This window comes from Aotus nancymaae, unplaced genomic scaffold (genome assembly GCF_030222135.1).
Source record: "Aotus nancymaae isolate 86718 unplaced genomic scaffold, 86718_ANA_hifiasm-v0.15.2.pri h1tg000040l, whole genome shotgun sequence".
In the NCBI taxonomy this organism is placed as follows: domain Eukaryota; kingdom Metazoa; phylum Chordata; class Mammalia; order Primates; family Aotidae; genus Aotus; species Aotus nancymaae.
In genome coordinates this window covers 35,058,286-35,172,545 of record NW_026988454.1, presented here as the reverse complement: position 1 = coordinate 35,172,545, position 114,260 = coordinate 35,058,286, and the positions used below count along the sequence as shown (strand labels likewise).

The following is a 114,260-nucleotide window of genomic DNA, read 5'->3' as shown; positions in this document are numbered from 1 at the left end:
ACTTCCATGGGGACCCAGTTCACCTCCCTCCGAGGATTTCTCTCACCCTCCCGCCCTGCGTAGCCCCAGAGCTTGCTCCACACGGCGGGAGTTGGAGCCCTGGCGCTTGCCTTCACCTAGCTTTGGTTTGGTTTGGTTTGGCGTTGACGGAACAAAGTCAGCCAAACTACTTTGCCATCAGCAGAGGTGGTCAGGGTTGAATTGTCATTTGAGAGCTATATTTTGATTTAACATTCTCTTTTCTTGCTATTCCAAGTTCTGGCCATAACCATGTTTATCAAAAGTTTGTTTGGTTTTGGTTTTGCCTCTACCTTTGACCACTGTCTTCAGAATGCTAAATACAATATGGCCACTAAAGTTTACCTTGCTGATTTATTTATTTATTTATAATCTGCCAAGTTTCCAAAAACGTTCGAAAGTTTGTATTTATGAAAATATAAACAATACAAAATAGAAAAACAAATAAGAGAGACTATCAGATGAAAAATACAGGTTAGTAGAGCAGGCTCCGCACATGCCGCCTACACGCCCCATTCTCTCTCCTCACCTCATATTTCAGCCTGTTTTTCCCCTGCCTATCTTTTCCCATAACTTTTCCAAAATTAACGTCATGCATCTAATCTATATTCTTCTAAGAATACAGGAATATTTGACCACGTCTGGAAGGTGACCTGTAGGTGGATCTGCTTACCAAAGTGCGCGAAGACTTGCCTGGGAAGGGATTTTTCCCAAGGAGTTTGGATCAAGGTCTGCAGGGCTGGCCAACGGCAATAGGCCAGCATCAGAAATAATGTTGGAACCTCGAAATAAAATGAGAAATAAAAGAGCTTCCAAAGCCTTACAAGAACTGGACATGGAGACTATGAAATATAAGTAGCTGGTGCCTCACCTCCACCAGGACCCACCAGGCAAATGTCGAGGGCAGCAATATCCATACAGCAATGTAAGGGTGACAACTTTGGAACTGGGTTTCTACAAGCACCCATGAAGTTGGGACTTGGCTTCAGCCATGAAGAAAAGAAGGGGGATATGGAGAGAAAGAGGAACAAAATAGGGGGAATGGAGTCCCAGAGGAGTGGCTCATGGCACTGTGTGGGCCACACTCACTATCCTCTCACTATGCTGGGCAGGGATTTCAGGGAAGTAAGATTATTGTAGAATGCTTAAAGGCAAACTTTCTGTTTTGTGACCCTACTTTTATTCCTAGTGTGAAGGACATTGCTACAACTCCTTCCTGGGGTTCATTATATAAACCCCAAATTCACATCTATCAGGACTTTTTGTCTCCTTATTAAAACAAAAAGAAGTCATGTCTTCCATAATTCTTTTTTTTTTTAATTGCATTTTAGGTTATGGGGTACATGTGAAGAACATGCAAGATTGTTGCATAGGTACACACGTGGCAGTGTGATTTGCTGCCTTCCTCCCCTTCACCCATATCTGGCATTTCTCCCCATGCTATGTCTCCCCAACTCCCCACCCGCTGCTATCCCTCCCCTATTTCCCCCCAACAGACCCCAGTGTGTAGTGCTCCCCTGCCTGTGTCCATGTGTTCTCACTGTTCAACACCCGCCTATGAGTGAGAACATGCGGTGTTTGATTTTCTGCTCTTGTGTCAGTTTGCTGAGAATGATGGTTTCCAGGTTCATCCATGTCCTTCCATAATTCTTCCACCATTAACTATTTTGGCTTCACCTTCCATCACTCTCTTCTCACTCATCCATTGGCCTCTAGACCACATGAAAATGCCCTCTGGAATCCTCAATGGAGAGCCACGCTATTTGGCATTACTGTGCCTATTTGCGTTGCTTGCTCTGTAGGGTTTTTCATTTCTCTCCTCCTTCCTTTGAAGTGTTTTCTTCTCCTTCTCACACTTCACTGTAAGACAGCATCCTATCTGTGGATACTGTCCACAGTAGTCTCCATGGAATGTTCTGCCAGACCCCATATGGCACACATTACACTTCAGTGTGCTTTTTGTCTACAGGCTTGTTTTCATCCAGTAGCTCCTTTAGATCAGGAACCACATCTGGTTCCTCATTGCCTAGAATGTGGAAATCATGCAATAGATGCTTCATGAATATTTGTAGGACGAGTGAATACATGCATGCCCAGATCCTCCTATAAGCATTCTCTTAACAAAGTTGTTCTGTGGGGGAAAGCTTGACCCCAGATGTAATTGAGTGTTCTGCTCTGCATTAGTATTGAGGCAAAAATAGAAAAGACCACACATGAATACACAAAAGAGAAAGTTTTAAATTGTTTTGATTATTTCATTGAGTATGAAGTTATTGTCTTTTGTTGTGACTGGCATTGCATCCAAAACGCCCTGAGCACTCAAGAAACATTAAAAGTAATATAACCATTTTGAGATCAGGTCAACAAACAGAACATTATTAGCATAATTCATACTCAAGAGACCCAGTCTGCTTTGGCTTGAATCACCCCAGTAATTTGAGACAAAATAGAAAATGTTATCTGTGTGTGCTTTGTACACTGCTTGAGTTCTCTGGATCAAAACCAACTCTACACTTCAATTGCATAGAGGACTCAGTTTTCTGATTTTGGAAATCAGTTAGTGCATTGCTGTTTGTATTAAATTTGTAAGGGAAGCAGGAAGAAAGCATAGATCTGTTAAAAACTCAGAGAATGTGGCAGAGAAGAGAATGAAATCGTGGTAAGGGGATTCAAAATTAGGTTTTTTTTTATCAAAATTGGTTTTTAAAACTATTGTTTTTGTTAAAACTGAAACTTGCTGCTTATTTAAAGAAAAAGGTCAGGAAATGCAGAAAAGTGTGAATAAGAAAGTAAATTTAAAAAATCACCTGAAATTCCACTATCCAAAAATAACCTTTGTATGCATTCCGGGAACATCATTCCAGAAACCAGTTCCATTAAAAGGCTGGAGGAACAGTCGGTTGGGCAAGCATTTGCAGAGAAACAGGTGAATTAATTTTGTAAGACTCTGCTTGAAATAAACAGACTGACTTTAAACAAATTAGTTACAAGCACCGTTTTTAGGCTTCTCTCCACATATATCCTTTGGATACATGAATAGACAAAAGAAATCAAATAGTCAAAACTAGTGCTTCAGTGAGGTCTTAAGTTCAGAACATTCAACCAAATTAGTCATTTCTAAAATGAATCATTTTCTCACACTTTTCAATCAAGGATTTGAAATGTAATATTTATTTTAACTCCTCACTTTGATACATAGCTTGCAATCTGCCAGTGTGACTGCCCCCATGCTGAGTTTCCTTACCTCCAAACCCTCTGTTGCTAAGGTTTATTTATATTTCTACATTAGTCAACCGCAAGGTGTAGGGGGAAGGAGTGAGGAAAAAAGAAACCCAAAGGACAATTATAAGCCAATGCAGTCTCTCTGTATGAGCTAGGATGGTCTAAAATAAGTATTTCTTCTTGAGAGTATCATAATTTTCCTGTCTACTTGTACCTAAGGTGTAACAATAATACTAAATATTTATAAAGTTCCTGTCTTCTAGGGAGCTCAAAGAAAAATATTTATGTAAGTGATCTCAGCAGTTCTCCAAAATAGGGAAGCTGAAGCATTTTCTCACATTAGTCTATAAACTAAGTCATTTGTGTGAATAGGTGACTGGTTCAAGTTCATACTATGAGTCAGTGGCAGAAAAGCCAAAAATAAAACTACGGTGTTTTGGGGTTTTTTTTCTTAACTACATACTTTCTCTAGTTTTCACCTCATCTCCAATTAAAAAATAAATAAATAAATAAATAAATAAATAAATAAATAAAGGTATTAGGTCATCATCATGAAGCATTCTTTCAGCAAGGCTGATATTTTTTACATGAGCAAGATGCTATGATCTACTATTAGCTCAATGTTATATATTCATTTTAATAATGGATGATATCGATGATAGTTATGTCAATGGAGAAGGTGGGGATATAGTGCATTGACTCCTATTATCAGGAAACCGAGACTTGCTTAACTAAATTCTTGAGGCGTCTTTGAAATTGAGTGCCAGTTGGCACTGAAAATCACTCTTAGGCTCTTCCTTATGAAAATCACAGCAAGCAAAACACCTTCTCAGTGCAAAACCTACACTTAGTATTATCTATAAACTATGCTCTGAAATAAAACTGTTTAACTAAAAATAGTCTGTGAAAAAAAAAGGAATGCCCTTTTCAATCACTAATGACCATCTGTTAGAATTTCCCTTTACGGGAACCATAATGTGTATAAAAAATGTGGTAGGGAAGAAATAGATTTACTAAATACTGTCTATATTAAAGCCGTGTTTAAAATGTTGTTTAGGGGATTTATGAGAGTAATAGGTGCTGAAATTGTACTCATCAGAGTGATCTGTGGCACAAAATAAATATCAGTGCCCTCACACTTTGGCAAATCTCACTTGCAGGAGAGCAAGCCAACTGAAGCTGCCAGTAATTATAGTAAGAGAAACTAGGAATAATAAAATGTGCTGAATTAGTTATAGGAATATCAAGTCTTGCAAAGATCCTTAAAGACACTCTAGTCCATACCCTCGTCTTGCAAATAAGGAAAGCGACTCCCAGAGAGGAGTGAATTGTTTAAGCCTACAGTATTTTTAATAGATACAAGCAGGAAGATTGGTGGCCTGACACAACTAACAACAATGCCTGGCTCCTCCATGTCCTCTTCTTAACAACTGTTCTTTTGGGTGTCTCAGGTCACCGCTGGAATTAATTTGACCAAGTTTTAGCTACTATATACATATTGAGAGAACAAGTAGAAAGGAAGAGGCATTGTGGAAATACTGATATTCTCTCCAAGTAGAACTCCCTAGAAACCACCCATTTGGTTATTCAGTAGACTTGGCACTTAAATACTTGTGCATCTGTATGCTTACACTTCTATGGCCATTGATTTAAAGAAAAGTCTAGGCTTAGTCAGCATCGATTCAAAACTAAAAACAAATTTAACTCCATGCCGAGACTAAGAGGATTCAATACTACTCACTTGATTCCAAAATACCATATGTGGTATTGGGGAACTTTAAAGAAACGTCTACTATGATGAAGAAAACATAAGGACTAGATACATAAACATAAAAATTTAATTTTCCAAAAACTTAATTGAAGTCATTTCAATCATTACTCAGAATAATGAACAATGACTAGAGGTTCCCTTAATTGAAAAGCTGAAATAATTAGCAATTATTTTTCATATGGAAACTGGTAAATACGACTTATTCTGGGAATGGGTGTTAAACAAAACCTTTGAAACTTCTAATCAGTACATGGATAAAAAAGAAAATATGTATGTTTATTTTCTATGCTGCAAGATTTTATTTTCTTTCATTTCTAAATCCAAGTTCTCATCTCAGTTCTTTGAAAATTTCCACATTTAAAGATCCAAATTAGATAATTAACTCAGCTTTATAGAAATACTATTTGATCTTCAAAAGACATCTTTTCCCTTACTTAAATACTTAAATAAAAGACTATACAAATTAAACCAAAGAATCAGATTGACTGTCACTGCTATAATTGATCAGATAACTTCTCTTACTTCCCTTAAAATAGCACTGCCCAGACAAGGTCTGTCAAAACCCCAGACCATTAGAAAATTAGCCTTAGAAGTTAAACGATCAATAATAATGATACCATAGGAACATAACCAGAATGATAATTTCTAAGGACTCCAGACTTGGAAGAATATCACTATATTTACAATGCCCTCTTCCCCTCCTCTTTCTCCTTCTAAAATGTTTATGAAAATTAATACTTGGTGAAACCAATACCAACAGTGAACATGAGATACCAAAAGAATAAAGAATAACTTGTAAGAGGGAGATTTGAAAGGAGTCAGGCATTGTTAGCATTAGGGGTAAAACCATAACCATAATCTTAATATGCTTACTGAGGGGTATAGACATGTTACATAGATTATCTTTTAATCTTTACAACAACTTTATGAGGTCAGTGTTGTTCTCTCCATTTGGAGGAAACTAAGGTGGAAAATTGTTTTTCAGTTATTATAAAAGCAAAGGCAAGATCTCTCAGTTGTGAAGGAAATTTTTAAAAATATTACATGTTGCAGGACATGGTGGCTCATGCCTGTAATCCCAGCACTTTGGAAGGTTGAGGCAGGAAGATCTCTTGAGGCCAGGAGTTTCAGACCAGCCTGTACAACATAGTGACACCCCATCCCTAAAAAAGAAAAAAAAATTAAATGTTTCACAGGTTATTTCATGTCTTATTAAACAATTCTATTGGTAGTATTTTTGTTAGATACGAATAAACAGATCATAGTGAGTTGATTTACTACAGATGTTTGGAGTTTTCCTTGACACAGTTTTCTAAAATTTTATGTGCTCACTGAGTTCCCAGAGGAGTGGCTATATACTGAAATTGGTTCTATAGCAATGGGACATATACAAATTTAGCATTAAAAAGGGCATCGTGGGGGCTGTGATGTGGAGAGGAAAAATGATTTTGAGTAATATCGAAGAATGTCATCTTTTTTCTTTTTCTCTCTTATCCTGTCTCCCTCCATATGCACACACACATTAAGTTCAATTATTCTTATTAGAGGAAATGGTAATAACCATTTTTCTACTCTTTTCAAATGTTAGGAAAAGGAGAACTAATCATGTTGAAAATTTAAAATTTATTTAACATGAGAATAGATGTTTTTTAAGGAGCAACTCAGAAAAAAGTAATTTAGCTATCTTTTTGAAGTCTACAGTTAGTGCTTAGAATACACAGCAAGTTAGAAAGTTATGGAGAAAATTGCCATGATCACATTTGTTTTAAATTGTGAGTTTATCTTATGGCCTCTTGTGATATTAGAGAGTACAGGCATTTAGATAATTCAGATCATGACTACAAACATAACATTAACCAATTAGTGGGCACAAAGTATTTTGAAAATCTAATTTTAAAAAGAAAATTTGCCAGGCCTGGTGGCTCATGTCTGTAATCTCAACACTTTTGAGAGGCCAAGGCAGAAGGATCACTTAAGCCAGGAGTTCAAGACCAGCCTGGACAACACAGTGAGACCCATCTCCACAAAAAATTGTTAAAAAAAATTAGCTGCATGTGGTGGTGCATCCCTGTGGGCCCAACTACTCAGGAAGCTGAAATGGGAGGATCAGTTGAGCATGGGAGGTCAAGGCGGCAGGGAACCATGATCACCCCACTGCACTCCAACCTGGATGACAGAAAAAGACCATATCTCAAAAAAGAAAAGGAAAAAGGAAACTCGTTTTCCTTTTAAAAACTGACAAATAATGTTTTATTTTTGCTAGTGCTTACACTGTAGGACTGTTAAATCAGAAAAAAAAAAAAATCAAATCTAAGAGAGTCAAAAGATATCATGATTTGGTATCTAAACCAGAGAAATCCAATATTATTTGTATATTTAATATATTGTTAAAAAGCCCTTATAACTAGCAGAACCAACATTTTCATTTGAAAACATTTCAAAAAGACTTACTCTTGTGAGGTAGGTTTATCTATGTAAAGAATATTTAGGCGGCATAAATATTTAAGGAAAGGAACTTTGACTTGACCTCTAGGAATCACTTTCATCTTCCTCCCAGAAAGGGGAAGCCAAATGATCAGCCAACACAGACCACGTCCAGCTCTGAGAACTTCCTCTTTAAAAGTGATGTCTTAATTCAGTCTTGCAGAAATTCCTGAATCAATCTACTTCCCAAGGAAATAATAATAGTGAGGAAAGCATATGCATTCTTAATTATTTAATTCACAGCGAACAAGAGCAAAACGCCATGTGGTAAACTGCATGTTATTTAATAAGAGTGGTAGTTAGACAAACTCATTAACTCTGTGGTAGTCATTCTTAAAGAATATTTATTGTCAATTCTGCATTACCTAATGGAGCAAATTACTCCTTTAATATAAAGAAATTACCTGAAAAGTGTGTATTTAAGGTAGTGTCAATTCTGCATGTTTCTTTTGACTGAAAAGAGAAAAAGACAGAACTAGAAAAAGCAGCAGATTGAATCCCACTAAATGAGTCAGAAGAGTGGGAGATGTGTAAAAATCGGACGAAGGTGACAGCAGAATACCAGAGTCCTACCTACCTCAATCCCCTGGCCTCAGCCCACATGATCCGCACCTCCCTTGGATATCACATTTCAAGGTAAATTTCCATTAATGACAGCCACTGCATTAATTTGGCTAGTTTGTAGCATTTCACAAGAGAGCTTCTAAAACTGGAGAACAAGGGCTTGGGTTGTTCAGACAACTGAATTTAACCTAACAGAACAGTTCTGCCCAACTGACACAGACATTGATGAGAGAGAAGAAAAGCTAGTGCAAAGAGATGATAGTAGCAGTAGAGCTGATCTAACAATCCAGCCTGAAAAGGAAAGTTAAAGATTAAAATACAATTGAAATATATATGAGACACTATGTCAGATTCGTGAGCAGTCTTTTATGTGGTTGTGAGCAGAAGAATGATCTTCATCTATAGAACAAATTTAAGTTGGGGGAGCACTACAACTTTAAAACCAGAAAGTCTAAGAATATTGTGAGTTTTATGGAAAGGACACTTTAAGAATTAGTACTCAAATATTTAATAGAAGGAAATGTTCACAAGATGCATTCTATAATGGAAAAATGTTGTTTTCTAAAAAAAAAAAAAAAAAAACCTGCCTTTTGTGACTGGCTACCATAATTTACAAATCTTACTTTTATAAATGTATAAAAATTATTAAAGCAGCTGATTTTTATGTAACTAGAGAACGTTTAAACAAGAAAATATTTAAAAATTTCAAGTGTATTGTGAAGCAAAACCTTTCTAAGAAACCATCCACTTCCTTAATTCATTGGGATTCATCCATTTGTATATTTTGTTTGCTTGAAATTTGTGAAATGTTCCTTTAGAAATTGCAATGCAGGATTTTACTTTATTCATTTATTTGCAAATACGTTTGAGAATCTATTGTGTACCATAACTTGTAGGCACTAGAGTTATAGTGCTAAAAAATACTCTTACAGTCCCCTCATGGAGCTTGCATTCTAGTAATTTAAGTAACTTAGGAAATGTTAGAGATAGAATAAAAATAGAGGTAGTCACAAACCTGGCAGATTTTTTCCTCTTTTGAGTTGGACATGAAACATTTTCCTTCAATATAAAACCATTTTTGAAATATTATCACTTTGTTATTTTGATCTCCTTCAAAAGAAAGAACAAAATAAGGGCCTCCATTCCCCTAAATAAATAAAGTATGGTGTGTTTTCTCCATGTGGTAAGAATTATTGGAACAAAGTAACTAAAACAAAGGAAATATTTGGGGGAAAGAGTATTTATATAAAAGAGAACAGTATCAAGATACTCTTATGGAGCCAAGACACAAAATTCAAACAACCATAAAGAAATAATGCATCCACAATAAGGAAATGAATGGAGATGTGTCATTCTGAGCAAAGCTTGAGTATGGTGCTCACCAAGGTCTGAAATGCCAGTGCATTTCATTATGTGATATCCCAAAGACCCAAAGCATAGGTGTTTAAACCTATTAACTTAATTTATTGGGAGACAAACTCAGTCAACAAAATCAACGTTTGGGTATTATGGGACTTTATTTATTTATTTATTTATTTTTTGCTACCCTGTGAGATCCAAGTAAGGGACATTTTGAATCATTAGCTTGTTGCATAAATTTTCTCAGCCTCCTCCCCTCTTGCATTCACTCAATGGAATCTACACATTCACAATCATTCTTTGAATCTCACTATTTCAGCTTCACTTCCCAGCTCTTTATTTCCTCTATGGCATGACATCACTGTCCAGGCCCCGGACTCCACAACACACACATACACAGAGCTAAAATACATCTGCAAATTTGTAGTATAGTTCATAACCACATTGTGGAAAAGCCAGCTGTATCTGCTTAGAAAACATACATGCTCACAGAGCATCTCTCTAATACATAACCCATTTTTTGCAGAAGTTAAGACTCAGTTACTGAGTCAGCATATTGAAACAGAATATAATTTTTAGGAACATAGTAGAAACTGAAACCTTCTACTAAGTAGATTTTTCCTTAGATATTAAGAAGCTTTCGAATACCCTGAAAAATATGATGAAATAATCTCTTTATTCCCCTACACTCATAGTCTACTAAGCAAATTAAAATGTCTGATTTAAAGCAAATGCAGATTTTAATGAATCGTTTCTCTGTTTTCAAGGGCAGGCACACTTTGTTTTGCAGCACATATAAGATTACAGTGGAAGCTTTTTTTTTTTCAACTGGCACATACTTTAAATGTATCTTTTGAATTAAATAAACTCAGCTTGTGATGATCTTCATGAAAGTGATTGATCATTGAAATGTACGATTCTCTATTCTCCTCCCCCTCTCTCTCTCCTTCCTCTCTCCCTCTCTTCCTCCATCCCTTCCTCTTCCTCTGTATCCTTCCCTCTTTTTCTCCCTCCTCATCTCCCTCTCCCTGCTTTTCTTTCTTCCCTTTGTAGTTTCTATAAGCAGAGTATACCTATAAATAACATTTCATTTTTGAGGAAGAAAAAGAACATGGACTTTGGCACAGGGGATTGTCTGGAATTGGATCTCGGCCCTGCCACTTACCAGCTGTGTCACCTTAGGAAAGTTAGTTAACTTTTCTGTGCCTCATTTTTATCATTTATGAAATGTGGATAAATTAGTAACTATCTCATAGAATTGTTAGAATTAAAGGAGCTTGTATTTGTAAAGTCCTTAGAACCTGGAACAAAGAAGTGCTATGTGAGTGTGCAGTAATAAAATAAATACATACGCCTAAAGACAAAACTCTTCTTCATTTCAGGAAATAATTTCTCCAGAACAAAGCAATGGAAAGTGAGTGAAGGACCTAATTTTTGTTTACCTCCCACATTGCACCTGTTCTTGCATAACAGACACATTCTGTTTCAAGAAGCTGAAATGCCTTCCTTTTTGTCCATCTAAGTTTCCTGTTATTTCTATGCTATGGGTCATTAATGAAAGGCAGGATTCCTTCTGAAATTAAACAGTGGAGAAGTCAACTGGAAAGAGAGAAAAGTGCAGCAGAAGTGACTAAAAGTGAAATGCAAGAAAGCAGAAGAAAACATTTAAAAACCCTGTAATTAAAAGCATGCACAGAGTCCTGTTAACCTCAGCTGACTCCAGTAACACAGTTACAAGAGAAATGGTCTACTCTAGCCTGTCGTTAGCCATAAATACAGAGGTAAAATGGTCCAGGGCAAATAACATCAAAGGCAAAGGGAAAGTGGGATGGGCAAAGGAGCCCCACCCAACCTCCCTGGATGAGTTTAGTTTAACAGTTTTCCAGCAGACTAACCAAACCAGAAGCTTTGACCTTAAATATGAATTTTTCACCATCTCTGGCAGATGAGCCTGTAAGTGGCGTCAGAGGCGGTTACTCCGGGGACCAAGGGGCCCACTGAAATTAGAGACAGATTTTTTACTTCCCTGTCTCTTGAGTGGTGACTGCTTGGGATCCTTTAATTTGACTTGAATGAATAAAGGCCCTCTCAGACTTGCAGACTCCCCCTAAGGGTTTTGACATCACTTCCAAAGCACTCGCCCCTATGAGCTGCATCATGCTGACCTCTGACTAAATGGAAAGACCTAGTTCCTGAGAGAATTCTGAGATGGCTATTCATTTGTAGGATAGTTCAAACACAAGACTGTGGGTTTAGGAAATCATTTCGAACTACTTATTAATTCCGAGAATTTAAAATGTGAGTATGTTTTGTTACTTTGCATTGCTCCATAATTGCTACATTTACTAAATTGCAATTTAATATCTACTCTCCTAAACAAAAACACAAATGAATAAAATGAAAGGAGTGATAAAATGTGAAAATGTGTAGCAAAATGACAAGAAGTATTTATATTTATATTTATACTTTAAAAGGATAGTGATTTTGTTTGAGATCAAGGCAAATGTGATTTCTTTGTGATAGAGACAGGTGGTTCCATATGGCTATGCTAACTATGCAGTGTCGTTCTTCCCCTTACCAACAGCCAACCACTGGCCTTGCCCTGGTTGTCACTATTATTTAGCATGAAAAATTTCTAACTAATTAATTAAAATTATCAAAACTTTCTGGCACAAAAAAGGGTATAAGGAATACTATAACATACTTCCAAATAAAGGTGTTCAGCTGAACACCGGATTTGCAGGACTGCCTTCTGAAACTCACCAACGTAAGTTTTTGGAGCTCTCAACTCACAAAGAAAAAGAGAATATAAGGAGAAAAAGAGCAGCAAACTTTTTGGTAATTATACAGCCTATGGATTGATGGCAACCTACTTGGCAAGTTGAGAAAACTAACTATTAACTTGGGAGTAGGAACGTTTCAGAAGAAAGGTGATTTAAGTCACAAGATCTTCAGATGAAACACTGGGAACTCGAGAGAGCCCTGCGAGTGAAGTGAGGGAGTGGGGAAGTGTTTAAAAACTTCAGAAGCAATCAGGGAACCAAACTCCCTGCTCTGGAATGGTCTTATCAAACATTATAACAGTGAGAAAATCATGACAGTAAAAGAGATCTGACCTAACCAACTCCATGTTGTCTATATCCTCCAAACTGCCCTTGTTTATTCCTGGCCATAGACGAAGATACCTTTGGAAATAATTTAGTTTATAGTTTCACTTTGAAACAAAGATAATAGCCCTTCTCTAAAACAAACCCCTTGCTTCTTTAGGGACCAGATCGCCTTTGTAAAACTAACAAATTAGCCATAAGATTAGAAATTATGACTTAAGAGTCATGCAGCCAGAGACCACAAGATTCCTAACTTCCCCAGCTGCTCCAAAATGTAGCATTACTATTGTAAAACCTAAGATTGGTGTTTGAGTTATTTTTCAGACCCTGCATTCTGATGGATCGGCTGGTGCTACCCAGACAGGTAAACTGGTTTATCTAGTCTTGTGGTCCCCACCTAGGAACTGATTAAGTGCAAGAGGATGACTTCAACTTCCTATGATTCTATCTCTGACACAACCAATCAGCATTCACCATTCCCCTGCCCACCAAACTATCTTAAAAACAAACAAACAAAAACCCCTTGGCTCCATGGAGACTTACCAGAAAAAAAAAAAAAATATATATATATATATATATATATATATATATATATATATATATATATATAAAATAATAGCCCTAGCCTCAGAATTTTCAAGGAGGCTGATTTAGGTAATAATAAAACTCTGGTCTCCCATTTAGCTAGCTCTATCTGTATTAGATTGTGTCTTAATTAACTGGCTCTATCTGGGCAGTGGGCAAGAAGAACTCGTTGGGTGGTTACACTTCTATTCCACTCAACTGCTCCAATGATTCTTTGCTATTCCAGGCCAAAATAAAAGCTTATTCTGCAGAAAGGATAACAGAGAAATTTTAATTGGGAGAGAAGGGACCATGAAACACTGAAGGCAGGAGTCCTATAAAGGAACGAGGGAAAATAAATGAACTGCTGAATGTCAAATGATTGGTGCCGCCTTCTCCACTTGCTCCTAGAACCCTGAGACCTAACTTAAGCCCTCCAGACAGGAGATAGAAGATTACTCACTGGAAGATCTACTCAGTCTGAAGATATTAATCCTCAGTAAAAGTGACAAGTCAGACCCCAGGATGAAGCCCACAGTGTACAAGTTCCACTAGGCCCTGGAACTTCCTATTTTGCTGTCCAGCTTTCAATATGAGTGAATTTCAAAGGATCTTTAGGTATTTGAGGAAATCTTCTACTATTTTTAAATGAAAGTCAGAGACCAAAACAGCAATGAAAAACTAATAAAGGAAAATAGATCATCCAAAAAAAAAAAAAAAAAAAAAGCCAGCTGAAAAGGAAAGTGGGAAGGAGGAATGAAGAGAAATTTGTTAATAGGTACAAATATACACTTAGATAAAAGAAATAAATTCTAGCATTTGATAGTACAGTAGGAAAATTATAATTAACAATAATTTGTTGTATATTTCAAAATATCTAGAAGAATTATAATGTTCTCAACACTAAGAAAAGATAATGTTTGAGGTGATGGATATCCCAGTTATCCTGACTTGATCCTTACATGTTATATACATGTATCAAAATATCACACATACACCCAAAATATGTACAACTATGCTATATCAATTTAATAAACACAACAATTTAAACTTGAAAAAGTAGATACTATGCTAGGAAAACAAAAGATAACAAAACTCTTTCATTGATATACTCAGCTAAGAAATAATATAGCATCAGTTAAATAATAGCAGGATACTAGAAGAAAGAAACAATTTGATCATAAAAGGAGTCAGAAAATAACAATAAAATATCAGCAATGGAAAACTCAAAAGAAGATTATGAACATAATGTTGAAAAAGAAATGCTCAAGAATGTAAAGCAAAAAAAAAAAAAAAAGACAGGAAAATAAGATTTTAACTTATCGACCAAATTAGTCAAGTAGTTTCTATCCAAATAACAGAAGCTCCAGAAGACAAAGCAGAAAGATTTGGGAAGAGGGGGACAGAGATCAAGTAATTTACAAAATTCTTATGAAACTGAAGAAACAAGTCCACTGGGCCAAGAGTTAAAATAAAATTTCAGAAGATCTTCATGAAATCACTGCACATGGATGATTGCCAAAGAAGGAAAAATTTGCATTAACAAAGAATCAGATTGACTGGAACCTCTCAAAATCTCATTGGAAGCCCAAATTCATTAGAATAAAGCCATCACATTTCTTAAGGAAAGTGATTTCCAGCCTAAAAGTAAGCACCCAGCTGAGTTACCATTTAGTCCATTTTCATGCTGTTAATAAAGTCATCCCTGAGACAGGGTATTTTATACAGGAAAAGGTTTAATGGACTCACTTCCACTTGGCTGGGGAGGCCTCACAATCATGGTGGAAGGCAAGCCGGAGCAAGTCACATCTTACATGGATGGAGGCAGGCAAAGAGAGAGCTTGTGCAGGGAAACTCCCCTTACAAAACCATCAGTTCTCATGAGATTTACCCACTATCATGAGAACAGCTCAGGAAAGACCCACCCACATGATTCAGTTACCTCCCATTGGGTCCTTCCCACAACACATGGAAATTGTGGAAGCTACAGTTCAAGATGAGATATGGGTGGGGACACAATCAAACTATATTAGTTACTTATTGAGCATGAGAGTAAAATAAAGAATTTTCGAATTTGTAAAATCTTAAAACTTATCTCCTATGCATCCATTATCAGTTATATGCTAGAGCAAGAAAGAGGATTATTATGGAGCCATGAATCAGAGTCCCAGACACACATGCAAAAAAAACAAAGAGAGACCTTCCCAAAAATTTGATGAAGGGAAATTCAAAGATGATGACTCAGTCATAGGAAGAAACTGATCTACATTTGCACAGAACAGAAGACTTCATGAGAACTTTCAAAACACTGAAATTAACAGTACTGGGTGTGTTTGAAATATTTCATACATCTGGGAGAGTTTAAGGATAGATGAATGCCAAATACAAAGAAAACTAAGCAAACACACACAGGGCAAAAAATAAGACATTTAGCTCTTACATTTAAATCTATGATCTATTTTAATTAATTTTTGTGTACAGTATGAGGTAAGGGTCTAAATCCCTCTTTTTGCAAGTAAATATTCATTTGTACCAGATTGTTTTTTGAAATATTCATTTGTACCAGATTGTTTTTTGAAAGAACTATCTTTTCTCCCAAGGAATTGCCTTGGCATCTTTTTTGAAAATAAATTGACCATAAACATAAGAGTTTGTTTTAGAATTTAAATTCTATTTCATGATCTACAAGCCTATGCTTATGCCAATACAACATCATCTTGCTTACTGTAGTTTCGTACTATCGTTTGAAATCAGAATTCTAAGTTCTGCAAATTTTTCTTTTTTCTCAAATTGTTTTAATATTCTGGGTTTTTTTTTTTTGTTTTTTTTTTTTTTTTGCATTTCCATATATATATTTTAGGATGAGTTTGGCAATTATTGCAGTTCTTCTGCTCGGGAGAATTTGAAGAGGATTTTCCATGTTGATATTGAGTCTTCCAATCCAGAACATAAACTATTCCTCCATATATTTAGGTCTTCTATGTATTCTCTCAGCAATCCTTAATATTATAGTTTTCAGTGTATCTATCTTTCCCCTTTTTTTGTTAAACTGGCTTCTAAGTATTTATACACTTTAATGTTGTTGTGAATTCTTTCTCTTCTTTTCCTTCTTATTTTATTTTCTTTTAAGTTCTGGGTTATGTGCAGGATGTCTAGGTTTGTTACATAGGTAAATGTGTGCTATGGTGGTTTGCTGCACCTATCAACCCATCACCTAAGTATTAAGCTCAGCATGCATTAGCTACTTTTCTTAATGCTCTCCCTCCCCCATCCCACCTCTGACAGACCCCAGTGTGTGTTGTTCCCCTCCCTGTATACATGTGTTCTCATTGCTCAACTCCCACTTATGAGTGAGAACATACAGTGTTTGGTTTTCTGTTCCCGTTAGTTTGCTGAGGATAATGGCTTCCATCTCCATCCATGTCCCTGCAAAGGGCATGATCTAATTTCTTTCTATGGCTGCATAGTATTCCATGGTGTATATGTACCACATTTTCTTTATCCAGTCTAGCATTGATGGGCATTTGGGTTGATTCCATGTCATTGCTATTGTGGATAGTGCTGCAATAAACATATGTGTGCATGTATCTTTATAATAGAATGATTAATATTCCTTTGGGTATATGTCCAGTAATAAGATTGATAAGTCAAATGATATTTCTAACTCTAGGTCTTTGAGGAATCACCACAGTGTCTTCCACAATGGCTAAACTAATTTACATTTCCATCAACAGTGTGTAAGCATTCCTATCTCCCCACAACCTCACCAGCATCTGTTATTTCTTGACTTTTTAATAATCACCATTCTGACTGGCATGGGATGGTATCTTATTGTGTTTTTTTTTTTTTTTTCCATTTCTCTGATGATCAGTGACATTGAGCTTTTTTTCATATGTTTGTTGGCCGCATAAATGTCTTCTTTTCAGAAGTGTCTGTTCATGTCCTTTACCCACTTTTTAATGGAGTTGGGTTTTTTCTTGTAAATTTGTTTAAGTTCCATGTAGACTCTGGATATTAGACCTTTGTCAGATGAATAGATTGCAAAAATTTTCTCCCATTCTGTAGGTTTTCTGTTTGCTATGATGATATTTCTTTTTGCTGTGCAGAAGCTCTTTAGTTTAATTAGATCCCATTTGTCAATTTTGGCTTTTGTTGCAATTGCTTTTGGCAATTTCATCATGAAATCTTTGTCCATGTCTATGTCCTAAATGGTATTGTGTCAATATTCTTCTAGTATTTTTATAGTTTTGGGGTTTACATTAAAGTCTTTAATCTATCTTGAGTTAGTTTTTGTATAAGGTATAAGGAAGGGGTCCAGTTTCAGTTTTCTGCATATGGCTAGTCAGTTCTCCCAGCACCATTTATTATATAGGGAATCATTTCCCCATTGCTAATTTTTGTCAGGTTTGTCAAAGATCAAATAGTTGTAGATAAGCAGTCTTATCTCTGATCTTTATTATGTTCTGTTAGTCTATGTGTCTGTTGTGGTAGCAGTGCCATGCTGCTTTGGTTACTGTAGCCTTGTAGTATAAAGTCGGGTAGCATGATTTCTCCAGCTTTGTTCTTTTTGCTTAGGATTGTCTTGGCTATACGGGCTCTTTTTTGCTTCCATATGAATTTTAAAATAGTTTTTTCTAACTCTGTGAAGAATGTCAGTGGTAGTTTCATGGGAAAGCATTGAATTTATAAATTGCTTTGGGCAGTATGGCCATTTTCACAATATTGATTCTTCCTATCCATGAGCATAGAATTTTTTTCCATTTGTTTGTGTCCTCTCTGATGTCCTAGAGCAGTAGTTCCTCTTAAAGAGGTCCTTCCCTTCCCTTGTTAGCTGCATTTTTTAGGTATTTTATTCTCTTTGTAGCAATTGTGAATGGGAGTTCATTCATGATTTAGCTCTCTGCTTGTCTGTTGCTGGTGTGTAGGAATGTTTGTGATTTTTGCACATTGATTTTGTATACCAAGACTTTTGTTGCTTATCAGCTTAAGAAGCTTTTAGTCTGAAATGATGGGGTTTTCTAGATATAGGATCATGTCATCTGCAAACAAAGACAAGTTGACTTCCTTTCTTTCTATTTGAATACACTTTATTTCTTTCTCTTGCCTGATTGCCCTGGCCAGACTTTCCAATACTGTGTTGAATAGGAGTGGTGAGAGAGATCATCCTTGTCTTGTGCTGGTTTTCAAGAAGAATTTATCCAGCTTTTGCCCATTCAGCATTCAGTATGATATTGACTGTGAGTTTGTCATATATAGCTCTTATTATTTTGAGGTATGTTCTTTTGATACCTAATTTATTGAGAGTTTTTAACATGAAGTCATGTTAAATTTTATCAGAGGCCTTTTCTGCATCTATTAAGATAATTATGTGGTTTTTGTCTTTGGTTCTGTTTATGTGATGAATGACATTTATTGATTTGCATATGTTGAGCCATCCTTGCATCCCAGGAATGAAGCCAACTTGATCGTGGTGGATAAGTTTTTTGATGTGCTGCTGGATTCGGTTTGCCAGTATTTTATTGAGGATTTTTGCATTGATGTTCATTGGGCATATTGGTCTGAAGTTTTCATTTTTTGTTATACCTCTACCAGGTTTTGGTATCAGGATAATGCTGGAACCACAAAGTGGGTTAGCAGGGAGTACTTTCTCTTCAATTGTTTGGAATCATTAGGAAGAAATGGTACTAGCTCCTCTTTGTACCTCTGGTAGAATTCAGTTGTAAATCTGTCTGGTCCTTTGCTTTTTTATTGATTGGTAGGTTATTTATTACTGCCTCAATTTCAGAACTCATTATTAGTTTATTCAGGGATTCAGCTTCTTCCTGGTTCAGTCTTGGGGGTTGTATGTGTCCAGGAATATAGCAATTTAGGATGTTGATTTGAGATCTTTTTAGCTTTTTGATGTGGGCATTTAGTGCTATAAATTTCCCTCTTAACACTGCTTTAGCTGCATCCCAGAAATTCTGATATGTTTTCTCTTTGTTCTCATTAGTTTCAAAGAATGTCTTGATTTCTGCCTTAATTTCATTATTTACCCAGGAGTCATTCAGGATCAGGTTGTTCAATTATCACGTGGTTTTTCAATTTTCATGTAGTTGTGTGGTTTTTAGTGAGTTTCTTAATCTTGAGTTCTAATTTGATCGAGCTATGATGTGAGAGACTGTTAATGATTTCATTTCTTCTGTGTTTGCCGAGGAGTGTTTTACTTCCAAATATGTGATCAATTTTGGAGTAAATGCCATGTGACACTGAGATGATTGTATATTCTGTTGTTTTGGGGTGGAAAGTTCCCTAGATATATATCAGGTCCACTTGATCCAGAGCTAAATTCAATTCCTAAGTATCTCTGTTAGTTTTTAGTCTCAACAATTTGTCTAATATTCGCAGTGGGATGTTAAAATCTCCCACTATTATTGTATGGAAGTCTAAGACACTTCTTTGTAGGTCTCTAAAAACTTGTTTTATGAATCTGGGTGCTCTTGTATTGGGTATGTGTATATTTAGGACAGTTAGCTCTTCTTGTTGAATTGAACCCTTTGCCATTATGTAATGCCCTACTTTGTCTTTTTTGATCTTTGTTGGTTTAGTCTTTTTTGTCAGAAACTAAGATTGCAATATTTGCTTTTTTTCTGCTTTGCATTTGCTTGGTCAATTTTCCTCGATCCCTTTATTTTGAGCTTATGTGTGTCTTTGCAGGTGAGATGGGTCTCTTGACTACAGCACACCAATGGGCCTTAACTTTGTATCCAGCTTGCCATTCTGTGTCTTTTAATTGGGGCAGTTAGCCCATTTACATTTAAGGTTAATATTGTTACGTGTGAATTTGATCCTGTCATCATGATGCTAGCTGGTTATTTTGCAGACCTGTTAATGTAATTGCTTCATAGCGACTGGTCTGTGTACTTCAGTGTGTTATTGTAATGGCTGGTAATAGTTTTTCCTTTTTATATTTAGTGCTTCCTTCAGTCCTTGCAAGGCAGGCCTGGTGGTGATGATTTCCCTCAGCATTTGCTTGCCTGAAAAGGATGTTATTTTTGCTTCGCTTATGAAGCTCAGTTTGGCCGGATATGAAATTCTGGGTTGGAAATCATTTTTTTAAAGAATATTGAATATTGGCCCCCAATCTCTTCTGGCTTGTAGGATTTTCACTGAGAGGTCCACTGTTAGTCTGATGGGTTTCCCTTTGTAGGTGACCTGGCCTTTCTCTCTGGCTGCCCTTAATATTTTTTTCTTTATTTCAACCTTGGAGAACGTACTGATTATGTATCTTGTGGCTGATCTTCTTGTGGAGCATCTTATTAGAGTTCTCTGGATTTTATGAATTTGAATGTTGGCCTGTCTTGCTAGTTTGGAGAAGTTCTCCTGTATGATATCCTGAAGTATATGTTCCAGTTTGGTTCCATTCTCCCTGTCTCTTTCAGGTACCTCAATCAGTCATAGGTTCAGTCTTTTTACATAATCTCATAGTTCTCACAGGTTTTGTTTGTTCCTTTTTATTTTTTATCTAACCTTTTCTGCCTGTGTTATTTCAGCAAGATAGTCTTCAAGCTCTGAGATTCTCTCCTCCACTTGGTCTATTTGGCTATTGATACTTGTGGTTGCATTGTGAACTTCTTGCTTTGTGTTTTTCAGCTGTATCAGGTCATTTATATTTCTCTCTAAATTTGTTATTCTGGTTAACAGCTCCCGTAATGTTTTATCATGGTTCTTAGCTTCTTTGCATTGGGTTAGAACATACTCCTTTAGCTCAGCAAAGTTGGTTATTACTACTACCCACCTTCTGAAGCCTACTTGAGTCAATTCATCCATCTCAGTCTCAGCCTAGTTCTGTGCCCTTGCTGGGGAGGTGTTGCAATCATTTGAAAGAGAAGAGGCACTCCAGCTTTTTGAATTTTCAGCGTTTCTGCATTGACTTTTTCTTATTTTCATGGGTTTATTGACCTTCAGTCTCTGAGACTGCTGACCTTTGGATGGGGTTTCTATGGGGTCTTTTTTGTTAATGTTGTCGTCGTTGCTTTCTGTTTGTTTTTCTTTTAACAGTTGGGCTGCTGTGGTTTGCTGGGGCTCCACTCCAGACCCTATTCACCTGGTGTCTCCTGCACCTGGAAGTGTCACAGTGGGGCTGCAGAACAGTAAAGATGGCTGCCTGCTCCTTTTCCTGGGAGTTCTGTCCCTGAGGGGCACCCAGCCGATTCAAGCAGGAACACTCGTGTATGAGGTGTCTGATGACCCCTGTTGGCAGATATCATCTAGTCAGGAGGCACGGGATCAAGGACCTAATTAAAGAAGCAGTCTGGTTGCCCCTTGGTGGAGCAGGTTCACTGCACTGGGGAGAATACCCCTCATCTGGACTGCCAACAGGCAGTAAAGACCAAGTCTGCTGAACTGTGGAGACTACAGCCTCCCGTACTGCCAGGGGCTTCTTCCCAGGGATATCAGAGTTCTGTCTGTAAACCCCTGGCTGGAGTTACTGAAATTCCTGCAGGGAGGCCCTGCCCAGTGACGAGGGATGGGTCTGGGTCTTAGCTAAAGCAGCAGTCTGACCATGATCTGCCAGAGCTGCTGTGCTGCACCTTGGGAAATTCCTCCCAGTCCAGACCACCCAGTCTCTTTGCACAGGCAGGGGAAGCAGCCAATTGGAGCTGCAATGATGGTGGCTGCCCCTCCCCTAGGAATTCGGTCATCTTAGGCAGTCTCCAGCCTGCTACCGCTGGCTGAAACCTGAGTGGGTTGCACAGCTCTGTGCTTGAAACCCAAGGCCCTTGTGGTGTGGGCTCACAAGGCGATCTCTTGATCCACGGGATGCATGGATCTGTGAAAAAAGCATGGTTTCTTGGGCAAGGTAGCACAATCACTCACCGCCTCCTTTGGCTGAGGGTGAGTGTTCCTGTTATCCCATGAGGCTCCCAGGTAGGCCATCACTTCACCCTGTTTTTCCTTGCTGTATGTGGGTCCGCCAACTGCCTAGTGAGTCCCAGTGAGAGAACCTAGATACCTCAGTTGGTGGAGTAAGATTAACTCATCATTTTTGTTCTTCCTGGTGGAAGTCACAGACTGGAGCTGCTTCTATCAGCCATCTTGGCAGTTCCCCTCTTTTTTTTTCTTTCTTTTCTTTTCTCTTCTTTTCTGTTTTCCTTCCTTCCATCCTTCTTTCCTTCCTTCCTTCCCTCCCTCTTTCCTTCCTTCCTTCTTTCCATCTTCCTTCCTTCCTTTTCTTTTCCTTTTTCTTTTCTTTTCAGAATCTCCTCTGTTGCCCCTGGAGTCCAGTGGCACAATCATAGCTCACAGCAGCCTTGAACTCCTGGGTTCAAGTGATCCTCCCACCTCAGCCTCCTGAGTAGCTGGGACTACAGGCATGCACCACATCTAATTTTTTTTTTATTATTCTTTTTTTTTTTTTGGAAGAAAGAAAGAAAGAAAAAGAATAAAGAAGAGGAAGAAAAAGGAAGAGAAAGAGAGAGAGAGAATGGGAGTATTGCTTTCTTGCCCAGGCTAGAATGCAGTTTAGTAATGGGTATTGAAAACCTCTTTTATACCAATAATTATACTTGATGTAAACAGGAAGGAATAGGGGAAGAAAATAACAAACGAGCAGCCAACCAATATTTCATTTAAACCTATGAAATGCTATGCGATTACTGAGGAGTGATTTACTTCCAATTATATAGTCACTTATGGAATAGGTGTGAAGTGGTAATGTATGTTTTATGTATTTGAAGTGGAGAGTTCTATAAATGTTTATTAAGTTTACTTGTTCCGGTTCTGAGTTCAAGTCCTGGATGTCCTTGTTAATTTTCTGCCTCGTTGATCTATAAAATCGTTAGCTCTTCTTGTTACATTGATCCTTTTGCCATTATGTAATGTCCTTCTTTGCCTCTTTTGCTCTTTGTTGCTTTAAAGTCTACTTTATCAGAGGCAAGAATTGCATCTCCTGCTTTTTGTTTATTTGTTTATTTTTACTCTCTGATTGGTTGATAAATCTTCCTCCTTCCTTTTGTTTTGAGTCTTTGTGTATCATTGCATGTGAGATGGGTCTGGATGCAGCATACCAATGGGTTTTGGCTTTTTATCCGATTAGAATATATATAACTTTAATACTGGCATTTGATGCTAGCTGGCTGCTTTGCCCATTAGTTAGTGTAAATTTTTCGTTGTGTTAATGTTCTTTTCTTTTTGATATATTTTTGGAAAGGCTGATATTGGTTCTTCCTTTATATGTATAGTGCTTCTTTCAGAAGCTCTTGTAAAGCAGGCCTGGTGGTGGTGAACTCTCTAAGTACTTGTTTGTTCGCAAAAGATTTAATTTTTCCTTCGCTCATAAAGCTTAGTTTGGCTGGATAGGAAATTCTGGGTTGAAAGTTCTTTTCTTTAAGGATGTTAAATATTGGTCCCCACTCTTTTCTGGCTTGTAGGGTTTCTGCTGAGAGATCTGCTCTAAGTCTGATAGGTTTCCCTTTATGGGTAACCTGACCTTTCTCTCTGGCTGCCCTTAGTATTTTCTCCTTCATTTCAACCCTAATAAATCTGGCAATTATGTGCCTTGGGGTTGGTCTTCTTGAAGAATATCTTTGTGGTGTTCTCTGTATTACCTGGAGTTGAATATTACCCTGCCTTGCCAGGTTGGGAAAGTTTTCCTGAATGATATCCTGAAGAGTAGTTTCCAACTTGGATTCATTCTCTTCATCACATTCAGGTACACCTATCAAACGTAAATTAGGTCTTTTCACATAGTCCCATATTTCCTGGAGACTTTGCTCATTCCTTTTCATCCTTTTTTCTCCAATCTTGTCTTCTCGTTTCATTTCACTGAGCTGGTCCTCGACATCTGATATCCTTTCTTCTACTTGATCAATTCGACTGTTTAAACTTGTGCATGCTTCGTGAAGTTCTCATGTTGTGTTTTTCAGCTCCATCAATTCACTTATATTCCTCTCTAAATTGTCCATTCTCGTTAACATTTCATCAAACATTTTTTCAGGGTTCTTAGTTTCTTTGCATTGGGTTAGAACAAGTTCTTTTAATTCACAGAAGTTTCTTATCACCCACGTTTTGAAACCTGCTTCTGTTATTGGAACACACTCATTCTCCATTAAGCCTTGTTCCGTTACTGATGAGGAATTGCGATCCCCTGTAGAGGGAGAGGCATTCTGATTTTGAGTATTCTCTGCCTTTTTACACTGATTTCTTCCCTTCATTATATATTTATCCTTCTGTTGTCTTTGTAATTACCGACTTTCTAACTAGGTCTCTGAGCAGACGTCCAACTCGTTGATTCCCAGCACCGAAATCTGAGCAATCCACTGCGCCGGCCAAAACAGTGGTGTTAAGATTGATGGTGCTTTTCTGCCCGGGAGTCTCCGGACTCTGCACCAAAAACTGGCACGCTAAGGCACCAGCAAAACCGCTGCCCCGGCCACAAAAGTCGCCCTGGCGACACGTGGGGCTCCTCTGCTGGGAATCTCCTGGTCCGTGAGCAACTAATATTCGTCTGAAAGTGTGGTGTCCTCTCATTCTCTGCACTTTCACTGGGAACTACGAGCCCGAGCTGCTAGTGATCAGCCATCTTGGATCTCTCTCCCTATTATTCTTATTTGTAAAGACAGGGTCTCACGATGTTGCCCAGGCTGGTCTTGAACTCCTTGGCTCAAGAGATCCTCCTACCTCAGCCTCGCAAAGTGTTGGGATTACAGACATAAGCCATTGTGCCTGGCCTGAAATTGTTTTCCTAATTTTCAGACTGTTGCTAATATAATAAAAATAAATATTGATCTTTTAGCCATCCTTGCTGAACTTGTTTATTAGTTCTAAATTTTTTATTTTTGGAATATTTGAGGTTTTCTAAATATAGGATCATGTCACCTGTGAATAAATACAACTTTACTTTCCTTTTCAAATCTCAAAGCCTTTCATTTTTTGCTAGATCCTCCAATACAATGTTGAAAAAAAGTAGGGTAACCAGAATGGACATTCCTGCCTTGTTCGTGAAATTAGGGAAGAAACATTCAGTCTTTCACAATTGAGTATGATATTAGCTGCCCTTTAGGAAGGGCTTGGAGGCAGGGAAGGAGCATAAATGAGCCTGCCTTTCTTCCGTCCTTCTAATCTGCAGCCCTGAGACTGAGCTGGCAAGCTTGTATCTTCTCAGCACATGGAACCCATTTTGTTGAGTTTGTAAAAACCTAAGTACGTGTGATTTTCCTGGAGAAAAATTTCCCAGGACACCTGTGCCTGCATATGTCATTCCAGTATGCCTTCAGGCTATTGTCTTCTGGGAAATCTGAACTACATTAATTTAATAGTAATTAATGCAAGAGTGTATATACAGATAATAGAGTACTAAGCAGTTGTTTTGAGGTCACAGGGACAACAGTCACTGAGAAGACAAAGAAACTCAGATCTCAATGGAAGGTGAGAAGGAAAAGACTACGCTAACCTTTAGAGAATCCCTAAACTTGAGTGAGGAACACGAATTTGAGCTGAATCTCTTTATTTATATACCATTGGAGATAGCAAAGTTGTGGAAAGAATAGAGTATTGCAAGTGAAAAGGGAAAGTCTATAAGACAAGACCAGAGACAAGTAAGATCCCATGTCCTTACATGCAAATAACCGAGGATTTAGCTCTCTGGTCCCATGCTTCCTCCACATATAAGCCTGAGAGGAGCTCAGTATGCTAATTTATTAGGATATCTTTTGAAATATAGGATAAAAGAGTTAATTTCCTACCCCCAGGGGTGGTAGCCCCTTATACCTACTCATCTTTGCATCCACCGTATCTTTACTCCTAGCTCTATCTCTTAAACTATGGCTCCTGGAATATGAGTGCCTGAGACACTTCATGCATCAAACCCACTCAGCTGCTCTCTCCAAATGGAAAACAATAAGTATCTATCGGCTGTCTGCATATTACTCACTCAATAAACATTTTTTGAATGTAAAGAGTGAAGGGTGAAACTATAAACATGGGATTCAGTCCCTAACTGAGCAACCTTATTCTGCTATGAATTCTTTAAATTTATTTTTATTGACATATAGTAATTGCACATATTTATGAGGTACAACGTGAGGTTTCAATACACGCATACATTGTGTAATGATCAAACCATTGGTGATCAAACCACCAATTTATTTTTTCTTTGTTGCAAGAACATTAAAAAAAAAATCCTCTTGTCTAGCTATTTGAGATATACAATACATTATTGTTAGCCATGGTCCTCTTACTGTGCAATAGGGTATCGGAACTTATTCCTCCGACTGAAACATTGTACCCATTGACCAACCTCGCCGCATCTCCCCTCTCTCCCTTCTCCCAGTCTCTGGTAACCACTATTCTACTCAACTTCTATGAGATCAATTTTTTAGGTTCTACATACAAGTGAGATCATACGATATTTGCCAATCTGTGCCTGGCTTATTTCACTTAACAATGTCTTCCAGGCTCTTCCATGTTGTCACAAATGACAGGATTTCATCCTTTTTATGGCTGAATAGCATTCCATTATGCACATATACCACATTTCCTTTACCCATTTATTTGGTGATGGGCATTTAGGTTGATTCTATATCTTTGTTTTGAATTTTTTTAATTCTGATGTCAGACTATAAAACATCTATATTCATGATGTATCTTGTTGTACACAAGATTTGGTACCCTATTTTACATTAGAAATTCAATAGATTGACTGGATAAAGTATTTTTATGTGTTTCCTTTTTTGTGTATTCTGGCTATAAATTCACAATTTGTTACTCTATTCATAACTTATTACCCAATTATGAACCTCAAGTGTTCACCTTTTTGTTTTAAAATCATTTTTAAGTGGGGAAATGTTTTGAACTCATGTGTAATGCAAATGAGAGTTAAGATTGTTGTCTGCTTTGGACATATGGCTTCATTTAGCGTGTTTATAGTTATCAAACTTTTGGAAAAATATAATTGAAGAGAAGTAATATGAACATAGAATACAGTTTACTTAAGTCTTTTTAAACCTCTTTAAACTCATTAAAAATAACCTACAGTGAATTTTCTTAAATGTAAACAACGTTGATTTTCAAATGTCAAAAGTTGCTCATTCAATCATATTCATTCTTCAGATGGAGCCAAATGGTGTAGTCATCTCCATTGTACAATATAATTTTAAACAAAATCTGAGGCTGCAAACAGAAAATGTCTCTTTATTTCTATTTTTCTTTAAAAGTTAAGTGTTAAGAGGTTTAAAAAGCAAATTTGGTGTTTCCTAATTTTTTTTCTTTATGATCCTTATTCTAGATATTCAATGTCTCTTAATTCTGTCATTTACTGGTTTAAAATATGCTTTTCAATATTTAGATATTATGTTATTTGCTGGACTGTTGATTGTATTTTTCTTCTGTGAAATCTATCCATTTTTCCTGTATTCAGTTGCATAAAATTAGATATCAAATAAGGTGAAATATAAAAATTGTTAAGACATTTAAGTATTTTGCTTAGGAATAAATAAATAAGCAAGTCATTCAATGTTTCAAGTTCTGCTTTAGAGAAAAATCATGGCATTACAGTTGAAACTAAAATGTGTATTAATTATGTGTTAGGTTTACTCTATTCATCCTGCATGAACTTGATTCTTTGAACATAAATATGAATGTACATATGTTTAAAAATGATAATACCACAAATACCCTCAAAACTATAAGCCAATTAAAACAAGTTTTCAGACCCACCAATGGTAAGATTATAAGTGAATCTCTGTAAGCATAGCTAAACATACCCACAGTCATGTACCTCCACAGAAGCCAGAAAGCATACCTCAAAGGGATTAAAGCAAAGGTGGGCCCACATGACACACAACAGGCTGGTGAACTACATCAGGAATCTGGTGTCTGGATTGAAAGAAGAGTCAATTCACTCATTGAAGCTTCTTATTGAACCAATCACCTGTTAAATTCCTGGGAGACCCCCTACTGCAGCTGAAAAGAGAAAGCATCCTTATCTCTGCTAAACACACTGCAATTTTCTCTCAAGTGGGACAGTATATTCCACAAAAGAAATTTCAGTTTTGAAGTAAAGGGAGCCAAGGACTACTTTTAGGTCAATGTGTTTGATTCACTTTTTAAAATTGTCTTATTACCATTATTATTTGGGAAATGATAAACTCATTTAACCCACAATGCTAATTGATATGGTTTGGCTGTGTCCCCACCCAAATCCCATCTTGAATCATAGCTCCCATAATTGCCACGTGTGTGGGAGGGACTCAGGGAATATAATTGAATCATGGGGGCAGCTTCCCCTGTACTGTTTTCATGATAGTGAATGAGTCTCATGATATCTGATGGTTTTACAAGGAGTTTCCCCTTTCACTTGGTTCTTTCTCTCCTGACTGCCACCATGTAAGACATGACTTTGCTTCTCCTTTGCCTTCCACCATGATTGTGAGGCCTCCCCAGCCACGTGGAACTGTGAGTCCATTAAACTTTTTGTTTATAAATTACTCAGTCTCAGATATGTCCTTATTAGCAGTGTGAGAACAGACTAATACACCAACCAAGCACCAATAAATAAGAAGGATGTCATAAGAGAGCACATGTTCACACTGGAATGCTCACAAGATGTGTAGGTGGGAGAGCAAAAGTCATGGGATGCAGGTGAGTTCCCTTCGTCCCTGGGGCAGGGGAATATTGGAGCTGCTTACTCTCAGTCACAGAAACCAGGATTTGGGGGGAGGAGAAAAATCACAATCTAATCTTCTGTTATCAAGTAAAATGCTTTTCTAAATGTATTAATAGATGGAGATGAGAAAATCAAATCTCTAATCATTTACTTTCTGGAGTCATGGGCCAACTTTTGGTGAAAGTGAAAACAAATTATGCCCATGCTGTGCACCAGTTCTGCATTTGAATTTGAAAGTGGTGTATATTAGAGCACCCCTACTATATAAATATGTACTTTCACACCCAGATATTTGGTGTTAATCTTGATTTTTCATGCTGATTTTTATCTTCCCAGAACATGGTGGGTACGTGCAGAAAATCAATGCCAAATTTTTCTCTCATTTTTTGTTTGTTTTAATAGAAAACCTAACTGATGATGATTTTTCATAGGGAGATTTTAAAAGGCAGGCCAATTTGGAATTTGTAAAGTATAATTGACAGTCTCTTTCAAATAAATACTATTTTGGATGAATGTTTCAATCAAGAAATAGAAAATATGTTATTTTCTGGAGGTTATGTAAATCTTTTTAATATTTTGGTAAATTAAAATAAAAAGATAACTTTAAAGTATAGTTTATTTGCTTGTTTTTGTTTTTCTATACTGAATTGGGGTGGGATACCACAAATACAGGTCAAGAGGAAGAGACCACAATCATATGTCATAAGAAGATTGTGACATACAGAATGGTGGTATTTTGGCAGGGAAGTCATTAGTGAATGTTCCTGATCCTTCCCAATTCATCATGCCTCTTTCAAAGGTAGGTGAGCAGAGGACAAATGTGGGGATTGTTTGAGAGACATAGGGTATGGGGTCTAGTTGCTGAACTGCAGAGCTACAGAGCTGCAGAGCTACAGCAGAAAGCGTCTTATTAGTATTTTTTGAAAAAGTGAAGCAGTGTTGTAGAGCACATGGGAAAGCAGAAGTATAAAATTCAGAAGACCTAGGTTCCTAATGATCATGGACCTTAGATAGCAAACCTGAGGTGCAAAACCAGGGAGGTATGCAGAGCCAGAAAGGCAAGAGCCAGCTCAAGAACTAGTAATGCAGGAGCAAGGGAGGGGGTGAAGCCTGGCAAGGAGAGAATATGATAGGGTAGCACAGTTCTGTCTGTGAAATTTTCTGGGAAGGTTGGCAAAATAAGATTCCTGGACTACAAACACAGGGATTTCTGATGCTGTAGGTTTCCTACAATCTCAGGAACATGCTTTCTTTTTTTCAAGACGGAGTCTTGCTCTGTCGCCCAGGCTGGAGTACAGTGGTGCAATCTCACTCACTGCAACTCTGCTTCCCGGGTTCAAGGGATTCTCCTGCCTCAGTCACATGAGAAGTAGCTGGGATTACAGGTGTGCACCACCAGGCCTAGCTAATTTTTGTATTTTTAGTAGACAAGCGGTTTCACCATGTTGCCCAAGCTGGTCTTGAATTCCTGATCTCAGGTGATCTGCCCTCCTTGGCCTCCCAAAGTGCTGGGATTATAGACATGAGCCACCATGCCTGGCCAGAAACCTGTATTTTAACAAGCACAAGAGGTTATTTCAACTGAGGGTCTAACAACTATATTCAAAAAATCCTAGCTTAAGAAACCAGAGGCAATATGGCCTTGGTCTTCTGGCAACAAGGTATTCACTTAAATATTTGTTCAAGGAGTGGGAAAAGTTTCAGTCCTAGTCCTTATGCATGATCAATTTCCATCTTTTAAGAGGTGTGTGGTCCATACTCCAGGAGTTATAAAGCTGACACCATTTGCACTTATTTGTAGCTCTGACCATTTTTCACCATCTGAGGTAATTACCCAGGGAGGAGAAACTGAATTGGGGCAGCAAGGCAAGGCAGGTAAAGCAGGAAGAAGATCAGGAATCAGAGAGCAGTCTTCTCAGGAAGCTCTTTTCCTCCTTCCAGAACATTCAATTACATAATTTATATTGCTGTAAGCAAAAAGAGCACACCATTTTGCATATATTTTAATCATACCATTTCTTTAACATTATTTTATACTTATGCAATTAAGTACATTTAATAATTCAAACAACTACACCACAATGTTGAAGATAACTTCTTTTTTTTCTTTTTTTTTTTGAAGAGAAAGAGAGAGAATAGGAAGGAGGAAAAAGGAAGAGAAAGAGAGAGAGAGAATGGGGAGGAGGGAGAAGGAAAAGAAAGAGGGAGAGAGAATGGGAGTATTACTTTCTTGCCCAGGCTAGAATGCAATTTAGTAATGGGTATTGAAAACCTCTTTTATACTGATAATTATACTTAATGATGTAGTCAGGAAGGGATAAGGGAAGAAGATAACAAACAAACAGCCAACCAATATTTAATTTAAACCTATGAAATGCTATGCGATTACTGAGGAGTGATTTACTTCCAATTATATAGTCACCTTTGGAATAGGTGTGAGGTGGTAATGTATGTTTTGTGCATTTGAAGTGGAGAGTTCTATAAATGTTTATTAAGTTTACTTGTTCCGGGTCTGAGTTCAAGTTCTGAATATCCTTGTTAATTTTCTATCTCGTTGATCTATAGAATCGTTAGCTCTTCTTGTTGCATTGATCCTTTTGCCATTATGCAATGTCATTCCTCGCCTCTTTTGATCTTTGTTGCTTTAAAGTCTACTTTATCAGAGGCGAGAATTGCATCTCTTGCTTTTTGTTTATTAGTTTATTTTTACTCTCTGTTTGATTGGTAAATCTTCCTCCTTCTCTCTGAGTCTTTGTGTATTGTTGCATGTAAGATGGGCCCGGATGCAGCATACCGATGGGTTTTGGCTTTTTATCCAATTAAAATATATATAAGTTTAATACCGGCGTTTGATGCTAGCTGGCTGTTTTGCCCATTAGTTGATGTAAATTTTTTATTGTGTTAAAGTTCTTTGCTTTTTGATATATTTTTGGAAAGGCTGATATTGGTTGTTCCTTTATATGTATAGTGCTTCTTTCAGAAGCTCTTGTAAAGCAGGCCTGGTGGTGGTGAACTCTCTAAGTACTTGTTTGTTCGCAAAAGATTTAATTTTGCCTTCGCTCATAAAGCTTAGTTTGGCTGGATAGGAAATTCTGGGTTGAAAGTTCTTTTCTTTAAGGATGTTAAATATTGGTCCCCACTCTTTTCTGGCTTGTAGGGTTTCTGCTGAGAGATCTGCTGTAAGTCTGATAGGTTTCCCTTTATGGGTAACCTGACCTTTCTCTCTGGCTGCCCTTAGTATTTTCTCCTTCATTTCAACCCTAATAAATCTGGCGATTATGTGCCTTGGGGTTGGTCTTCTTGAAGAATATCTTTGTGGTGTTCTCTGTATTACCTGGAGTTGAATATTACCCTGCCTTGCCAGGTTGGGAAAATTTTCCTGAATGATATCCTGAAGAGTATTTTCCAACTTGGATTCATTCTCTTCATCACATTCAGGTACACCTATCAAACGTAAATTAGGTCTTTTCACATAGTCCCATATTTCCTGGAGACTTTGCTCATTCCTTTTCATCCTTTTTTCTGCATTCTTGTCTTCTCGTTTCATTTCACTGAGCTGGTCCTCGACTTCTGATATCCTTCCTTCTGCTTGATCAATTCGACTGTTTAAGCTTGTGCATGCTTCGCGAAGTTCTCGTGTTGTGTTTTTCAGCTCCATCAATTCACTTATATTCTTCTCTAAATTGTCCATTCTCGTTAACATTTCATCAAACCTTTTTTCAAGGTTCTTAGTTTCTTTGCATTGGGTTAGAACAAGTTCTTTTAATTCACAGAAGTTTCTTATCACCCACGTTTTGAAACCTGCTGCTGTTATTGGAACACACGTGTAATCTATTAAGCCTTGTTCCGTTACTGATGAGGAATTGCAATCCCCTGTAGAGGGAGAGGCATTCTGATTTTGAGTATTCTCTACCTTTTTACGCTGGTTTCTTCCCTTCATTATATATTTGTCCGTCTGTCGTCTTTATAATTACCGACTTTCTAACTGGGTCTCTGACGTCCAACTTGTTGATTCCCTGCGCCGAAATCTGAGCAATCCACTGAGCCAGCCAAAACAGCGGTGTTAAGATTGATGGTGCTTTTCTGCCCGGGAATCTCCGGACTCTGCACCAAGAACTGGCGTGCTAAGGCACCAGCAAAACCGCCACGCCGGCCACAGGAGTCGCCCTGGCGACCCGTGGGGCTCCTCCACTGGGAATCTCGTGGTCTGTGAGCAACTAATATTCGTCTGAAAGTGTGGCGTCCTCTCGTTCTTTGCGCTTTCACTGGGAGGTACGTGCCCGAGCTGCTAATCATCAGCCATCTTGGATCTCTCTCCCTTTTTTTTCTAATACATATGTTCACAACTAAAATATTTCATGATATAGCATCTTTTCTTGTTTCCTGGAGTAAATTCCTACAAGTCCCAGGACACAGGTTGGGATACTGGTCAAATGTCATAGACGTTTTTAGTTGCATTGCTAAATTGTGATAGTTGTTTCAGAAAAATGCAGCATAACCTTTTTTTTCAAGACGATTCCATTTGTAGTCAAAAAGGAGTGTCACAAAACTAACTTTAGAAGACAGTGGTTCATAAGTCCAGGAATCCATTTTCAAAGCTTCCGTGACATTATACCAGATTTCTCAAGATATTTTCCAAGCATCTGGGAAAGGGTAGAGGAAAGCTAATATTCCATCTGGACCCGTACATTAATTCACTTAAATGTTAGAAATTTTTTTTATGGCAGGATGCAAAGGCTCATGCCTGTACTCCCAGAACTTTGGGAGGCTGAGGTGGCAAATCCCTTGAGTCCAGGAGTTTGAGATCAGACTTGGCAACATGTCAAAACCCTGTCTCTACAAAAAATACAAAAATTAGCTGAGTGTGGTGGTTCACGCCTGTCATCCTAGCTACTCAGGACAATGAGATGGGTGGATCATATGGGAGGATCACTTGAGCACTGGAGGCTGAGGCTGCAGTAAGCCATGATCCCATCACTTTAGTCCAGCTGGGGTTACAGAGGGAGACCCTGTCTCAAAAAAAAAAAAAAAAAAAAGTTTGTCTTATGGAAGGGTTAGAAAAAAACAGATACGATTGGTCATATCAGTTATGGGTGTCCTTCACACTTTATTTCAAATTTTTATTTATTTATATATTTTTGGGATGAGCTTTTGCTCTGTTGCCCAGGCTGGAGTACAGTAGTGCAATCATGGTTTACTACAGCCTCAACCTCCTGGGCTTAGGTGATCCTCCTACCTCGGCCTTCCAAGAAGCTGGGACTACAGGTGTGTACCACCACACTTGGCTAAGTTTTTGCATTTTTTGTAGAGACGGGGTTTCATCATGTTGCCCAGGCTGGTCTAGAACTCCTGGGCTCAAGCAATCTGTCCACCTTCACCTCCCAAAGTGCTAGGATTACAGGTGTAAGCCACTGCACTGGCCCATCACACTTGATCACTGCATCTTTGCTGAAACTTTATTTTGTGAAGACAAGTGCCTTTGCGACAAAGCTCTAAAGCACCTGCATTCATGTTCAGGGACTACACTCAGCTAGCTCCTTGCTAATGCGCAGTTTTGCCAAAGTTGCCTAGCATATTGCATATAAAATCTCCCATTTGACATTTCTGTGGCCTCTGGGACTTTCTCATGTTTCATGGAGACTGATTTCCAGAGTTCTTCAACAAGATGCCCTTTTAGGAGAAGAAATGTTTTTGGCCCAGGGAAACATGTTTAAAAAGGTAACAGAAAAGTAATAGAGCTGAAGTTTAATATAGACATTGATTTATCTTAATGCCAAGGTGAGTCTTAAAGGAAAAGTAAGGTGGTCAAGCTTATTCAAGATTATTAAGGCTAGAATGGCTACTAGAGGGGAAAAAGGAAGTTGATTTCAAAGGAGACTTTAAGAATAAAACAAAAGAAATGTTTTGAAAGATGAATGTCTCAGTTCATTTGTGCTGCTATAAAAAATACCTAAAACTGGGTAATTTATAAAGAATAGAAACTTATTTCTCACCATCTGGAGGCTAGAAACTCGAAGATTAAGGTGCCAGCAGGTTTGGTGTCTGGAAAGGGTCTGGTCTTCACTTCCAAGATGGTGCCTTGTTTCTGGATCCTCCAGATGGGAGGCTCACTGTATTTACATGGCGAAGGGTTGCAAAGTCAAGAGAGGCTTTCTTCAAACTGAGTCCTTTTATAAAGGTGCTAATCCTATGTATGAATGACCAAGCTCCCAAAGGCCATCTCCTAAAGACCACATCTATTAATATTTGTGCATTGAAGATTACGTTTCAACATGAATTTTGGAGGGAGATCATCATTCAAACCATAGCAATGGAGAGTAGCCCACAGTAAAGGCTGTAGCTGCCATATAGGATGTGATCCAAGTGGGACTAATTTTTGTGAAACACATTAATGATCACTAGAATCAGCAGCATTTTATGATCCTTATGAAGGCATGAGGGCAGAACAGCACAGTGATTGAGAACATGAACCTTCAGAGCCAGGCTGCCAATAATACCACCATATCAGCTAAGCCCCAAGATACCACCTGAGCCTCAGGACCCAATCTTTGACCTTAAAAGGAAGGAAGAAGAACATGCCTCCCTGCTTGTGGGCCATTATGACCAAGGATTAAATACAATTTTTTGTTCCTCTCACTCTTTTTCTAGGATACTGCCCAGTAGGAACAGGGGGCAGCAAAGACCTAACAAAAGTGGACATATACATAGTACCAGCCATTGGTGTCCATAAGCTGTAGTATCAGAGTTGGCATTTTCCCATTACTTTTCTGAGCACTGCCTGTACCAGAAACTCGGATGTGACTTTACCAGTAATGAGTGGTGAAGCTTCCAGAAAGCTTTCTGAACTCTCCTTTTCCATCCATGTGCTAGAGAGAAAACTGAATTATATTTTCAGTCTCTCTAGAGAAAATGTTATTTTTCACACGAGGAGATAAATCAAAGTGTGCAACCCAAAAATGTAGAAAACAATTATTACAGAGGTGACAGGGAGTTAATTAGTAACTGTTATTTTTCTGGATTTGGTGATGTTTGTGCTATTTGTATGCTTTTTAAAAGTGCTGTATTTTGTGATTTCCTCATTCTAAATACTCATTTTCATAGCTAATTTTGCATTCATAATTTTGTGTTTTCTTAAACAAGGCCCACCCATCTGGCTCTGGTCTGTCCAATACAAGCTGATGTCTGGCTCCCATTTGGGCTGTTATGTATTAAAGGTTAATCTTGCTGGGACAGATGCAGAAGGCACATTTCATCTTTATGAGGTCCTAGTTAATGAAATCAATTGATCATAAATGTAAAGATTTATATCTGCACTCTCTAGTCTCTTTCATTGATCTGTGCCAATTCTTGTGCCAATACCAAACTTTCTCAATTGCTGTGGCTTTATAGCAAATCTTGAAATCAAATGTCTTAGTCCATCAATGTCAGTCTTTTTATTCAGAGTTATTTTGGCTACTTTATGTCTTCTGCATTTCCCCATTAATCCTAGAATCAGCAAGTCAATTTCTACAAAAATTTCTAAAGGGATTTTGATAGCGATTGCATGGCATTTGTAGATCTATTTGGAGGTATTTAACACCTTGACCATATTTAGCTTTCAATCAATGAATACAAAATACACCTCCATGTATTTAGATATCTTTTGATTTCTCTCAGCAATATTTTATAGCTTTCAGTGTACAGGTCTTGCACTTCCTTTGTAAAACTTATTTCTAAAAGTATTATACTTTTTGATGCTGTGAATCAAGAATTTTTCTCTTAATTTTATTTGTAGAATGTTCATTGCTGGTATACAGAGAGACAACTGATTTTGTATACTGACCTTGTATCCTACAACTTTGTAAAACTCAGTTAATCTATTAGCTTTTTTGTAGACTTCTTCTGATTCTCTGCAAAAACAGTCATGTCATGTGTAGGTAAGTTCTACTTCTTCATTTCCCATCCAGATACCTTTTGTTTCTTACCTTATTGCAATGGTTATAATCTCAATGACAATGTTAAATGAAAGTAGTAAGAATGAATATCCTTTTCCTATTGTCAACTTAAGAAGAAAAGCACTTTGTTTTTTACCATTACGGATGATGTTAGTTTTGAGATTTTTGAAGATGCCCTTTATCAATCAAGCTGAAGAAATTTCTTTCTAGTTCACTGAGAGTCTTTTTTTTTTAATCATGAATGAGTATTGGATTTTGTCAAAAACATGGGTTTTTGTTTTATTTCATTAATACATTATATTATTTTCAGATACTGAATCAACTTTGCATTCTAACTTTTTTTTTTTTGAGACAGTCTCACTCTGTCACCCATGCTGTACAGTGGTGCAATCTCGGCTCGCTGCAACCTCCCCATCTCAGGTTCAAGCAATTCTTCTGCCTCAGCTTTCTGAGTAGCTGGGATTACAGGCACATTCCACCATACTTAGCTAATTTTTGTATTTTTAGTAGAGATGGAATTTCACCATGTTGGCTAGGCTGATCTCGAACTCCTGACATCAAGTGATCCACCCACCTCAGCCTCCCAAAGTACTAGGATTACAGGTATGAGCCACCAAGTCCAGCTTTTAACATGTGTTTATGGCTATAGTTTTCCTCATTTTTTCCTATTATAATTAATTTTTATGAGCAAGTACAGAGCTACATCAACTGGGAATCCTCCAAAATTGACAGTAAGAGACATGATGTTGCATTTGCAGGCATGCCCAGGGTCCAGTAAGTATGCATAAATACTGTGTTGCCATAGTGATAAAGGGCATTCTTCCCAAGATGATTTGACAACAGCAAATCTTTTATAAGTACCTGCTCTAGAAGTATTTGGCACTGATCTGCCACTTCTCTGAATATTCAATAGAAGTACAGATGAAGTAGGATGGTTTAGTAATTAAAAGTATGATCTCTACAGAAAGGCAGTCTCCCTAGTTCAAATTCTTGCTCTAGCATCTACTTGCTGTGTGACTGTGGGTAAGTTACTTAAACTCTTTGAGCCCTAGATTTCTCATCTGTAAAATCTCTCTTTCATAATATGGGACAATAAAAGCTACTCCAAATGGATTGATGGGAAGATTGCCAGTAAATGTAAGTAGAACATATAGCTCAGTACCTGGCATGAAGTGCTCAACAAATAGTAGCAATTATGACTAAGACGGCTTCAACATTTTCCTCAGCTTGACTAAACTTTAGATGGGTTTCTTCATGAGTATAGGCCCCTTTTCTTAGATCATTTACTTTAGAAAACTTGTGATTATAATTTCTTTCTCTGTATTTTTGAGAGGTAAATCTACAACCCAAGAGTGTATTTCTCCAAAGCCTAAGAACCATGCCTTTGAAACATAATCAGCAAGAAAAATTGCACCTCTATCTCTGTATCTGTGGAAAAGGAGAGGTCTAACCTAGGTGTCAATTAGCAAACATAGAATAGGCCGATCCCATTACCAACCTCATGTCTAGTGTCTTTCAGTACTTACTAACTCACCTCAACGCTTAAAATTCTCATACCTTTTGTTTCAGTGTGATTGAGTTCAATTTCTCCCCTATTGCAACAGTTCTGATCTCTTTTGCAACAGTCTTGAGTAAAGTCTTCCAGTGTAACTTTACTTACATTATGATGGCTATTATAAGGGGGAAAAGCATAGGTTCTCCTTCTGGTTGTTTTAGCTATATAACTGAGGTCAATATCCAATGGAGAAAATTTCAATAAAACTATCTCTTTATGGGTTAAAAGGGAAGGGCATACAGGGGCAAAATAAGAGGCATTGTGGTTCAATTATAGTGTTCGCATTTCTTCCAAAATCTTCTAGTTGAGTATTGTAATTTAAATGGAACAACTTATCTCCTTAAAAGACTGATTTTGAAAGAATATTTTCCTTTCCCTGTTAATTGCTTTCCCTTCCCAACCCAACAGCCATCATCATTTTTAAAGGAATTATAAGGGCAAAGAAAGTAAAGAATCTAAGAAAATGTAATACAATTGATGACCCAAAGAAAAGCAGCATATATTAAATTGTGACTTAAATTCTATTCAAAACACAAAAGTGTGCCATTGTAGCATGTGTTTGCCTGCATTTCTGTGAGTGCCTTTATTTCTCAATGATGAATTATGTTTCAATGAAAAAGAATAACGCCTTCCAAGTAATAGTATCATTATATAAGACAATTATGTCACTAAATTTAGATAATTTAGAAATAGTCTTAAGGAGAGAAACAAAATTAGAGAAAAAGTATTGAAATATAAAGTAAGGAACTGTGATGCACTGTTTTCCTCAGTGAATATTTACTTTTGTTATAAGATCCAGATATGACAAAAGTTTTTCCAGTTAAGAATTCATCGAAAAAGAAAAAAGAAAGCCAACTTTTTCTTGCTGTATTCCAGAGATCTCCAGGAGGTTTTTATATTTCAAAAAGAAAACAAAAAACAATTATAATACTCAAATGTCATATTGGAATCCTTAGGTAAGAGCTGTTGGTCTTTTAGTTTGCTCTTAATACCATGACCAAAGAAAAAAAAACTTAGAAATCATAAACAGCTTTGAGGATAAGAAAGAGCAGATCTTCAAGCATTCTTTATTTAGTCAGAAATGCTCAGCTTACTTCTCTGAGGCACATTCCTACCAACTCTTGCATATTAAATTTTGCCAGAGCAATAGGCCTGACGTGGCCTTTTGAATCACACTGAATCACAGTGACCCTTACCCAACTGAGTATCTCCTCCAATCATGTTTCATGTAAACCAAGCATTCTACAGTGCCAAGATTAAAACTTGCATTGTTTCCCTAAACCCACATTACCTTGTCATTGTGTAAGAGAAAGATACATTTAGGATTGAAGGGTGCTCCTTATTAGACCTACTCAGGAAGAAAGTAAGTTTAGAGGAGCCAAACTCAAAACATACTCTTCACCATACATAATCAAATTCCTCTCAGAAATAATCTTCTTCTCCTCCATCTATATTTTGGAAAATTACATGAAAATCAGTAGATACTTGTAATGCAATCCATGCTGAATTATCACCCAATAAACTGAGTCTCTGAGGGCACCAGTAAAACAGAGGAATCAGAAATGACTAAGAAAAGTTTAACTCTGATGAATTTATGTAGTGTCTTGAAATAAAATGTAAAAATGAAGCCATTTTCATTTCAGTATTTATGAGTTTTATAATATTTTGAGAAAGTAAATTTTCTTTTGAAGATTTTATAAATTACACATGGGGTTGTTATTATAATCTCTTCAGTGTTCAAGCCTTCTAAAATTCTCAATTCAGCCCTGGATACAAAAACTCTAAACACAGAGGGTTAAGGCATTAAAGATGAAAGCTAGTACCCTTACAACTATTTATATTGCAAAAGCTTTGCCCTCCTGCAAGAACATGCAGTTTCCCAAACAGTAACCTCTCTTTACAAGGTTATGCTTATTAGCTGGGATTTGAAGCTCAATAGCAACACTGTTCATCCATGGTTCAATTCAGATTGTAATTTCTTTTTAAACTACCTGACCCTTATAATCATATGGTGAGTTGGTCTGATCATTCATCTTCTCGAGGCCAAGTACTTGGTCTGAACACAGAGTCACTTGTGTTTCTGAAGCCTCTCTGCATCATGATGATTGGGGTGAAAAACTGTCAATTGAAAAAAGTTTGAAAGAAACCTTTTATACAATGTTTTCATTGTCTTGTTCTTTTTCTGGAACTACAATTTCTGATTGGGAAAACAAAAGTCTTCCTAGATACAAGAATGAGGTTTTAAGAGATAATCTTTGTTTCTAATTAAGTGTGGAAGCTATCAACTATTCCATTGTTCCCAATGTCAGAATGTGCTGAATAAGATTTTGCTTTTTCTCAGGGCCCAGCATTTATTAAGCACTCAGCAACTGCTTACTGGATGAATGAATGACTCTACCCAAGCTTGTGTCTTTGTCTCGAAGCTGTATCTTCTGTCACAGTATTAAAAAGTTTTTCATGAGTATCTGGCTTCACATACAGAGCAGCATACTCCACATGCTGCCCTAGCTGGATCACCAGTTGGAGGAAAGTAAGTCACAAGCTACTTGCTTAGACTGGGTTTTTCCCCCATCTCTGAACCAATCTCTGAGGTAAAAGGAATGCTATTAGGCTGACTGATTTACGTAAAGCAGTGCCTATCATTTCTGCAGTTAGGATGGTGTCAATTCCACCCAAAGCCTGTGGCTAACCAGTAGGAGAGAGACAGTACTCTAAAGGAAAGCCTAGGAGCCATGAATAACTGACGAGGGTACCACAGAGGCTGGGGTAGACAAGCAAGAAATAGTGACAATGTGACTTCTGTTTTTATGATGACTCAGTGGAAGACTAATACATATAACCTTTGTGTTAGAAATAATTCCATTTCTCTTAAGACTGGAAGAAAATCTTCACATTGGTTAAAAAGATACTGGTAAATTTTTGTGTGTGTAACATTTGATACCATGCTTTTGTTTTTACGTAAAAAACCCTAAGATGCTACTTACTGTGTAGTGAAAAGAGTGTTACACTAACTAGACATTGATTAGCTGACTGACCTAGAATGTTTCTGAATCAGTCAACAAAACTATTTCCGGAGAGGTTTTAAATAAAACGGTTGACTTTATGTAGTCAACTTTTGCAGATTTTCTAAGAAATCTTTTCTAAGAAATCTTTATCTTTTGCAGATTTTCTAAAAAAATCTTTCCCTATCAGAGGTCTCAAAAACATTCCTTTATCATTTTCCTTCTAAATCATTTATACATGCTTAAGGAAAATGTGCATGCTCTACTCCGGGGGAACATGATCCTTTATGTATTAATTGGATTAACTCTGGTTATCTTGTTGTTCGATTTACTTTTTTGCTGCTTGAGCTAAAAATCAAGTTACTTGAAATACAATTTAATAGTTTTATCTGTATATTCTATTTTTTATTTTTTACTTTAATAACTATTTAGAATTGCTATACCTACTTCGGTTGAAATTTCTATTATTTTTGAGACTCTCTTTATTCCTATGAATGCTTTTCACTTTAATATTTGCAAGGCTAATATTGATGTAGCTATTCTAACTAGGTATATTGGCTTGTTTTATTTTCCTTAATTCTACTTTTTGTCTTTTTCTGTCCTTGTACTTTCTGTCTTTTGTGAACTGTCTATATTGAACAAGGTAGACTTTTTTTTATTAATCTGGTGAGATAGGCAGTTTATATTTATTGTAACAATTTATTATATACTATGTCATTTCTTTTTCTATGCTTTTTCTTCTTTCTTGCATTTTTGGGGGGTCTGTCAAAGTTAGGATTTCTAAAGTGTTTTTCCCTTATTTCAGAATGTTTTCTCTCTACTGGTTTGAAAGTTATATTATATTGCTATTCTTCAGGTTATCTGAAAATTTCCTGTAAGTACTTAGATCAACAAAGTCTAAAGTCATTCATTAATTTCCATCCTAAAGAGTATCAGGATCTTGGAGCACTCACACTAACTTCTAAGTGCTACCCCACACTTTCCCCACATATACATTTCCTGAGTTATGTAAAATGTTGCTAGTATTTTAATTATGCTCTTCTTTTTTACTCCACAGAGTAAATACTTCTTAATATAGACAGTATTTATTGACATTTCCCATATGATTACTAATTTTTTTTAGCTCACTGTACCTTCTTGCATCTCAGACTTTCCTCCTACTCATTTTGCTCTGCCCTAAAATTCATCCTTATTCTTAAGTGAAAGTCTATTGTTTGTAAATTCTCATTTTGAGAAAAAAATGTTTTTAATTTACCCTTGATCCTGAAAGATAATTTCACTGGGCACTCATTCTATTGAGTTATTCTCTTAGTACCTTAAAGATGTTATTCCACTCTCTTTTGGCTTCCAGTTTTGACACTGAAAAGTCTCCTGTTGGCCAGGTGCAGTGGCTTATACCTGTAATCCCAGCACTTTGGGAGGCTGAAGCAGGTAGATCATTTGAAGTCAGGAGTTCGAGAGCAGCCTGGCCAACATGGCAAAACCCCATCGATACTAAAAATACCAAAAAATCAGCGGAGTGTGGTGGTGCACGCCTGTAATCCCAACTATTCGGAAGGTTGAAGCAGGAGAATCACTTGAAGCCGGGAAATGGAGGTTACAGTGAGCCAAAATCATGCCAGTGCACTCCAGCCTGGGCTATAGAACAAGACTCCATCAAAAAAAAAAAAAAAAAAAGAGAGAGAGAGAAAGAGAGAGAGAGAAAGAAAGAAAGAGGAAGGAAGGAAGGAATGAAGGAAGGAGGGAGGGAAGGAAGGAAGAAAGGGAAAGAGAAAGAAAGAAAAGAAGAAAAGTCTCTGGTTAATTTGTCATTCCTTTAAAAGTGGATAGTTATTCTGGGTGCTTTTAAGATCTCTGCCTTTATTGTTCTTAAGTTTTGACTTTAATGAATATACATTGGTTTCCTTTTCCTGCTTCATATACATTTGTTTCTTGTATATGTGGATCCACATTTTTTTTAAGACAGGGTTTCACTCTGTCACCTAGGCTGGAGTGCAGTGGCACCATCATAGCTCACTGCAACCTTGAACTCCTGGGCTCATGTGATCCTCTCACCTCAGTCTCCTGAGTAGCTGGCACCATGCCTGGCTAATTTTTGCATTTTTTGTACACATGGAGTTTCACCAAGTTGCCCAGGCTGGTCTTGAACTCTTGGGCTCAAGTGATCCTCCCACCTCAGCCTCCCAAGTAGCTGGGATTACAGGTTCATATCACCACATCTGGCTAATTCTTAATATTTTTTTGTAGAGATGGAGTGGGGCTCTTGCTTCATTTCCTAGGTTGATCTCAAACTCCTGGCTTTAAGTGATCCCTCTGCCCTGGCCTCCCAAAATGCTAATTATAGGCATGAGCCGCCATACTGCGTCCCAAGTTTTTCTTAGCTCTGGAAATTTGTCAGCAGTTATCTCTATTTTCTTCTATATTCTACTCCTTAGACTCTAATTAGCACAAACTAAACCTTCCCATTCTATCGTTCAGGTCTCACCATCTCTAATTCATATTTTCTATCTCTTTACCTGTTTTGCTGCAATATGTTGTTTCCTCAGTTAAAACATGATAGTCAACAATTCCTTTAATTGTGATGATATCTGCTTTTAAACCATTCATTATGTTACATATTTCAATAATTAAATTTCATACCTAAGTTGTCTCTGGTTCTTTCTAATAACTGCTTTTCAACATATCTCTTATTTCATGTTCATTTTAATTCACACATTATTTATTTAAACATATAACTGTTATTCTATTTCTACTAATTCCCACACCTCAATTCTCTGAATATCTAAATCTACTGTTTCTCAATGGAAATAGTGTGTTTCCTTACATGTTTGATTAATCTAGAAGCATTAATTAGGGAGACTTTCCTTCTGACGGGATTTTCATCTTCTTAAGAGTAACCACCAGAGTTCACTGACTTAGGACTACTTTAATGCTTTTATTAAAGCATTCCTGGTTTTATGAAGGAGTCTTAGGTTCACTTTCTTTGCTTTGCCTGGAGTCCATGGCTTAGTCTCAGGGGCACAGTTTTCTTGTTCTTCAACTACTTTAATTTTAGCCCACTCTCATTGGTAATAGCCTTTAGTGATTATCTTTCTTTCTAATGAGCCAGGAAATGAACTAAATATAATGTGTGTTGCATTTTATACAAGAACGAATTGTATTTTAGCAGGAGGATCCTTAAGTATACCTAGTCAACCATATGGCCAGAAGCAGAAATCATCTGCTTATTTCTTAGTTGATTTTGGTAATTTGCATTTTTCATATAAATTATTCATTTTCTGTTTTGTGATGTATTGGCATAAAGTTGTTTATAGTGTCTTATTATTATTTTAAAATTATGCTTGGTTATTTATCTGTATTTTCATTCCAAAATTTTTATGTCTTCTATTTTTTTCCAAATCAGTTTCACCAAGTTATGTGTACTTTATTTATTTAAAGAGACCAACTTTTGTTTAAGTTGATCCTCTCTACTATAGTATAGGTTTATACTCCAGGTGTCAGCCAACATTTTCTGTAAAGGGGAAGAAATTTTAAAACTGAAAAATGCAGGAATCAATATGAAACAATTGATAGGCTCAATAGCAGAGTGGAAGTTACAGCAGAATGAATCAATAAATTTGAAGATAAAACAACAGAAATTACACAGTCCAAACAACAGAAGAAAACAGGCAGAACAAAGATGAACAGATCCTCAGGGACTTACAGAACTATAATAAATCTAACATTTGTGTCACCAGAGTACCAAAACAAAGAAGAAGGCAAGACTGAAAAAGTTCTTGTAAAAATGATAGCTGAAATCTCTCCAAATTTGGCAAAAGACATAAACATACAGATACTGAGCAGACCTCAAACATAATAAACCCCTCAAATCTATAAGATACATCATGGTTAAACAACTGAAAACTAAACACAAAGGAAAAAAGAAAAAGAAAAAAAGACAAATGACACCTATCTATAGGGAACAAAACAAAGTAAAAAACTGGATTTCTCATGAGGAACCATTAAATTTTCTTTCTTTTCTTTTTTGAGAAGGAGTCTCATTCTGTTGCCCAGGCTGGAGTACAGTGGCACGATCTCAACTCATTGCAACCTCTACTTATGGGTTTCAAGTGATTCTCCTGCCTCAGCTTCCTAAACAGCTGGGATTACAGATGTGCACCACCACACCGGCTAATTTTTGTATTTTTAGTTGAAACAGGGTTTCACCATGTTAGCTAGGCTGGTCTCAAACTCCTGACCTCAAGTGATCTGCCCACCTCGGCCTCCCAAAGTGCTGGGATTACAGGCATGAGCCACTGCGCCTGGCCAAAAGTGGCAGAACAATTTTCAAGTGCTGAAAGAAAAGAACTAACAGCCTACAGGTCTATGTTTAGTGTAAGCATTCTTCAGATATAAAGGGAAAATCGAGACATTTTCAGATGAAAGAAAACTAAGAGAATTTATTGCCAATAGAGCTACAATAATAATAATAAGGCTAAAAGAGTGCTCTAAATAGAAACGAAATAATAAATGAAAGAGTTTTGGAATACCAGACTTCAAAAGTCTAACAAAAAATACAACCAAAACCTCTACATATAAATCTGACAGCTTAGATGAAATGGACTAATTCCTTCAAAAATACAAACTATCACAACTCAATGTGAAACAGATAAATTAAGCAGCCATATAACTACTGTAAAAATTCAAACTACAATAAAAAGAACTCCCTTCCCAAAAATCTCCAGGCCCAGATGATTTCATTGGAAAGTTCTATCAAATGTTTTATAAAGCACTGACACCAATTCTATATAATCTCCTTTAGAATCAGAAGAGAAAGAAATACTTCCCAGTTCATTTTGAAGCTATTACCCTGATACCACCAACCAGTATGTTTTATTAATACAGATGCAAAAATCCTTAACAAAACATTAGCCAAAAGAATTAAGCTATATATACAAATATACACCATGACCAAGTAGGGTTTATCTCAAGGATGTAACAATGGTTCAAAATTCAAAAAATCAATCAATGTATCTACTACATTAATGGGCTAAAGAAGAAAAATGATATGATTATATCCACTAACGCAGAAAAAGCATTTGACAAAATTCAACACAAATTCATAATAAAAACTTGCAGAAAAAAAAGGAATAAAGGATAACTTCCTTAACTTTAGCAAGAGCATCTACTTCAAAAACCTACAGCTAACATTATACTTCATGGCAAAACACTGAATCCTTCCCTCCTAAGACCAGAAACAAGCCAAGGATCTCTACTCTTGCTGCTCTTATTTCTGCTACAATTTCCACCCACTGCATTAAGGCAATGAAAGGAAAGAGAGGGATACAGGTCAGAGATGAATAAACAAAACTATTCAATATTTGAAGATGACATTATTCTCTATGTAAAAAAAAAAAAAAAAAAAAAAAAACAAGGAATTAACCAAAACCTGCTAAGATGAGTAAGTGTGCTCAGCAAGGTCTCAGGATACAAAATACAAAAATTCACCTTATTTAATATACTTATAGCTGACACGTGAACATGGAAATTTAAAATAAAATGCCATTTACAACCTCTAGCAAAAAATAAATTGCTTAGATATAACTCTAACAAAACATGGACAGAACTTTTATGCTGAAAATCACACAATACTGATTAAAGAAAACAAAATTTAAGTGAAGAGACAGCCTGTGATCATGAATGGAAGGCTTAACATAGTAAAGATGTTAAATCTCCCAAATTGATATATAGGTATAACATAGTTCCTATCAAAATCCCAGTAAGATATCTGAATAGATACAGACAAAATCATTCTAAAACTTATATGGGAAGACAAAGGAACTAAAAGGCTAAAACAATTTTGAAAAAGAATAAAGTGGAATAAATCAGCCTACTTCAAGACTTATTAACAGTAATCAAGACTCTGGCGTTGGTGGACGTATAGACACACAGTTTAATGGAAAAAAAATAGAAAACCCAGATTTAGACCCACACAAATATACCCAACTGTTTCCTGTTAACTCATTTTTGCCTAACTGATTTCTGACAGAGGTGCAAAAACAATTCAATGGAGAAAAGAGAACTTTTCAACAAATATTATGTTGGAGTAATTGAACATCCACATATTCAGTTGAAGGCAACAACAACAAAATGAACCTAGACCCAAGTCTCACGTTTTATACAAAATTAACTCAAAATGGAATATAGACTTAAAACTAAAATGTAAACTATAATACTTTTAGAAAAGAACATAAAAGAGAAAATTTTGCAGATCTAAAGGGAGAGGCAAAGTTCTTGATGCCAGAAGCATAATCCATAAAAAGAAATATAGATAAGCTGGACTTCATCAAAGTTATACACTTTTGCTCTGTGGAAGGCCCAGAAAAGAGAAATGAAAAGACATGCTACAAACTGGTAGGAAATATGTGCAAATCACATATTCAACAAAGGACTAGTATCTAGAAAAAAATACACACACACACACACACACACACACACAACCCACACACACAACCCACTTAAAAACCCTCAACCTCAACCGTAAAAAAATCCAGTTAGAAAGAAAAGACATGAAGAAACTAAAGAAGAGATACAGGTGACAAGCATATAAAACAAAGATGCTCAATATCATTGCCATTAGCAATGATAAAAATGAAAAAAAGGTAAATCAAAACTGCAATGAAATGTCACTATACACCTGTCAGAATGACTAAAATAAAAAACAGTGACACCACCAAATGCTGAAAGGACATGAAGAAACGATCACTCATACACCACTGGTGGGTAATAACATGGTACAGCTACTCTGTACAGGTTTGGCAATTTCTTAAAAACTAAACATTCAACTACTACGTGACTCAACAGCTATATAACTGCTGAGCATTTGACCCAGAAAACTAGATTATGTTCACACAAAAACTTGTACACAAATGTTTATAGCAACTTTATTTATAGTAGCCAAAAACTGGCCCAATGTCTCTCAGCAGGTGAACAGTTAAACAAACTGGAGTACATCCATACCATAGGATTCTATTCACACTGAAAAGCACCTGTCGATAGACTTGATACACTCAATAAGCTGGATTAATCTCCACAATATCATGCTAAATGAAAAAAGCCAATCTCAAAAGGTTACATACGATTATGATTCCAGTTATGTAACTTTGTTGAAATGAAAAAAACTATAAAAATGCAGAACAGATTATGGTTGCCAAGTGTTAAGAAGGGAGTAGGGATGGGAGCGAAGTGGGTATGGTCATCGAAGGCAAGATGAGGGATCTCTGTGCTGGAAGAAGTTCCGTGTGGAAATGTTCTCTAGCTTAGCTATACCAGTGTCAGTATCCTCAGTATGACATTGTATGACAGTTTTGAAAGATGTTTACTGTGTGGGAAACAAAGTGAAAGGTACACGAAAGAGGTCTCTGTATTATATCTTACAACAGCATGTGAATGTAGTTTCTCAAAAATTCAGTTACAAATACCAGCTGTAAGCATATTTTACACTTTGTGAAGAATGGGCTCTTTATTTCAAATGTCCATACCATTCCAAAGGAAAGTATTGGTTATGTATTCCGTTCTAGATTTAAAGAAAATTTCAAACAACACAGAAAATTTCAAAATGACTAAAAGGTTTGACCACAGATTAGGAAGACAAAAAGACAACCAGGTAGCCAGAATTTTGAACAAGAAATGTCCTATTGCCTCCAAGATAGAACTAACGTGAATAATATATAACTAAGGTTATCTTGCCATTAGCAAATTTTGGTATATACCCCACTGCAAAATAGTACTTAAATGTTAAAACTATGATAAACTTTATGAGGCTGAACATTAAATCTGGCCCTGGGAAGAGGCTGGATGTGATCAGGCACATTTAAAATGTCTCGAAATGAACTCAAAACAACCATAGCACCTAGGAAGTAAGAATAGCACCTTGAAGTAAGAATGAAATAATAATATTCCCCATTAAAATCTTGCTTTATGTTAGAATCATTACGGACAGAAGGGCCAGCTTTGATCTGGGAGCTTTTCATCATCAAGTTTTTAGCTATGCAAGTTATTAAAAAGGCAAAAGCTTGCATCTCACTTGGATTAAAACCCTAATTTCTAGAAAATAGGTTCTCTTCTTTCTGGTCTGAGTTCAGTATTTCAGATCTCCCATTAAACAACTGGTTAAAAAACTTTCAAAGGGCATTAGAAAGTGAAACTAGGTATCAGAAAAATCTTAGCTGAAGCTAAGTAACTGCATTTATAAGTTTTCTACCGACGTTACTAGGTTTTGGAGTTAGTAACTACTGTTTAACGGTACTTACAGTAAACACTTAAAAATTTGTACTTTGGGTTGGCCAAAGTGGGAATTAATGCCCTTTCAAGTTTATTTAAAGATTCAGTTCAGTTCTAGAAAACTCCCTCTCCAACAAGTAGAGGTGTTGTGCGTGTAACGACTGCACAGGAAATCTGGTTTTGCCTTCCACCGCTTACATTTTAAGCATAAATGCCATCACTACACAAAACCTACAGGAATCCCACTCCAAGTAATTAAGTGACCAACCTCTTAAAAACCTGCCAGAAGCAACAGTGTCCATAAAAACCTATTTAGTGTGTCATTTCACTCTATTTCTGCATTTAAAATTAGGATTATTTGGAGAAAAATATTATGTAACATTCATGTTAACCAAATGACTGCCAAAACAAAGAAGTAAAATTGGTATATTGATACAGTATTTGAATTATGAGAAAATGAGCCAGTGGGAGGATTTTCTTCTTGTTCCTATTTGATTTAAAAGAAAAAGATTTGCCAAAGGAAGGGGTAGCATTAAATTAAAAACATTTTAAGATATGTTTCTTATAAGGAGCATACTTACTGTTTTTGCTTTGAGTGTATTCTGATGAAATATAGATTCCAAATTCTCCTTGGCTCTCACCCTTCTGTATAGTGCTCTGCTCGATATTTGGGGCAGTAATTCTATACATACTCTGCAAATATCTCTCCTGATGATCAGGATGCCCAAGCTCTGAATCCAGCTGCTGTCACCAAGAGAACGGCTCCTTTTTGGAGCCATTACACACAGATCATCACTCAAATCAGTAGTTTCTTTAGAAAACTAGCAATATTCTGGTCGTCTGTCAATTGAGAAAAGAAAATGAAATTCAGTTACTTAGTAAGGAAAATTGGATATACAGGAGGCTGGTCCAAAGGGAGATTTATACTTAGACATTCCCTTTCTTCCCTGCCTCCTTCCTTTCACACAGGTATTTCCCTTCTTTTAACACACAAAGTGCTTTTTATATGACAAATGCCAAAAGCCAAAATGTAAGCTCCCTGAGGGCAGGAAGTTTCTTCTTTTGGTTCACTCTTAGAACATCCGGTGCCCAGGCCCGTAGTAGCCTGGCAAAATATCTGGCCTCAAATAAGTGCCAAATTAAGCCAAGTATTTATTGAGTAACTACTATGGGAGAGAAGGAAGAAGGGAAGGAAGGAAGGAAGGAAGGAAACTGTTACATCCTGGGGCCCTGGAAGCTTAGTGCATGTATTTTTTATTTTGATTGGAAAAAATGAGCTGCTTACCATCTAGAGGCGATGCTTCTAAATTTTTCCATCAAAGAATCTTTAATGAAAGTGAAGAAAATTCTGAGGCTTCCACTTCATGTGGTTTGAATTGTACATCTTAGTGTTTGTTTCAAGATTATGCTAGACTGTCAACTCATTGCTCTTTCCAAAATGTCCTCTGCAGTGCAGGTAGACCAGAAACCACACTTCCCACAAACTCCTTCTGTCTCTGGTTCTAAGTTAGAGCTGATCAGTAACAGCTATTTCCATGAAATTTGGAAGGCACAGAAGAGGAGAGGCCATCTTTCCTCAGAGGCTAGCAGGCAGCAGACATGGGTTTCACAGGAGTTTCAAGATCTCTTGCAAGGCACTGGCTTTGGAGCTATTAACAGCTAAGAGCTGGGGACAGCTCCCTGAAACACAATGTCAGTGCTGCACGCCAAGACAGCACAGGCTTCTGAATGTTCTCAAGAGTCACAGCAGTCCCTGGGCCAGCTGAGATCGACCCATTTTGTAGCTGCAGACACCTCCCTCACCCATCCTTTTGGTGTCTAATTCCGTATGGTAAAACACTTTACACTTGTAATCCATCAAGTGGTTTCTGTTTTTCTAATTGAATTGTTAAAATATTCAAAATTAACATTAAAAAGTTTCCCACCTATCTTGTGACCTTCAGTGAATGCAATGCTGCTTCTTCCAATCCACTGACTTTGGAAAATGTGCACGTCTGACAATCAGGTAATTTCTTTCCTATCTCTCATGTCACAGTATTTTGAGGACGCAAATTCCCAAATACTCAGAAAAAATGGTTTTATCTTAATTGATTTATAAATTATGTTAGGGTACTTGTTAAATAGAGAATTTTGTCAAAAGAAGCAGTACACTGTAACACTTTCAGGCTCCAATTGGCTTACAATTTGGTAAGTGTATTTCTTTGCTGACAAGTCAAACTGTTCAAATGTTATGGAGAACTGAAAAGGTCTGGGATTCACAGGTTCATTTTTTGTTTTAACTGAATCATGAAACTACACACCATTTTTTTTTTTCAGGAAAAGACAGATGATGTTATTTACCACAAATAAATTTTTATCACATTTAAATGAACTTGAAAGTATCATTCAACTCAAATCCCTCAGTCAACTTACTTCAGCCCATAATAAAACTTCATATTACAGCAAACCAGCCATGTGAAAGAAATAAATTCAATTCTGACTTTCAAAAAAAAAATGCTGAATAAGTTACCTTTGTGAACCTTAGCTATTAAGGTGGACAATGACTTTATTTTCTTTATGTAAGTTTTATATTTTATTATAACATTCATTTTTCTACATGAAGACAGAAATAAAAATTATACCAACCACATAAACTATTTTCTACTTTCCTTGCTAAATCACAGATGTATTTCATGGAAAGAGGGGCCTTTAAAGGCACTTATTTATCATTGTAGGTTTGTTTACAAAATTGATATTCAAAACCACAACTTTTCTGTGTACAAAATTTTACAATTTTTAACAAAAGCAGTGAAGACACCAAACAACCTAGTGGCGACCTCCTCAAAGTGCAGTGTCCTTGGTCACCGATGCAGATGCTACTGGGGCAGCCAGCGTGCTCAGAGGATCCAACTCCAGACACTGCATCCATGGCTGTCCTAGACTCAGCTTCATCTGTGCCCATATCTGTACTTTTAAAAGAGATGGTCCCATGCCTACTAAAAAACAAGCTACTCTATATCAATATGACATCACTCTTTTACCATCAATCGTATTGCAAGACCATACTATTTAATGACCAATACCACAGCCAAATACTTAATGCCATATTGTCATTCAATTTACCTGGCTGGTTAATGTCAGTCTGTGTTTGAGTATTTCTTTTGAGCACACAAAAAACAAACGTATAGTCACTTGATGAAGAAATTCTTCATTTTGACTCAAATGGATTCACCATGCTGTCAGTTACGAAAACAACCCTAATTTCATTCTCCACAGGGCAACCTTCACTTTTCACAGCAATTCTAAAACTGACCTAGAGAAAAATTTCAATATACATATTTTTTAATTTGGCTACCATACTATGTTTTTTATTTAATTTTTTTTTCTAATCAAGACTACTCTTATGTTCCAAATATTTTACGGGAAGTTTTTCCCTCAAAATTAATGTTTCTTAAAAGAACTGAAACCACTAATATTCCTGCTTAAACTATTGATAAGTGTGCCAGTTAAAATAATAATTTAAAATAATAATTTATAATTACACTTCAAATAAAGGTACTAAAATCATGCCCCCAAATTTTTAAGCGCTTTTGTTGTTACTGAATACTCAATGTGAAATAAATAGAAGTAAATTTATCAAGTATAGTAAAAAAACTGAACTGATTGTGGAAGCCATGGGGATGGGACTTTAAAATAGCAGTAAGATGCTAGTTTAAACCTCACATGCCTCTGTGCACTTGAGGTAAAGGCCACATTCGAGCAGGCCTGGTGGGTGGGCATGGACCTCAGAACTGGTCCTTTTGTGTGAATTCTCCTCCCTGCATTGTCCATTCTGTTCTAGAGCAGTCTGATTCTGGCCACAGGAGTCTCCAAGTTCCAATCACTCACTCACAAAAAAGTTTTCTGTAGTCTCTTTTGTGGGAAAAAAAAAAATGGAGTTTTTCTGACGTGCAAAGCAACTTCTACCAGTCTGACAAAGTAGGTAAAATTGGTGACACCCCAAAATAAAAACCTGGAGTGAACTGTGCTCCAGAAAGATACTGAATGGCCACAGTGCATGTGGTGGTGTCTCCAGGGCTGAGGTTTCAGGCAGCACAGCATCAAGTATCAGGTGACCACTGTGGTCCCACCAGAGCACAGTCCTCATGAAACAGGCCTAACCAGATACTTTTTAACTCATCTTTATTTTGGTTGCAAAGATATGGTTTACTTAGCTACTTACTATTTGTTCCCATTTGAAGTCTCAGAGCTTGCCAAGTTAAACACTGCCTCCAGTACTCAACTGCTGTACAAGAACATTATAAAATACAAAGTATAAACTAAGATAATCCTCTTTACAGTATTCAGATTAGTGCATTAAAACAACATTGATTTAAAAAGGCAAGTGAGATAACTGGCAAACATCCAATTGCTTTTCTAATGCAGGATGATACAAAACAGCACAAAAGGTAAAACACTCAATTTTAAGTGTGAGGTGCTCAAAAACAGTTAACTGTGGGAAAGTTACTTTCCAAAAGCAATTCTGACCCAAAAGTAGTAACCATTATTCTATAAGACATAAGGGAAGGTAAATAATGGCCCACAAAACCAGATGATGTGGTTAAGATAACTAGTTTGGTGGAATAACAAGCTGGGATCTTTAGAATCCAAACACAATAGGTATTGGTTTTTCATACTCTTCTTCTAAATTATGTTAAACACTTATAGTAACTACACTTTCCCCAGTAAACATAAGACTTAAATAGACCATATGTAAAAACAACCTATCCTTAGTATTTTTACTACGCAATCTACAGCAAAAGCTTAACAATATATACACAGGAGTATCAAATAAACTAGAAAAGTATTCACCGACTCCAGAGTAAAAAGGATCTTAAAAGAAAACCAACAACAAAAATTAAATACTTTGTGCTGTTGTGAACCAGAAAAAAAAACAACCAATGAATAGACCTTATTTTAAGTTACTGAGAATATTTTCCCTGCTGAAGCAAATGAAAATTAAATGAGATTTTTAATTGAAGTAACACAAATCTGGGTGTGTCACACTGACAGGGAGATGTAGACAGAATCCACACACCTTTAAATTTACAAATTCCCAAAACTAAGTCAAGCAGGGTAAATACATTATAAATGAAAGGCATACACAATGTGGGCAAAAACTTAACAATTATTAAATTCAAGAGTATGGAAGTTATGTCAGCAGTGATAGAAAATCTTTCAGTATTAGAAAATATCAGATTTAATCCAAAGGAACCACCCCAACCCCCCAATAAAAATAACAAAGTATGGGAACCATCCTTTATACAATAGCTTTAAAATAATAATTAAAAAAAAAACATGATTACAGGAATCTTCCTACATAATTTAGACAATGTAGTGCAAGAGTGTGCTCCTTTATAACTTCAGTGGTTCAACCCCCATATGATGATACCAATAATCACGGCTCCAATGACCAGGATAAGAATAATGATGCACAGGGTTTTTCTGGATTTGCGCTGCAGATGCAAAAAAAAAAAAAAAAAAAAAAAAAAAAAAACATGTTTACAGATTTAGTGAAGTATCGCTACAGCAACTAAAAATAATTTGGTTCATTTCTAGAGTAAAACCAGTAGTAGCGTATTGCCCTCAAATTTTTGACTGTGTTTTTTGTTTCTCATAAATCTCTTTAATACATATGGCACTATTCTTTCAAAAAATATTCTTGAATTAATGCTACACTAAGGGAGCAATTTTTCAACTTTTGTTGGTGATTTTTCTGAGTGTGTGGCTGAGCTTAAGCAAGGAGACACCACGAAGTAAGTTACTGACTTAAGAGACTGAGGTTACCTATATATACAAACAAAGAATCACTGAAAAGCTTAGACATTCTTTACCTTTTATTAAAGTTTTTCTTAAAAATGAGTTCTCTGAAGATATTAGCAAATATACACTGGCAACTTTTCCTCACGTACATTTCTTGTTTCCAAAATATAATGATTTTGGAATGAGTTTCCAAAATCATTCTCATCTTTAGTATTAATGGAAACTACATTCAAAATCTCAACAAATAAAAACCACAGAGCAAACAAAATCATAAGGCTGTCATTGAAAACTGAACGGTTAATGATTTTGTTTCATTCTTCTTTCCTGGTCCAGTTGTAGATTTCTGTATTTCTTTAATGGCATTTGTATCTCACATCAACACGCAGGAATCCTTTTTCTTACAAAGTAGAAAAATTTGTAAATTTATTTTGTGTCAAGTAGAAGTATCATGATATTTATCAAAAGATACATTTGAGTCTGAAATTACCCTGAAAACCATAAATACTTTGAGTATTCCACATATTCACCTAATTATTCAAGTGAATACTCCTCATGCATCAAACACAATTTCTCTTTTTGCAATCATGTATAAGTATTTTCCCTAGACTCCACTTGGTTACGACAAACACATGTAATGTACCTGTTTGTCATCACGGGTATCCCACAATGGTATATTTGTTGGCTAGGGTACTCCGTACTGTGAGGTAATGAGGCCCCGTGGCAATGTGGTGATAAGCGAATTTATTACCTTCTTTATGCTTACGTTCACCCAAACATAACAAGGCTTCCAAATAGAACTACTGGAAAGCTGCCTCCTTTCTCAGCACTTGTGTTGCTTGGCCATCCTGTCTCCCTTCAGGGGCTGGAAGAATTAAGCCTGGGGGCAGCTCCCAGTGCTGGGGTATAGCTTGGGACATGTGATTTTTCTTGTAGGCTTGTGCTTCCACAAGAAAGAGATATTTTTCTTGTAAGCTTGTGCTTCCACAAGGAAGCAGTAAAGTAAAACTTGGCAATATATCCACATTCCCTCCAAATCCAAAAGCAAAATAAAATATCACGTGAACCTAGTCACTGATGGATCTTGTTCAGTTTTAGCAGTTATATGCTAACAGCTCCAGAAGACTTCTGTCATTTGCAGATTATCGCGTGCGCATGCGCGTTTGTGTGTGTGTGTGTTTTCAATTATTCATGAGGGATACCTAAAGTCCATCACACAGTGATATAGTGATAATAATTACACTGAGCTGCATACCTGAATTACACACACAAAGATGATCAACAGGAGTGACTGTCAGTGAATACAATTATTTATAACTCAGCTATCTCCATATAACTTCATTATTTTTTACTTTTCACTGAATATGCAGTCATTTGTCCAGTAAAAGATAGACTGTGAAATGAAAGGCAACTTCTAAGGTTAGTAAGAAAAGCAAAAAGCAATTGAAAATGTCTGAGAAGATGACAGTATCTTTGATATTTCATAAGAAGTTAACAGTGGCTGGGCATGGTGGCTCACATCTGTAATCCCAGCACTTTGGGAGATGAGGTGGGTAGATCACTTGAGCCCAGGAGTTCCAGACCAGCCTAGGCAACACAGCGAAACTCCATCTCTACAAAAAACACAAAAATTAGCCAGGCTTGGTGGTACATGCCATTCGGGAGGCTGAGGCAACCTTCAGCCCATGAGGCAGAGGTTGTAGTGAGGTGAGAACACACCACTGCACTCCAGGCTGGGCATCAGAGCCAGACTCTGTGTCAAAAAAAATAGTTAATAAGATCAAGAAAGTGATGATTATGAATGACAGCAATACCAAATTGGAGTTTAGAAAAGGAAATCAAACGCTATCTGCTATTCAGGGGTTTCCAAAGAGCCTGGCCTTATCCATGTTGAACACCAAAAGTCTACATATTGTATGATGTAGTAATAGTTGATAGTTCTAATATTTGTATAGTACTTGACACATAATTTATATTTGACAAATGCATGTGGACTCCCTATATTAACCTGACTCAAGAAATAAATTCATTCCTGGTGAACGGTCTGTTAAATGCAAACAGAATATATGATGAACAATGACACTCCAAGCTAATATGATTTCCACAAGACCTGCAGCGATCTCTCTAGAACAAGGAAATTTGCCTCTTTCGTTCAGAGTGCAACTGACAAAAAGAAAGAAAAAGTAAAAGGGAGGAGTGAGAAATGGAAGGAGGAACCTACCAAAAAGAGGTTTTTGGGTAGAAATGTCACAATGACATCAGAGATCCCCGGCCATCAGAAAACCCTGGAATTGTCTCTGCAGCCCAAACACTAATCTTTCTTTTCCTGTGGGCCAATAACTCTGGTTCAACCCTAAGATCACAGGCTAAAATCAGTTCTAAACTGACTGGTACTGTTTAAACAGACTTCTTTTCCATAGGATTTTAAATTTTAACATCTTCAGCTGCTTTAAACCTAATCTCTCTTCCCCTACCCTATCCCCCTACCCACACACACACGTGGAAAGGCTAAGTTTTAAGAAAATTGATCACAGGTAAATTACCTGATAATCTGCTGCCCTTGACAGTTGTTGATTTGCCTGCTGAACGTGCACCTCTGCATTTTCCACATTGGCTTCTATGCTATCTGTAAATAAAACACACACACACACACACACACACACACACACACGTTAAATACATATTGATGCTCCAGTAATAAATCACCAGATTTCATTCAAGGTATGATAAAATATGGTCATTATTCAAAGGTTAATAGTAGTATATTGTAAAGCTGAATTTTTTTAAGCTGGCTGTAAGAATTATAGCATACATCTATACTATCTTTCAGGCAATCCAAACTATTTACAAGCATTTGTAGAACAGAACCTTGATCATCTTCATTACAGAGCAACTCTGGTTCTACCTGGCAAACCCTGAAAAGTATGGTCATCCTGACATTATCAAATCAGTGTCAGCAAAAGGGATATCTCAGTCTCAAACTCCACAACTTGTTCTATCTCAAGATCAATGCACAAGAGATCAACCCTCTTCTTTTTACTGCTGCAGATTTTATTCATCGCGATAAAAACTGATACCTCTGACTTTTCAGAGAATAATACTCTTTGAATATATTCTTTGAAAATAATAATATTCTTTGAATATATACTTTGAAAAGAATAATATTTTTTGAAAAGTCAGAGGTACTAGTTTTCATTGTGATGAATAAAACAGAGGGAAACAAACAGAAAAACTCAAATGCTAAAACTTGATCCCTTAATCATCATGTTAATCCTTAATGTTTCTCAGTTTCTTTTTCCGCTTTGTCTTTGTAAATGCCATGTACTTTAAGGTATTAGAGCATAATATCTATGCTCTACTTAGTTTGTATTCTATAATGGCCGACTGAGTAGCAAGCATGTGACAATGTTTATTTAGGTTAAATACAAAGTGCTGAAAACCATTTACTCTGTGGTCATTAACATACTTCTGTGCTGAAATCTAGCCCTCACTGAGGGCCCGTGCAGTCTTCTTAAATGGTGGCAGTTGGAATGAGTGTCATTTTGAAGCACAGGACCCTTGTCTCTTCCTATCTACCAATTCAGCTTTAAAGCTCATGCTGTCAAACTCAGCCAACCCTCCCTGTTGCAGATATGTATAAATTGCATGGCCTTTTCTTCTCATTCCTTTAATATTTTAGCCTCTGACTCACTGATGCTCTCTCTAATAATTCTCTTATTATACAAACTGGTGACTTCAAGATCCAACTGCTGACCCTTCTAACACCCTGGCCTCTCAGTTCACTGACCATACTTTTTCCAAAGACTGATACCTTTCCTCACCCACCCATTTCCATGGTCACATCCCAAACCCTTGACATTTACTAATAACTGTAGTTGTTCCATAATCTCAATTTCGAGGGTCTCACTCTCTGATCACCACCTTCTATCTCTAGAGCTCACTCCTTCCAATGCCCTGGCTCCAACAATTTTCAACTTTCATTGATCCTACCACTTTTTCACTGTCTCTCACATATGGCATGTCCTCACTTCCCTCCTTACCTAGCCTTAGAGTCTTTGGACAGTAACTCGGCCTCAGCTTGCACTCACCCTCAGCTCCCTTGCCCCTCCACTTTAGTCATATGACAAAACTCCACCCAGTACCCATGCAGCTGATTATGGGTGTAAAAAGGATGAACCAAGTTTTACTTTAATATAATGACTGCCAAGCAGGTTTATTTCATTTCCTTAACACCTGAAAGAGTATGTCATACTTTCTCTTCGCTCCTCAAGCTTCTGAGGCCTCCTTGGGTATCATCATTCTCAGCCCGTCACCTTGATTTCCAGCCCTTTGAGACAACAGGAATCATCAGAAGACATTTCCACACGTTTTCATGACCCTGTCTACATGCATTATCTGTGTGCCCTGACAACTCCCTTGTTGTCAGGAATATCATTCCATTTGTGCACTTTATCACATTCCCTATCACTTAACTCAAAACCCTCAGTGCAGCAAACTTCCTCTTTCTCTTACTTATCATCAATATTTCTTTCCCTGGTAGATCATCTCCATCAATCCCACAGCTGCCACCTTAAAAACTCTCGTTTATTCTACATCCATTTTTGCAGCTATGACTGCATTCTCTTTCACTTTCCCTCTTTACTCTTCAAGGAGTCATCTATACTTGGTATCCACCACTGTTTCAACCCATCCTCTCTCGAGTCTGCTTTTATCATGCTTTCTTCACCTACACCATTTCACCAACACAGCTCTTACTGAGGTCACCTATGCCCTACACATTGTTAAATTCAGTAGTCAAATCCCAATCCTCATTTTACTTGACCTAACAACAGCATTTGAAACCGCTGACCAGCCAATGTTCTTGAAGCACTTTTTCACTTCCCTTCTAGGACAATTCACTCATTTGGATTTCCTCCACATCACTGGCTGTTCTTTAGTGTTTTGTATTTGTTCTTCTTCAACTGTTTGGGCTCTTAATCAGAGGTTAAGAAACTTTTTCTGCAAAGAGCCAGAGAATGAATAAGTTTTGTGAGTTGTATGATCTGTTTCAAGTATTCAGCTATGCCTTCATTGTGCAAAAGCAACCACAGACAATATATAAATGAATAAATGTAGTTTGAAGACACTGTTCTAAACATTTAGAGGATCTAGGGCTAAGTCCTAAGACCCCTTCTATTCTCTATCCAGACTTAATTCCTGGATTATCTCTCCCAATCTTGTGGTGTTAAATGCTGTGTGTACACAGATAACGCCTACATTTAGATTCCCTGCCTAGCCTTCTCCCCTGAACTCCATGTTCACTTTACTAATGTCCAGAACACCCTCACTTGGTATAAAGGGGCACCTCAAACTTAACATACTCAAAAATTACTGATTTATACCCATCTAAGCCTGCTCCACTGATAGATTTCCCATCTCAGAAAACAGTAACTCCACCATCATAGTGGGCCAAGCTAAAACGTTAGTATCACCCTTAAATTAATTCTTTCTTTCAAACCCATACCCAGCCAATCAGTAAAGCTTTTCAACTCTCCACTTAAAAAATACCTGAAATCCATTAACTTTTCACCATCCCTCTAGTTCCCTCTTCATCCAAGCCAACAAGATTGCTCATCTGGATGACTGCAGTAGCCTTTTAGGTGGTCTCCTTGCTTTTGGTCTTTTCTCAGCAGCCAAGTGAGTCTTTTGAAACCTAAGCAGGATTATAATACTCCTCTGCTCAAATCCTCCTTGGGTTCTCATTCATCTGTAAAAATTAAAGTCCTTACACTAGCTCAGGCTCCTACATGATACCATCCCCTGCCCTTGGACATGATCTCCATCTCCTTCTTGCTCATTAAAATGTCAGGTATGCTTCTGTCTCAAGGCCTTTGTACTCACTGTTCTCTCTGCCTGGAACACTTTCTCTTACTTGCTCCCTGACATCCACCAAGGCTTCACTAAAATGTCACCTACCAGTAAGGCCATACCTGACTACCCAGTGTCAAGGGGAAACACTGTCCACCCCTAGCAGTCCCATCCCTCTACCCTGGCCTTATTGTCCCCATAACACTTATCACCATTTACTTGCTTTTCTCTCCTTTTTAAAAAATTATCTTTCCTCCCATTATAAGATCAATTGAGATAGGGTATTTTATCTGTTATTTAATTTCGGCTGAATCCCCAACGCCTAGATTTGCGTCTGGACATAGTAGCTGCTCAACACATTTTGGATGATGAATAAACTGGTTTTTGAAATTTTACCCTGTGATGTACTAGGGATACAGATGGGGGTAATAATGGATAAAAAATGGTTACACTGAAGTAAAAGTGCAAATAATTCTGTTGGACCAAATTCAGAAAACAATAGATAGCTCCAGATTTCAAGATGGTCAGAATCCTGATGAATGCAAATGACTACACCCTAATTGAAATGCTATTACATTCAATACTTAAGGGATTCTTAAGTAAAAAAAAATCACTTATAAAAAGAACTCCTAACTTCTACATACTACTACTAAATTCAGCTACCAAAAAGCTAGTAAAATGAATGATTAAGCAAATGGCTACCTATTCCCTATAACCTAAAAGACAAGATGTCATGCACAATTAAATATACCACGAGTTTCCCCAAAAGTGCTTAGCATGATGACAGTTAAAATAGATTAAGATTAAAACCAGAGACCCTGGAAATAAGCTGGAATAATGTTTCATGATGCCTTCCATGGTTTTGGCAGTAGTAGACCCTGATTAAATTTGGGCTTTTGAACTAAATTAAGCTGGTTATTTCAACCAGCAGCAGTCAAAAATGTGATCTGTTTTCGATAATGCCAAGGGTGATGCTTAGTGTGTTTTATAGACCATACTTTTGGTTCCAGGGAAACCAAATGAGGGACAGAAAGTGGTTACTCTTGTGTGAGAAAGATACCGTAGGTAAAGTGCCTGTAGGTTGCTCTCACCTCTAAAATCTAAGTCAGCAGGTCTTACCTATTACATCTCCTTGTTCATGAATCATCATTCCCAAATCTTTAAATATTTCATTAATATCCATAATATCAGCCTAAGAGAAGAAGGAATATATTATTATAATCAGAAATTCAGTCCCCATTCCACCAAAGAAGAAAAAATTTTAAAAACCCAAACCTCTACTCACACATGGGTGAACATGCATCTATAATACAAAAATATAATACATAAATTTTGGTAAGATCAGGAAAATATTTGACAATAAGGAATCCTAATTAAGAAGACTTTGAATAATAGCCACCAGTTCTCTAAAATAAGTTTGTGGCATTAAAAATACCAAGTGAGTGAAGGCTCTATAATAGAGAAGAGCCATGGATTACTGAGTTCATTTCATACAGTCTGATAGTTTTGATATCACCAGCAGTATCTACTTACAAGAGTATAAGATATTCTTACCATGTATTTCTAGTAAAAAATTACACATCAATTTGACAATCTAAAATAATAAAACATTAGGTGTAAATTTAAAGTCTTACAATAATTTGAACATGTAATGGATTAGTGATATGTCACTACTGGATAAAGAAGTTATAAATTTAGTGAGTAAATATAAATTTACTTTTCTTCAATGACACAATTAACTACTTCATAGAGTGTTTATAAGGACTAAATGAGATAATTAACATAAAGAATTCATCCCATAGTGCCTGGCATATGGAAGGTCTTCAATAAATTGTAGCCATTGTTAGCTATTATTACTCTTGGTTCTAGGAACTAAGGAGGTTCCATAAGAACTATGACTTAATACATTTTTTAGATCTCTTTGATGTCATAAACATAGTAAAGAGAAATAAAATACTTTGGAGGCCTTACTAAAAGTCTTACTCATGCAGGTACAATGTGCATCATGTGCCCTGGGAAGATATCCAGACTCTCTGGACAGACATTTATCTCTACACTGGTATTTTCTCAGTACTAAGGTGGTCCATAGATGACTTAATAGCATAAAAAGAAAAAAGCTGCAACAGGAAGGAGTAGGTTCCCTCATCTTAGACAAACAGTAAGAACAATATTTTTTTAAAGGAATTATTTTAATTTATACATTACAAATGCTACCAAATTGATACATTAATTTTCTTTCTCTAGGCCAGGCATGGTGGCTCACACCTATAATCCCAGCACTTTAGGAGTTCAAGACAGGCAGATCACCTGAGACTAGGAGTTTGACACCAGCCTGGCCAACATGGTGAAACCCTGTCTCTATCAAAAGTACAAAAAATTAGTCAGGCGGGGAGGCACATGCTTGTAATCCCAGCTCCTTGGGAAGCTGAGGTGAGACACAAAAATTGCTTGAATCTGGGAAGCAGAGGTTGCAGTGAGCTGAGATCATGCCACTGTACTCCAGACTGGGCCACAGAGGGAGCTGCCTAAAAAAAAAAAAAAAAAATTCTTTCTCATGCCTTCTCCCAGCATTATCCAAGTATCTTGATAACAAACGCACTAAGAACAGAGCAGCAGCCCAAGTCTACAATGTAAGGCTTACTTCAAGTTGCCTGATAGAAGACTCTCTTTCATGAATAAGGCGGAGGTCATCCTCTGTAATTTCTTCATCCTGCACCTGCACTTGAGGTTGAGTTTGGCTAACAGAAAAAAATGAATGTGGAAAAAAACAAAGATTGGTATTCAAAACAATGAGACTCATTTCCTATTTAAGATATATTCATTAAATAGGAGATTTTATTTTTCAAAGTCACAGAACTTCTCACTTAAAAAATTCTAAGACTATAAGAGATATATTAATCAAATTGTACTCATTTTTCATTTCACTTATATCATTTTATCTAATATGAGTTTAATGTTATTACTTATTGGAAGCTATATTTGGCAACTGGGTATTTCTTCTCAGCTAACTTAAACCTCATATAAGGGAATGTCTATATTAATAATTAAGTCCATAAATATTTGTTTGGAAAATTTTATATATAATAAATACTTTGTAATTACTGAATTTTCTTTTTCAAACTTACTCTCTGTTTTCAATGTATAAACAACTTAAGGTATTTATGATATAATATACTGAAAGTTTTAATTCTGTTCCAGGGACCTTAATGTATAAACTTTGAAAAATTACCTCTTGATCTGTAAAATATTTTATATTTCTTACCTTTCTCAGGATACAAGAAATTTTCTTTTTCAAACTTACTCTCTGTTTTCAATGTATAAACAACTTAAGGTATTTATGATATAATATACTGAAAGTTTTAATTCTGTTCCAGGGACCTTAATGTATAAACTTTGAAAAATTACCTCTTGATCTGTAAAATATTTTGTATTTCTTACCTTTCCCAGGATACAAGATTCCTTTCTTTTGAGCTGTCCTCAGGAAAACCGCCCTGAATAATTTAGTAACAGGATGGAATGAGAAGGGGCAAAGAGAGCAAAAATAAGAAAAAATAAACAACACTCATATTTTCCCTTATAATAATCTAAACTGATTTACATACGTGTGTGTGTGTGCGCGCGCGTGTGTGTAGACAGAGAGAGAGAAAGATGTTCTTGTTCTAATTTTTCAGGTCAACTGCTTCAAGTAATAACATAATTATAAGTAATTTTATATTCTAAGTAGACGAGAAAGGAATTCACTAAATATTCTCAAGGGTCAAATAAGTATTACTTGGTTAAAGCTCAATGTAGTCTTGGAATCCATATGTTAAGGAATAAGAAAACAACTCATGATAGTTTATAAGGGAATTGAAAATTAGATTAATTCAAAATTCTACTGAAAAGTTTCCTTTCATTTATTTTCTCCAGGCTTATGTTCATTTTCAATATTCATACAACATACTTGCACCATTCATCTTCGTCATCTTGGTGTAATCCAGGAGGAAAGTGCTTTCTATATCAGCGTGTACACAAGCAGAAAGCCTCAGTGCCAAGACAATATGAGAATACTAATCAGGATTTGATCCCTAATCTTTTCTGACAAAATACGCCTCTAAATTTTTACATAATCTATATAATCTTCTGTAAAATGACACAGAAAAAATAACCACAGTAATATATAATTATCATCCTTCTCTAAAAATGGAGCAGAAAAGCATAAAAATAAATATTCAAGTGCTGATTTCCAAGATATTCACAGATCTTATATGACTTAAAAAGTTATACTACTACAGACTTTTATGCGCCCCTTAGAAGGTAATCATGTTTATTTCTAGAATGTCTCTAAATACTTACAGACACTCTGGAACTGGCTCTTACTCGAGCAACAAACTCTTTCTCTCGCTCAGCAGCCTGCCTCTGGACCTTCTGGAAGTTTGTCAGTGATGTTGTGAACTCTGCTACTAAGCGATCCTTCTGTATTTTCCTTTGACGCTAGAGGTAAGAGAAAAAAAAAAAGCCAAGTAGAATCAAGCTGTGAAGTTCAACAGAATTTGGTAGTTGTTTTATCATTAGCTGGTTCTTTATTTAATCCTGAAGTTTTCACTTACTCCCCAATTACAGGGCCTTATGGATTAACTCTCAATAACATTCTGACAGTATGTCAAACACTGTACATATTTAACTTGAGGCAAAAGACTCATTGTGCTGGATTTCTCACCTCAAGTTTTCATGCTGCTAAACACTAGCTCATGATTTTGAGGCTATTTTAAAGCAATTCCTTTTTAGGCAAATAAAGCCTTATGCTTTTAGCTAAGTAATAACTTCCATTGAATAAGCAGGGAAATAAGTATGTTCCCCCAGGACACCTCACATGTTGAATGAGTCTGCACGTTGCATGAAGTCGGACCCGGGAGGCCAGGAAATAATTACTCAGGAAGCATTTTCTGAGAACTTACTTAATTACGGGTCAGGGCAAATGCATGGAAATAATTTTTGCTTTATTGAACCACAGGATACTACCTGAGCAATTAAATATAGTTTTGTGTTCTGTGAACTAATCTCAAGCAGAATTATTTTTGATTTCCTTTTTAGCATAAGAGTTCAAAGATCCTACAATGCATTTGATTTTTTTTCACATTCAATACATCAACAATGTGTCTTAAAGCTTGATACCTGTTCACTGGGGGTGGTGGGCAGAGATCCAAACTCTTTAATGTACTTGTCTGTTTCTTTGGCAAGCTGGTTAGTATACTGCTGCTTCTGTTGCCTGTAGTGAGAAAACACACATTACAGCCAAAGGACTAATATACTTCTTTAAGCTGCAACTCTGCCATTTAAATCAACACTGACAAATAGTTGTATAAAAATTGCCTTTGCATAAACTGGCTCTAAACTTTGTAAAAAAAACTTCATATCCTATTCTTTGATAAATATTGACCAAATATTACATGTCAGGTTCTTCACTCACACAGGGTAGCTGAACTTAGAGAAATAAGTATCAACGGCCATTTAGAAACAGATGACTCAAGTCAGAGGGAACTCGAAAAAGAGATTGTTGGATGTCTGATCCTTTAAGTTTGAGATATTGGGGATATGGGAACCTTTTGTCCACATCTCACACCTGGAAGGTCAGGTGAGCAAGAAAAGATTTGTTGCCTTAGACTTTGCCCAGTTCCCAGATCTTAGTTATATCTGGCCTCTCCTATTTCTCTATGTGAACATGTATATGCTATAGATACTTTGAAAAAAAAAAAAAAAAGCCCAGGCGTGCTGGCTCATGCCTGTCACCTCAACACTTTGGGAGGCTGAGTTGGGCAGATCATTGTAGGCCAGGAGTTCGAGACCAGCCTGGCCAACATGGCGAAACCCTATCTCTACCAAAAACAACAAAAATTAGCCAGGTACGGTGGTGCACACCTGTAATCCCAGCTACTTAGGAGGCTGAGGCAGGAGAATCACTTGAACATGGGAGGTGGAGGATGCACTGAGCTGAGATCACATCACTGCACTTCAGCCTGAGCAACAGAGGGAACCTCTGTCTCAAACAAACAAATAAACAAAAAGGAAAGAGGCAATATTGGTACAAGTTTACTATTATTTAAGTTTGCAGTGGAAAAAATAATAGCATTTCCTTGTAAAGGGAAAGAACACAATAAATAAAAGAAGTAAATTAGTCATCCCTTGGTACCTGCAAGGGATTGGTTCCAGGACCCCTATGGATACCAAAATCCATTGATGCTCAAGTCCCTGATATAAAAAAGGTGTAACATTGGCATATCATCTATGCACATCCTCCCATGTACTTTAAATCATCTCTAGATGATTTATAAATACCCGATACAATGTAAATGCTATGTAAACAGTTGCTAAATTTTATAGTTTGGTTTTTACTGTTTTTTATTACTGTATTGTTATTTTTCCTTAAATATTTTTGACCTGCAGTTGGTTGAATCTGAGGATATATAATCTATGAATACAGAATGCTGAGTACATATCCATATTTTATGTAGCTAGCCTATAAAGTTAAAAGATTTCCAGTTTAAAAACATGACGCTAAAAAAAAGCTCGTATTAATTGTGATGTTTTACAAATTACAACATCAGTACTTCTCATATATATGATCTCATTTAAAATATGGTCTGGTCACACTTAGGGTCCTTTAAAATAATGAAATACTGTATAAGAATATGCTTAAGAATAGACATCTGTATTTGACTGACAAAGGGTAATTAAAACCTATTTCTATCTCTATTTACCAAATATCCTATCTTTAATGCATTTTTGTAAATCTCTGGAAATCATAATATAGTCAACATTTTAAAAGGAAGACCTTAGGCTGGACGTAGTGGCTCACAGCATTTCAGGAGGTTGAGGCGGGTGGATTGTCTGAGCCCAGGAATTGAAGACCAGTCTGGGCAACACGGCAAAACACTATCTCTACAAAAAATACAAAAATTAACCATGCATAATGGGTGTGCCTGTATTCCCAGCTACTCAGGAGGCTGAGGCAGGTAGATCAATTGAGCCTGGGAGGTCCAGGCTGCAGTGAGCCATGATCATGTCACTGTACTCCAGCCTGGGTGATAGCATGAGATCCTGTCTCAAATAAAATAAAAATAAAAACCCTTAATCATCACAGACACATATTCAGAATCTTCACTATTAACTCTATCAAAATATTAGAACTATTATGAATTATGTACTTCCATTTTACTTTAATGAATTGTGGTTTATTATTTAGATCTGGAGCATTTTTACCATTCTGACACTTATCCATTGTGGAAAAATAAAATACAAATTAGAGATAACTGTAAGTTCTTCAAATTGTACTTCATAAAAACATGAATTCCTATTACTTATCTTTTAATATTCTCTTTGCAATTTTCCCTCTATAACTAATGTTGTTTAGAAGGCATCACTTACTAGATATCTGTGACTTGAAATTTATAGCTGTAACAGCACTGAAATAAAATTTAAGAGTTAAGTTCTAAATGACATTGGGCAACTCATTAAACCCCTAAGAGACATAAACAAAATGAAAACAGTTCTTTTGGACTATCTCACTCCAATTTCGTAAGGTTTAAATGAGAAAATATGTAAAAAATACTCTGTAAAATCCATAATATACCATAGAAAAAAATATTATTGCTATGACTGCCAGTCTGCTAACAGCAAATTAATTTATTGGGATATCTACTACGTAATTCATTATAACTTTTTTTTAAACAGAAGCTAATGATCTCTGAAATTCAAGGATGTAGGTATAAACTTATGGGAAGACATCTCATATAGCTGGATATGTATTGGATCTAACCAAATAAAACTCTGGTGACTGCAGCGATTGTTAGCTATGGAAAGTAAATCACATAAATTGAGATACTAGAGCATAATTTTTCAGCAGCTGTCAAAAACAACCTACCTAAAAACTGTAAGAAATGCAACTAAAGAAATTCTGCTTTGATAGGGTAAGCCAGATCTTTAAAATAAAAACACCTGCTACTCTGGACAGGGAAAAATCCACACAAACGCTTGGTATAAATGTATGGATAAGGTAGCAGAAAAACTCCATTGTTTTTCCATTTCTTCCTCCAATAAGCGTAACACTACATACTGTAAAAGCAACATAATAATAGCAGTAGAGCTTTTCGTTCTCTTTTATTTGTTTAACTAGATACTTACAGCTGTTGCCTCAATTCAGGTGAATCTTGAGGTGTTCCAAGTTGATTCAGAGTTCTTTGTATTTCCACAGCTATTAAAATAGAAAATTCATGTATTAATTGTTACAAAAGTTAGGGCAACAGAAACAATAAGTTAAAAATTAATATGTACAAGCAATTGAGCAGCTGAAAAGAGACAGAAAAACTAAAAGTAAAAAATATTAACTGGAAAAAGAATAAATGGTTTATTTAAATCTAATTAGTAACAAAAATGAATTAACTTTCAAGAGGAAATTGTGTGGGAATATTAACTTGTTAAACTGCACTTATGACCCAAAAATACTATCTTCTTCCTTATCCCATCAGGATATTAAGTAAATACAATGGCACGTAGACTTTCATTTAACACTACTGGCATAAAAATTGTGAGGCAAATAAGTAACAATTACATTTCACTAGAATATAACATAAATAAATTACAGTTAATAAATGAGAAAGGAATAATAGAATTAGAAAAAAATCACTTTCAATTATCCATATATCCCTGATTTCAGCAAAGATCATCAAAGGATGCTAAAATCATAGGACATTCGCACAACTTAACTTACCACCACACAGATGACATTAATTATAAAAGATGTAACTGTATCATAGATAAATCTCGTCTGAACACAAGTGACCAAATTTAGCACTGATAATAGAAAAAACTGACATTATGAACCTCGTGACATGCTGCAGTGAGAAAGTCACAATATGATCTATGGATTTTTTTCTTGCCAAAATGTTTAACCTGAATCTAATCACAAAAAGAAATTATACCAGTCTACACTGTGGGACAATCTAAAAGATTACTTGCCTGGACATATTTTAAAAGTCAATGTCACAAAACAGAAAAAAAAATTTGACAAAGACAGGGGTGCTTTCTAAATTAAAGAATTAAAATACCCAAAAGACATTGTATGATTTTTGACTGGATTCTGAATCAGGAAAAAGCAAGCACTATAAAAAAAATCATAGGGACAATAGGAGAAACTAGAATATGAAATGTAAAAAACATATTAAATGAAAGTTGAAAAATGCCCACAACTGGTGAATCCAGGTGAAAGGTTCATCATACTATACTTTTATATATATTTTGTGAGGTTTAGAATACTTAAAGATTTTAAAATAAAAAGTCCAGGGCTTAAAGTCATGTTAAACTCACAATCTAGAAGCCTATGACTACTGCAGTTTTTTTAAAAAGGCTCTACAAAGAAGGGGAGGGCCTATAGTTTTATGTGTATAAGGACATAAATAAAATGTCACAGTACATAAATAAAACATGAAGTAGAAATAAGCTGAAAATCAAAAGAACTCTTAACACTCGAATCCCCCCTGTTCTTTTTATTTAAATGAGTGGTTTATTTATATAGCTTAAATACTTTAAAAAATATTCATTATTTACATGCTCAAGGCAATGATAAAGTATTACAAAATGCAGGATAAGTTTCGGTCATTGGGAATAATGTAATAAATACTGCTTTTAAGTCAAAACTGAAAAACAGAGAATAGAGAGGAATCAAAGCATATAGCAACTCTTCCCATTTGGCTAATTTAATAGGAATTTATTTTTGCTTTGTGGAGTTTGATTTTTCCTTTCATAAGATGGAGAAATTTTGTTTGCTGTGTTTAATTTATGGCTGCTTGTGATCAGTTATATATTCTCTCTCAACCTCAACAGATTTTCTTGAACTGTCTTATAGTTATCTGTCTTTTAAGCATATTGATAATACAAACTGTAGTATGGGCATCTATAGACTAGTGGCAGGTATTTATCTCAACTCTAAAGGGTTGTTTCTTAGAAAAAAAATCACAGCAACTGAAAAAAAATAAATTATTTAACAAACTACATCAGGAAAATTGATTAACCATTTGGGCCTGGGAGAAAGAACCCTACCTCAAATCATATAGCAAAATGCTTTTATTTTTTTTGAGACGGAGTTTCGCTCTTGTTACCCAGGCTGGAGTGCAATGGCGCAATCTCGGCTCACCGCAACCTCCGCCTCCTAGGTTCAGGCAATTCTCCTGCCTCAGCCTCCTGAGTAGCTGGGATTACAGGCATGCGCCACCATGTCCAGCTAATTTTTTGTATTTTTAGTAGAGATGGGGTTTCACCATGTTGACCAGGATGGTCTCGATCTCTTGACCTCATGATACACCCGCCTCGGCCTCCCAAAGTGCTGGGATTACAGGCGCAAGCCACCACGCCCAGTCGCAAAATACATTTTTAATAAATCATTAATTTAAATATTAAAATTGAAAATATTAAACTGCTATAAGAAATATAAATGTTTTTATTATATGATATTAATAAATCATTAATTTAAATATTAAAATTGAAAATATTAAACTGCTATAAGAAATATAAATGTTTTTATTATATGATCTTATATATGGATCTTAGAGTAAGAGATATAAAGTATTAGCTAAGCATGATACAAAACTAAAATCCATTAGAAAATACTGACAAATCGGCCGGGCGCGGTGCCTCAAGCCTGTAATCCCAGCACTTTGGGAGGCCGAGGCGGGTGGATCACGAGGTCAAGAGATCGAGACCATCCTGGTCAACATGGTGAAACCCCGTCTCTACTAATACAAAAAATTAGCTGGGCACGGTGGCGCGTGCCTGTAATCCCAGCTACTCAGGAGGCTGAGGCAGGAGAATTGCCTGAACCCAGGAGGCGGAGGTTGCGGTGAGCCGAGATCGCGCCATTGCACTCCAGCCTGGGTATCAAGAGCGAAACTCCGTCTCAAAAAAAAAAAGAAAATACTGACAAATTTAACTACATAAAAGAACTTTGTTAAACGTTATATGAAAAATGTGTACATATATCACAGTATCTATGTAAGTGTGTGTTTATATATACATGGCAGACAGTAACTACAGGATATGATGAGGAAAGAGGTTAAACTACAATGGTAGTTTTCTTGGTAATAGAAAAACAGCCCAATAAAAAAGGGACAAAGATTAAAATCTTGCAATTTACAAAAGGCAAATAGATATATAACAAAATTTCAACTTCACTGATAATTAACCTTTCACATTTCTGGTTGGTAAAAATTATGAAAAGTAGTTGAGAATATAATTACAATCAAAAGCTTTAAAATCAAAAGGTATAGACTACATAATATATAAGAAAGAGAGAGCAATAGTCAATTAAAACTAAAAATAATTCAGAAAACATCAGACAATCCAGTAGAAAAACAGGCCAAGATAGTGTACACATATGTAACAAATCTGCATGTTCCACACATGTATCCCAGAACTTAAAGTATAATTAAAAAAAAAGAAAAATGGGCCAAGAATAGGAACTTTAATAATATTCATGAATAAACTGAATAGCAAAAAAAGGACTGAAATGCGTATCAATCTTGCAAAGTATAAACAAGTACAATACATGAATCCTATGTAAAATTACTCAGCCAATTAAAAGAACTGAGTAGCAATGGCTTCTGACAGGCCCAGTGGGAGCCTAGTTCCACCATGTGGTAATTTCCCATTTCTGAACAGATACACTCAGCAGCATCCGGTTCTCACTCATACTCCCTGAGTAAGGACTCTTATGAAAGGAAGAAATCATTGGAAGTCCCTGGGGACCCACTCTAATAAAACAATAAAACCAAGGGTATTAACTGTTTCCCGGGAATTGCTCAGAAATGCCACCACAAAGGACAGAAAGAGCAGGGAGTAGAGATGCCTCTCATTCTCATTTAACTGGCGTATCTGGAGGATGCAGAAGGCTAACACTCATGACAACTAGCAAAAGTTTATTCAGGTGGTGACTCCAACTGCAATGTTGCTCAAAATGTGATCAATTTCCTACAACAGAGCATTGCAATCTTTAACAACTTGTATATGCCTGCTGATACAGCAAATACTTTTCCCTCTATCCTAAAGTATTTATCAATGGATGGGACATCAGCAAGCCTTCACAGGCATATCTCATGGTTATGTACGCTCTCTATCTCTGTACTATAATTTTGTTGTTAAGGATACGGATCATCTCCTCCTACAGGACACTGGTTCAGTACACTGGTTAGCACCAGAAAAGTGGGAAGCAACATGTACTCTTAGATGCCTACGAAGCGTAACTAAGCCAGCAGGTAGAAAATATATTCTGTGAAAACACAGGGCAGTGTTTCCTTGGTGAAAAATGTTGGTGAATTAATCTGTATGGATAATTGACATACTTCAGCACTGTGTGTTTCTTAGTAGCCTCAAATACAAATGAGAAACAGACTTTTTAATGCTCCTTCCACCCTTTGCTGAATGACCCAAAGGTTACCAGCTTTAGCTTCAACTCCCAAAAAGAAAAGGCCATCCAGCTAGTTCAAGAGGTGGTATAAGCAGGTCTACTTACACCTACTTATAACTTGGCTTTAACGATCCAGCTGATCCAACAGTACACCACACCTGTGTAATTTCAGGGCACTGAAGAAAACCAGTAGCAAATCCCAACAGGAAAAACATAGGGATTTCTTAGAATGCTTGAGCAAAACCACCCTTTTGAGGACTAGTTCTGGCCTTGCTGCTGAGCCCTGGATAGAGTAAACAATGGTATGAGGTAACCAAGTGACCCAAGCTGTTCCCCATGAATTGGGTGTAATCTCATTGGTATATCCTTTCTACATTTTGCTCTGTGTATGTCAGTCAGCCTGCCCCTCATCCCAACTCCTGAAGCACTTGTTCAGTGGGATAACAAACTAGCAATAGCCGTCAGAATAAAATCCACATGTAGGCTCACCAATATAGGCTTTCCCTTATTCAGATTGACATGACCACGGGCATTGCCATAAACCAATTGGCAGCAATAGCAATCTCATGTTATACTCTATTAAATTATTTTTGTTTTCTTTTTTGTATTAATTTTTTCATTCTTTGGAATTCTCAGATGCACATCCATATGCTCTATAGAGATAATTTTACTCATTTTACTTTCTGTGGCTAATTATCTTTACAAACACTTTCAATAATGTGCTAATTTAAAAATAAAAAGCAGACTAGTGATGTGCCATTGTTAAGGGTTCACCCAGCCAGCTGGAGACAAGGTAACTATGCTCCTTCCATCTTAGAGGAGGCAGAATTTTATATTCACTTCAATGGTACTACTGTGGGTTCTGTTATGCATCCTCTAAGTACCCACTGAGCCCCCTGCCGCCCGTCCCCACTTCCCCCATGCTTCTGCCAGACTCCTAATCCACCTGCTAGTCACAATCAAGGTGTTCCAAACACTGATGCTTCTGATCAAGAAAGTACAGAGAAAAAAAATGAACGATGTTCCAAGGACAATGGGATTCACTGCTCTGCCATGCATTCTGCTATCTAGAAGCTGCTGGACTTCTAGAATGTTTATGGCCTACCGAAAACTCAATCCTGGCCCCACCTGGAAGAGAAGCATCTTGGAAAACTGAAGTGCTATCCTACAGGATCTTTATGGTCTCAAACCACTCCAGGGTGCTGTTTTACCTACAGCCAGAAAGAAACTTGGATTTGGGAAGTAAGGGGTCGACGTAAAGGGCAGCATTTCACAATTACACTTAATTATCCATTCGTACAATTTTTTCCATCTCTCAAGGTGATTTAGAGACAAGATCCAAGTAAGGAAAATAATCATGTTTTCAAGACTACAACTGGTCCTTTAGGGCCAAGGTAGTATGTTGATTGAGGTAATTATTAAGGGGAAGTTGGGGTATACTCAGACACAAATAAAAGGGAGATGAACGGGAGGGGACCTGATAATACTGCCATCTTCAATTGTAAAAGTAGGTACCACACAGCCTGTGAGCAGGAGCAACAAGGACCCAGGACTGAAAATCTGGGTTATCCCAAACAGCTGAGGTGGTGAAAGAAGGCAAGAGGAACGTGGAAAGGTTATTATAACAGGAAAATAGTAATACAAACTGCAGCCTGTGATCAGCTGCAGAGTGGCAACTTAGCACCTGCCAATATTCTTTTTCTTGCTCTGCAAGGTATCTATTTAGATGTATTAACTGTCTCCTTCCCTATCCACTTCCTCCACTGTTGTATATAGAATTTCCTGTGCGTTGTATATAGAATGTACAGTTTGTGGTTACACTAAGACAGAATTCCACAGGCTAGGGAACACTGCTGTTCAGGTTTGCTGAAAGAGAGGAGGAACACACAGGAAATCACCCTGGATTTGGCATTGGATACAGGAACTGAAGAGACCTCAGTTTTATCCCTTCTGTGGAAATGGGAAAGGAGTTCCGTTGTATGAGGGACAGCAGCAGTATGTCAGACAGGGGCTTTTGTTTTTAAGCTTAGGTATATTTTAAAAAAAAAGGAAGTATGTTCACTGTAGAAAACAAAAGGGATAAATTATAATGAAATTTATTTTTGGCCACCTAATACCGAAAACTATTACTACACTGGGATCTTTTTGGTTATAATATCATGACCACTGAGAAGCAGCATCACAGAGCCAATCTTTGGAGGGGGAAAAACTGGTTGCTAAAGCAATAAAACTGTTTTAAGATTCTTTGAGCATTGCTTATGTTCATTACAATGTAAGACAGATGATTTTTTTTTTTTTTTTTTTTTTTTTTTTTTGAGATGGAGTTTCGCTCTTGTTACCCAAGCTGGAGTGCAACGTCGCGATCTCGGCTCACTGCAACCTCTGCCTCCTGGGTTCAGGCAATTCTCCTGCCTCAGCCTCCTGAGTAGCTAGGATTACAGACACGCCCAGCTAATTTTTTGTATTTTTAGTAGAGACAGGGTTTCACCATGTTGACCAGGATGGTCTCGATCTCTTGACCTTGTGATCTACCTGCCTCGGCCTCCCAAAGTGCTGGGATTACAGGCGTGAGCCACAGCGCCCGGCCCAAGACAGATGATTAGTAATGAAAGTATCAGTAGCTATCACTAACAATCTAGTTATAATCAAAAGCTACATTTACTCTGTGCTTTTGGTTTTATAGGTTTAGGTTTTACAGATACTGAAATTTCTTAAAAATCAAATGCTCTGGCTAACAACTTCTTTGTTACCCTGAAACAATTTTTTAACAAAATACAATGTCTCATAAAATGAAGCCTCTTAGAAAACAACCATTATGTTATTGCCTAATAGAACACATTTAACTAATGAGAGCAAGTTGCTTCTCATGAATACAAATGGGAGAAAAGGCCCCTACACTTATGCAGCATACAATCTAGAAAAGGAAAAAAAAAAGTACAAACACCATACAAACTCAAAGAGGCAGCAGTAGCAATAAATGCTATAAAAATGTTTCAAACAATGACCTATAATATGTGTGTTCTATTGGAAGACAATCCAAAAAGCTGTAATGAAGGTGGCATTTGTAATGGTTTGAAGGGTAAGAAATAGGACATTTCAGTTTGGAGATTCAAACCTCTAATAACCATACTTAGACATACACTGAAATGATCAGAATACCTATTAGTCATCCTAACAAGAAGACAAACTTCTTAAAGGCAAGGACTAAGTTTTATTCATTTTGATATTTCCAGAATTTATCATATTGCTGACCCTCAATGAATAGTTTCATGAATGAACCATAAAAAGAACACTGGAAAGATCAAAACTTATGTAAGAAATAATACATATTTCTAAAATATAAACCATAAACAGAGAGTTAAGAAAGCTAGTTATGCTCATTTCTTATTCATTCAACAAACATTTGCTGGGCATCTACTATGTACCAGGCACAGTGGGAGGTCTTTTGAACAACAGTAATTTGATTGTGTTCTTTTAAATTGAGCAGGTCTACACTTGAGGATCAATTAAAGGCATCATCTGATCAGGGGCTTATAGAAACATAAATCTGAAACTACTAAATCAAATTTGGAAAAAATATTATATGGTATTAGTTCAATTATATTTTATAAACAAAGAAGTTGAGAACCAGACAGAATAACTTGTTCCAAAAACTACAACTATTTAGTAGAAGAGCTAGGATTAGAATGTAGATTTCTTGGTTTTCAAAAAACTTTTTTCAATGCACTAAAAGGACTGAAAATAAAAGACCTTAAAAAACATTATTTCATAATTTAGGTGTGCAACAGTTGACAAAGCAAAGAAAGAAAGAATAAGTGTGCCTAGACTGAAGAAGTAATTTGAAGGAGTTGAACTGAGATGTTTAGATGTTTCCAGCAGTGCTCAAAGTAAGTTTCGGTCCAGCAGTGGAGCACAAGGATCCTTCTTCCCAGCTGAAAGTGATCAAGAAAGAAATGCCTGCTCTTTCTCTGGGTTTTATGAACTGCCAAGATTCCAGAGACTTCATTTTATATATGACTAGTATTACCCTCCTACACTAGGGTCAGCAAATTATGGCCCGTAGGGCCTGAAACCTGGTTTTGTACAGACTTCCAAGCTAAGAACCGTTGCTACAGTTTTAAAGAGTTAACAAAAAAAAAAAGAAGACGAAAATGCAAGAAAGCCTCAAAGAGTCCGCCCTTTACAGGGAAAGTTGGCCAGTCTTTGTCCTCAATTATTAAAAATTACTAAAACCTTGTATTTAAAAACTCAACTTGGCATGTTACTTAAATGTACTGTCATCCTTCACTATCCCTAGAGGATTGGCTCCAGGCCTCCCGTCATCCACCTCCCACAGATAACAAAATCCACAGATGCTCAATTTCTAATATAAAATGTCATAGCATCCGCATATAACCTATGCACATCCTCCAGGATATCATCTCTAGATTATTTACAATACCTAATATAAAATAAATGCTATGTAAATTGTTATAGTGTACTATTTTTTATTTGTATTTTTATTTAAAAATTTTTTTTCTTAATATTTTCGTTCCATGGTTGGTTGAATCAATGCAGAACCCATGGAAATGGAGGGCCTAGTGTAGTCACTGCATTATTAATTCTATCTAGTAAAATGTTTAACAATGTTACAAAATTTCCATTGAACGCATTGCATGAATTGCATTGAATTTCTTTCATTCTCATCCATCATGGATGAGATATGTTATTCGAATCTCATATGGATGAAGATGTTATTCATCCATCATAAGTGCTGGCTTGAGTACCTCATTTTCATCTGCTGCTCTTATACTAATTTAGAAACCAAATTACAGTTACTTTTTCATTGTTTTGGATGAGTATTTTTATAGCATAGTTGCTACAAACATATTAACTGGTTTTTGGCTATCTTGTAAGTTCTTCTTCTAAAAGGTACAGACAGTAGGATAAGTGGTTCACAGGATCTTCTGCCACACCCCAGTTGACCATGTTCAAAAATGCTTGAGAAAAATAAGCTTAGAGAGAGGGAGATAAGAGGTTTCTAGTCACATGACAAGCAGGATGGTGATCTAGAAAAATGAATAATCCTCCTACTTTCTCCCAAGGCCAATCTGTAGGATCCCATTTCATTATCTAGCCTTGGGTGCTGTGAATTTATAGGTCAGTCATCTTCTATTTTGATTGGCATAGGTCCAATTAAAGAAAAAAACTCATGAAACAAGCAGCAATTTTTCCAACCATAAAAAGAATTATTTAAGCATAAACAGTTTCTTGAAGAAAAGTTCATCTAATGCATGCAGTTACGATTAAATCCCCATGTGTCTCTATGAGAATACAAAGAAAAAATTAGTTTTGCATTATCCACAATTTTGAACTATTTGTACCACTACTCATCTCCACAGATGTGACTTCAAAGAGTATGTTACATTTTTCATAACAAAAAAAGAATACCATTTTCTACACATCCGAAAATGATGCACTATTGGGTTATCAAAAACAAAACAGTTTCCCATTGCTGGCTCTTCATCTACAGCACTGAAGACCCATTCTGTTCCACATGGGCCTGCTGCCATCTAGCGGATTATTTAAGAAAAAAAGCTTTACAGAGAAGAATAGTTTGTCACAAAATTGTAGGCTGAATTTGGTATGGGGGCTATCAATACATGTTACCACCTGTCAGAGTTCACCAGCGAACGGACAGCTCCTGTGAATGCTGTCTGACAAATGAGAGTGGCCAGGCTGTGGTGACATGGCAGATTGCCCTAACATAGAGTACCTTTAAAGAACTGTCTCCAAATAACTCAGAATAGCTATCTTCTCTTTTAGCAGAAAATATCTGTTTTCAGCTTAAAATAACCAAGTTGTAACAGCCAAACATAGAAAAAAATAATGGTTAGTAAAATCCCTGGACAGATGATTTTGAGATTCCAACATGGACTCAGCCACATCACATTGAGGAAGAAGTACAATTGAATGCTGACCAGCAAGTAGAGTTGGAGTCAGACAGCCTGATTTGGAAACCTGATCTCTCCTCTTCCTGGCTGCTGACCCTGGGCAATTTACCTAACGTCTCCAAGCTATCATTGCTTCAACAGTGAGAAAGTACCTATTTCTCAGCTGTCATAAACTTTAATCGAGAGCAATATAGGTAGGCACCGTGTACTGGATATAGTAAGAGCTCAACAGATGACAACTAACAGTATGAAGTGATGTCCATTGTTCTCTTGAAGGTCAGAAAGGAATAATAAGAATATTCTTATTAACATAGTTTTCTTTTTCATTAAAATACCACTTTATTGAGGTACAACCGACGAAGTGCAAATATATAAACTACAGTTTTACAAGTTTGGACATATGTGTACACCTGTAAAACCATCATCACACTTAAGACAGTATTATATTCTTCACCCTCAAAAGTTTCCTGGTTGCACTTTGCAATTTCCTCCCTCCATCACCAAGCAATCACTAATATGCTTTCTGTTGTTTTACGTTATTTTGCATTTTCTAAAGTTTTATATAAATGTAATCACAGAGCATTTACTCTTTTTTGAAAAAGGGTGGTGTCTGGCTTAAGTTAGCCTAATTATTTTATGATTCATCCATGCTGTGTGTATCAACAGTGCATTCCTTTGATTGCTGAGTTTTCCACTGTATGATACAACACAATTTGCTTATTCACCTACTGATGGACATTTGTGTTGTTTCCCATTTGTGTCCATTACAAATAAAGCTCCTATGAATATCTGTCTACAAGTCTTTAAATGGGCATATATTTTATTTTTCTGTGTGGATAAATAGGAGTAGAATGGTTGGATAGTATGGTAGGTACTATATTTAGCTTTTTTAAAACAGCCAAACTATTTTACAAAGTGGTATCATTATACACTTCCACCAGCAGTGTATAAAAGCTTCTGTTCCCCTATATCCTCTCCAGCACTTGATATGATGAGTCTTTTAAATTTTGCCATTCAAATAGGTTAACAGTGGTATCTTGTATTTTTCATTTGTATTTTCCTAATAACTAATGATGTTGAACATCTTTTTATGTGCTATTCGACATCTGTATATCTTCTTTGTTGAAGTGGCTGTTCAAATAACAATACTGAGTCTTCTGATTCATGATCAAGGTATATCTTCCCAATTGTTCAGGGTTTCTTTAATTTTGGCAATAGTTTGCACTGTTTGGTGTTCAAGTTTTTCACTTATTTTGCACCCTAAGTATTTCATAATGTTTGAGTTATTGTGAATGCCTGCTTTTTAAATTTCAAATTTTTATTTTGATTGCTCATTGCCAACACAGAGAAATACAATTTATTTGTACACTGATCATGTATTCTGCAACGTTACTAAATTGACTTTTTTTGTTCTAGTCAGTTTTTTAAATTGTAGATTCCATCAGATTTTCTTTATAGACATTTATGTCTGTGAATACAAATGGTTTTAATTATTTTTTTTTCCTAATGTAAGGACCTTTTATTTGTTTATATTATCCATCTGCACTGGCTGGAGCCTCCAGTAAAATTCTTTATAGAAGTGGCCAGAACAGACATCCCTATCTTGTTCCTGATTTTATAAAGGAAAGCATTCTTTCACCATTAAGTGTGACACTCACTGTCTCTTTTCATAAGGTGCTCTTTATCAGGTTAAGGAGTTTGCTTCTACTCCTAGTTTACTGAGAATTTTTATAAGGAATGGAAGTAAAATTTGTCAAATGCTTTTTCTGCATCTATTGAGATGATTATATAGGTTTTCTTTTTAAGTTTGTTAATAAAATGAACAACATTGATTGCTCTTTCAATAGTAAACCAACCCTGAATTCCTGGGATATACTCCACTTGTTATATATTAGCCTTTTAAAATATTGGTGAATTTGATTAGTCAAATTTTGTTTAAATTTTTTGCATTTATGTCATGAGATGAAACTGATGTGTAGTGTTCTTTTCTTTTTTTTTTGTTGAGATGGAGTCTTGCTCTGTCATGCCCAGGCTGGAGTGCATAGCGTGATCTCAGCTCACTGCCACATTCTGCTCCTAGGTTCAAGCGATTCTCCTGCCTCAGTCTCCCAAGTAGCTGAGATTTCAGGTGCTCGCCACCACACCCAGTTAATATTTTGTATTTTTAGTAGAGATGAGGTTTCACTATATTGGCCAGGCTGGTCTCAAACTCCTGACATCAGGTGATCTGCCAGCCTCAGCCTTCCAAAGTACTGGGATTACAGGCACGAGCCACCGTGCCTGGCCTAGTGTTCTCTTCTTTTATTGTCTTTATCTGGTTTCAATATAAGGATCATGCTAACCTCATAAAATGAATTCTTCAATTTTTTTGGAACAGTTTGTGTACAATTAGTTAAATACTTAGTAGATTACACTAATGAAGATATTTGAGTCTGGTTCTGTGTGGGAAGGTTTTAAGTTGTAATTTCAATTTCCTTGATATAGAGCTAGGCAGGTTACTGACTTCTTTTTGAGTGAACTTTGATATATGTGTCTATCAAGGAGTTTATCCATTTCATCGAAGGTATCAACTTTATTGTCATAAAGTTGTTTATAACATTCCCTTAATTGTAGCCATAAAAAAGGAGGAGTTTATGTCCTTTGCAGGGACATGGATTAAGCTGAGACTTTATAGTCATAAAGTTGTTTATAATATTTCCTTAATTGCAGCCATATGTCCTTTGCGGGGACATGGATGAAGCTGGAAACAATCATTCCCAGAAAACTAACACAGAAATAGAAAAACAAACACTGCATGTTCTCACTCATAAGTGGGAGTTGAACAATGGGAACACATGGATACAGGGAGGGGAACATCACACACTGGGGCCTGTCAGGGGTTGGGGGCAAAGTGGAGGGAGAGCATTAGGAGAAATGCCTAATGTATGCGGGGCTTAAAACTTAGATGAGAGGTTGATGGGTGCAGCAAACCACCATGCACATCTATACCTATGTAAAAAACCTGCACGTTCTGCACGTGTATCCCAGAACTTAAAGTAAAATAAAATAAACCATTTCAAAGGAAAAAACCCTTTAAATACATGACAGATTCTGTAATGTACAGAACATATGTAAATATGTATAGATTTCTACATATAAAATACATAGAATTTGTAATACGTCATCTCTCATTCCTGATGTTAGTAATTTGTTTCTTCTATTTTTTCATGTTTGGTCTGGTTAGAGCTTTATCAGTTCTTTTGATCTCAAAGAACTAGCTTTTGGTTTCATTGATTTTTTCTTCCCTTCGACTTCCACTATGATCTGTGTTTCCTTTTTTCTCCTGACTTTGCAATTTCATTTTCTTTTTCTAAAATTTTTAAGGTGGAAACTAAGGTCATCATTTGAGACCTGTCTTCTTTTCTAATATTGGTGTTCAGTGTTCCCTTAATTTCTCAGTTAATATCATCCAACAAATTCTGATATGTGGTAATCTCACTTACATTCAGTTCAGAGTATTTTCCAATTTCTCTTTTTGACCTTCTCTTTGATACATGGCTTATTTGGAATGTGTTTAGTTTTCAAACATTTGGGGATGTTCCAGGGATCTTTCCATTACTGAGTTTTAATTTAATTTCACTGTAGTCAAAAAATATATCTTGTATGACTTGAATCTTTTAAAGTGTGCTGAAACTCTTCCTTAATGCCAGGAATATAGTCTATCTTAATAAATGTTCCGGATGTACTTGAGAAAAATGTGTGTTCTGCTGTTGTTGAAAAGACTGTTCTATAAATGGCTTTCACATCAAGGTGGTTAGTACTTTGAATCTTCTGTATCCTGATTTTGTATCTATTTGTTCTATCAATTACTCAGAGAGGGGTAGTGAAAGCTATAATTGTGGCTTTGTCTATTTTTCTTTGCAGTTTTACCAGTTTTTGCTCTTTGGATTTTGAAGCTGTCTTATTAGGCAGTTCTGCCAGTTTTTGTAAGTGTTCAGCTTCTTATTTACATTTCTTAACTACCTAATGTGAAATTGACTTGAGTGCTAATACTTAATAATCTATAATTATAAGAATTCTAGAGATAATAACAAATATCAATTGATACAAGATAATTATAGCCCATAATTGGGAGGAAGGAGTCAGACTATGTGACAGTGACATGTACCTAGTAGTTGCATATAAGTGACATATTTAAAATAGGACTAGAAAAAAAAACCCTAAATATTAAAAGAAACAAACTCTGTTTTAGACTCCAATCTTTACTTGTCTATAAAACCCTCTATCTTTGTTAGAGGGTGGTTTGGAGTATTAAACAAGATGATATAGGCCAGGTACAGTGGCTTATGCCTGTAACCTCAGCACTTTGGGAGGCCAAGGTGGGCCACTTGAGACCAGGAATTTGAAACCAGCCTGGCCAACATGGTGAAAACCCACCTCTACTAAAAACACAAAAATTAGCCAAGCATGGTGGGAAGCACCTGTAGTCCAAGCTACTCGGGAGGCTGAAGCACAAGAATAGCTTGAACTCAGAGGCAGAGGTTGCAGTAAGCCAAGATTATGCCACTGCACTCCAGCCTGGGTGACAGAGCGAGACTCTGTCTTAAAAAAAAAAAAAAAAAGATGAAATATATGAAAACATTTAAAAAATAGCATAGATCTTTGTAAGAATACAAGATGTGATTACCAATAAGTCTACTACAATTAGAATTAGGATCTAAGTTTGTTATAGGGTACAATGTACAGCGAAAAATATATCATTAGAAATACACATGTCTAGCTATTTCTTATATCAAGAAAAACCAAGAAAAGTGTATTAAAATTCTAAAAAGCATATCACAAGTGGAAAAATTTCCTGGAGAATCTGCAGGATGGCTACTAAGATAATTTTGGCTTTTCTCCCCCGGCATTAGCATATCTCATGCTCTGTCTTAGGACCTAAAGAGAACACTTATCTTTTTTGTGAGCAAATGCATTGACGCAAACTGCAGAGACAAGAAGCAGGGAAGGGAGACAGAGAAGGACCTTCTAAAGGATGAGTCTTGAGGCTGGAAGCTCAGTGGTCCACTCACAGGGCCCAACTCCACTGGCTTCCTGTGCTCTCCTTCCCAGCACAGAATATCTGAAAGCATAACCTGTTTCCACAAAGCAATCTCAAATTTACCACATATTTAATTTTAATTTTGTCATTGGTTTTCTTCCCAGATACCTTACAGGTAGAAAGGCACAAAGGTTAAATAAGTGGCAACTCGGGGCATGTTAAAGCTGCTGTAGATTAATAAAGGGTTAAATCTGAGAGCACAGTTCTTAAAAATAAAGTACAGAAACAAGTCATCTAAAAATTGTACGTAAACAATAATGTGGCCTTCTAGATGGCTGGACCATTACGAGCTGCATCTTTAGCAAAGTTATTCACCCTAACATTTCTCACCTAGACCTACTCAGTTTACCTGCTCTGAGGTAGTCTGGAATCAGAAGCAACAGTAGTTCCATGAAAACGTGATTTGTGTAAGAAGCAAACAGGTAAGGACTGGGCAGTGGTGAGGCCCTGTGCTTTGCAGTTCCCCAACCCTCCTGACACAGGAGCTTCCTTCCTGTCATCCACTAGAGGGCCCAATAATTCTCCTACTGCTCCAAAAGCAGCTGAACTGTTGCCAGTTCGCCTCTAGTTTACAGGCAGCGATTCCCAAACCTTTACTTCGGTCATTTCTGATCAAGTGATTAAGAAGATAACTGCCAACGCTTTTGGCAGATGTTTTTAAAACACTGAAAATCAATTTCTGCTTCTTACAGAAACACAGTAGAAGCATGTTTCTTAATATTCCTCCTTCTTCCTTCCTTAAGGCATATTGTAGAATGTGGCAGCGGGGAGAAAAACCCATACAAATTACATTTTTTAGAGACATTAATACAAAATGTGTAAATATGGCCAAATTCTCAAAAACCGTGTAAATATGGCCAAAAGCAACAGAAAACAGCAGGTCCTGAGCAGGAAGCTGTATGGAGAATCTGAAGGATGGCTACTAAAGAGAATAACAGGGGTTGCAAAGCTCCAAAATGTCACCTGAAAATCATCAGGAAGAGCTGATCCCACCTGGAGTGGGAATGGGCAGAAGCAGGGCTGAGAAGCACCGGGAACGCCGCTGGAGAAGGCGGGCAAAGGAGACTCGGAACAGATTCAGGAGGCCGTGGGCTGCCGACCCTTCTCAAAAACCAGGGGAACACCTTGGAAAGGAGTGTCTGTGCATCTTGGAGCCAATGAAGTGACTGGGATGACATCAGGGATGGAGGGGGATGCCCTCCTACATCAGGCTAGGTGCTGAGAGGCAGAGGAGGAAAGAAACAGTCCCTCAGGGCAGCACAGCACAGCAGAGAGAATGGAGCCCTTGAGCAGAGAAATGGGCACTTCCCTCTCCCTCCACAGGAACCTCCTGCCAGGAAAATCAAACTCATTCCACTGAATAACAAAAAATGGGTAGGGTAACCACACAAAAGACTATTTTAATATGTGGAAAAGAACAGTAAAACTCCCTAAAAGAACACGCAGCAGGAAAACATGTTGCCACAAAGTGAATGTGGTAAAAATTATACCCCAAAATACACACAGGATTAAAAAGAAAAAGAACTCAATGAAGCAATCACAATTTAAAGGAAGATCACAAAACTCTTAAGAGATGGCCAGATAACATTCACTGACAAAGTAGAGACTGGAGGAACTCAGAAAAGAAGGACAAATTCAAAAATAAAGGCCCCATGACAAGGAGCACAAGAACAGACAGACAAGCAGAACGCATCAGGGCCCATGATCAGCACCCGCTGCAGGCTGAGCCACTTCTGGTTCTCTGGGCCGCCCCTTGCTCTTCATTGCTTGTAGTTCCTGGCTCGCTGCCATCTGTCCAACACGACTATTGTCTTAATTTTTAGTGATTTCAATACACGGATTGACGATCCTTCCACCATCCTGGCTGGCCTCCATTCTTTGCGCACTGAATGAGTCTGCCCTCCACCCTCCCTCAGACAAACACTCCAGGATCCCATCAAACACCTTCTCACTACCAGGAACTGTCACTCTTCTGTAATCTTGGTTTCAGGCAATCCACTTACAAATCACCTCCTGCATGTACAGCTCATTCCCCTGGCCCCAACTCCAAGCTGCCATCCATTGATCCTGCCACTTTGCCACGTTTCCTCACCTTCAATGTCTTCACCGGCTCCCTACCCAACTTAAACTCTGGAGTCAGTCATCATATCCATGCTCTTGCATGTATCTTAAGTCCCTCTCTCCCTTCTTAATCACTTGACAAAATCTAAAACTCCGGTTGAGTCCAACATGGCACTGCCTCTGCACCAGCACTGCACTCCTCCCCTCACACCCCCTTGTTCCACTCAGAGTCAAAGCCTAAGTCCTTTCATCACCCTGCAAGGCCCTACCTGACCTGGTCCCAACTCTCTCTCCTTCCTCCTGTCCATTCCTCTAATGGCCAGGGTGCTTACATCTGAGGGCCCATGGACATGCTATTTCCCCATCTAAAATTCTATTTTCCTAGATACTGCGGGACACATTCCCTTCCTTCCTTCAAATATGTGCTCAACAATGAACTCCTCAGTACAGTCCATCCCGACTCCCCATGCACCCTATTTATCAAATGCAATCCCTTCTCCAGCACACTGGATCCTTATCAGTATGTTTCTGCTATCATTTCTTTTCGTAACACTTAAAACCTCCTTCTAACATACAGTATGATTTATTTATTTTATGTCTGTCTTCTCTCACTAAAGGTTCACTCCATAAAGGCAGGTATTTTCATTTTGTTTGCTGACATAAATCTAGCAACCAGACAATCCCTAGCACATCACAGGTATGGAAGGAATGAACATAAATGCACGAGTAATGCCCTAGTACGATACACGGCATGATCCAAATCCACCGTGTTATATGAATCAGACTGTCCTGGGCTCAAATACCAGCCTTGCCACTTAACAGTCGTACAAACTTGAGCAAGTGACAGCCACTCCACACCTAAATTTCCTCACCTGACCAGGGTGACTGGAAGATCAAAAACAATGCACAAAAAAAAGGAATAGAAGATATCTAATAACAGTTAATAAAAAATAGTCTAAAAATACTAGCTTACATATCTTCCAGAAAGAGATTATTGAACAAAGCAGGGTATATAGGAAATACCATACAACTGAAATCCCTGGATATACTTGGGCCACCCTGCCCCACTCTTCTCCCATGCCTGGCAGCAAGGCAGAGCCCTGGGTATTCACAAATAAGCAGGCCTCAGCTGGATATTTGTTGAAGGCTTCCATACTCCCAAGCAGGAGAAAGTCCACAAACTAGGACGGGATCTTGGTGATGTCTGTGGGCATTCTCTTGGACTTTATATGGATAAAAGGCAAACTATCTTAGAGAAGTAGGTGGCCACATTCAATATCATTAATACATAACTTCAAATAATGTTCATGATAATGACACCATAATGAGAAAGAAGAGTAGGAAAAATAAATGTACCAAGATTTGCAGAATAATATTGTGTATTACTTTTGGCTTTTTCCTAGGTAACTAATATAATACACAACTTCATGATAATGACACTATAATGAGAAAAAAAGTAGGAAAAATAAATGTACCAAGACTTGCAGAATAATACCTTGTATTAATTTTGTTTTTTTTCTTAAGCAACTAATAGGCAAACAAATTGATAACCGCTTTAAGAAAAAACCCAGTTTGGATTAAGTGTAAAGGGCAATCACTGATACATTTTGGCTGTGTCCCCACCCAAACCGCATCTTGAACTGTAACTCCCACAATTCCCACATGTTGTGAGAGGGACCCAGTGGGAGGTAACTGGATCACAGGGCAGGTCTTTCCTGTGCTGTTATCATGATAGTGAATAAGTCTCATGAGATCTGATGGATTTATTAATGGGAGTTCTCCTGCACAAGGCATCTCTTGCCCACCGCCAGGTAAGAAGTCCCTATGCTCTTCCATCGTCTTCTGCCATGGTTGTGAGGCCTCCCCAGCCATGTGGAACTGTGATTCCATCAAACCTCTTTTTCTTTATAAGCTACCCAGTCTCAGGTATGTCTTTATTAGCAGTGTGAGAATGAACTAATACACTGTTTAACAAAAAACATTTTTCAATAATTGGTGAAAACAACAAAAAGGGATCAAAGTGATGAGGACAATAATTGCCAAAATCACTACAGGAAACCAAAACTAAATTGCCAAGCCTAATTTACACTGTTCGATTCCTACTTCAGCTCTAAATCAACTAAAATGTACCGAGGGATAGCCTCACAGGGCAGTTGAGTAGTGCTACAGAACTAACCACAAATATACTGCAGTCAAAGAGAAGCCACCCTGTCATACAATTACTGAGCATAGATTGTGTTAGAAAAAACTAATAATTATTATAGAAATTCTTAAATAAATGTAGTATAGAAACATACATATGAGGATTTTTATTACATGGTCACCATGACACTGTATTTTACCTATAGAGAACTCAGAGGATTCATTTGTGGAGGCAGCATAATTGGTTCTCAAGTTTTTAAACATATACACTTAGGATAAAATGTCTGTTAATGGAGGATTAAATGATGTATGGCATAATCACATAAAAAAAAAAGCAACCAATAACGAGAAAAAAATGCAAGCACCAAAAAATCTGTATAGTGTGATCTCAATTTAATTAAAAAATTGAAGGAATAAAACTATGTGTAAATACTTCTGTAGCCAAGATATATCAAGCCCTTTATCTCTAGAGACCAAGGTTTTGGTGGAAAAGTCAAAAAATAAGTAAACAATAAGAGTACTTTGATTTACGGATAAGAGGCATTATAAAAACAAAACAGGTTAATGGGAAAAAGAATGACTGGAGGAAGTAAAATGATAAGGCAGGGAAGACATTGCTCAGGAAGTGAGCTTTGGGCCCTGAGACCTGAATGCCAGGAAGGAACCAGTTACATGCAGATCTGGGAAGATGTCTGAAGCAGAAGGAGAGCAACTGCAAAGGCCCTGTGGTGAGGGTGAGCTGGACCGTTCACTAAGCAGAAAGAAGGTCTCCCTGGTGGAATGTGGACCAGCGCCATGGGAGTGGCAGTTGACAAGTAGGGGCAGGGATCAGATCTTGGGGATACTGTGGGGCATGGTGGGGATTTACATGTGATTATAAAAGCCACAGCAGTAACTGTTACATTTCAAGCTATAGGATGACATGATCTGATTTACAGTTTTACAAATTTACTTTGACTACTATTTGGAGAAGACTGAAATACGTGGGAATGGAAGTGAGGAGAACAATTTGGAGACCACAGTCATTCAGAGAAATAGCAGTAGCTGGGGCATGGGTGGTAATGGAAGAGATAGACATAGACAGATTTGACCAGTAGAATTACTAGGATTTACACTTAGATTGAATACAGGGAGTGAAGACACCCACTACTAGGGTTTGGGGTTGGAACCAAAGGTAAGAAAGTTCGTGTTCAGGGCAGAGTTATGTGTATGGTTCACAGATAGGAGAGGGAGGGCTAAAGCTCCCTGAAGCATCCTGGAGCCACATCTTGAAGATTTAGTTTATAAAACAAAGAATTCACTCATATTCGTCCATAAACACCATGTTTGGTCATATAGAAGTCACTGAAGAAAAGTTGTCACATTCTGTTAAAATTTCCTTGGATAAGATATTAACCTTCATATATATCTCTGTTTTATGTCAATACCTTAGGCATGAAGAAAATCACAATGAAATAAAAACTGAAGTTTTTCTCCTCGAGGCGGGGGAAAACCACCCAACCACGTGTTTTCAGATGTGTGATCTTAGATGTAAATATCTCAAACAGTATTTTAGGAGGGGGGAAAGGACAATTTTTCAACTCTTTTTCTTCTAATAAACTGCCTTCCCATTCCACCAACAGACTACCTCAGAAAAAAGGAAAATATTCTTAATTTCTGAGTAAATACATGGTTCCAATAAATTCATTAACTTCTCAGGACTGGAGCTCCTTTTAAAAAAAATTTGACTTAGCACCAAAAAAAAAAAAAAAAAAAGAAAAAAAAAAGCAGCTGATGATATTAGCTTCCCTTTTGTGCAGTCATGTGTTAAAATGCAAAAACAAGTGTTCCCTGCACCAGACCCTAACTAATTAAAAGAATTGTGATCATTCTCAAAAGTAACAAAAGGGCTCACACTTTTACATAGACTTTTAATTTCATCTCAAAGTCATAAGAACCTTATGGGGACAAGAGCCATACACCAATTCTTAACAAACAATTTTGAAAAGTACACTCGCAGCATGGGAAGCTCATTACAACACACAGAAACCAACAGCATCTGTTTCAATTTTATACTAAAGTCCATGCTGAACTAACAGCTTTAATCTGTAGGAGATACATGACACAAAAGGAAACAAGCGAAGATTCAACAAAAATATTTTTCAGTCACCTTCTCTTTGCACTTATAAGCTTACGTTCATACTTTATGTGTCCCTAAAAGGTTCTATCTTTCCAAATTTTCTGGAAAAAACACACATACACAAGCCCATGTGACATACGATGCATACTTTTGTAGAAACTTCTATACTTATAAATTCTGATGAGTAGATTTTTACGTTTCCAATATATCTGTTTTATTTATTTTCTAACTTTAGACACACTGCATCTTCCTCTTTCCAGTTATTATTAAAAAAAAAAAAAAAAGAACTCAAATCCCAGAATTCACATTAGCACTAGTTATAAGGCTTACTATGTTATTTAGGGGTTAGGGAAATTTTTATCTCAAGGACTGTGTTTCAAGGTCAGCTATTCTCATTTCTATTCACCAATCTCCTTCAATACAAAATTTTGTTAATTCTGACAGGATACAAACCTCTGTGCCCCAACTTTCCCATCTCTTACACTTAGAAATAATATATAAGCCTCAGTGGAACTCTAGCTAGTCTTACTGGTGATAGCTTCTTCTATTATGAGATTTTATGAACATGCATTATGGATTTAGAGATGGCAACTGACCTCTTAATAACACAAAGAATAATCTTGTACATGTTAGGAGAGTTTCAGGACTCTGAAAAACTTTGGTTAGAATTACTGCCTGTTAAAGTTTGAAGAGACCATAATCTAGTTCACAGAAAATACACATGAGAAAACCATGTCCTGGAAGGTTAAGATAGCTTACTCAAGGTCACACTGCTATTTGGATCTGATTTCAGGAAAGTACATGCAATCACACATAGCTTGCCTGATTAGAAACGTTTCCTATAATCTCATTGATTTATTTAACTTAGCTACATTCTAAATACTCTGATTCTAATCAGGGAATTGCAAAAGTAAATCAAGAGAAACGTATCACTAAAATGGATAAAATTATAAACGTCAAATATTGGCAAGGACTCTGAGTAGCACAAACTCTGATACACTGGCTGTACAATCATTTTAGGACACTGTTTAGCTGTTATCCATGAAAGCTGAACATACTGGGAATTACTGTTCATCCTAGCAAAAAATAAAAACAAAATCAAAAAATGGAAATACTACCAACAGTAGAAAGAATAAATAAATTGTGGTGAATCCCACAAACATGATAAAAGAAGCCCAACATAAAATAATTCTATTTGATTCTTGATTATATTAGATTTTTTAAAAAGGAAAATTAATCAATGATATTAACAAAGTCAGGACACTGGTGATCTCTGAAGGGCATGGAGGGGTGTCAGCACAAGAAGGATTTTAGGGAGATAAGTAACATTCTATTTCTTGACATTTGTGGTAGTATGATAGATAATTCACTGAGCTACACACAGATAATTTTTCTACTATGCAATATATACATTATACTTCCATTTTTGAAAAGTCTGAAAAAAACAAGCCTGTATTTACTTATGTGATGAATTTTGATATACTGATTCTGCTGCATTTAAAAACATGAGTTTTCTCTGTGTGTTCAGAAGATACTCTTCCACACTGTTTGTGTTTGGGTGAGGATGAATGGTCCCTGTGAAAATGCCTACTCTGGTTTACCTATATGATAGGCTCAGCCTATCACCCCTATAAGATGGCTCTGTAGGTAAACCCACACAGGCTTGTTTATCCTCATACTGTACATCACAGCTAGGAGTTATGTCTGACAGAGAATATGGAGAAATGATAGAAGGTAAATGGACAGAGATGTTGCTAATAAAAACTTTTGAACATCTCAACCCAAAGTTTGAAAACTAAATCTAAGCATTTCTTAGAGGCATGATGATCTTCTAGACCTGTGATAACATACAGTTTTGTTTGCCTGCCAACTCCAATCTACTGGGAAGTTACCTGGAGCGTTGGGTTGAAAAAGACTGGATGGTATGCTAGGCTATCAACAGAGAATATGGTCTATGCCATGGGCAAAAGATGCAGTGTGGGTGGCACAAGTGCCTTGCTGACTCTTATAGAGTCAACGCTTTCTCTCATAGGATAAAAATATTTTCTTAATCATTTTAAACTGTTACAAAACCTGCAATAAAGTCATAGTTTGTTATAACTACTCAACTTAACTCTTTAAAAGTTATATTATTTTAATATAATTATATTTCTAATGTATTTTAGAATGTAAGCATGTACATGTAAGCATTTACAATATTTAAATATTTTATGCTTAATATAAATTATATCATTATAATATGGTTTAAATGCTTTACTAGTGAAACAAATTCAAAAGACTACAGATTATCTTTAACAAGAAATGGTTTAAAAATATTTTTGACTGCCATTTTCTTTTTTTGGCATAAACTAAACCACACAACTTGATATTTTAGAGCGTTCATTTATCTCATCAAAACTAACGTGAAAATAAATTTTCGCACCGTAACATTCAAGAAGACTCTTGCTTTAGTTTAATAGATGCCCATGTTCTAATTACATACTACCTTATTTACAGCATCTTCTTTTTAGGTTTCTTTTGTAAAAACATATAATTTGTACTGACACAATTTCAAAAGATGCAAATACAGTGTGAAAGGAACCTAAATGTGATGCAAAGTATCATTTTAGTCAATCACACCCAGTGTTACCAGCATTACCAAATGGGGGAAAAAATGAACTGAAATTTCACACTTCTGCCTTTCACTTCCATGTAATTTCTGCATGGCCCTTATCAGTACACATACTTGATAGTAGGTTAGATTTTTAACAATACTTTATGAAAACTCCCCTTCATTTGGACATTGAATCTCAGAATTAGAAAAAAATACAGTGACGACTGGTTTCACTGAATTCATGACCCTAAATCTTAAATATATACTCAACACATTTGCTAAACTCCCTTCTTCCTCTCCCATTCTCTATCTGATGACCTTGCCTCACATTTCATTTAAGCACAGACCCACTCAAACAGGAAACCTATGTTTGCCCACCACATTTCCATCTGTACCGCACTTAGCCTCGCCTCTATACAGTGGGTGAAATGTGAACCATTCACTACTGGTCCATTCCCATATCCTGTCACTTTCAAAACATTTCCTTTGCAATTATACTCTTACCAGAATTTCCCTCTTGCAGTGGAAAATGCAACCCTTTCTTTGATTCTCTTTCTACTTTCATGGCAGAGTCTGCTAGTTGCCTACTAAATATTGATCCTCTCCTCCTTCTTTCTCAAATAGAATAATCCCCAATTTTAGTGAGCACACTGAAATCCTGCTAAGATGTTTTCAGCCTCTCTGGCAGCTAGGTGTAGCCTAGCTTATGATCAATTACATAAGCAGAGGTGAGTAAGACTCTGGAAAGTCTCTTTAAAATGGAAAGAGTGGGTGCTTCTCCTTCCCTTCCTCCATCTACACTTGCAATATGGCTATGAGAACATTCTTTTCAAAGTCACCAGTTTACCAACTCCAAGTATCTGCTTTTATCTTAGTCTCTCAGTAGCACTGGACAGAGATAATGCCTCACTCATTCTTGAAACATTCTTTAACTTCTAGAAATCTACCACATCTTGATTTTTATCTTACCACACAGGTCACTCCTTAGATTCTTCAAGCTATTTTCCTGATTTCAACATTTTTTAATGTTCCAGGCCTGTTTACTAACTCTCATGTGATTACTTCACACCTATGGTTTTAAATAACACTTATACTCTGAAGACACTCTGACTTCCAAATTCTTGAGATGTCTGATTTCTCCACTTAGATATCTAAATGACATCTCAAAATGTACTTGGTCAAAACAAAACTCTCTCCTACTTGTCCTGAACTGTAGTCCCTCCCATCTCAGTACACACTTGCCACCACCTAGTCAGTTGCTCAATGCTAAAACTATGGAGTCATCTTTAACTCCTTCTTTCCTCTGTCACCCCTACGCACGCACATCAGCGAGTCCCGCTGGCTCTACCTCCAAAATACACTCACTGCTTCTCTTCATCTCTACTGCTATCACCCCAGTGCAAGCCAACATCTCTCTTCCCAGACCTCTGTGATGACCAGCATATCTCCCTGCTATTCCCCCAATGTCTGTTTTCTATGCAGCAGCCAAAGCGATTTTTTCAAAACGTAGATCTGATTATGTCTCTCCTCTGGTTATACACTTCCAGTGATTTCCACTGCCTCTGAAAATGAAATCTAAACTCCATGAACGACCTACAAGGCCCCAGCTGACCCGCCAGACCCCTCTGGTTTCACCTCCTGGCACTCTTGCCCCAGGTGTTGTGCCTCAGCCATGCTGGCTTTTTCCCTTTTCCCTATTTTCTGAATATTTTCAAGCCCAGGGCTGCTTTTGAATTTTTAATACTAGTTATTCCTTCTGTCTGAAATGTCCTTTCTCTGAATCTTCTCACTACCAGTCCCTCCTTGTCCTTATTCAGACCATCTAAAGCAAAGGCAGCTTCCCCAGTCACTTGCTCTCACCTCATGTTCACTGTATTGTCTTTAAAGAAAATTAAGTTACTCATTATTTCTCCTTACTACACTGTAAACTACTATGAGAGCAGGACCTCATAGATTGTTTACTGCTACATTCCTACAGTTTGGAACAGTATCTAGCAAGTAGTATGTGCCCCAAACAATTATTTGTTGAATGAATCACATTAGAATATCAAAATTAAAACCTGCTTAGTCTGAGCTATGATTCCTATGTTTAAAATTCTTATTAATAAATCTGAGAAATATCTGACCATCTTTTTCTGGTCACTGATAAGCAATCTCATTCCTCCTAAGGGAGGCAATTCTCCCTTAACAACTTGGATTATTCAAAAGCCCTTCCTCCTTCGCAAGTTGAAATCTGTACATTTGTGGAGGTCCCTATGTTCATGCAGAATATACGGCTTCTGTTTTACACATGGCAGTGATTCAAATATCTGGAGATGGTGACTGTATCTTCGCCTGCATGAACAGTCCCAGACTTCTCAACAGCTCTTCACATGGAGCGTGGAGTATCACCACCATCCCTTTACACACTCCAAGATTGCCCTACATGTATTCACACCTAGCTACCAACCATGCCATAAATATTCAACTCTGGCTCAATTTGTCACTTTTCATCCATTGTCACCTGATCTCTTTCTTAGGGAACATGGTCTAATTTAAGACAACCCTTTTCTTCTTCCAGTTCACGTTCACACACAATCTTCAATCCACGTATCTTTCATACTACCTACTGCTTGCTACTTCCACAATCTCGGTATAGGACAGTCATTCCTCATCCTCAATTCCTGACACTGTTTAGCTTTCCCAACACAGGATGCTTATTTATTCTCTTCTTTGGAGGAAGGCCTCTTGGCCTCCTTTCTTGTATAAAGGTCCTAATTTTCCACACTTGTAATTAGAATTATAAGCTCCCTAATTTCTGCATAGGTAGACAGATATACCTGTGGCAGACCGGTACTATTATTTCTAACCAGCAGCAAGGGAGCCATTTAAAAAAAACAGAGGCTCTTCTGTAGCCACCATCAGAACAGATCTGAAGCCAGAGGAGCAAAGCAGAGCCAACACTACTGCCCTGTGACAAACTGCAGCAGCTCTCAATGTACCATTCCTAGGTTCCCTGCTGTGGACAACATGGTGCCTGACACTGTGTACTTCCCTGTTCTTCTAGGAACAGGCAAGTTCCAGAAATCACCTCAAATCCGAGTAAGTGTTATTTTATACCATTGTTCACAGCAGCACCTTTTTAGAGCCACTTGTAATCTAGTTTTACTCTCGTTGCTCCTAAAACACACCAGCATCTCATTTAAATCATTCAAAGTAACAACTGTAGGGGAGTTAATGATTAGATAAAGAAACACAGTAAGATCATTTGAAAACACTACTTCCGCAATTCAAAAGAATAGCCTTGTAAGGAAGTAGGCTGAAGAATAAACCTGTATTAACACACTCTGAAGGAAGAAAGAGTTCAGGTACTGAGAGCAAAATGACTAGAATCACCCAAGATATGTGATTAGCTATAATTTAGAAACAAAAAACAAAGAAAAAAAAACTTATAGACTCAAATCTGCTAGAATGATTTACTTCATACATATCCTGACAAGGAATAGTTCTGAATGAAATGTCACACTGCATCAGTCTACTGGTATTCTATCTCTGACAAGTGTAACAAACAATAATTTGTGGGGAATGCATGTCTGATTGTCTGTGCTATCTTCCTCAATAGATTAAAACATCCCCTTCTTAGTTCCTCTTGTTCCTTAATAAGGTACCACATACTTGCCCTTCACAAGATAAACGTAACCCATATCCAGTCAGATTTTATTTGTAATAAACTTGATGTCCCGTCAGCCCTTGGTAGTGCTACCTGGTTCCAAACCTATGAGACTGAGTCAACAGCTATCATCTCATCTAGAACCAGAGAGCTTTAAAGCAAATATAAGAATCCATTATCCTTTTAAACCTTTTTTGTATTTAATGAAATAATGTATTATGTGCCTGGCCCTGAATTCCTCTAGAAAAACGCAGTAAATGTTATCTCAAATATAATTCTCTTGCATTCATTCTGAAGAGTTGGAGCCTTTTAAAACTTGTTGTTAGAGGAATGCTCCTCCCTCACTTGATCAGCAGAGTTGTCCTTTTATGAACCTCCCCCAAGTTCAGTTAAGAGTGGAAACAAACAGGGAAGTCCATTTAAAACCTTAACTCACAACATTGTGTGATCTTCTGGATGTTGGAAGAGATCCTCTGGGCCAGCTGGGCGGGGTCACCACCAACTCCTGGAGTGTAAGACATGGCTGAGGTGCTTATTCACTAATTTCATCAGATGTTGGTAGGCTGTGCAGTTTTCGAAGCAGACACCTAAATAATAACACATCAAACAATTAAAATTGCATATTCTCTTTGAAAACTTACTTGATCTCTTAAAGAAAAATTATTAAATCCCTTTCCTGTATATAATTTTAGTTGTTTACATATTTTTTCCTTAACTAAACTGCAAACAATTATAAGGCAGAGCCCACAAGCTATTTATCTTTCCCCAACATTTAAAACAACTTAGCACAAAGAGGCATTTAAATATTTATTAAATGGAACACAGACTTTTCAGGCTATCCCCAGAAATTTCATTGTATTAGGTTGGTGCAAAAGTAATGGCAGTTTTTGCCATTACAAGTAATTGTAAAAACCATGATTACTTTTGCACCAACCTTGATATCTGATTTAACACACACACAGGGCCTGCTCAGGAACGTATGACTGATAGGGCTCTAATTTTAATGGAAAAGGTTACATCTGAAATAGTGGAGCCAACCACTGACAAGCAAATGTTTATCAAACCTTCCCGGCAAAGGAAGTAGAATGAATGACTCTCCCCTTCCAGCAGCCAGCATTTCAGGATACAAGAGACACTGAGATACTGCTACAGGAGGAAGGTCAGATGACACTGTCTACCTCTTCAATCCACACCACTCCAATCAGGGTTTGGAAAGAAAGTTGAAAAGAAATGTCCCTGAGTACGGGACTATACACAGCAAAGAATTTCAACTACTCCCACCTCATCTTTTCCCTGACTATGCACTGGAATACTGCAAAGTCGTTGGTGGTCAATTTGTAAAACACTCTCTACTAAGAGCCTGCTACAGGCCCAGCATTAAACTAAGCACCTGGGCAATGCAAACAAACCAAACACACTGACACAGTATCTGCTCAAATCAAGTTTGTCATTTAGGAGAGAGGATGAAGTTAATAATGCAAACCAACAAAAATCCCCCCCAAATCCATAAAAGATCACATGCTAGTCTAAAATGAGAAGAGCTACGAAAAGAAAAAATGACCATCGCCCTTATATAGAAAGAATTTATGGAACGGAAACATAAGATCTGGATACTTGGTTATGACCAGTATGCAGAACCACAAAGGCAAGGATGTGAAGAGGGTGGAGAGACCCAGAGCATGTGGAAAGGGCACATGCAGTATGATATTTACTAAAGGAAGTGAAGGTTCCTGGCCAACCCTGGATCAGATGATTCACAGCTGGGACAAGGGGGAAACAACACAGAAAGGAAAAGAGAGGAACGGCCTAACATTTCTCGCACATCTGCAACATGGAAAGTATTTCACACAGACTAATTTAATTTTCACAACCTCCTCCTTAAAGTAAGTGGCATTATTCTTGTTTTAATGATGAGCAAACAGTGGGCTTATTATAATTAAGTAATGATAACACAACCCACCCACAAGTGGAGGTGGGATTCAGTCCCAGGGTTCTGATGCCAAGGCTATCCATGTTTTGCTACCACATAGAGCTAACGCCACAGATGATTTCTGGTAAAAGAGAAGAAGCCACAGTGAAATATGTGTCTTTGCTCTAAGGGACAGTATTGGCAGGAAGTACAACAGCTGAACTGGTTCCATGCCTGGAACTCTGGTGCACTTTGAATGTGCCTGGCCACCCTGAAAGTCCTGGCTGCTTTTAGATATTCTCCAATTTCCTTCTCAGGTACAGTTGATCTATTCTGGGCTCTTTGAGTCTCACCAAATCCTAGAGACAGATCCAAAACCAATTGCATAAAAGGGTAAATTCAAACCTAAAGTCAGACAGCTGGACCACTACAGTGGGGAGACAGGATTAACCTTCCTTCCAGGTAGCCTTGGACTTGGACCCAGACACAACAAGAGCAGACCTCAGGATTCAATGACACCAACACCATCCAGAACATCCTTGAAACCATGCAATTTTAAATGCATCTCCAAGTCGCTTAAAAAAAAAATACAGGTTTTCAAATAGCCAAAGCAATTTTAAGCAAAAAGAACAAAGTTGGAGGCATCACATTACCTGACCTCAAATTATACTACAAGGGTATGGTAACTAAAACAGCAAGATATTCATATAAAAACAGACACATAGAACAATGGAACAGAAAAGAGAACTCAGAAGTAAAGTCACATATCTACAGCCAATTGATCTTTTTGACAAAGTTGACAAAAACATACACTGAGGAAAGGACACCCTTTTCAATATATGGTGCTGGGAAAATTGAATTGCCACATGTGGAAGAGTAAAACTGGACCCTTATTTCTCACCATTAAAAAAAATCAATCAGGGTGGATTAAAGACTTAAACATAATACCTGAAAGGATTAAAATACCAAAAGAAAATCTAGGGAAAACTCTTCTGGACATTGGTCTAGGCAAAGAATTTATGACTAAGACTTCAAAAGCACAAGCAACAACACCAAAAATAGACAAAAATAGACTTAATTAAACTAAAAAGCTTCCGCACAGCAAAAGAAATAATAAACAGAATGAACAGACAACCTGTAGAATGGGAGAAAAATATCTGCAAACCATACATCCAACAAGACTAATATCCAGAATTTACAAGAAACTCAAACAACTCAACAACAACAACAACAAAAAACCTCACAAATGACCCCATTAAAAAGTGGGCAAAGCATATGAATAGACATTTTTCAAAAGAAGACATACAAATGGCCAAGAAGCATATGAAAAAATGCTTAACATTAATAAGCATCAGAGAAATGCAAATTAAAACCACGATGAGATATCTCATAACAGTCAGAATGGCTGTGAAACAGTCATCCAGAAACAGATTTTAAGGAAAAAAAAAGAAAAAAAGTCAAACAAATACAGATGTTGGCAAGGATGCAGAGAAAAAGGAACACACACACTGTTGGTGAGAGTGTAAAGTAGTACAACCTCTATAGAAAACAGTATGGCGAGCCATCAAAGCACTAAAAATAGAACTAATATTTGATCTAGTAACCTCACTACTGGGTATCTACCCAAAAGAAAAGAAACCATTATACCAAAAGGATATCTGCCATCGTATGTCTATTGTAGCACTATTCACAACAGCAAAGATTTGGGTCAACCTAAGTGCCCATCAAGTGTCTATTAACATTCCTGAATGCATAAAGAAAATGTAGTGTATATAAATGCAATGGAATACTATTCAGCCTTTAAAAGACTGAAGTCATGTCTTTTGCAGCAACACAGTTGGAACTGGAGGCCATTATCTTAAGTGAAATGACTCAGAAACAAAGTCAAATGCTGCAAGTTCTCACTTGTAAGTGGAAGCTACAATGTGTACACATGGACAACGTGTGGAATAATAAGACACGGGAGACTCAAAAGGATAGGAGGGTAAGGGATGAGAAATTACTTAATGGGTACAATGTACATTATTCAGGTGATGGTTACACTAAAAGCCCAGGCTTCACAACTATGCAATATATCCATGTAACAATACTGCATTTGCACCCCTTAAATTTATATAAATAAAATGGCTTTATTGAGATATAATTTACATGCCACACAATACACCCACTTGAAGTACACAATCTAACGGTTTTTAATATATTCACAATACTGTACAATCATCACTTTTAGAACATTTCCATTACTCTAAAAGGAAAGTTTGTAATCATTAGCAATCATTCTCCATTTCTCCCAACCTCACTGGCCAAAGGCAACTACTAATCTACCTTATATCTTTATAGGTTTGCCTATTCAGGACATTTCATAGGAATGGAATCATACGTGTTCTTCAAGACTAGCTTCCTCGTCTCAGTATGTTTCCAAGGTCCATTTGTGTTGTATCATATATCAGTACTTCATTCCTTGTTACTGCCAAATAATATTCCAAGATATGGATAAAGACAATTTTCTCTTGGTTCAATGACACCTTCCTTTCTCCTTTCCCTCTATCAAGTAGATCTCTGGAAAAACTGGCTTACAGCCAAAACAAACACATTGAATGAAAAAATGTTCAGTTTGTTATTCATGTACTCTCCAGGGAGGCTCCTCCATACACATGATTCCATTTTAGCCTATACCTGAATGAGTCTCACATCCATGTCTCCAGCTCATACCCTTGGCTCTCTCTAGTATCTACATGTCTGTGAAAGCCACAAGAATTCAGCTACTGCCTGTGCAGCACACAGTGGAACTAGCAACTGGAAATCTCTACTTTGGGCAAGACATTCAGCATTTGGGCCTGCTGCTAGGATCAAAATGAAACAGTACATATCCAGATACCAGATGCTTTTCTACCCTCCACAGAGAAAAGTTATGATCTGTTCTTGCAGCTGTAAGACCAACATCAGCACAAGACCATGACAAACTCACCTGTCTCAAAACCACACAACCACACCTGAGGCCTAATCTCTCTCCCATGAAGAGTTCTATCAAGTCAAACACAGTATTCTATAGCATCTTCCTTACCCTCAAACCAGTGTAGCCCAAGACTTCTCACTGTTTTCTTTCAAGGTCACCTTTCTTTTCCTCTCTACAAAATCAACAACCACGTAGTCACAAACACAATCAATTTTCTTCATCCCTCTCCCAAGCTACTAAATGTGAGAAAGTTCCTGCTGGGGAGACAATTGGCAACTGGCTTCATTCACCCAAAGAGCTGCTACTTAGATTGACTGGAATCAAGAGTTTTGTTTTAGTTTTTCTTTGTTTGGCGTTACTGTTGTTGTTGTTTGTGGTGTGATCACGACTCACTGCAGCCCTGACTTCTGGGCTTAAACAATCCTCCCACCTCAGCATCCCAAGTAGCTGGGACTACAGGCGCCTGCCACCACATCCCACGAATTTTTTAATTTTTTTTTTTTTAAGACGGAGTCTCCCTCTGTCACCCAGGCTGGAGTGCAGTGGTGCAATCTCAGCTCACTGCAACCTCTGCCTCCTGGCTTGAACTCCTGGGCTCATGCGATCCTCTCGTCTCAGCCTCCCAAAGTACTGGGATTACAGGTTTGAGCCATTGTACCTAGCCAGGAATCACAAGTGAAGAATGAAAAGCAATTTGCAAAAGATGGAGAAGAAAGACATGTAAAATAAAATAAGGTTAACAATGGCCAGGCGGCCGGTTAGCTCAGTTGGTGAGCACTTGGTGCTCAACAATGGCCAACACTCATCCAGGACTTATATTTCCTAAGACTTTTAAATTTATTTTCTCAGTTAACTCTTATAAGCCTGTGACATCGGTATAATTACTAATGTCATATTTTTTACATGAAGAAACTGAGGCATAATGAGAATAAATAATATGCTTAAGCAAAGGAGCTAAAATTTGAAAATATCACAGAGCCCACATTTTTCAAACACTAAACCATACTGCTTCCTTGTACAACAAAGTTGAAGGCAGGTGAATCCATTCAATTAGAAAAACCAAATTTACCACTTTTTCTGCAAGCCCCTATTGAGGTTTTGCTATTCCCACTCCCAGGATGAAGGAACATGTTTGGGATAACTACATGAGTTGATCAAAGTAACACAGAGGAATAGCTCATTTCTTTTCTCTATTATTCTGCTAATAAGTGGTATCTAAAAGGCAACAACAGTTGGCTCCTTTGATAATTAGATACCAAAAGTAAAGGAACCAAATGGCTGTCTTTAAAAAATATGTACAGAAATACACGCATAGACAGATAGGTAACTACAAATTGATTAAAAGCTTATGATCTCTGCATATAGGCTAAATGGATGATGAGTTATTCAGATGTCTGCTTTCCACATCAGTCTCCATTACCTAGCCCAGAGCTGCTATGCACTAAAGTACTCTTGCTGAATATTTTTGAAAGCCCATTCAGAATTCCTATTTCATTGTTTAGAATAATAATTATATAATTCATTATCTAGACCTGCACTGTCTAATAGTGTAGCCACTAACTAATGCGCTGTTAAAATTAAAATTATAGTGGTTACTAGAAGCAAGGAAGGATAGGGAGGGGGATAGTCAGAGGTTGGTAAACTAATACCAAAATACAGCTAGGTAGAAAGAATGAAGTCTAGTGTTCTATACCCCTAAAAGGTGACTATAATTAATTACAGTTTATTGCATATTTTCAAATAGATAGAAGAATAAATTTTGAATGCTCTTAACACAAAGAAATGTTAAATGTTTGAGGTAATGGATATGCTAATTACCCTGATTTGATCATTATGCATTGTATACATCTATGAAGTATCACATGTACCATACAAATATGTATAATCATTATCTGTCAATTAAAATAATAAAAGAAAAAATATCTCATCACAGGTTATTTTAAGTTGCTAACAATGTAACTGATTGCATTAAGAAACTATACTTTTACTCTACATTTCAGGTGACAATTTACACCTTTTTATATTGTGTATCATATTGTAGCTCTCGTTTTTATAGAATTAAAATTACGTTAACTGAAAAATCCAGTTCTTCAGTCATATCAGACACCTTTCAAATGTTCAAAAATTCTGTGTGGCTAGTGGCCAGCAGCTTGGACAGCTCATTCATAGACCACTTCCATTATCACAGAAAGATCTACTGCATAGTGCGAATCACATCTCAATAATCTTCTATGAAGATATACAAACACTATAAAGAGAAAAACGGGAAGGGAGAATCAAAGTGCAACACTCATTTGAGAGTCTTCTCAAGATTGCTTCTAAAGAATACAAAAGAATGAACAAAGGAATGTTAAAATTTCACCTTAAAGTGTCATACACTACTCCCAGTTAAAATCAGATATACTGTAGAATCCTTAAGATTTCCATTTCGCACATATCTCACGCTCTATAAATCTAACCTGGGCAAAGAAGTGGTGAATTTCACTTTCTTAATCATTAGCATCAGCATAAACAACTGGACCTCTCTCTACCCTCTACCCCAAATAAATTTTGAGGGGTGGGGAGGTGGACATTGTTTTGTCTGTTTTGTGGACTGCACTATTCTCAGTGCCTGGATACATCATAAGTGCTTAGTAAATATTTGTAGAATGAATGAATGTACCCACTTCCTAAGAACACACACCAGCCTGAGGGTAAATATTGCCATTTCTAAAACATAAAATTCCAGTGCCTTCTTTCAGATCCTGAAGGTCCCAGGCTTCTTGCTGCCTTGGGCCTTTGTTGGGTGCCATTTCCTATTTCTCGAAGGCTATTCTCATGATCTCCATGTGACTGGCTCCTTCTCCCCAGCAAGGCCTCATCACATGCTAGAGAAACCTTTGTGGCCACTCTGATCTGAAGTGAGAACTCACCACTGTCCACTCTTTGTCAGTTTAACTTATTGCTTCACAATACTTAATAGCCTAATTAGTAGACTGTTTATTATTGATCCCTACACCTCTGGAATACAAACAGGAGCTACTTCTAGAATATAAACAGGAGAGAGATGACCTTGTTACCCTGTGGTAATCTACAATGCCTGGTGCATAGTAAATGCTCAAGCAATGTGAGGGTGCTCTGTCTATATAAGTATTCTCTGCACAAACTACATTAACTGCATTCTTTGGCCTTATCTCTTCCATCCACTGAACTTTTGCACTACTTGGTTTTAGTTCACAATCCTAAGGATTTTTTTTGTTCACACTTTCACACATGAAACTTGCAAATTAAATGTAATCACAGGAAACTTTACTCAAACTTACTGTGGATATTTTCTATAATTTACTTTTGTTTTTTTTTTTTTTTCAGCTGGAGTCTCGCTCTGTGGCCCAGGCTGGAGTATAGTGGTGTGGTCTTGGCTCACTGAAACCTCTGCCTCCCAGCTTAAAGCAATTCTCCTGCCTGCCTCAGCCTCCCGAGTAGTAGGAATTACAGGTGCGCTCCACCATGCCTGGCTAATTTTTGTATATTTGGTAGAGACGGGGTTTCACCATGTTGGTTAGGCTGGTTTCGAAGTCCTGACCTAGTGATCTGCCCTCCTCAGCCTCCCAAAGTGCTGGGATTACAGGCGTGAGCTACTGCGCCCAGGCTTTATAATTTACTTTTCAACCATCAGCACTTAAAAGTTTGGGGTCAAAATCAAAAAGGATGACTTTGTTATCAAGAGCAACATAAGTAACATAGCTGAGGAAAAATGATGATGTTAATGAGTTAATATGGTATCATATTAACCTCTGCAGAAACTGTGAAGTTAAGAGCGTAATTCTTAACTAGTCACAGGTCTGAGGCCAACTTCTCCAAGTGGCCTTCAAGGTCTGTCCACATCACAAGACACAATTTAACACCATTATCACCCTCTGCCCAGGTGTGCTCTGAGCACCTGCAGAAGAAATGTCCACCTCCAACATTATTAAAAGCACAGAATTTCATAATTACTTCTTTTTTTTCCAGATTCTGGGCAAGTTTTATATTATACTCAGAATACAATTATCTGATGTAAACAAAAATTAACCTATATATAGATAAGAGCCAAGGAAATGTAAGAAATTTGTGGGGAAAAAACGCACAGCATTTGATCAGAAATGCAACTTTTTTTCTTTGTCTGAATTTAAAGAAAGTAACCTAGAAAATAAGGTGGAGGAAATACTTGAAATATTTTATGTATGTTTAAAGGTTCATATGTAAATTAATTAAAGGTGTAGGCTAACAATGTCAAAGAAAGTATGTTAAAGTCATCAAGCCAAATAAAAAAGCAAATACTATGAGCCACTGAATAAACATACACGGTTCGTTTGTTACAGCCATACATTTTTCAGTTCCTCTATATTCGGGAAGTTTAAAGCGTGTTTTTCAATCCGTGAGCTGAAAAGAGGAAGAGGTCATTGGTCGTGTCTGGATTCCTGAGCTGGGCCCCAGCCGGCCCTGGCGCCCGCCCCGGGGTGAGCTCAGCTCGCTACGCGCCTCGGGAGCGCTGCCCAGGGGACCGCGGCGGGTGCCGGGCTGGCCGGGCCCACCTGACCACAGCCGTGCGCGCCAGAAATGCGGAAGTCGCCGCGCCCCTGCACCGGACCGGGGGCCGTGTGGAGCCTCGGGCGCTCCGGGAGCCGGGGCAGCCTGGCCAGCCTGGCCCTTCCTCGCCTCCCGAATGCCAGCTGCAGAGCGCAGGGCGGTGGCCACCAGACCACGCGCACAAACAAGGAGGCGCAGCAGCCGCAGGGCACCGTGCCTCCCTGTCGCCCGGCGAGGGAGCTTCCCTCCCCAGGGTCCTCTTACCTGCAACTCCGCGGCTCCCTCCTACACCTCTACCCACCGTCACGCACCTACCCCTGAGACTCCAGTAGCAATTATCAGCTGATGGGCGGCGGCGTTGGGACGCCCAATGCGCATGCCCACAGCACAGCACAAGGAAGAAGGCAGGGCTCACCCCTTTCCTATTGGCCCAGGGGACTGAGTGACAGCAGCCCTCACCGCCCCCTCCAGTTTCAAGCTAAGGAATGGGGGTATCAGCAAAATTGCAGGGGAGCTGTTCTATGAAGCCTGACGTAGAAATGGTGAACGCCTCTTAGCCTGCGTGCAAAAAAGCAGAGGACGGAATGGAGGATAGTTGTCTTCTTTATCTGGTGAAGACAGCCTCCCTACACGCGGGTCTTCACCCCGCCCCATTAGCTCTTGCCTATCTTGTTAGCTAACCTTTAACTCTGCAGTAGATCGCGTTCACAACTCCATCGAAAAATGCAAACGCGAATACACAATCCTAGCAGGAACAACGAAGGAATAAGTGAAGAGTCTTCTCTGGGTGCTCATTTAGTAAACAAGTTTTCCTAGCACATACAAGTCATTCTAAGCCTTCCTGAAAAGCAGGGCGTAGTTTTCACAGGGTTTAAAACAAGCAGAGACGGTTCCAGTCATAAATATCCAAATATACTGTAATTATTAGATGAAAAGCATCAATTGCTACAAGTGAAAGAAAGCCCTTACCAAATTAATTAGAAGATAGATTGGCTTAGCCTTTGCCTATTTTCTAAAAGAATCACCAGGATACGTGATATCGAAAGTCCAGATGCACTTAGGTGGAAAAAAAAAGCAAAACCCAGGATAGAATTCTTGTTGAAACTCACCACACTAAGTGTGTAATGTTATCTATTTAAGAGAGATTGACAGAGAAAGAATAACCCTGAAAGGGAGTAATCCACAAGACAGGAAATAAACCAGGAAAAGGTAAACTAGAGAATGAAGGAAGAAAAGAGGGAATGGTCTATGATTGTCACCTGTCACAGAAAGTTCAAGTAAATAAAGAACTGAAAGTGGTGCAGTACTTGAGAATTAGGAAGTGGCTGATGAAATTAGGAAGAAACATTTCAATTATTGAAGGAACTCATGAAAGGATCCTACATCCATGTGAGGTTTAGTGCACTTTCCAAATATCCGTTCATATTACCTTTAATAGAACTCTGGGCTCTGGGAGGGGAAGGGACAATACACTAGAGAAGAAGAACCTGAGGTTAAGTGGCCTCTTCAAGTTGCCCTGATAGTTACTGACTCTGCTGGTACCAAAACTTAGCTGTCTGAGCCCTCATCCTGGGCTCACTCCAATTTCTTGTTTTAAAATATGCTGTGAGTGAATTCCATCCAGGTCTTTTGAAAACTTAAGAGTAAGATTTCATCTCTTGGTATTCAAATAAATAAATAAAAAAGTACAGTCTAGACAACCTTGCAATATTTAGAAGTATTAAGATAAATGAATTACAAAGGGTTCCTGACATACAGTATTTCATCTGCTAATCGGGCTGCTGCCAAGTTAAATTCAGCCAGGTGCCTTGAATCCATAGGGCTTAAAAAGCCTCCCAGTTTGATGTGATAATGTCACATCTCCCAAAATAAATCCTTTCCATGTGCAGAAGTTACCTATGACTGAAGGCTTGTAATTTAGATTTTCAGAAATAGTACTTTGGGAGATTTGGGTCTTCTTGGAGAGATTTTGAAAGAAACCAGAAGTTCTTGAGTGGAAAATGTTATCTGCACACTTATTGTGTCCTTATTAATACAAAAACCTCCTATGTAATGTCTCTCATGTAGGATGGAGAACTGTTCACTGCTGTATCTCCAAGTGTCTGGGATAGCAATTCCAGGGAATAAAAGGAGATAATTGCTGGTTCATTTAATAGTTACTGAACTAAAAATATTTTTCACATGACCACTATATGGTCTTCTGGGAAAGCATTAAAAGACACAAAAAGGTAAATAGAGCAAGACAGGAACTTACTGGTAAATGAGAGGTACAAGTTGACTTGTGAAAGTTTGTTTTTTATTTATAGTGCAATGGGAAAACCAGCACTGGTTTAATAAATCTGTGGTAGATTAAAAGGAAACTTAAATTAATACTTAATAAACAAGAGTTAGTTCAGTTGTGCCTTATTTTTAAGCACCTTCCATGTCTCTCTACAGTCTACTTGTTTTCTGTTTAAGATCACACAAGTGCCTACTCATATGCTAAGCCCTGAATTGATTTTGCTGTAGCTCTTAAACATAGAAGTAATAAACAGGTGGCCGGGCGTGGTGGCTCAAGCCTGTAATCCCAGCACTTTGGGAGGCCGAGGCGGGTGGATCACGAGGTCGAGAGATCGAGACCATCCTAGTCAACATTGTGAAACCCCGTCTCTACTAATACAAAAAAATTAGCTGGACATGGTGGCGCGTGCCTGTAATCCCAGCTACTCAGGAGGCTGAGGCAGGAGAATTGCCTGAACCCAGGAGGCAGAGGTTGCGGTGAGCCGAGATCGCGCCATTGCATTCCAGCCTGGGTAACAAGCGAAACTCCGTCTCAAAAAAAAAAAAAAAGAAGTAATAAACAGGTATCCCATGGAAGTCTTACATGGACCATTATAGGATGAAGACTGGTATATTTGTTTCTAATTTTACCTCCTGATGACTGATATATTTGTTCCTAATTTTACCTCCTGATGACTGGTATATTTGTTTCTAATTTTACCTCGTAAGTGTTGTTCATATGTGCCCTCTTCTCTCTGCCCCTCATGGTTGATATCCTGATCCACTGCAACAGCCTCCTTGTTGGATTTTCCATCTCCAGGTCTACTCAACTTTGTTATCTTCAAAGCCATCACTGAATATTTGAAGCTCCAATCTAGAACTTTGTTCTACGCTTCATGCCATTCCTATGATTGTAGCATTCCCTGAACTGTATTTCTTAAAAATAATAATAATAATTTAGATTGGGCAGAGGTGGGGAATTGAGTGGGTTGAGGTAAGGAATCAGGGAATTGGTCTACAAAGAAATGTTTGGGAAACATATTACATTCTTCAAGATTCATAGAGCACATCTGTAAATTAAAGGCACTGAGAAGTGGTTCAAAAAAGAAACAAGTATACATTTATTTTACCCAGTATTTTATGAGTGTATTTGATGGTAGAACTTGTCTGTAAATATGCATTATGGAAAACACTGCTCTCAAAATCAAGTCCAAGCCCTCTGCATATAAACAGGGTGACCATACATTTAGTTTGCTACGACAGTCCTAGTTTATGCTTGTCCTGGCCGCCTGTTTTCTGAGCATGCCCTTTCATTCTCAAAAATGCTTCAGTTCAGATGATGCATCATATGGTCCCTACACATATGAGGACCACGTGGTCTGAATCCTGTCTTTCCAAGCATCAAAATTTATGCTTGGAATATGTTGGCTTAAACAACTTCTCTAACTCTATCTGCTTTCCCCTCCCTCCCAGCAGCTAGCTCCCCAGCCATAAACAAGGGATTTTCTTATTTCTGTGCTTCTCACATGTAGTTCCCATTAACTAGAATATATTTTTCTTCTCCCCCATGTTTTACATACATTATTTATGTTGAAATAACTTTAGATTTACAGAAGAGCTGCAAAAATAGCACAACATTCCTATATACACCTCACCCAGGTTCCCTTAATGATCCCCTAGTGTTAACATCTTATATAACCCTGGTCCATTTGTAAAAACTAAGAAATTAGCATTGGCATGGTAGTGTCAACTAAACTAGCTTGTATTTTCCCTGCTGTAGCTCTAGAATCAGTCATTTTACTATTGAACCTGTCTTCCTTTCACTGGAAAATGTTATTTAGAAATCAATGGCCAGGGCCACCAGGCACAGTAGCATGGCTCATGCTTACAAACCCAGAACTTTGGGAGGTGAAGACAGGCAGATCACTTGAGCCCAGGAGTTCGAGACCAGCCTAGGCAACAGTAACCCTGTTGTGATGGTTACTACTGAGTGTCAACTTGATTGGACTGAAGTTTGCAAAGTACTAATCTTGGGTGTTTCTGTGAGGGTATCGCCAAAGGAGATTAACACTCGAGTTAGTGGACTGGAGAAGACAGATCTACCCTTAATCTGGTGGGCACCATGTAATCAGCTGCCAGCAAATATAAAGCAGGCAGAAAAACATGAAACGAGGAGACTGGCCTAGCCTCCTAGCCTGCATCTTTCTCCCATGCTGAATGCTTCCTGCCCCTAAACATTGGACTCCTTCAGTTTTAGAACTTGGACTGGCTCTCCTTGCTCCTTAGCCTGCAGACAACCTATTGTGGGACTTTGTGATCATGTAAGTTGATACTATATATATATATATATATAGATATAGATATATATATATGTGGGAGTTTATTAAGTGTTAACTCATATATATGTTCTCTCTCTATATATGTTTTTTTAATATATATATATATATATATATATATACATGTTCCATTAATTCTCTTCCTCTAGAGAACCTTGGCTAATACACCCATAGGTACAAAAATTAGCTAGGTGTAGTGATGTGCACCTGTGGTACCAGCTACTCAGGAGGCTAGGTGGGAAGATTGCCTGAGCCCAAGAGGTCAAGGCTGCAATGAGCCAAGATCGTCCCACTCAAGGCTGCAATGAGCCAAGATCGTCCCACTGCACTGCAGCCTGGGCAACAGAGTGAGACCCTGTCCCCTACCCTACCAAAAAAAGAAAAGAAAAGAAATCAAGATCAAGGCACTAGCCTTCTCATTGTTACTGGGATGTCAGTGATTCTATGTTCTCTCAATGGAGAAAGCTAGGAAATAAATGTATATATACTAATTCGTGTATGTAGAATATTTACTCCAGGCTTCATGCCATCCCCATGTTTGTTGCATGCCCCAAAACATATTTGGTAAAAATAAAAGTGCTTGGACTGGGCAGAGGTGGGGTTGTGTGAATTGGGATAAGGAATCAGGAAATTGGTCCATAGAGAAATGTATATAATATATATTATATGCAGTATAAGCCTCATGTAAAATATGTCTATATATTTAATTTTATAAGAAACTGCCAAATTGTTTCCCATTTGTTTTACATATTCATAACTATATTGGATTTTATCTCTCTCTATATATAAACATGAGTTCACCTAAGTATTCCCAACTCTAATCCAACATTATAGGGGTCATTCTAGCCTTCTCTCACCCTAATTTGTAACTTCTTTCTCTAGAAGTGAGAAACCTAGTTCCCATTATCTACAATTTCTGTTCTTATTTGTATAATGTAAAAAATTAGGTTGGTGCAAAGGTAATTGCAGTTTAATGGCAAAAACTGCAATTACCTTTGCACCAACCTAATAATTCCTACTCTGTGTGAGAAAAACATCTTTAGTGCAGTGCTTATGGACAATTCTTTTTGCCTTTAGCCTTGCAATACTGAGTCAAAACAATGTTTTCTTAAAATCATCAAGGTCAGCTCTTTCCCTATCCCCTTCAGTGAAATTAGGTTATGTTTGCTTTGCAGTTAAATTCATTTATCATGGGTCTGCATTCTATCCTGTGATCCACAAATGCACTGATTGACTTTAAAAAATTTGTATGAAGCTCATTGTTTGTAGTATACTGTTCTGTGGATTTTTGACAAATGCATAGAGGAATGTACCCATAACTCCAATACCACAGAGAGCAGTTCTATCAGCAGTTGTACCTTTTGCAACAACCTTCATTCAACCCATCCCCCTCCTCCCACCCTTGGCAGCCACTGATGTTTTCTATCTCCAGAGTTCTGCCTTTTCCAGAATGTCTTATAAATTCAATCATACAATGTGTAACCTTTTGGGTCTGATTTCTTACACTTAACAGAATGCATTTAAGATACATCTACATTGTTGTGTAGATCTATAGTTTGTTCTTTTAATGGTTGAATAATATTCCATTGTTTGGATATAACACAGCTTATTTATCCATTCACCTGTATGTTGTTTCTGATTTTTGGCAATTATGAATAAAACTTCTATAAATACTTAAATACAGATTTTGGTAAAATAGAAGCTTTCAATCATTTGAGTGAATAGCTAGAAGTAGGTTTGTTGGGCTGTATAAGTGTACATTTATTTCTTTATTTTTGCTTTAAATATTGCTCTGGGGGAGGGGCCATTGCACTTCCACTCAGTGAAGAAAAATGTTTTTGTTTTCACAGTCTAGAGGTATTTTTTTTACACCTATTATGGAATGAATTCATAGGAAATAAGTTCCAGTAGGCTCCTTCCTATTGGTTCTCACAAAGTGTGCTTGTCTGAAGTGAGTAGGCTGCTGGTCAATTGAACTCAGGTACCTTTCTCCTTGACATCCTTCTTTTTCTAATCATTTTCTTTCACATGTTTCAGGAAGCTGTCTCAGCACTCAGAGTACTTAATATGCTCAATATGCACATTAATTACCTTGGCAAGAATCATACCCTTAACTTATTTGTTTACAGCAATGCCAATAGCATGCTGGGTCACATTGTAGACTCTTCCAGTTTTGCCATGGTAACACGTGTGGGGCATTCATTTTTGAACAGCGCCCAACCTCTTGATGTCTACAATATCACCTTTCTTGTAGATTCGCGTGTATGTGGCCAAAGGAACAACTCCAGGTTTTCTGAAAGGCCTAGAGACCATGTATTGGGTATCTCTCCTCTTTCCTTTGTGTTCATCATTTTGGCAAATTACTGGGAGATGGCAATTCTGGGTGAGAGGCTCTACATTTAATTTTACAAAATACTGTCAAATTGTTTTGCAAGGTGGCTGTGTCATTTTGCATTCCCATCAGCAATGATAGAGGATCTCTGTTACTCTACTTCTTTGTCCCCTTTTGATATTGTTGAATTGAAAAAATTTTTTTTTTAATTCTCAGGGGTGGGTAGTGGCATCTCATTGTGATTTTATGTATGCTTATTTGAAATCCATACATCTTTTTAGCGAAGTGTTAATTCAGATCTTTTGCCTATTTATTATTGGGTTGTCTTTCCACTGTGGAGTTTTAAGAATTCTTTTTGTGTTCTGTACTTTATTAAATATATCATTTACATGTATTTTCTCCTAGTCTGTAGCTCTGTAGCTTATCTTTTCATTATCTTCTTTTTAAAATTTTTAAATTTTCTTTTAGAGATGGGATCTGACTACGTTGCCCAGGCTAGAATGCAGTGGCTATACATAGGCCTGATCATTGGACATACAACTTTTAAACTTCTGGGTTCGATCAATCCTTTCTTCTCAGCCTCCCAAGTAGCTAGGACTGTAGGCACATGCCACCACATCCAGCTCATTCTCTTGATGATGTCTTTCATGGAGAAAAACAGCTTTAATTTTGAGAAATTTCAGTTTGCCAAATTTTTCTTGTATAAATCATGCTTCTAGTGATGAATATAAAAAGTCACCACCAAACCCAAAGTTATACAGATTTTTCCTATATTTTATTTTTAAAGTTTTAAGATT

General features: G+C 37.2%; 1 protein-coding gene across 1 annotated transcript; it reads right to left on the bottom strand.

Annotated features, from left to right (window-relative positions):
• Positions 1–51,997: 51,997 nt before the first annotated feature.
• Positions 51,998–106,907, bottom strand: STX7 (syntaxin 7). Its single transcript, XM_012474383.3, has 10 exons — positions 106,801–106,907; positions 97,560–97,710; positions 69,274–69,343; positions 66,268–66,361; positions 65,449–65,586; positions 64,552–64,604; positions 63,755–63,851; positions 62,233–62,305; positions 57,810–57,892; positions 51,998–54,962 (listed from the first exon to the last, which is right to left on the bottom strand). Exons 2-10 carry the CDS (start codon positions 97,642–97,644, stop codon positions 54,870–54,872), a joined length of 786 nt encoding a protein of 261 aa, XP_012329806.1. The 5' UTR covers positions 97,645–97,710; positions 106,801–106,907; the 3' UTR covers positions 51,998–54,869.
• Positions 106,908–114,260: the final 7,353 nt, after the last annotated feature.

Coding starts and splice junctions, on each gene's coding strand:
- STX7 (XM_012474383.3), bottom strand. CDS start 97,644: ATGTCTTACACTCCAGGAGTTGGTGGTGACCCCGCCCAGCTGGCCCAG. Junction 69,344..97,559: donor CCAGAAGATCACACAATGTT/GTGAGTTAAGGT, acceptor CTATTTTAATAG/CTGTGGAAATACAAAGAACT. Junction 65,587..66,267: donor CCACCACCCCCAGTGAACAG/GTATCAAGCTTT, acceptor TCTTACCTCTAG/CGTCAAAGGAAAATACAGAA.